Source organism: Lissotriton helveticus, chromosome 10 (genome assembly GCF_964261635.1).
Source record: "Lissotriton helveticus chromosome 10, aLisHel1.1, whole genome shotgun sequence".
Lineage (NCBI taxonomy): Eukaryota > Metazoa > Chordata > Amphibia > Caudata > Salamandridae > Lissotriton > Lissotriton helveticus.
In genome coordinates, this window is record NC_136071.1 from 61,837,586 (window position 1) to 61,981,764 (window position 144,179).

The following is a 144,179-nucleotide window of genomic DNA, read 5'->3' on the forward strand; positions in this document are numbered from 1 at the left end:
CATAGCAAAATCCTGCTTGATTCCATTTAATGAGTGCCAGATTATCCACCCATTCTTGCAGGTGTTGAGGCGGTAATTTGTTGGGTCACCTTTTCACCCTCTTCAAAAAACAAAAACTATAAAACAGGAAATAATATAATTTGATACATTGGAAAGGGTACTTATGATAAACAATGGATAAAAACTGGAAAGACGTCTGGTGAATTGCTAAAATGAGATGTAGGCATCCCAAATATAGAGGTAGGCAGTCCCAGATATTATAAGTCAGCAAAGGATATGAACAGCAAATCAACGCACAATATCTCAATTATAATCCTAGTTAAATTTATTTTATGAAAATCACCTGAGGCCTTGTGAGAAAAAGATGGCCCACTTTATTAACCAATGAAGAAGGTGAAAAATGACAGCTTGCAAACTGAGGATTTTTTAAGTAATCGGTATGAAGCATAACTACTAACACATCCTCCTCTACATTCAAACAATTTGTGTTTTAGTTCTACTAGGCTGTGCTGACTTTCTGACTACAAGATTCTTTGTAGCTATCTCTGGTTTTAAAAAGATGATATAAATCTTTGGAGCAAATATGCAGTAGAGAAGACCAGAACCAGAAGACAAGATAGCAAAAATCTCAGTTGCTACCAGGTATTTTCCTTTTGTGCTGAGATAGGCTGGAATAAAAGAGAGCCAGACACTCAAAAACACCAGCATGCTGAAGGTGATAAACTTGGCTTCATTGAAGGTGTCGGGCAAATTCCGTGCTAAAAACACAATCCCAAAACTCACACATGCCAAAAAACCCATAAAGGCCAACATGCAGTAGAACATTTGTATTGAACCCTCGTTGCATTCAGCTTCAATCTTCCAACTGTTAAAACTGTTGTTAAGTTCTGGGAAAGAGGGCCATGTCCACTGCCAGATAACTCCAAGGCTCAGCTCTATGAAGGTGGCAGTAAGTACAATAGAGAAATAAGTCCTGGTGCCAATCCATCTCTTCAAGTTGCTATTGGGCTTGGTGGCCCTGAAGGCAATGACCACTGTGATTGTTTTAGCCATCACACAGGAAACAGAAGTTGAGAAGGATATACCAAACATCACCTGGCGGAGCATGCAGGTCAATCTGCTGGGCAGACCGATGAAAACCAAGGAACAGAGGAAGCACAGCATGAGTGACACAAGGAGAATATAACTGAGATTAAGGTTGTTGGCTCGCACCACTGGAGTGTACTGATATCTTATGAATATACACAAGATAACAGTAGCATTGAGGAAGAGAAAGACTGAGATAACAGCCAAGATTAACCCCAGGGGCTCCTTGTAAGACAAAAAGTCAATCTTCTTTGGAATGCATCTGTCTTTTTCATTGCTTGACCAGTGGTCATCTGGGCACATCACACACTCCAAGGAATCTGAGAATAATAGCAGATGGAATATATTAAAATAACTCAATGATATGTTAGATTCCACTATTGAACAAGTACAGACATTTATCCATGACATTTTACTGTAATGACATTTAGAAGGACTGGTTTTGGGTTTAATGAAATGTTATATATTTAGTAAATAATCCCATTTATCATTATTCCAGGGTGAAAGTAACCCTGTGGATCTGGTATTTTTGCATAAACCCTCTGTTGTGCACAGCATGATTAAGTAAAACAGAGACTTACTCAAAAAGTTATGGTATTGAATGGTCAATGAGGGAATTACATTTACTTATATGAATATCAGTGAAATATATTCTATGGAGGAATTCAATTTGAATAAGGCACTTTGCTATTTCACTTAGTATTATGTTGCTGATTTGCAGGATTAGGCCCATTTACCTCACTAAGTAGATGAGCTGGGCCCTGCTACCGATAAGATTAAACTTACCTTATACAACCAACTTAATATGCAGTATATTCCTGTAATGTATTAATGCATTTATTTAATGCCCAGATATCCATCATTACCCTCAAGTAATCTCGTCCGAAATAATCAAAAGCAAAACATCAAGGTATGTGAGAAACCAGAGAGGACAATAAAAATCTGCTCTTGGAACGTTCATGGTTTTAAAGACATGATTCGAGATCAAGAGACAATAGCCTTTCTGAGTAAATTCGAAATAATACTCCTTCAGGAAACATGGAACCAAATTCCGAAACAAATCATGGGATATGAGGAACACCACGTATTGGCGGAGAAAATCGTAAAGTACGGGCACCCAAGGGGAGGATTATCCATCTTTATAACAAATGATCTAAAATGGAAAACAGAATCACTCGACCCAGGGGTGAATTGGATACAAGTCATCAAACTAGAGAACAAAGCATGTAAAGACAGAGTAGGTTGGAAGTTATTGATCATAGATATATACATTCATCCAGAAAAGGCTACAAAAATAAAAAAAATATTAACGTTACTAAATCTGATAAAAACTTTACAAAAAGCCCACCAATTCCATGGTATGCTCATCTCAGGCGACTTTAATCGCAATTTAACTAGAGCCATGGGAGACAAAAGCAATATCCCAAAAATATGGAATGAGTTGGAATTATTAGGATTAATGATCCTAAATGGAAATATGAAGGGAGATCAACCTGCAAGAATCACCTTCTCGAGTGGAGAGAAAAATTCTATATTAGATTTCACATTAATTAGTAAAGATCTAATAAAGATGGTCAATTATTTTGAAATAATAACCCGAACTGAAAGTGATCACTTCCTACAAGAGATTATATTAAGCATAAACACCGAAGACAAAATGAAGACAGCGTCATTAGCTTTTATTCCGGAAATATACAACCTGAAGAAACTCAAATTGAGAGGCCCCATAATTAACGAGATAATGGATTGGGTGTTCGAACATGTAAAAAACACGGAGGTTTTTGGAAACCAATCACTAGAAAGAAGATGGGAGAACTTACACAAGCTTGTGCTAGGAAAATTTCCGGTAAAATCATCAGCAAAATATGGACAAGATTCTAACAAAGACTCATGGTACACTGCTAAGTTAAGAGATCAAAAAAGGGAAATCGCGAAAAAACTAAGAATAAAGGCTGTAGACAACAGGTTGGTAATTGAAGCAGAAAACAATGAACTACCGAAAATGAGAAAAGAATATAAAGAGGAATGCAGAAAAGCGAAAAGACTGTACACGGAGAAAATTTGGGAAGATCTACTACGGACGAGCAAACTACCAAGTAGCAGCGAATTCTGGAGTATAATACATAAATTATCAAAAGGAACGGGCGGACAGCAAAACATCGGAATTAGTGAAACCACATGGCTACATTACATTGAAAGCCTGTATAACACACACAGGCATCAACCCCACAAAGAAATAAATAAATACAAAATAAAAGGAACAGATCAGAGTGACGCAGTAACCGGACACGGAAAAGATGATCAGTATGAAGATCCTTTCAATGGTGAATTAGAAGACCTAACCTTGCTGACAAAAGTAAAACAAACAACCGCCATGATAAAAAAACTGAAAGTGGAAGGAGCCGCAGGCCCTAATGGGCTCCCAAATGCTTTATTTAAATACGACCCCGATTTCTGGGCAAAGTACCTCACACCATTATTCAATCAACTATTCACGGAAAAAAAGATACCCGAGTCCTGGCAGGGCAATATCTTCCACCCAATATACAAAAACTGGTGTAGATTGGAACCTGGGAACTACAGGTTAATAGCCCTTATTGATGTTGAGGCAAAGCTCTTCGCATCTTGTATACTGATTCATCTTCGGGATTGGATAAATAAAAACAAAATAGTACCAAAATTCCAAACGGGTTTCAGGGAAGGCATGGGTTGCACAACAAATCTCTCAGCACTGGCGCTGCTAATCGAAGGAGCAGAAAAAAAGAAGACTGGACTACTAGCGTGTTATATAGATTTGAAATCCGCCTTCGACTGAGTTCCAAGAGACCGTCTGTGGAAAAAACTAGAAACATGGGGTCACCCTCAGAAATTAATTGACATTATAATAGCTTTATACAGCGGAACGTGGGCAAAAGTAAAGCTTGGCGATGGGAGACGAATATCCGCAGAATTAAAAATAAGAAACGGCCTAAAACAGGGCTGTGTGCTCTCTCCAAGCCTCTTCAATGTATACCTCGCAGATTTAGAAATCACCTGCGGAATGTGATCGGACACCCACCAAAATTGCCCAACGAATGCATCCAGTTCTTACAATATGCTGATGACATCGTGGTTTTAAGTCAAACCCCGATAGGCCTCCAAAGAGTCATAACTAAATTAACGGAGTACTTTGACTTCGAAGGACTGGAATTAAACATCAAAAAAACGAAAATGGTTAGATTGGCAGGTTCAAGCCGATGATCATTTAAATGGTACACAAAGAACAAACATATCGAGGAGACAACATCATATAAATACTTAGGGGTTACACTAAGCAAAAATATGTCCATATTGCATCAAAAAAGAGACATCGTTGTTAAAGCTCAATCACTTAGTTTCGCTTATAGAACACTCCAAAAGAAACTTCAATGCCCGTCATATGACCATCTTCTAAAAGTAAAGACAGCCCAAGTATTACCAACTCTGTCCTATGGGCTAGAAATATGGCATGGGAAAGAAACCGATACTTTAAATAAACTCCAGACAAAAATATATAAATCAGTGTTTAATCTTTATAAAGGATCAGCTCCAGCACAAATACAATTGGAATTTGGCCTGAAAAACCAAACATAGCAAAGGAAAGCAGTCTTAGCGAAATGGTGCTGGAAGCTTAGATCAGCAAAATCAGGAACACTAAATAACCTATGTTGGCTGGAAATTAAGAAACAATACGATCAACATGAACCAAACTCTTGGGGTGATGATTTGCGTATAGCCTTAGAAACCCTTAAAATAGAGGAAATCTGGAACAGCCAACTGGAAGAAGCGTCTTTTAAAAAAATGTGTAAATTGAATGCAAAGGCTCTATCCCTGGTAGAAGACAAAATGATCTTGGCCAAACGTCGACACGCATGGACCGTATTATGTTCATACAAAAGATTAAAACCGCAACCTTACCTTGTGGCACACTTCCGGCTATTTTAAAAAACGAAATTCATGGCTTTTAGACTGGGCGACCACTTCTCTAAAGATTTGATACCATTGTGGAAAAACACACAACAAAAAACAAGATGTAGGCTATGTGGGTACCACACGGAAACCTTATGCCATCTAATGTGTACATGCGAGTCAATAAAAGATGAAAGAAGAACTTTGCTGAAATCAGTTCTAAATGCCCTTCAGATCTGCACTTGCAGGCAGCCTGTTACCAGCTGGATGGGTGCGGGCTCGAACATTTTGATATGCCGCGGGGTAAAATTCATGATGAAAGTAGAGACCCTTCTTTCAAAGGTCGAATTTGCTTAAGACCGGGGACAGGAAAACAATGTCTTACATTTTTAGAACTAAAAATATTTTAAGAAAATGATTTTATCTTTTTTACTATTTGTAATTTGTATATGTACACTTTATGGTTGTGATAAACCAAATAAAGTTAATTTTGACTGACTGACCATCATTACCCTCAATAGCAGTTTTTTTCAGTAGAGTGGGAGATTTATCCTGAGTACATTTGTGAACTAATCAAACCTATTGATGAACACCAGTAACATATCATGCCAGGATCAGTCAATGGAAATCTAATACTCATGTCTGACAATAACAGACAGGTAAGGTAGAATGGCGAAAAGCAAGGCTGAAAGGCACTGCTAGTTCAAAACTTGAGATACAGTTGCCCCTCACACACAGCATGATGGTAGTAGAACAGTCGAATTTCCATATAGCCCAAGGAGAGGATCATGATTCCATAGTGTTATGTTATGTTATGTAATGTTAATTTTATTTATATAGCGCATGGCTACCCCAGCAACGGGGCGTCCCAGCGCTTATGGACATGCCAGAAGGTACAGCAGCGCAGCCAGTGAGAGTAAGTTAAATGGAAGAGAACAACCAGGTTTTAATCTGTTTCCGGAAAAGCATATGGTTAGTGGTGGCCCGGGCCCTTAGGGGAATCGAGTTCCATAGCTTCGGGCCAGGTACCTGAAGGAGCGGCCACCGGCTCTACTCCACCGGATCTTAATTGTACCGGCAAGAGATAGATCTGCCGAGCGGAGGGCACGTGTGGGGGCATAAAGGGCACAAAGTCCCTGCAGAATTTGGGGACCAGAGCCATACAAAATTCTATGGGTTATACATAGAGTTTTGAATTGTATGCGTTGTTTGATTGGCAGCCAATGGAGGCGTCGAAGAATCGGGGAGGTGTGACAGGTTTTAGGTAGTGTAAACAGAATGCGAGCGGCAGCGTTCTGAGCTCTTTGTAGCCTATTTATCACTGTCAGGTTAGAGCCCAGCTACAGTAGTCTAGGTGGGATAAGACTAGAGCCTGGACTATAACCTGGCGAGTGGGGGGCTCAAAGAAGCCGAGAAGAGGTTTGAGGTAGTGTAGGCGACCATAGCAGGTGCCTGCCACTCTTTTGGCCTGAGTCTCTAGAGCAAGTGAATTATCCAACATCACACCTACATTTTTAACTACCTTCTTAGGAATGGGTGGAGGTCCTAGTGTGGGGGGCCACCAATGTTTGTCCCATCTCTGAGTTTTTTTGCCTATTAAAAGTACCTCTGTTTTGGAGGAGTTTAACTGAAGACAGTTCTGAGACAGCCAGTTTGATATGGCCAGAATATCTTCTTGGAATTTGGTTTGGTCCACCGCAATGTTTTTAGAGAAGGTAAAAATAAGTTGTGTATCATCCGCGTACGATATTAACTTAATCTTACGGTCTCGAGCCAACATAGCCAGGGGGCGCACGTACACATTGAACAATGTGGGGCTGAGCGCAGAGCCCTGCAGAACCCCGCACTCCAAAGGGTGCCTGCTGGATGAGTACGGCGGGGCATGCACCTGGAAGGAGCGGTCAGATAGAAATGACACAAACCAATCCAGGGCACTCTCTCTGACTCCGATCTCCCACAGTCGCTCAAGCAAGATCCTGTGGGACACCCGTGTCAAAGGCCGCGCTCAAGTCCAGCAGAATCAGAAACGAGGTCTCGCCCTGGTCCTGCACCTCCCTTAGATGTTCCGTGACGGCCAGTAGGGCAGACTCCGTGCTGTGTTTGGCACGGAATCCGTTTTGGGACTCGTCCAAAATTCCATTGGATTCCAGGTAGGTGGTCAAAATGGAATTCACATGGGCTTCCGCCACCTTGGCAAGGTACGGAAGTAAGGAGATAGGTCTGAAGCTATCCGGCCTAGCGGGGTCCAGCGTTGTTTTTTTTAAAAGAGGGACTACCTTAGCATGTTTCCAAGATTTAGGGATGGCTGCTAACTGGAGTGAGTTGTTGATCAGCGTCTGCCCCTCCCGTAGAATAGAATCCTGGAAAGTTCTGAACAGATCAGGTTTTACGGGATCTTCTGGGGAGCCGGACTTTACCTTTAAGGCCAGGGATTCCATCTCAGTCTGTTCAATGGATGGCAGGGTTTGAAGTAAATATGGAAGGGCAACTGGACCTACGGTGGAACTCGGGATCGTATTGTGTCCATCCGGGTGTAGAGAGTTGTAAATCCCTTTGACTTTGTCCAGGAAGAAACATGATAGCTCTTCGCACTGTGCATCAGATACTATCAAATTACCTGTTCCCTCCGGAGCCTTGGTCAAGTCCTTCACCAAGGCAAAAATAGTTTTGGAGCGGTTAGAACTGGAGTTAATCAGGTCCATGTAATACTTTGCTTTGGTCGATTTAAGGAGTTTATGATATGCTTTAGTGGCAGATCTAAAATTGATTTTGGCCAGGTGATCGTATGATCGCCTCCAGATGCTCTCCAGTAGCTTGCATTGCTTTTTTTTGATTGCAAGTGCCTCAGAGTACCACGGATGGGACTGCACACGCTTGGGCCTCAACCGTTTCATAGGGATGAAATGATCAAGTGACTTATTTATCCATTCTCTGTAAGCTGTGTCGGCCTCCTCCATATTACTAGGCCAGACTGGACAAGATGTTTTCAGTCTGGTTTCAAACAGGACATTATCCAGTTTATTCCAGGGGCGTCTCCACAGCAAGGAGGGAAGCTTTTCCCTGCGGCCAACTGGGATCTTAATCGAGATGAGGATCGGGAAATGATCGGTCCAACTGAGGGGACTAGGAGTAGTGATTGTAACTTCCTGGATGTTTGTGAACACCGGATCTAAAAGATGACCTGCCTGATGCGATGGCCCATTGACTAGCTGGTTGAGCTGACAAGCCTCCAGGTCTCCCAGAAACTTTAGTATAGTGGGTGAATCACGACGCTCAAGATGGAGATTGAGGTCCCCCAACACAGTAAAGTTTGCTGATTGTAGAGCTAGCGCCGAGACGGTCGATACCAGTGAGTTCTTGAAGGCGCTCGCTGACCCTGGGGGGCGATATATCAGAAGCCCCGTAAGGGTAAAAGTGTCGGAGACCCCCACCTTAAATATCGCACTTTCACAGTTAGCTATGCTTGTGAGGTTGAGGGTACAGGTATAGTTGTTTTTAAAAATTACCACTAAGCCACCCCCCCTTCCTATGGGTCTGTTCTGGGCACGTATAAGGTAGCCTGGGGAGAGAGCCAGGGTTGAGACAGCTGGAGTGTCATCGGTTAGCCAAGTTTCTGTCAGAAATAAGAGGTCGGGGGAATGATCTGTGAGAAGCTCATGGACATCTTCGTGGTGTTTCACTAGGGACCTACAGTTTAGGCTCAGTAGACTTCGTTTTGTGAAGTTATTTGCCACTGGGGCTGCAGATAATGTCGTCGGATGGACCTCTGAGACCATGAAGCCACAGTGGTCACATTGTGTACACAGGGAGCCAGGGTGCCACATATGTGGTATGCAGTTTGCATGACTCCTGATAGCGATCAGCTCCTCACGTGCATAAGGGGCCATTCGGGTGCCTAGCGACCGGGGGTCCAGGTGCGTGGCGACAGACGGGCGCAGACGGGCTCGCCTTTGTCGAGCCTTCGGCGACCCGCCGGCGGTCCGCCGCGCGCGTCCGCTGCGCGGGAGAATGATGTGCTGCCTAAGAAGGCACCGGACCCGCCTCTGATGGAAGTGAAACGCCCTCAGGGGCCGGGCCAAAGGTCAGGAACGCCCTCCACGCAAGCGGCACAAGCCGTGGTGGAACGGGGCGGCGACCGAGTGACAGACATGGTGAGTTGATTCGACATGCAGCACATATAATGCCATTGGAAATGTTTTCCTTGTTTGTACATTTACTCCCCAGGCATGGATGAGCAGCAGGCCTGTGGGAATAAATCTTACTTGAGGCTGAGACCTACAGTACATCCAGTAAAGTTTCAAACAAGGCACTATCCATGTCCACAGGTCCTGGAGAATCCCTGAGGTTCCCCAATCACTGCAATACTCGAGTGTGAGAGAGGTGGATCCTTAGCATTCTACATGCACGTTTTTTTCAAGTTCCATGTCATCATCATAATGGTAGAGCAGTTACCAAGATAATGTCTGTCGATGGCTGCCACAATGTTGAACATTGTTAGATTGAGTGGGGCAAGGGCTTGGTGGAATCTTTGGAAAAAATGGCAGAGCGAACACCTAGATCTAAATTAGTTTTTACACACAATTGTCATCCTCAGTCAATTCGAGGGCTTCATTTACATTGCCACAATAGCAGCCAATGTACATTGCCATATTAACAGCCAAAGTGCTTGTTTTCCCCACGTCTTACATTCCCATTAAAGACAGCAGAAATGTTCTTATTTATTAATTGTAAACTTTTGCATGGCTCTGAAATGCCACCCTGCAGTCACTTTAGTATGGTAGCTGCACAAGAGAATCATGGGACTTTACTCAGGGGAAGTTACATTATAGCCACGGGAGCAAGAGTTACGGGGCCCAATGTGATGGTTGAAGCATTTTACTTTGGTGTCGCAGGGCCTACTATGGGTTCTGATCAACTGGGCCAAGTACCTCTGAAGCACCTGACTCCCAATGGTAGCACAGGCCAAGCAGTACAAGGCTCCTTGGGAAGGGAGACTGGTTTAAGGTGAGCACAGACTACCAAATCAAAATATGCAAATAAGCAAGACATGATTGCCCAATTGAATACACACTACAATAAAAAACACTTCAACAAATATACACAGCCATCTTAAGGCATACCTGCTAATGTTACCCGAGGCAACTCCAGTACTAACTCCCCATCTATGGATGCATTGCTACTGAGTTCAAGACTTAGAAGTTCAATGAGGGCTTTTAGAAAAAGTTCATGTGTCCCACGCCTGCATCTGTCAGTCAGGACAATTTCCCCCAGAGTCTGACGGCCCAGTATTTTATCCGCACTCACTTGGATGGCAGTTCGGTGTCCATGGGTGTGTGTTCCAGGCCTGACGATGAGCATAGTTGGCTGTGCGGCAGATGTCTACGGCTCCCCTCTGATTTGATGGTGACACTTCTTCATCCATAGCTGGGTTTTGGTGGCCCAGGATGCTTGTTTCAGGTACAGGGAAGACCTGACTTGGCAGTTCCCATGAGGCACAGGGTCAAGACTGATTTGCATATAGCTGGGTCTGAACTGGGGTGGTAAAGTGAGCTAAAGAACGATGATGGATTCAACCCAGATCTGTGACTGGGGGCGAGTGTCTGAAAAGTTTCCGCGCTCCATCCATCATCTCCTTGTGTTTGATGGGTTTTGGTGGCTCCAAGACTGAGGTAGGAGAAAATAGGTACCAACCCCGGCAGCCACAACCTGCTGGGAATTACAACTGAATGCTGTCCTAGGGAGATGGTCCCATTCCTTGACTCTGGCCCCCTCCTGACTTGACAGCAATGATGGTGCTTAGTCTTTTCACACATATGCACGTGTGTATCCTCTAATGTACTGCACCCTCGTATGGGCAACCGTGCATCCCAGCATGCCCACGCAACATTGTGCGTCACGCCCTACATGTGGTACCAGCTCGCAGGCCCACATAGAGCCCCACATGTACATGTAACCATGTGTGCTATTTCCTGACGTACTTACCTTCTCAAAGGCACAAATGTGTCCCAATGCACAAAAGCAGCCACACCAGCTATCTTCTGATGCACTGTACCTCCTCACAGGCACATATGTACCCCAACAAGCTCACGAAACGATGTGTGCTATCTTCTGATGCACTGTATTTTCTCACAGGCATGTATCCCGTGGTGCATACGCAACCATGTGCAGTATTTTGTGATACACTGTACCTTCCCACAGCAGGGGCGGCCTTAGGCATGTGCAAGCTGTACACCTGCACAGGGCCACCAAATCCCAGGGGTCACCACATCAATATATATCCTTAATATAATAATCCTCTGAGGATGGATACATATTTGTGTGGCGGCCCCTGGCAGGGATTTGGTGGCCTCTGGCTCTATACCACTTCGAAACACCCTGACCCCCCCTCTTCACTGGCCTCCGCGCTCCTCCCTGCCCGGACCACCTCTTCCGGGGCCCCCTACCTACGCTCCCTGCCCAGGGACGCCATGAGCCTAGAGCCGCCCCAGCCCACAGTCACACATGGCTGTGGTAAACATCTATCAGCATACAAGGGACTGTTTCATACCAACCAGCCTGAACAAATCCCTTTTCAAGATATATCTGTGAGCCAGTCGGTTGGTTCATCACTTAAGATCATTTTGAGTCCATGTAATCCCTCGGACTGGCCTTTGTAAGCTTGTTGTTGAAATTCAAAGGGTTCCATACTAGATAAAGTGAGGTCACCTGAAGGCCTGATTTTACACTCTCTGCGATCTGTTGAACATGTTTAGTATACCATGGTAGGTGAGCTTTTAGAAATCAAAGTGTGTCATACCAGCTCTCTAATTAGCTTCTGAGTGTTCTAAGTGTTGTGGCTTTGAAAGAGCAGAGGATGTGATATAGAAGATGACACTGAGAATGGGCTCTATTTACTTATGCATGGGTCATGAGATCAAATTTGAATTTTTTTATGTAATCTTAGTTTTTGAGATATTTTTGAGTTCAACCCAGACATGCTGACAATTGTAATAGGAAGTATTTGGAAACATTATAGATTTATATTCTATGATGTAGGCCTTTTGAGGTTGTCAAACACTTGATAAAACTCTTCACACATGAAAAGCAATATATAATAGTGTATGTTTCAGAATACAACTATTATTTCCTCTATGTTCTTGTCACTGGAAGCATGTCAATGTGGAATAGGAGCAGAATTGAGGAGTCCTGATGCACCTTACAAGTGTAAAATACTGGAGACCTAACCCATTCCTAACCCATTCGTCAGGTTTTATGATGTCAAGAATGAATTGGTCCTTTTTAAGATTGTATCGCCTACTCCTACCAGCGTGTTTTTCATTTTGAAAAACATAAAGTGCACTAAAGTCACTCAGACATCAAGGAGTGTGAAGTGGCTTGCTTGAGTTTAGCCATTTGGTATGACATTCTGCTCTGAAATGCCTCAGAGTTGGTTCAGTTCTTTTCCTCATTCTGTAACCCAGCTTTCGATCTTGGAGAATGTGATTGTTTTCCAAATGCCCTTGCAATTCGAGATCTTTCCATAATATTACTTGGGATTGGTGAAATGTCAGTGTTGGAAGTTGGATTATTAGTAGGGGTGAGTATGCACCTATCATTAGCAATAAGGCCGCCAGTGCCATATCATGTCCAGACAAGCTCTCAAGACACTAGCCCTAGGTTTAACCCTTGGTAGCTGGCTTCAAGCAGGCAGGCTTAACTCAGCTGACAGGTATGTAAAGCATTAAAAACACCAATACATTAAATAAGTTAGGGGCATATGTATCAACCGTTTTTTAGTCGCAAACGCTGCGATTTACAAAAAAGCAGCGTTTGCGACAAAAAATTCGACAATCATTCCTATGGGCCTCCTGGCCCATTGAAACGAATGGGAAGGTATTCCTTAATTGCAATTTCGCAATTTGCTAATCGCAACTAAGGAATATTAAGAATTCGCAAAAGAATTGCGAATTTGTAAATTTATCCCATTTTGCAATTCTCATATAGCGATTCACAAAAAAATCGCTATTTGAGAATCGCAAACGGATGTTGATACATCTGCCCCTAAGACACTGCACCCAATAACAATACTACATCAATTTATACAAGTAGGAAATGTTTTTATCTTTAAAATGACACCAACATGACAAAGAACCAATATAGAGAACCAGAGATACACATTTTTAAAGATGACCCACTTTCTAGTGCTTAAAATCATATAGTGCCAACTTTGGACATCTGGTCATACTTGACCGGCACAAAGTCAAAGTTTGAGGCTGACTGCAATTGAGCCTTGGCCGGGTACACTAAGCAGGAGGCCCAGGTCAAAATTGTACTTTCGGACTTAGAAACGTTTCTGGAGGATTTTCTCTCAACGTAATGCAGTACCCTTGAGCAGGGTAGTTTCTTTGTAAGACCCAGGTCAAATCCTGGAAGACTGGAGCTCCAGAGGTTTCAGTGGGACAAACCTGAAATCCTGGACCGGTCGCTGTTGAAGTTAGCTGGCTTGACTCTTGATGTTATGCCTGTCAACTTATGGAGCTTTTTCCAAAAGTCACAGTAAATTTCTGGAATGTCTTCCTGAAGTACCTCTTGAGGGTTTAAACTGTTGTAAACACAAATCCAAATGACTAGAAGCTCTGAGATTGCGTTTGGAAGTTTGGAACTATAATTCTCACTATCCAACTGGCCAAATCCTTAAACATTTACTGAACGCACTCCAGGCTGGGGACTTCTTGAGAGAGATGGCACAAGGAGGCTTTGTTAACCTGTTGCTTTCAGGAAGTCCAGTCTTTAATCCTTTTAGAAGCAATTCCTCAGGGCTGTAGTACCAAGTATGCAACAGGAGTAGTCCTTCAGATTGCAATTCTGATTGCAACCCTTTGGGGATGCAAACCAGCGTTCAGCAGGGCAGTCCTTCTTCTTGTAATTTCAGGCAGCCAAATGGAATTGCTATGCAGCTCTTGCATATTTATTCAATGATCTCAGGAGTCAAGCAGGGGGCACCCCGGTCGAATGAGGTACCTTTTGCCACCCAAAAGCATGACAGCATCCTCCAAAGTTTGGCGTAGTCTTGCCCCACAAAGCAGTGCACTTTAAAAATCAAGATGGAGAATTCCTCTCTAGGAGAGTAAGACCTGGCTAAACCAATCTACTGGTCTTGCTCGTTTCCATTTCCACTCCCCCCAGACCTTCTGTAAATTCCATTCCTGGACCTGCCATCTGAATGGGGGTGCAGGAAGAGGGGGCAGACCTGGCAGCATTCCTTACATTCCTGCTCTCTTTGAAGCCCAGTTTGATTTACCCAGCTCCCTTTTTGACCTGTGTTCTGCAGCTGCAGAGCTCCCCCATCAGAAATCATCTGCTCTATGCAGGCCACTTATCTCCTTAGCAAAAAATCTTGGCTAATTCTGTTAAGGCTGACCATTCGTAAGGGGCTGCTAGAAGACTTGATTTTAGCTCACAGAAAAGTAAGTTTTATAACTTATTGTCAGTATTAGTTATGATAAATTTAACTGTGTCAAGTTCTCATTTATCTATATGTATAGCCCCTTCCTAGTAATATTATACTTAAATAAAATATTCCAATGTTAGCCTATGGAGCTATGAGGCATTTATAAAACAGAATGGATAAGCGTGTTGCTAAGCAAACATTGCTAACGCCATGCTTCTCCAGTCACAGGAATGCGATGCACGCCTGCGTTTTCCTTAGGGCTGAGTTCAGCTGTCTAGCCCCAATACAGGCACCCTTGCCTCATATTGCAAGGGTGTCTACTTTTGGGGAAATGATTGTTATTGTGCAGGAAGATCTCCCTTCCTGCACATTCCTGCACATGAACAATAATCCATGGCGTTTTGAAACATTCTATTTGTGCTGCTAAATGCACACCTAGGAGTTATAAAACGTATTTTTTTGATTGTTTATGTACAGAAAGGAACACCTTCCTGCATATAAACAATTAAAAGCAATTTGCTGTCTCTTTGTGTGCTGCACAAGGCAGCACACATGGAAACAGCAAAAATGAGGCAAAATACAGCATTTCTTCTTGTTTTTTCTGTTACAAACTGGCTTTCCCTGGTCTTAATTTTGGCACTGCCTCCTATTTAAGCCACCCTTGTAAATAGGGAGCAGCTTCAAAATCAATGGGTGTTGCGGTGGAACGCCCACCGGAACACCCATTGCCCTCCCCTCAACTCAAGCTAAGTACAGCATGAAAGGGTGCCTTATTTACAAGGTAGTGTTACGCCACGTTAAGTGGCTTAACATGGCCTTGTATATAAGATGAAGCCCTGATCACCAACACCACGTCACTAACGACTTTGTGTGGCAATAGGGGCTTGTAAATATGCCTCTAAGTATCTAAAGTGGGGAAAAACACAATTGGCCGTTTTTCCATCGCCAGGGCATATAAAACATATTTAAAAATATCCCTGCTTATAGATACCTAGCACCCCCACTCCTGTGGCACATAGGGGAGACCTTAGGGGTGACATATATAAAAATAAAGTAGAATACCACTTTAGAAGTACCTTTAATTTCAAAGTCAAATTTGCATGTAGTATACATTTAAAGACAGTCTGAAAAGTAGGGCTGCCTTTAAAAATGATAACAAGCAACACTCCAGTGAAGGAAATCTACTCAGCCTCTAAACCTCACTGCCCTATTATATACTAGAGACCTTTAGGTAGTTTGCATCCCCTTGACCTGTTATATACTAGGGACTTATAGGGTCTCTCATTGGCAATGTTGCTTCATTTAGTAGAAGTTCACCAATACAATTTGAGATGGATGCTCTGATTAGGTCTGTGATGTCAGAAAAGCCTCAATATGTAGATTATATGGCACATTTAAACAACACCAATACACTCTCTGCCATTGTTTTTGACACCCTCTACGGTGTTTGCTGATTGTTTTTTTAAGGGCGAGCCCCCATGACTCAGATTTTATATTTTACGATGTAGCCATTGCCATTGGCCGATATCTATCCAAAATCATGCCATCTTATGCCAGACCCTCTACCTCTTTGGCCCAGATTTCCAAGATACGCAACACAGCAACCAAAAATGGGAGAAGGAGAGTACCAGTACCATATCTGCAAAGATATGTCTCTCTCCTCCACTCTCCTTAACGCCGGTCCCAGCTGCTGTGCGCCAGACACACACCTTGGCCCCATAGTGCTAGGGTGCAGGCCTGAGTTTACAGAAGGTTTTGCACTGAAAGTTTACCCTTCCAGTACAAAATACCATACTTAGTCACACACTTTAAACCCTTCCTACTTGCATGTGTGCAGCTCATCAACCCATCCCTCTAGGTGATTACTGATTTTTCTTTTTACAGTGGGGAGCTCCCAATACTCTAGTCTAGTCCCCATCCTGCCCAGAGGTAATTTGACAACTCCACCTACAGCACTGTTTAATTAGGCACTGCAATCAGGGGTGTAGCTTAGTCAAAAGGATTGGGGGGTGAGATAATATTTCTCAACAATCACATTGGCTAGAATCCAATATATGTGAAGCAGTGCAGTAGAAGATTTTGAGGGGTACTCTTTGCCACTCCCCTCCATTGTATGTGTCAGGACTAGGGTGGTCTGCGGTCTAGGGCCCGCCCCACGTAATGTACCATGTCAAAAGCATCTGTGTGGAAAGGTGCATTGTTTTCCTTCTAGGGGGCGTTGGTGGTTCAATTGTGCAACTCTATGATGTAGAAGATGTACTGTGGTGAAATGTACTTTCTCTGTATTGAACTGTGCACATTATATGGAGTTTATCCCCCCCTGTCCGCCTAATGCGTTAGATTTGGCACCCTGAACGCGTCCGCGAGATGCGTTAGGTTTAGCAGCCTCACGCGAGATGCGTGGGATTTGGCAAGCGGCTTTAACGCGTCCGCGAGATGCGTGAGAAATGGCATGCGGTCGCTTAAAACACCGGGCGTAGTCACGTACATGTACGCGACCACGCCCAAACCCCTTTGCTCACTATTCCTGGGACTTTGAAGGTGTGGCAGCTTCCTCCTGATGCTCTGAGTTGGAATCAGAGCTTGGGAAGCATTTTTGATTCTTTTTGCAGTCAGCGAGTGGCATCCAGCAGAGGGTCCACTGGAGAAGGTGAATCCTGAAGCAAGTTTGCAGAGGAGAACTTGTTAGAGCCAGTAAGATACTTCTCTGAGGTTTGGGTCTCCTGCAGCCACGCCCTTCTTTTGTGTAGAGTAGGTCGTACTCTACAGGTAGGACCATTTTGGGTTATTTGAAAGGCTAAAATTTGGCGCAATCATTGCAAATGTGCTTTTTGAATGTTTCTTTGGGTAAATTAAAACATTCTTTGTTTCCTTTGATATAATTCACTGAGAGTTTTGACTCAATCTTCTAGAATTCTTCTTTGAATGGTTTTTGGTCGCTATTTGTAACTGGCGCATTTCATTTTGCAGAGTACAGAAAAAGGTTTTATTTTGCTTAAAGAAATACAATTCATGTGCAGTATTTGGGTTTGAAGATTATTGATGTAAAGTGAATGTTTATAAGGTAAAGAGACATTTGAGATTATCAAAGTAAAGCAGATATTTACAAGACAAAGAGACATTAGTGGCTATCACTGTAAAGAGGTTATTTACAAGGAAAGAGTCATTAAGTCTTTGGTAACCCTGAGATGCTAGTGTGTTTTCAATGCACAATTCAAGATATTGTTACATTTGATGACTTTGGAGTTTAGGCTTAATTTAAGGTCAAAAGCCTTTTTAATTTTAAGAAGCAATTTTAGTTATTAAAGTTGTTGCAGAGTTTTCGAAAGTATAGAAAAGACTTGCAGCATTAACTTTTCCTTTTCAGATCTCCCTCCCTGCTGTTCCCTTCCCAACACCCTTTTCCCCCCGCTTGATCACTTCAATATTCTGTGTATTTACTACAATCAGAATTGGAGGTATCGAGAGGTGGGCCCTTATATCAACTCGACAGATCCTGAGGAAGACCTCGTCTGACAGAATAGTGAGCCCACGAATTCTTTTCCTCCCGATCTGTCGGAGTTGACATAATGGCCACCATCGATGATTTGATGGCAGTTATTGTAAAGATGCAGGCTGATTTCAATGAAACCATGAATGCAACCACGTTATTGGCCGAAAAGGTGGAAAATATACAACTTCAGAGTACTCCACTTCCTGATGAGGTTCAGGAGACTGGTTCAAGAGCTGCTACTAACATTTCAGTCACTGTTCCACCGCAAATTCCTTTAGCTTCTCCTGAACGGTTCTTGGGGGATCCTTCGAAGGTGCAAACATTTCTAACACAAATTGAGTTACATTATTCATGTAGACCAGCCGCCTTTCCTACCCCTCAATCTAGGATTGCGTTTCTAATTTCCTATCTATCTGGAGATGCTGCTAATTGGGCGGTTCCATTAGTTAGTCAAGATAGTGCTTTATTATATAATTGGAGGCGCTTTGTTGAGGAATTTGAAAAGGTGTTTGATAGGCGAACTGTCACTCTATCTGCTGATCGAGAACTATTACAGTTAAGACAAGGAAGCAGAGACCTCATTACATATTTGTCTCATTTTAATAGACTGGTTGCCGAAACCTCTTGGCCAGAAGAAAAAAGGGCTGCTCTCTTTTACCAAGGTCTGAAAGATGAGTTAAAGGATGTCCTGGCCCAAATTGACCCACAACCAACAGTTTGTTCAGATTTTATAAATCTAACCCTACGTCTTGATCATCGACTCTCTGAAAGAAGATCAGATCAAAATTGAAGTGAAAAACCGAGTTGGAAGAATGAACCAAGATCTCGAACCCCATTTGCCCATACCGAATCAAGTTCAGAACCAATGGAAATTGGAACCCTTCGGCAACCCTTATCAAAGGAAGAAAAAGATAACAGACGAAAAAATGGTCAGTGTCTTTACTGTGGTCGAAAAGGACATTTTGTGAAAGATTGCATGATGAAACCCAAGAATAAATGTCCCAATAGCACTAAAGTAGCAGTCATTGAAAGAACTGATCAAACGTCGGAAAACTAACTTGCCCAAGATGTTTAGAAGGGGATCTCTTGGGTACCTTCGCTTACCCTTCCATAAACTCTTGTGTAACGAACTACAAAGCTCATTTTAGATTAGCAGTTCAAATCCAAATAACTTTAAAAATCTGGCAAATGGAAGTTTTAATTGGTTCTGGAACCACTGGAAATTTTGTCGATCTGGAAACTGCTCAACGACTAAGTATCATCTGTGAAAAAAAAGACACCCCATCTCGAGACCCAACGTGATCTTGCACGTCTTGAGGCACGCACTTCTGTAAGTGCCACTACAGCAGCTTTAGACTACAGGCATACTGGTCGGGGAGGAGGGAGGGAGGGGGAAGCGGGATTTGGGAGGGAGGTGGGGTATTTCTCATTGTTCTGTTTGTTCTTTACTCTTGAAAGCCTACTTTCTCGGGCTATGGGCACTGCACCTCCGCTTGGGCCTGATTTATATGCTCATTTGCTGACTCGTAGAGAAGACATGTCTGTCTGTCACGATCGCCATATATGCCTGATGTACGTATACTGCATTGTGTTGTCCATTCACTGTGTTCTTAAAAACTCAATAAAAACATTTGAAATTAAAAAAAGACACCCCAGAAATAGTGCAAGTAGTGGATGGGAAAATTTTGTCTGGAGGGCCAGTCACAATGCAAACTTCCCGAGTCATAATGGTTTGTGAAGATTCAAAGAAACAAAGACATAGAGAAGAAGTACAATTTGATGTAATACAAGCTCCCCAATATGGATTTATTTTAGGAATGCCCTGGCTTTGTTTACATAATCCGTTGATCGATTGGCAAAAAAGAGAACTTGTATTTCTTTCTGATTTTTGTCAGTCATCTTGTTTAAAATTTTTGGAACCAACTGTGAGTCAAATAGCAACTGCGGAAGAAAAGGAGACAATATTACCCAAAGTCTACAAAGAATATCAAGAGGTATTTAGTGAAGAAAAGGCTGCAAAACTCCCACCACATCGTAGTTATGACTGCCAGATTGATCTCATACCAGGGTCTAGTGTACCAAATTGTAGAATTTATGCTTTATCAGAAAAGGAAAATCAGCATCTGAGAGAATATTTAGATCAATATTTGGAAAATGGTTTTATCCGCTCCTCTAAATCTCCAGCCGCCTCCCCTTTGTTTTTTATCCCAAAAGCCAATGGGGAATTAAGAACTTGCATTGACTATAGAGCATTGAACAAGATAACGATTAAGAACAAATATCCCTTGCCCTTGATTCCGGTCCTTTTAGATCAAGTTAAGACCGCAGTGATTTACACTAAACTTGATCTTAGAGGGGCCTATCATTTGGTACGAATAAGACAAGGAGATGAGTGGAAGACCGCTTTTAAAACTCGTTATGGCTTATTTGAATATCTGGTAATGAGATTTGGCCTTTGCAACGCTCCAGCGGCCTTTCAGTTTTTCCTCAATGATGTGCTAAGAGAATTTTTGGACTGGTTTGTAATTGTTTATATAGACGATATTTTAATCTATTCGGATTCAGTGGAAAAACATGAAGGTCATGTTAATAAAGATTTGAAAACCCTGCAAGCACATAACCTGTATTGTAAATTAACTAAATGTGACTTTCATGTATTTGAAGTAGAGTTCTTGGGAGTGCTCCTCACACCAACTGGCATGAAAATGACTGATAGAAAGATTCAAGCAGTAGCTGAATGGCCCATTCCAAAGTCTGTTCGAGATGTACAATGCTTTTTGTGATTTGCGAATTTCTATCGCCGTTTTATTGATCACTTTTCAGCAGTGGTAGCTCCTATCACTCGATTACTAAGAAAAAAGGTGAAATTTGAATGGACTCCAGAAGCTAATGATGCATTCCAGAAGTTAAAGAAGGCATTTACAGCAGCTCCAATTCTGATGCATCCAGATGTAAATGAACCTTTCATTATTGAAGCCGATGCCTCAGATGTAGCTATAGCAGCCATTCTTTCTCAAAGACATCCCAAAACTGGTCAAATGCACCCAGTTGCATACATGTCCCGGAAATTGAACTCAGCAGATCAAAACTATGTTATCGCAGAAAAAGAATTGCTTGCTATTTTAGAAGCATTCAAAGAATGGAGACACTATATAATGGGAGCAAAATTCACAGTAACAGTATATACCGATCACAGAAATCTGCAATTTATGAGTTCAGCCAGAATGTTAACACCAAGGCAGTTAAGATGGATGATGTTTTTTGCAGAATATGATTTTATTGTAACTTATCGTCCAGGACAAGATAATAAGAAAGCAGATGCTCTTTCCAGAAAAGACTCCTCTTTGCAAAGATTTGAAGGAGCTCCGCAGGCGATTATAGATCCAGATAAAGTACTTTGTTTGTTGTCTGCTGACCAATTCCTAGAAAATATCTACGAAAACTTTCCTCTTTCTCAATGGAAAAAATGGGAAAAGAAAGGGGAGAATCAAACAATCAAAGAAGGAATACCATTCCATGGAAAACAAGTTTATCTCCCTACCAAAGAACTACAAAAAACTGTATTCAATTGGTTACACTCTCATCCGATGGCAGGACATCCTGGTCCTAAAAAGACTATAGAAAAGATACAAAAAATATTCTGGTGGCCAACTCTTCAAAAGGATGTAACTCAAATGGCTCAGAATTGTGAGACTTGTGCAAGGTTTAAAACGGATCACAGTAAACCGAAAGGACTATTGCAAGTTTTACCTACACCAACCAAACCGTGGGAACATATTTCTTTAGACTTTATTACAAATCTCCCACAAGTCAATCAGCATTCAGTTATTTTGGTTGTTGTAGACAGTTTGACTAAGTATGCACATTTCATTGCTTGTAAACGATTGCCTACAGCAGGACAATTAGCGCAGATTTTTCTGGAGAATGTAGTACGATTACATGGTTTGCCGTCAGTGTTGTTATCAGATCGAGGTTCACAATTCTCCTCCAAATTTTGGCAGCAATGGTGTCAATGTTTACAGATCACTTCAAACATGTCTACCAGTTATCATCCACAAACGGATGGTCAAACCGAGCGTTTAAATCAATCACTAAAACAATATTTGAGATGCTATGTAACAGATTCCAAACAATCTTGGTTAGAATTGTTGTGGATAGCAGAAATAGCTTATAATTCATCACCTCACTCATCCACTGGGTCATCTCCTTTTGAAGCTCTTTATGGATATGTACCAAAGACCATCCTTTTAACGCTGCCTGAAGAAGAGAGTAATGCACCAGCAGTACAAGACACAGTACAACTGATGCAGACTATTCACCAGAAAATTCACAAAAGATTATTGCAAAGTAAAGAAGAGTACAAGAGACAATATGATAAACATCATCGATCAGGACCAATATATAAATCAGGAGACAAAGTGTGGTTGTCCACAAAGAACTTACATTTCAAACATAAAAACATGTTTCACCCGAAGTTCATTGGTCCATATCCGGTGATCCGTCAGGTCAATCCAGTAACATATAAATTACGACTTCCCAAGACCTTACGAATTCATCCTGTGTTTCATACATCTTTACTGAAACCAGCTAGACAAAATATAACACCCAAAACAGCACCAATCTTAGTTCATGGCAATTGGGAGTATGAAGTACGAAAAATACTAGACTCTAAGCGCAGGGGTACAAAGTTATGGTATCTGGTATCCTGGAAAGGTTATGGATCTGAGAATGATTCTTGGGAACCAGCTGAGAACATACATGCCCCTCGTTTGTTACACAGCTTCCACCTCCTCCATCCTACAAAGCCGGGCCCTAGACCGCTCTCGGGAGGGGGGAGTACTGTCAGGACTAGGGTGGTCTGCGGTCTAGGGCCCGCCCCACGTAATGTACCATGTCATAAGCATCTGTGTGGAAAGGTGCATTGTTTTCCTTCTAGGGGGCGTTGGTGGTTCAATTGTGCAACTCTATGATGTAGAAGATGTACTGTGGTGAAATGTACTTTCTCTGTATTGAACTGTGCACATTATATGGAGTTTATCCCCCCCTGTCCGCCTAATGCGTTAGATTTGGCACCCTGAACGCGTCCGCGAGATGCGTGAGGTTTGGCAGCCTCACGCGAGATGCGTGGGATTTGGCAAGCGGCTTTAACGCGTCCGCGAGATGCGTGAGAAATGGCATGCGGTCGCTTAAAACACCGGGCGTAGTCACGTACATGTACGCGACCACGCCCAAACCCCTTTGCTCACTATTCCTGGGACTTTGAAGGTGTGGCAGCTTCCTCCTGATGCTCTGAGTTGGAATCAGAGCTTGGGAAGCATTTTTGATTCTTTTTGCAGTCAGCGAGTGGCATCCAGCAGAGGGTCCATTGGAGAAGGTGAATCCTGAAGCAAGTTTGCAGAGGAGTACTTGTTAGAGCCAGTAAGATACTTCTCTGAGGTTTGGGTCTCCTGCAGCCACGCCCTTCTTTTGTGTAGAGTAGGTCGTACTCTACAGGTAGGACCATTTTGGGTTATTTGAAAGGCTAAAATTTGGCGCAATCATTGCAAATGTGCTTTTTGAATGTTTCTTTGGGTAAATTAAAGCATTCTTTGTTTCCTTTGATATAATTCACTGAGAGTTTTGACTCAATCTTCTAGAATTCTCCTTTGAATGGTTTTTGGTCGCTATTTGTAACTGGCGCAATTCATTTTGCAGAGTACAGCAAAAGGATTTATTTTGCTTAAAGAAATACAATTCATGTGCAGTATTTGGGTTTGAAGATTATTGATGTAAAGTGAATGTTTATAAGGTAAAGAGACATTTGAGATTATCAAAGTAAAGCAGATATTTACAAGACAAAGAGACATTAGTGGCTATCACTGTAAAGAGGTTATTTACAAGGAAAGAGTCATTAAGTCTTTGGTAACCCTGAGATGCTAGTGTGTTTTCAATGCACAATTCAAGATATTGTTACATTTGATGACTTTGGAGTTTAGGCTTAATTTAAAGTCAAAAGCCTTTTTAATTTTAAGAAGCAATTTTAGTTATTAAAGTTGTTGCAGAGTTTTCGAAAGTATAGAAAAGACTTGCAGCATTAACTTTTCCTTTTCAGATCTCCCTCCCTGCTGTTCCCTTCCCAACACCCTTTTCCCCCCGCTTGATCACTTCAATATTCTGTGTATTTACTACAATCAGAATTGAAGGTATCGAGAGGTGGGCCCTTATATCAACTCGACAGATCCTGAGGAAGACCTCGTCTGACAGTATGCCACTCTAGTCTACACCATGTCACTAACTTTTAGCTATGCAACTAGTTCTCACATACCAGACAGAATTGGCTTTGCCAATGCTTGTTATCCACTTGGAATGATGTGAGGTAAGAATGTTCGGAATGTGGTAGGAATGGTAAAAATTTAAAAATGAAGAACAGAAGTCTTTGCATGACCTGAAATATTTAAGTCCAGGAACTCCCTTTTGAGGAGGTTGATCACAGGCTTGTGTTTTCTCCTGCAGAACAGAACATTCAGGGATCCTTGTAATTTTTTTTTGGTTGTGATGTAATTAAATAATGTGCTGGACGTTTTATGATATTGGCATACACATTTGTATTTATCGTTGCTCTTCTACCTATATATGAACTTTCTCTACATGATGCACCAATTTGTTTCACATGTATGGCACTATTTGAGTGTGCTCGTCTGTTACTAACATACCTTTTGTAGGTCCTTTTTCTCACTCAGGTTTTTTTCCAGTCTCCCAGAAAGGTTTAAAGGGATAGCATGGTAAGCATGCACTATGATCATGTTGTATCATTAACAGTTTCTTGACCGGATGATGTTTTGTATGTACATTGGGTTTTCCCAACGACCCCTGCCCAATTGACTTTCTTCACAAGGTCTTTGACATTGTAAACCCATTTATCAATAACATTCTCACTACCTCACTATCAACAGCTGACATGCCCTCAGATTAAAATTTGACAGTGCTGAAACCCCTCCAAAAAAATCTCCTGACACACTGTCTAATTTTCACCCCTTCTCACTGGTTCTAGTACTAACCAAAGTGTTTCAAAAATCTGCCTGGAAAATTCTAATGAAGTTCATTCCCAGCAATCTGGTTTTCATTTAACATATTCTACAGAATATGCTCTGCTGCAAGTTTCTGACATTCTAAAACTGACCCCGGATGCTGGAAATAAGGCTATGCTGATCCCTTTGGTTCTCTCTTCCGCGTTCAATACCATCTCACACTACATACTTCTTAGATGAATAAAGGTCTGTGGCCTTTACCAAAAATCATTGGCCTGGATTAAATGCTTTCTAGCAGGTAGGACACAAGTATTCACATTAGAACTTTTCTAATCTATAGAAAGACCAGTGACATGAGGAGTTCTGCAGGGTTTATCTCTTAGCCCTGTGTTATTGAATATATATATGGCCCGCTAATCTGCCTGATAGCTTTTTTTGGAATTACTACGACATCATATGCAGAAGATACACAGATGATTCCGTCATTGGACAAAAGGTCCTTTGGCACATAACATAACTTCCAAAACTATCTGCCTGAAGTTGCCAGGTGAATACAATAACGCTCCTTAAAATGCCACACAGGCAAAATGGAGATCCTGACATTTGGCAATTCTAACTGTTTTTACCCAATTGTATGGTGAACGAACTCAGTGCCCCCTTGCCTCATTGTAAGTGCCAAGAAACTTAGGAGTGACATTCTAAACCTCATTCTTCTTCTGCCCTCAGTCTCCTGCCATGCCTGGGACATTTTTTAACTTAATCAAATCCCTAAGAAAGCTTTTTGACTTCCTCCAATTAGCTCACAGAAAAAAAGTTTCTTTTACTCTTATTACTTCTAGACTCGAATATTGTAACAGTTTTTATGCAGGATCCTCAATATATATACTTCACAAACTTCAGATGGTGCAACATGCAGCAGCTAGACCTGTGCTGAGACTTCCCAGACGTTCTGCTTCCACTACTCCAAAAACTCTAAATTGCTGGCACACATAAGGAACCTGTCTTCAAAGCAGTCAAAGCTGCTGTTCCTAAATACTTCATGGCAAGATTCATGCCCTATACAACACAAGGAACCTTGAGATCCTCTCATATGAATCTTCTAAAGCCCCACTCATTCAGACTTAAAACCTGGGGTGACATATCCTTCTTGGTACAAGGATCCAAGACATGGAACAGCTTCCTATGCCTTTGCGGTTCATGGATTTGGATGCCCTTTTTAAAAAAGCATTTAAAGCCCTGGCTTTTCCTGGCCCAGATGTACTCTTTTACTCCCTTATCTAGTCACCCTCACTTTCACTATTTCCCTTTCATCTGGGTTATCAGATTTAAAACTCCAGTGCTAGGATTCTCCATTGTGAGTGGCAGCATGTGTCATAAGTGTATGATTCATTATTTTTTATGTATCCCCAAACAGAGGTATTCATGTTCTTCTCTTTGTCTTAGTTGCTGAATAGAAATTAGTTAAAATCATCCCTCTTTTCAAATCAAAATAGGCATCTGCCCAGTTATAAATAATTAACAATGCAAGATATAGTTGTTTCCAAATGAACCTACCTGTTTGGTTGGCAATGCTGCCATCAGGGCAGAGCATACAGGAGAAACAGCACTTGGGGCGTCCTGTGATGGTAGACTTCCTGTATCCTGTAGAACAACTTTCACTGCAGACTGAGCGAGGAACCTAAGACAATGACACATGTTAAAGTATTATGAAATCACTGGTATTACCATGTCTTTCTGGGCCTTGAACTCAATTGGTCGAACTTGATACCAACTAGAGTCCAATAAACCAGCAATCTATTTGGTTTTAGGCATCCATAGACCATTGACTATTTCAGTGATTTCCATTTGAATCACTGAGAGAGAACTGAAGTGGGGCAGTGATTAAGTGATTCCAAAGCAGTTTGCTTGAACTTTCAGCCCTATCCAAGAAGTTGTAGTTCAGGGGGATAGACAAGACTCAGAGGGGTAATATGTGGGCCACATTTTAACATAGTACCCTCTAGGATTGTGTTTTAGGGAGGTTTACCCAGTAGATTTCAGTAAGTAAATGCCTCTTTATGTATGATCATCCACAGAATTATGGACTGAAGCTTCTGGTTTTTCCCGAGAGTGCATTGAGGCCTGCTAACTAGTCTTCAGTGAAAGTGTTCCTACCCATAACAAAGTGTCTACCACCAGTTGGCATTAGCTAAATTACTTACAAATCCGTAGTGTATGGTACTAAGAGTATCCAAGGTATGTAAGTTAGAATGTACACCCAGAGCTGCAGCACTGATTGTACGTACCACCCTGCACGCAACAATATGCAAATGGCTCCCAGCCTGGAAGAGCAGTTTCAAAACTGCTTCTTCAACTTTGCCATTTAAGCCAATGACAAAGCTCCACTTCCTGTAACCATATATATAAGTCTCCCCAAAGGAAGGCCTCATGATCCCGGAGTCAGGGAGCTGTATATTATTAAGTGGGACATGTACTTTAATATATACTTCCAAATAATAGTTTTTACTGTGAAAAGTTTGCTTACCACATTGGCTAATACAGAGTTACAGACTCACATCTCAGTCCTGCTAACTTCTGAAGGGGACTACCAAAATTAGTATTTCAAGGTAAATAATTAATCATGGTATTAAACCCAAATCGATGCCCAAGTCAAACCTAATGTCACATTTAAGTAAAGGCAATATTTAGAAAGTTACTGCTCTGTTATTCAGTTAATTCTGTGGCCTGGCCACCACACAGCCTTCTGCCCTCCTAGGGAGTATTGTGAATGACACCCAGGCCCAGGAACAATAGAGGCTTGTTACCTCCCCCATGCCGGAAGCCAAACAGAGTGTTGGCCCAAAGGCGAGCTTCAATGAGAAAGCTGCCTTTGGTGAGAAAATGGTGATCACACTCATATAGGGCTGCCTCTTTGTTCAGATAGATTGGCTGGCGGTGGGAACAGAGAGAGGAATCCAGTTGCCAACCCATTTTGTCTTTGGGTGTGGCCACGCGCCTAACATCCAATGAATGGTTCAGACATCTTGAACATGAGCAGAACAGTGCACTCTGCCAGATAGTGCACTCCACCACACATAGTTGTGAATCGTCATTAGGATGAGAGGGACCCTGGTAGCACATTGGCTAGTGACTGCATCATCCTACAGGGACATTTAAGGGCATACATGTGGCACCCTTGGCACACTGAGCCTCAGATAACAAATGGAGTGGAGAGAAGACTGAAGGATTGCCTTGCTGATCTCTAGACCTGACAAGAGAGGCTGTGCCAACCTCTGGAACGCACATGAAGACTGGGGTGTCTGAATCAAGGAAAAGTTGCTCCTTAGCCCCCAACTCCAATGGCATATAGGCTGAGACCCTGTTCCAGCACCAGGGCCACGAAATCAGAAGTTGCCCTTTCTGGCCAGTCAGTAACCACTCGCAACTGTAACAAACAAAAGGAGCTCAAGGGGGAAGGCACTGAGAAGGAGGAGGCAGCCCCCCACTCAATCAGTGTTCAACAATAAATGCCTCCTCCAACAGACACCAACACGTCAAAAGACCTGGGGCAGAGTTGCACAATCAGTCATACTCCAACTCCAAATGTGTTTACTTAACACTAGTCTGCAGGTCGTGGTGTATATACTACAACATTTACTACGGTCTTATCTAGTTCACGCTGGTGAAAGACGAGTGAAAAGTGTGAAAACAAAGAGAAAGCGCCTCACGGTAGTAACACCCGAGGGGGTTCCTGGCATGAAAATTGCCAGTTTACCCACTTCTCATCATTGGTCGCTTTCTCTTCATAGTGACTAAAGAATGGAGAAAAACAACAAAGTAATTGTAAAGGTGAAATATCAACTCATACAAAGTGCTGTGTATATAAACAATCAAACTATACACGAATCTATATCAAAAGTAATGAAGTGAATGTGTGCACCTAAAACCCCTGCAATGGCCAAAAAGGCGAAAATTGGCCACCGCTGCTAAAATGCGGAGCTACTTGCTAGCTGTAATAACTTTATTCTGGTGCTGCAAGTGGTCCAAGTTTAAAAATGGTTCATATTATACCATGTTTGGATGATGCTGACATGTTTCATTGCTATTAGTTCAGCAAATTCGTCAGGGCAAATTCGGGGTTCTGAGTTCAGGTTTTGTTTTTCTCAGTTCACTCGACCTGTACTAAGGTTAAAAAACATATACACACATACAACACAGCGGAAAGACAGTATGAGTCATCAGTGTGTAGCTGCCAGAATTTCAACCAGTACACACACACCGGCCCAAGTGAGAAACATGAATATAATGTTACCTGATGGCTGCCAAATTGCTGCATACCAGCAGCCATCATAGGCTTTGAGCAGCATGTTAAAAGATCACGCGCTTGCAGGCGGTGCAATTTGAATTAGTGCGACCTGCAACATATAAAACGCATATCAATGCAAGCAGGCCGCTTCGCGTTCTCTAAACAGTTGCCCTGCTTTATGTTAAAAAGTACCCGACCTGATGTCCCAGAATGGTTCAACAGTATGAATTGCCTTGCTGACGTTAATGCAAAATGCTATTCAGAGTCGTCTGAAAAGTGGAGAGAAACTCCCCAAGGTTACAACGCTCAACAGCCAAACAGCGTGAGTCCCATAGTCTAAGGCATTACACCCCGCTCCCGCTGTACGACTGAAAGTACAGACTCCATCATGGAAACCCTCCCCACAAGCTGCCTTACCGCTACCGGCTTTGCTCGGTCCAAAAAAGCTCCCGATCGGGAATCCAGCTGGCGTCTTCTACTTAAACCGGTCGGCTGGAGTCTCGCATGCGTTATGACGCGCAGCACGCTGCGTGAACCAGCGTCGCGCGCCCATTTTGGAATGGGAAATGATGATTGCATAAAGTTTCAATTCAGCAATCTGCTAACACAGGCAGGGGAGAAATACGCCGTTGTGAGTGCTGTTACAAACCAAATCGCCCCCATTTGTATAAAGTTATGATTGAAGTGTCCACTCACACAGGCCGGGGGAAGATGAGCCAAAATGTATGATCTGCCTACACACTAGCAATAAAACGTAACAACGCTCAAAGAATGTCGAGGGGACTGATCTAATAGGTGACCCCATGCATCTACAAAAAACCTTAAGATGGAGGGAGGGGGGGGAATTTCTGTACCGATGACAATGCCAATAATAACAGCCCTAGTTCAAGAAAAAGCACGTTGAAGGAAGTGCCAAATCCTTCAACTCATATGTAAACAGTCAATGCAAGGACCACTCACCGCCTACTCACTTTGTTCCATTCAATGCTGTCATTCAGCCCATCACGCTCTGCTTTTTCGGAAAAAATCCATTTGGCTTCCTTCCGGGCCAAAATGGCTTCGATGTTATGCGTTTCACCGACAACTTTTTCCAAAATGGTCCACTTGAAATCCCTATGACCATGGCCTTGTTCAATGAAATGTTGCACAAGTTGAGTGGTGAGTTTTTTGGCCTTGAGGGTGCTGATGTGTTCCTGAATATGAATTTTGGCTTTCTGTGAGGTGAGCCCGATGTAATACAGCCCACAGCTACACGTCAGCCTGTAAATTACATGGGGCGTGTTGCAGTTGCTGAAGTGATTCAAATGCCAAGTTCTACCATCATGTAGAATGACACTTTTGGTGGCAATGGTCAGATCACATACCGAACAACATCCACAGGGATGATGTCCTGTGGGGAGGGTCCCTGACTGTGATTTCACGGGAGCACGGCTATGGACCAACTTATCTCGCAGATTTGATGCCCGTTTAAAAGCGAAGCGAGGGATGGGCATTTTGCCCGATGCTGTGTCTAAAATGGACCAGTTCTTTCTAATGATTTGGCGCATCCTAGTGGACAGGGGATCAAAATTAGTTACAATGGGGAGACAAGCCTGGCGTTCCCTTACATTCCTCTCACCACTCGCAATCAATTGACACTGACAGCTGGCGTGCAGCCAAGAAGGCCTCTCCTCTGGACTCATAAGTTGCACCTGTGCCTGAAGACTTGGGAGAGTAGTAAGTAAGAGTGTGATTTGGTTGCCAAAGATGGACATTAGCCCTCACCAAAGGCTATCACTGGACCTTATGTGACCGGATATCAGTAGCCCAGCTGCTTTTGGGTCTCTACTGGCTGGATGAGGATTTCAAAGGATTTTGACTCCTGTGGCCAAAGTGACCCCACCTTACCTGTAGACCAAGGAAATAACCGCAGTGAGGCCCCCATCAACTGCACAGCCCATAGAACATCTTTCAGTATCCTCAGCATTCTGCATACTCAGCATTAGGACCACTCAAATTAAGTCTATGGCGGTCTTGATGTACACTTTAGAAGTGGACTTGTGACCGATTTGGCAACCAGGTAACTGTCCATATACTCCTCATTGGCCCTCCTGGCAGAATTGGTCACGCAGTCCGGTCTGGAGTAGCCAAACACAAACTTTCAAACTTTTCAAAAATTCCCAAACTTTACTATTACTGATGCCTGGTATGCTTTACTTAAACATCTATGCCTCAGGATGACTCCAGTGGATTTTGCTAATCTTGGTGTCTAAAAATTCAAAAAAATATAATCTATTTTTATGAATTGGTTTCGTGCTTCTAAATGTTTTCCACTGAATCCTTTGTTTAAGCGTTGATGTTCCTGCTCAAACCACAGCTATTCAGGGCTGAGCTAGAGGTTTTACAAACAAGCCTGGCTGGATCCAATATGGTTTCATGAGTGTACTACATGGTAAGGTCACAAACCATACCATATAATACATCACCTTCCTCACAATCTCCTTTGCTCCATAAAAAAAAATGTGTTGCACCCTTTTCAGAGAAAAGGAGAATGGGCTGTCCTCTCTTCAATGAGTAATTTTCTATGAAATTGGGAGTTAGGAGCCAAACTAAATCTGTCACACGTTTTCGCATCTTCAATGGTTATCTTAGGTCAAGTCTTACCATGCATCCCAGAAACAGATGGCACTAACACATTTTAGAATTATTTTAAAATTGATTTATTAATCATAATTCTTCTACAAATCATATGTCAGAATATTAAATATTATTATAAAAACCTCAACTGTCATAAATTAATTTGGTCAGATCCTAAAAATACCCTAAACATATTTCATCAGATAACTCTACACTACTAGTGTAAAACCTACTAATATAACTAAGCATGCTACAGATGACATAGCTATCTTTGCTATGGATTGTGATGTCAATATCAATGCATACTTTATGCTGTCACTGAGTGTGCAGTCAGAAATCAATGTCTCAGCATGTTCCTTCAGCAACCTGTGTGTTTTCCTCTCTAGCTTCAACATAATTTATAGCTTTATCACCAATGATTTCCTAGAGTGAGGGGCTGGGCACTCCTGCGCGGCTGACATGTTGCTGCTTTGGAACACTGAAATGTCTCTTTTTCAGAAATGTGTGGAAGGAAGTCAAATGTAACAATTTCTGCTTTCTTTTAAGCCAGACCTATGCAAGGCACGAAGGCTTTGTGGCCGTATCACTAGATGCATCTCTTCAGCTATCAGAGAGTGAAAAATTCCATTTTCTTTGCTTTTTATTGTGACTTGTGTCAAAATCCAATTCTTAATAAAATCTGGTGATCAGGCACACACTTTTTAGTATTACTATTCAAACAGATAGGTAACTTTATTGGCCTCAAACTTCCATGCTGTAAGAAATGTGTGTTCCTGTCAAGCCTGGAGTATGTATAAGATGTATGCGGACCCCAAGGACCTCAAGAACTTCCGGCCCATCTCCCTGCTCCCGTTCCCGGCGAAGGTCATCGAGAAAATCGTCAACATTGCAATTGGCCCGCCACCTCGAAGACAACAACAACTTGGACCCATCCCAGTCCGGATTCAGACGAAACCACAGCACCAAGACAGCCCTCATCGCCGCCACAGACGACATCAGGCGCCAACTAGACAACGGCGAAACATCAGCCCTCATCCTCCTGGACCTGTCAGCCACCTTTGACATGGTCTGCCATCACACTCTAAAGACACGCCTCCTAGAAGCCGGAATCCTAGAGAAGGCCCTTGACTGGACCACGTCCTTCCTCTCCAGCAGAACCCAGAGCGTCCGCCTCCCACCCTTTCGATCCAAAGCCACCGACATCATCAGCGGCGTCCCCCAGGGCTCATCCCTCAGCCCGACGCTGTTCAACATCAACTTGGCCCCCCTCGCCAAAGTGGCCCGCCATCACGACCTAAACATCATCTCCTACGCCGACGACACCCAACTCATTCTCTCCCTCACCAAGGACCCACACACTGCCAAAACCAACCTCCATGAGGGAATGAAGGCCGTCGCCGACTGGATGAGGAGCAGCCATCTGAAGCTGAACTCGGACAAGACGGAGGTCCTGATCCTCGGACTTACCCCCTCAGCCTGGGACGACTCCTGGTGGCCGACCACACTGGGAACAGCACCGACACCCACCGACCATGCACGCAACCTAGGATTCATCCTTGACTCCTCCCTCTCCATGTCTAAGCTGGTCAATGCCATCTCCTCCTCCTGCTACAACACCCTCTGCATGCTCCGCAGGATCTACAAGTGGATCCCTACCAAAACAAGAAGAACGGTGACACAGGCCCTCGTCAGCAGCAGACTGGACTACGGAAACGCACTCTACGCAGAAATCCCAGCCAAACACCTACGACGACTACAACGCATCCAAAACGCCTCCGCCTGACTGATCGTCAATGTCCCCGCCGCAGCCACATCACCCTCCACCTGAGAGACCTACACTGGCTCCCCATCGACAAGAGGACCACCTTCAAGCTCCTCACCGACGCACACAAAGCACTCCACAACGCCGGACCAGCCTACCTGAACAGCAGACCCCGCTTCTACACCCACACCCGCCAGCTCCGCTCTGCCAGCCTTGCCCCCGGTGCTGTCCCCCGCATCGCACGAAAGACCTCCGGCGGCAGATCCTTCTCCTACCTCGCCGCCAAGACCTGGAACACCCTCCCTACCCACCTACGGCAGACCCAAGTCCTACTCGCCTTCAGAAGACTCCTCAAGACCTGGCTCTTCGAGCAGTAGCGGCAACCGCCCCCCCCCCCCTCAGCACCTAGAGACCCTCACTGGTAAGTAGCGCGCTTTACAAGTACCCTGATTGATTGATTGATTGTATGATTAGGAAAGCCCTGCCACAGATAACAAGTCATTCCCCCATCGTTTAGTGCATGAGCCATAATGACATTGCAACAAGATTGGTCTCTTCCCCAGTGCTCTGTCTCCAACAGGTTGATACCTAGTGCCAGCTTGTGTGACCTGTCCTGCCCATCCGAACACCACAGACATAGCCTCTGTGAACATTTAATAGAAGAAATAAGGACAAATAGCGCAGGTATTCACCTGGAGGCTAACTGCCTAATCAGTATCTGCAAAATGGCTAATGATAAAGGATCTACTAACCTCAAAAGGGCAACACAGATATGTTCACTAAAGCAGCTAATGGTCTGTTGCAACATTATGTTGCCCTATGGAAAGGTGTGACTAATGCATTTGATAGATAAGATATAGGATTGATGCACAGCTTTGTTGTTGGGGTGTTGTTTTAGAAAAAACTGTTTATTTCATGTTTTTAGGTGCTCCTAAAGGTGACGGCTTGGGTCCAGCGTTGTCGGATTAATGAGTTAGACGTGAAATTAGATAGCATCTAGTTTCATCCCTTTTAGGCACACTTGTTGATTGTCTTTTCAAAGAAAAAAGACTTCCACTCAGTTATTTTGGGTTGCGTGTGTAACTTTTTTAATAAGTTGAATTTTTTGAATTTTTTCTTCTATTAGTCAACTTCAATACATTTTCATTTTTCATGTGAAGTATAACTTTATGCATTTCAGGCAATGTCTATTCATGGTATCCAATGCATTTCGGGCATTTTGTTCATGCCCTTCATCAGGGAATCGACACTGTGAACAAAATATGATGACAATTATGGTGTTGTCATATTAACTACCGTGTAAAATGATGTCTATTCATAACAGCATGATAATTGAAACATTATGAAAACATACAATGCAGTGGTGATGTCAAGTGGGACTCTGCATGCAGTGAAGTGCAAAAAAACGTGACGAAAAATGACGAGTTACTCACAAGCCTTTCCTTGTGAGGTTGGTTACATCTGCAAACAACATGGAAACGGCGGTTAGTGGCGTGTTTAATGGTAAATCAAAAAGAGAGGCTTACTTAGTGGTTTATCAAAAAAGAGAGGCTTACAACTGCTGGGCTGCTGAGTACTAACCTGAAATGCTGGTTTTAGTGCGTTCTATTCCACGAGTGGACTTGAAAAACGGCTGCTCGGACGGGCTCCAGCTGCGCTTTGGAGTATTAGAAAAATGTTCCGGTCATGTGACCGTAAAAATGGTAGAAGGACTATCGGTGATGTCTACCTGGAGCGTGGTGATCTCAACAATGTTGGGAATATGAATTTACTACGGGTCGGAAAATGCAAAAAATACACAAAAAGTGTGGTTCGAGATTAGGCAATGCTAAGTGACGGCGGGTTACTATTAGAGTACATGAAAAAGCTAAAGTGCATGCAGAAAAGATCTCACAGGGGTAGCGAACCCTGGGTGGACCGATGTTAATGGAGAGGTGCTCTGTGGGTGAAGCTATCCACCAGTGCAATGTAATTTTACGGTAGGTTGGTGTGTATATGTTTAGTGTCTACTTAAGTCTCACACAGTATATACAAGGTACAGTCATTGGAGCAATATTTACAGGTAACATGACAGTGCAATTCTATCGTTTAACCCCGACGGCTTTTGCGAGGAAAGTTTCTGAATCCAAAAGTTCTCTCTTTTGAGGAGGTGTTTGTTGTTATCTCTCCCCTCAATTTTCTGAACAGTCTCTAGTACAATGTACTTCATTTGGGAGATATTATGGTGTTGCTCTACAAAATGCGCTGACAGGGCTGACTTGATATTCTTCAATCGTATGTTTGATTTGTGTTCTGTTAGACGCACTTTGATGCGGCGTTCTGTTTTGCCGACGTATATCTTTCCACAGGGACATCTTATTCCGTAGATCAAATTACTGGTATCGCATGTGGCATTTACTTTGAGTTTGATTGGGTACCCTTGCATTGGATGGTTGATCGTGTTGCCTTTGATTATGCTGTTACAATTGCCGCAATTGAGGCAAGGTTTAGTACCTAGATGTGTTGTAGGTTCAGGGGGTCTATTGTGTAAAATTTCCCCAAGGTTCTTAGCTCTCGTAAATGCAAATATTGGTGGTGCGGTGAAAGATTGCTTGAAATCAGGTTCCATGTTTAATATTGGCCAGTGTTTTAGGATCTTTTTTTGTATTTCTTACTTGCAGTGGAAAATTTTGAGACTACTACTATTCGTGTCTGTTCCGGTTTTTTTCTTGGCGTTAAAAGTTTTGTTCTGTCAATTTCCTCAATCCTCTTTTTGGTTTCTTTCAATAAAGTTTGGGGATATCCTCGGTTTATGAATTTGTTTGTGGTTTCTTTAAATCTAGTGTTAAGGGTGTGTTCTTCAGATGAGATTCTTTTGACCCTGGCCATTTGTGAAAAAGGTAAATTCCTGATCAAATTGGGCTCATGGAAACTTGAGTATAATAGCATGTTGTTTCTGTCCGTCGGTTTTACATATAGATCCGTGGTAAATCCGTGGGGAGTTATGGTAATTTTGACATCCAGGAAGTTCACCGACGTGTCCGAAGTGTCCCAAGTAAGTTGGATCCGTTGGTCTATGTCGTTGAATTTGTGCAGTAGAATGAGAAGTTTCTCCTCAGAGTCTGTCCAGATGATGAAGTAGTCATCAATATACCTGATGATCATTTTTAGATTGTCCGTCCATTCTTTTTTGTTCAGCATGTGTTGATTTTCGTACCACTGCATGAAAATATTTGCATACACGGGTGCCGCCGAGTTGCCCATCGTCATTCCGGTGAGTTGTTGATACCATGTTTCGTTAACTTTGAAGTAGCTTTGGTATAGGGTAAAGTACATTAATTCCATTAGAAAAACCTGAAATTCATGATCTAATTCAGTGTTCATCAGTGCTGCTTCCATGGCTTCTATCCCCATATCGTGGGGTATGCTGGTGTAGAGGCTATGAACATCTGCTGTGCACAGTATGATTTTTTCTTGTGGGTCCCACAACACTTTTTCTAGTTTCAATAGAAATTGGGAAGTATCCTTGACATAGGTCTGCATTGCTTGTACTGTTGGTTGCAGGTATTTGTCTATAAGCTGACCTATTGGTTCATGTAGGCTGCCGCGTGTAGATACTATGGGTCTCATTGGAGGGTCCATAGTATTTTTGTGGATCTTGGGTACCATCCGTAAGGTAGGGCTTTTGGGATTTTCACATATGAGAAAACTTTTTGTCTTATCAGTGATGGTGCCTTGTTGATGAGCTTTATCAATGATTGACCTCAATATTTTAGAGTACTCTGATGTGGGATTATTGTCCAATTTACTGTATGTGTTGGTATCGTTGATGTGTTCCATCACTTTAGTTTCATACATGGTTTTGTTCATGATAACGATTGCCCCTCCTTTGTCCGCTTTAGTGAAAGTAATGTTATCATTAGAAGCTAGTTTGTGTAGTGTGTCCACATCTTTTTGCGTAGTATTGCTACTTTTAGATTTGGGTTTGGGATGTTTGAACTTGTTTAATTCCTGTTTGACTATATTTTCAAATAAGTCCAAAGTTTTGTGACTTGTGGGTGCATGGAAAGAGCTAGTTGGTCGTAGCCCTAATAGTTGGTCCTTCTCCTGTTGAGGTCGTTCCGGTAATATATTGTCAAAAAAAGTCTTAATCTTAGCTTACGCATTAACTTGAAAAAACTCACTTCAAGTTCCAGATTATCTGTGGTTGTCGTCGGTACAAAGGATGTACCCTTTTGGAGTAATCCTAATTCATATGTGTTGAAGTGGTGATCACTTATATTGATGACGAGTTGGTCTATGTCTAGTTCTTTTTGGTTCGTTTTTCTTTCTCCTTGTCTTTGAATGTTCCTGTCGTGCTTCGTGTATTTGGTGGTTCTCTCTCCTTTTCTTTTTCTTTGCCCTCTCCGGGGTCTCCTTTTTGGGCCTGGCCCTGTTCTAAAAAAGGATTGGTGTCAGTAGTTGCACTGGTGGTAGGTTGTTCGGCTGAATCTTTGTCAGATGTTTGTTAGGTAGGTTGTGTCCTGCGTGATTTGTGACTGGTGTCACTCCCAGTGGACGAAGTATCCGTGTTGGATTGGTATGGACGGTTCCTCCTTTTCTGGGCATAGATGTCTGCCCAAGTGTAGACTTCTCCGAGTCGGTAATCGAGGGTATCCCTCTTGAATTTACGAATCTTGCGTTCGTTTATTTCTCTTGAATGTCTATCTATTTGAGTTTTCATATCCTCCAAGGTTGTTTTCAATTCCTCTTCTGTCATCATTTGGGATAATTCCGTTGATACTTCTTGAATTTCTGTACTCAAGTCTTCTAAAATTGCGGATAGTTCTTGAATTATGAGGAGGATCAGATCTAGTGAGCATTTGTTCAAGATTTCGTACCAACGGTCCTGAAATTTTTTTGAGTGCTTACAGAGGGATGGTTTCAGTGCAATTCTGAGGCCTTGTGGTATGCGTTGGTTGCGGTGATATTTTATGAGGGTACTGGCATGAAGTTGTTGATTGGTTTTCCTTTTTGAAAGATACAGTAACTGTCTTATGTTTTGCTCTTTTGACCGCTTGTAGTTTCCTGTGCGAGTTCCTCCCTGATTAGCGAATAAATTTGTTCCACATCTTTTGCTTCAAATGCGAAGGTTGAGGCTTTGGCCTCGGTGCTTTTTGATATTTCATCATAGTTATTCATTTTGTTGTATTAGGTTGATCTGGTTGATGCGTGCTATCAGTCCTGGGGACACTAACGTGAAGTAGATAGATAAGATATAGGATTGATGCACAGCTTTGTTGTTGGGGTGTTGTTTTAGAAAAAACGGTTTATTTCATGTTTTTAGGTGCTCCTAAAGGTGACGGCGTGGGTCCAGCGTCGTCGTCGGATTAATGAGTTAGACGTGAAATTAGATAGCATCTAGTTTCATCCCTTTTAGGCACACTTGTTGATTGTCTTTTCAAAGAAAAAAGACTTCCACTCAGTTATTTTGGGTTGCGTGTGTAACTTTTTTAATAAGTTGAATTTTTTGAATTTTTTCTTCTATTAGTCAACTTCAATACATTTTCATTTTTCATGTGAAGTATAACTTTATGCATTTCAGGCAATGTCTATTCATGGTATCCAATGCATTTCGGGCATTTTGTTCATGCCCTTCATCAGGGAAACGACACTGTGAACAAAATATGATGACAATTATGGTATTGTCATATCAACTACTGTGTAAAATGATGTCTATTCATAACAGCATGATAATTGAAACATTATACGTCGGCAAAACAGAACGCCGCATCAAAGTGCGTCTAACAGAACACAAATCAAACATACGATTGAAGAATATCAAGTCAACCCTGTCAGCGCATTTTGTAGAGCAACACCATAATATCTCCCAAATTAAGTACATTGTACTAGAGACTGTTCAGAAAATTGAGGGGAGAGATAACAACAAACACCTCCTCAAAAGAGAGAACTTTTGGATTCAGAAACTTTCCTCGCAAAAGCCGGCGGGGTTAAACGATAGAATTGAACAGTCATGTTACCTGTAAATATTGCTCCAATGACTGTACCTTGTATATACTGTGTGAGACTTAAGTAGACACTAAACATATACACACCAACCTACCGTAAAATTACATTGCACTGGTGGATAGCTTCACCCACAGAGCACCTCTCCATTAACATCGGTCCACCCAGGGTTCGCTACCCCTGTGAGATCTTTGCTGCATGCACTTTAGCTTTTTCATGTACTCTAATAGTAACCCGCCGTCACTTAGCATTGCCTAATCTCGAACCACACTTTTTGTGTATTTTTTGCATTTTCCGACCCGTAGTAAATTCATATTCCCAACATTGTTGAGATCACCACGCTCCAGGTAGACATCACCGATAGTCTTTCTACCATTTTTACGGTCACATGACCGGAACATTTTTCTAATACTCCAAAGCGCAGCCGGAGCCCGTCCGAGCAGCCGTTTTTCAAGTCCACTCGTGGAATAGAACGCACTAAAACCAGCATTTCAGGTTAGTACTCAGCAGCCCAGCAGTTGTAAGCCTCTCTTTTTTGATAAACCACTAAGTAAGCCTCTCTTTTTGATTTACCATTAAACACGCCACTAACCGCCGTTTCCATGTTGTTCGCAGATGTAACCAACCTCACAAGGAAAGGCTTGTGAGTAACTCGTCATTTTTCGTCACGTTTTTTTGCACTTCACTGCATGCAGAGTCCCACTTGACATCACCACTGCATTGTATGTTTTCATAATGTTTCAATTATCATGCTGTTATGAATAGACATCATTTTACACGGTAGTTAATATGACAACACCATAATTGTCATCATATTTTGTTCACAGTGTCGATTCCCTGATGAAGGGCATGAACAAAATGCCCGAAATGCATTGGATACCATGAATAGACATTGCCTGAAATGCATAAAGTTATACTTCACATGAAAAATGAAAATGTATTGAAGTTGACTAATAGAAGAAAAAATTCAAAAAATTCAACTTATTAAAAAAGTTACACACGCAACCCAAAATAACTGAGTGGAAGTCTTCTTTCTTTGAAAAGACAATCAACAAGTGTGCCTAAAAGGGATGAAACTAGATGCTATCTAATTTCACGTCTAACTCATTAATCTGACGACGCTGGACCCACGCCGTCACCTTTAGGAGCACCTAAAAACATGAAATAAACCGTTTTTTTCTAAAACAACACCCCAACAACAAAGCTGTGCATCAATCCTATATCTTATCTATCTACTTCACGTTAGTGTCCCCAGGACTGATAGCACGCATCAACCAGATCAACCTAATACAACAAAATGAATAACTATGATGAAATATCAAAAAGCACTGAGGCCAAAGCCTCAACCTTCGCATTTGAAGCAAAAGATGTGGAGCAAATTTATTCGCTAATCAGGGAGGAACTCGCACAGGAAACTACAAGCCGGTCAAAAGAGCAAAACATAAGACAGTTACTGTATCTTTCAAAAAGGAAAACCAATCAACAACTTCATGCCAGTACCCTCATAAAATATCACCGCAACCAACGCATACCACGAGGCCTCAGAATTGCACTGAAACCATCCCTCTGTAAGCACTCAAAAAAATTTCAGGACCGTTGGTACGAAATCTTGAACAAATGCTCACTAGATCTGATCCTCCTCATAATTCAAGAACTATCCGCAATTTTAGAAGACTTGAGTACAGAAATTCAAGAAGTATCAACGGAATTATCCCAAATGATGACAGAAGAGGAATTGAAAACAACCTTGGAGGATATGAAAACTCAAATAGATAGACATTCAAGAGAAATAAACGAACGCAAGATTCGTAAATTCAAGAGTGATACCCTCGATTACCGACTCAGAGAAGTCTACACTTGGGCAGACATCTATGCCCAGAAAAGGAGGAACCGTCCATACCAATCCAACACGGATACTTCGTCCACTGGGAGTGACACCAGTCAAAAATCACGCAGGACACAACCTACCCAACAAACATCTGACAAAGATTCAGCCGAACAACCTACCACCAGTGCAACTACTGACACCAATCCTTTTTTAGAACAGGGCCAGGCCCAAAAAGGAGACCCCGGAGAGGGCAAAGAAAAAGAAAAGGAGAGAGAACCACCAAATACACGAAGCACGACAGGAACATTCAAAGACAAGGAGAAAGAAAAACGAACCAAAAAGAACTAGACATAGACCAACTCGTCATCAATATAAGTGATCACCACTTCAACACATATGAATTAGGATTACTCCAAAAGGGTACATCCTTTGTACCGACGACAACCACAGATAATCTGGAACTTGAAGTGAGTTTTTTCAAGTTAATGCGTAAGCTAAGATTAAGACATTTTTTTGACAATATATTACCGGAACGACCTCAACAGGAGAAGGACCAACTATAAGGGCTACGACCAACTAGCTCTTTCCAAGCACCCACAAGTCACAAAACTTTGGACTTATTTGAAAATATAGTCAAACAGGAATTAAACAAGTTCAAACATCCCAAACCCAAATCTAAAAATAGCAATACTACGCAAAAAGATGTGGACACACTACACAAACTAGCTTCTAATGATAACATTACTTTCACTAAAGCGGACAAAGGAGGGGCAATCGTTATCATGAACAAAACCATGTATGAAACTAAAGTGATGGAACACATCAACGATACCAACACATACAGTAAATTGGACAATAATCCCACATCAGAGTACTCTAAAATATTGAGGTCAATCATTGATAAAGCTCATCAACAAGGCACCATCACTGATAAGACAAAAAGTTTTCTCATATGTGAAAATTCCAAAAGCCCTACCTTACGGATGGTACCCAAGATCCACAAAAATACTATGGACCCTCCAATGAGACCCATAGTATCTACACGCGGCAGCCTACATGAACCAATAGGTCAGCTTATAGACAAATACCTGCAACCAACAGTACAAGCAATGCAGACCTATGTCAAGGATACTTCCCAATTTCTATTGAAACTAGAAAAAGTGTTGTGGGACCCACAAGAAAAAATCATACTGTGCACAGCAGATGTTCGTAGCCTCTACACCAGCATACCCCACGATATGGGGATAGAAGCCATGGAAGCAGCACTGATGAACACTGAATTAGATCATGAATTTCAGGTTTTTCTAATGGAATTAATGTACTTTACCCTATACCAAAGCTACTTCAAAGTTAACGAAACATGGTATCAACAACTCACCGGAATGGCGATGGGCATCTCGGCGGCACCCGTGTATGCAAATATTTTCATGCAGTGGTACGAAAATCAACACATGCTGACCAAAAAAGAATGGACGGACAATCTAAAAATGATCATCAGGTATATTGATGACTACTTCATCATCTGGACATACTCGGAGGAGAAACTTCTCATTCTACTGCACAAATTCAACGACATAGACCAACGGATCCAACTTACTTGGGACACTTCGGACACGTCGGTGAACTTCCTGGATGTCAAAATTACCATAACTCCCCACGGATTTACCACGGATCTATATGTAAAACCGACGGACAGAAACAACATGCTATTATACTCAAGTTTCCATGAGCCCAATTTGATCAGGAATTTACCTTTTTCACAAATGGCCAGGGTCAAAAGAATCTCATCTGAAGAACACACCCTTAACACTAGACTTAAAGAAACCACAAACAAATTCATAAACCGAGGATATCCCCAAACTTTATTGGAAGCAACCAAAAAGAGGATTGAGGAAATTGACAGAACAAAACTTTTAACGCCAAGAAAAAAACCGGAACAGACACGAATAGTAGTAGTCTCAAAATTTTCCACTGCAAGTAAGAAATACAAAAAAACGATCCTTAAACACTGGCCAATATTAAACATGGAACCTGATTTCAAGCAATCTTTCACCGCACCACCAATATTTGCATTTACGAGAGCTAAGAACCTTGGGGAAATTTTACACAATAGACCCCCTGAACCTACAACACATCTAGGTACTAAACCTTGCCTCAATTGCGGCAATTGTAACAGCATAATCAAAGGCAACACGATCAACCATCCAATGCAAGGGTACCCAATCAAACTCAAAGTAAATGCCACATGCGATACCAGTAATTTGATCTACGGAATAAGATGTCCCTGTGGAAAGATATACATCGGCAAAATGTAAATGTAAATGTAAATGTAGTATACTTGTAAAGCGCACAGCTGCCCCAGCAACGGGGCGTCCCGGCGCTGTATAACTCTGGGGAACCCGTCCTGGCTTTCCCTGTGGGATGGTCCCTTGCTGGGAGTCCCCAAGGTGGAGCCAGGCATCCCCGGAATTGGTGGGGCCGTTGTGGAGATTAGGCAAGCTAATGCCCAGAGTTGCCGAGTGGAACCCCTGATTAGAGTAAGCACCGAAGCGAGAATTATCGAGTCCGCTGACCAAGGTCCACGACCCTGCCGCGTCGGGAATTGAACCCTGGTCCCAGGCTGACTTCTGCTCTCAGGCCTGCCGCCTCTAACCAGTGAGCCACACTACTCCACAAAACAGAACGCCGCATCAAAGTGCGTCTAACAGAACACAAATCAAACATACGATTGAAGAATATCAAGTCAGCCCTGTCAGCGCATTTTGTAGAGCAACACCATAATATCTCCCAAATGAAGTACATTGTACTAGAGACTGTTCAGAAAATTGAGGGGAGAGATAACAACAAACACCTCCTCAAAAGAGAGAACTTTTGGATTCAGAAACTTTCCTCGCAAAAGCCGGCGGGGTTAAACGATAGAATTGAACTGTCATGTTACCTGTAAATATTGCTCCAATGACTGTACCTTGTATATACTGTGTGAGACTTAAGTAGACACTAGACATATACACACCAACCTACCGTACAATTACATTGCACTGGTGGATAGCTTCACCCACAGAGCACCTCTCCATTAACATCGGTCCACCCAGGGTTCGCTACCCCTGAGATCTTTGCTGCATGCACTTTAGCTTTTTCATGTACTCTAATAGTAACCCGCCGTCACTTAGCATTGCCTAATCTCGAACCACACTTTTTGTGTATTTTTTGCATTTCCGACCCGTAGTAAATTCATATTCCCAACATTGTTGAGATCACCACGCTCCAGGTAGACATCACCGATAGTCTTTCTACCATTTTTACGGTCACATGACCGGAACATTTTTCTAATACTCCAAAGCGCAGCCGGAGCCCGTCCGAGCAGCCGTTTTTCAAGTCCACTCGTGGAATAGAACGCACTAAAACCAGCATTTCAGGTTAGTACTCAGCAGCCCAGCAGTTGTAAGCCTCTCTTTTTTGATAAACCACTAAGTAAGCCTCTCTTTTTGATTTACCATTAAACACGCCACTAACCGCCGTTTCCATGTTGTTCGCAGATGTAACCAACCTCACAAGGAAAGGCTTGTGAGTAACTCGTCATTTTTCGTCACGTTTTTTTGCACTTCACTGCATGCAGAGTCCCACTTGACATCACCACTGCATTGTATGTTTTCATAATGTTTCAATTATCATGCTGTTATGAATAGACATCATTTTACACGGTAGTTAATATGACAACACCATAATTGTCATCATAATTTGTTCACAGTGTCGATTCCCTGATGAAGGGCATGAACAAAATGCCCGAAATGCATTGGATACCATGAATAGACATTGCCTGAAATGCATAAAGTTATACTTCACATGAAAAATGAAAATGTATTGAAGTTGACTAATAGAAGAAAAAATTCAAAAAATTCAACTTATTAAAAAAGTTACACTAATGCATTTGAGACATATGCTATGTCAATTGCAATAATAAGCCAGGCAGTCCAGAATACTCAACCCTCACTGGATATATGAACTCTCTGGTTCAGAAGGCTCTTTGAAATATGATGAATCAATTAACAAATGTGAACATCTGCTCTTAAACGTGGAGAATGTAATCCATACCCGTCATAGTTCGGTAGCCTACCTCATTTAATCAATGAAAAGCCTGCAAGCAGAGGAGAAGATTCAAAGGGAGATTGTGGTACAACAACCGTCTGATAATTGGAATGCAGATGAGATAGAAGACTTCTCTCTAGAACAGTTTCAGCACCCCTGGCTTCAGCCTTGGATGCAGATGAAGGACATGTCTGCTTGTTTTCTAATCAAGAGAGCACACTATCCTCCCTTAGTGCCGTACCTGGACCTCTTGTAGCAAGACGTCCCAATCACATTAATCATGACAATATCCTGCATGCATTTGAACTGTTACCCAAAAGAAACCTATTTCCTGACTCCTCCAACCTAACTATCTTCCTATACTATATGCAAGTAATCCAACTATAGGAAAAGTACTTCACAGATAGCAAGAGAAAACTCATGGAGATGCAGTTGGTCTACATGCTAATTGAAGGTGATCCATAATGGTAAATCGTGTTTCTTCAACACTCCCAGAAGCAACTGGGGCTCTGTGGATGAGGAAAAGGAGTTCCATGGCCCAGCTAGATGGGCAAATACCACACCTAGATAACATTCACGCCCCAATAAATGGACACAAGTGGAGAGGCATAGACTTGAGAGATGTTGCCACAGTTGTATGATGGAAAGGTCCAGAATGCTGTAACAAAAAGGAGCAACGGCGATGAGAAACATCAATAACCTTACTGGATTGGGGAGCTCAAAACTAGCATTGATACTTGGAATGTTAAAATAGCGACAACTGACATATTGCCTTGCTTTCGTGCTTGTGTCCTCTTACTTTCCCATTTTCCCTCAATTTACTTTCAATTGGGTCTCGTACTCCCTACTCTTTGGAATGAGGAACATGCCATCTTTTTATATGTCCTGCTAACTTTATGAGAAATGTATCTTTATTTTCAAAGAAAAGAGACTATTTGTTGTGGTTTGGGTGAATGTGATGCATTCACAAAAAGGAGAAGTTCAGATATCTATTTATTAAGTAGAGCTTAACCCTGTGTATCTGATCAGGAGGAGGGACTGCTAAAGTTATTGCAGTAGAGAGGGTTTGATCAGGACTTTCAAAGACCAACTTATAGCATTATAGTAAATGTTCATTATTTTTATTATGAACTCGATTGGACTACAGATACTTTTTGAAAGTAACTACAGGGAGGGGAGATATTTGAGAAGTAGGTTCTCTTCCGTTCGCATTACTTTTTCATATTGTTTCAGTTGACAGAATATGTAAGAGATATCAGTTATTCTGCTAACCAATGGCCTCGGTATCTTGTTCTAATGACCCAAATGAATATTGGGCCCTGACATGGAATGTGTATAGCTTCAACAATGAGATTAAAAGGGGAGCAGTTGTGATGTGTGAAAGTGTTATCCCAGTAAGATACTGATGTTAAAAGTAACTATCCCCATGTCCACAAATTAAAAGCCTTTTTAGATTGGTGTGGGGAATGTGAGGTTTTCTGCTGAGACTACACATAGGGCTTTAACCCTTTGAATGCTGGTGACGGAACCACTCCGTCACCAGCCACAGACAGGCTGTGCTAATGACGGAGTGGTTCCGTCACGGCCCGGCTGCCACGCCTGCGCGGCAGCAATTTTGCGCCTGCGCTGAGCGTTCTATTGAGCGGGCGGGGCCGTGACGGAACCACTCCGTCACAAGCACAGCGTGCCCGAGGCTTGTGACGGAGTGGTTCCGTCATGAGCATGGCGGCGCCGCACGGCCCCTCCTCCCCCCTAGAGCTGCGGCGGTATTACAGCCGCAGCCAAGGGGTTAAAAGAGTAGTCATATTGCATGTATGGATGCATGTAGTATATCTGTAGTGTAAACCTAGCCAAAAAGGCAGTGCATGGCCATATCTTATGCAGTAATTTTACCTTTGCTTCTCATTCTTCTGGTTCTTCCCTTTCGCATTGCATTCATATCTTCCCAGCTAAAGAGAGGTACTTTGGGGTTTTATGTACTGGTGACTGGCTCACTGGAGGGACACATTTGAATATTTCTTAATCTTTAGCTTCAGTGCACACTTAAGTATGCATGTTGTATATCAGTTGTGCAAACTAAGGCAAAGCAGCACTGTAACGTTTGCAGTAATTTTACTGCATAATTTCTTCCAATTCACATCTTCCAGTTAAAGACAGATACTTTGAAGTATTATGTAAAGGTGACAGGTTATTTTAATGAACTCTTTTGGATACTTTGTAGTCTTTATGCTCCATACACACTGAAGGAGAGCACCCTAGGAGTCTCCCCAGAACTACTGTTAAAAATCTGGAATTGGATTTCTACCTATTTGGGCAACCTGAATGGGGTTATGAGACAATTGGCTGGGCAGGCATCTAGGTTAAACAGAAAACACCTTATATTCTGTTAATCATCAATCCTTCTGTTGCCAATTTATTTTTCTTCCCGCCATTAACGGATCTGGGTAGCAGGAGTGTGTATCCTTCAACAGGGTTTTTCACCGGAGGGTTGAAGCTGTACCATTCAAAAGGAGGACCACACATTATCTAGTACCTGAATACCTGGTGATTATTATAAGACAACATCTTGGTATTACTGATCAAGGAACGAAATTTTAATTTTTAGTATCAACTTGACTTGGTTTCATTGCCATCCACCGTGTGTGAGTGCTTCAGGACCCTCATTTGAGGAAAGAACATGATCAACCCCTGTGGTAAGGTGAACACCAAGAACTGAGAGTCACAACTACAAAGAAAATGATTTGCAAGTTAAAACAAACCACTGTTGCTAGAGGGGATGCCAAACTACTCAAAGCTTTTGAATCGACTTAATCTTAAGAAAGATAAAACAACTGCAATACAAATCAGACAGGCATATTTGGAGAGCTTTTCTGAGGTGCATGTTTGCATATGGACATAAAACAAACAAACACTTGAATGGCCCGTCTAATTATGAGGCAGTCTTCAAAAACAATGCAAAAATATATGATTTTGTGGGATGAAGGTAAGTGATAGGTGCCTTTGCAGACTGTTCAAAAGAACTCTCCAATGCATGATCCCAGGGGGTAGAAGAAACTGATAACCCTCTACTCCAGGACCTTTACATCCCGACCCTCCTAAAATTAGACTAGTAGTAACTTGACCTGCCTTTGACACTAGAGGTGATAATGGAAACAATAAGTGAAATGGCTGTTTGATAAAATGTATTTATTTTATTTATTAAGGAGTTGTATATAGCGCTAGCCTGACCCGAGGGTATCAGAGCGCTTCACAGCAGTTTTTGAGTAAGATTCATACAATAAAGTCCTATTCTACATATACGTTTGGAAAGTCCTTGTAAGCTGAGCAGCGTTGAGGTAGTACGTGAGTCCTGAGATAACCTCATAGAGTGCACATTGTCTTGGGATGGATACAGTAAAGCAGTACAAAATCCTTAGCTTTCCTCTCGAACTCTTCAAGAATTTTGCCTTCCTTCTCTGTATGGAGGAAACTGTTTATAGAGGTAATGGTCGTCTAGAAAACACAGCAGGAAACAGAGACCTTCATGGAACCACTTTCAAGATGTTCGACGTTAATAGGTTACAGAAACATATGTAGCTGTAAAAGCTTTGACTATAACGGTTGAATCTGAGAGATATCTGTAGATGGATATTCTGATTTTCACCAGGAGTAATGCAAGAAATACTGTGTGCTTTCTTTTTCTTAGTGACAAAATAAAAAAAATGAAAATGATTAAAAAAAGAACTTTGAATACATTTTATGAACTTGCTAGAGGTTTGGATGGTGTGTTCCGAGAAGTTGTGTGTCTAGAAAGAAATTAGATTAGTCAGAATTTGAATATCATGTGAAAGCGAAGATTACTCCAACTGACTTTCCCCAATAGTTGTTGTCTATAAACAGAAAGACAAGTTTAGTATACGCATTGATATCAGTAGTGAGAAGTAACCTATTTTGCAAAAATACACCATCTGCTGAGAAGTAACTGCATTTCAGTATGTTTGTTATGAAAACTTCAAAGTGCGTTTGTAGCATCCTAGCATTCTAGGATGACATCCTGGTGTATGGTATCAATCATTTGGGAGACTAACAAGATACTGTATGCCTTATTGGGTGTGAAGGAGACAAGAGGATGTAGAATAAGGAAGGCTAAGTACAGTTTTAGTTAGTTTGAGATTGAGCATTCTGACTATTTCTTATACGGGGATGATATCAGAACAGAATGTGTGGGGTTAATTAGAATTTAGTTATAATGTAGCACATGCAGATAATCAGCCAAAAGACACTTAATGAGTGTACATAGACATGCATATATACTAAAACAGGAGCTTCTATTAATCAGCTTAGTGATACTCCATGCATAGTCTGCTTTAGTACTGTGTATAAAAGGACCTTGTTATGCAATACACAAAATCCTAAACAACAAATGAACAAGTTCACTGACATATGTCAACATTTTGATATAACTTAGCAATCCATCAAAAAAATATTATATTCTTTAACTTAATATTTAATAATTCCTGTTGCTACCTTTCCAGGTAAGGCTTTCATGGCTAACACATTCATACTCTTTTACAGTGAGGATATCAAACATTGATCTCACCTGAGTGTGTTTTCCACCCCATAAGATGGCGCTCTCGTTTATGATGAACTTTAAACCATGAGGAGCTTGGCCATTGTAGGTCCCCACTTTTACAAAGCTGCTGCTGTTACTGGATGTCATGTGCCAATATAACACATCATATAATGGTGGGGTGTCACCATTTGAATCAAAAACATTTTCAATGCCAGCAGAGCTCTTCATGTAAACATTCTTTACATAGTGCAACATCTGTAAACAGAATATGACAATAATATGGATAAAGATGAATTTTGAAAGAACCTGACTTGATCAACATTGAGTCTTTAAAAACATGATTGATGCATTGAAATAATTCAGAATGATACTCCAGTTTTATGATTAGAACCAGTGAAAGTGTCAATACATAGGTGCACTCACTTGCCATGGTTGAAAATCTTCAGGATCTGCACATGACCTGTTGGGGAAGGGACCGTCCTGTGGTTTACAATGGAGCAGATTATGCAGCGCTTGGGCCAAGGCATAGGTGGCTTTGTATGCATAGTAGGGAAATAAGAAATAATTAACCTCAAACACAGAAGTATCGAGCAGTTGTAGTTTTTCCCTCCCAGTGCATAACCCTTTCAGATCTGTCATGTTCCCAAAATTGTCTTCTATTATTGTTTCTGGCCATTTGCAACTAAAGACCTGCTCCCAGAATGACTTTAGGAATATATCCTCAGAACCCATCCATGGGTCAATGCTGTAGAGGAATTCTTTGAACCCAGGTATTTCTCCTCGCTGCAGTGTCAGTCCCAGCGTCCTGTTCAATGTTTCCCACAGACCTGTCTGGGAAAACACTGGTGAGGGGATCCAGCTTGTCACTCCAATCCATATTTTTGTAGCAATCCTTTGACGAGATATTTCATTCAGAATAGGGGCCATATGCACTGCAAATGCATAACAGACAATCACTTTGGCAGTGGAAGCTTGTATACTGTGAATGACATGAGCTAGGGAAGCCCTGCTGGCTTGGGTGGGAAGAGTCTCAAAGATTTCAATACAGATGCCATTCCGTACTGCTGCTTCCTTAAGCATCTGACTTCCTTGAAGACCAAAGTCATTGTTAGAGACAAGAATTCCAATCCATGTCCAGCCAAAGTGGAGAAGTAACTGAACAATAGCTTCTACCTGAAAAGAGCTACTAGCCACCGTCCTAAGAAAGGATGGGAACTGGACTTTGTCACTCAGGATGGGGAGTCCTGCACCGTAGCTAATCTGTGGAGAAGAGAACACGTTTACAGTGGTAATTTACACAACTTAAATCTTGATAGCTGACTAAAGATATGGAATCAACATTTTTGCTTTCAGAAATGTACCTAATCTGCATGTTATTTACCAGTAGTGGCTAGTAAAATTTCCAACAGGTGTGGCAGACATTGCTGTCTCAAACTGCACATAGCAATCAACTAACAAGAGGAAGCCTGAATACTGTGAAGAGACCTTCAGGGTGACAACTGATAAAATTCCTAAAGATGAGGCAATTATTATTTGACGCAAATGAGCACAGCTTCAAGGAAAAGGAGTAAGGCCTATCTTCCCTTCTAATGATTTATTTTATTTATTTATTTATTTTGAAAGTTTTATATAGCGCAAACAAGATCTTTGCAGATATCAGAGCGCTTTACAGACGAAAGGAAACAGCGTGTGAGTAAATAACAATTGGGGTGGGGAAGGTACATGTGGGAACATAGTCAGCCAGATACATCACTAATGTAACAGGTACAAATAATTGATAGCGTAAACAATCAGGCATGTCAATAATACAAGTCATACAAAAAAGCATAAAAGATCAGTATAACTGAATGGTACAATGTCTGTAAAATCATCCCCAATAATAATTCAAGTGTATTTAGCCATGAGGATAGCTTTTACTTCTTTCTTAAAAAGTATGGTAGAGGAGATGAGCCTGATTTCAGGGGGGAGTGAGTTCCAGATCCTGGGTGCCATTCCTGAGAAGGAGCGTTTATACGTTTTTCCTTGCGGAATCTTTGGGGCTTTAGCAGGAGATTGTTTGTGCCTCTGGTCTTTCTAGAGCCTCCGGAGATCGTCAGCTTCTGGGCGAGATATCCGGGTGCACTCAGGTGGACAGCCTTGTGCGTGATGCAGGCGATTTTCAGATGTATTCTGGCTTCAAAAGGCAGCCAGTTCAGGGCTCTCAGGTCAGGAGAAATGTGTGAGTGTTTTTTTGATCCGGTGATGAGTCTCGCTGCGGCGTTTAAAGAAGCTCTTATGGGTGCCGTGGTAGTTAGTGGGAGACCGCAGAGGGGGATGCTGCCGTAATCTATTCGGGGGATGACTAGAGCTTGTACCGCAGTTTGGAAATCTTTGGCCGGAAGGAAGGGTTTGAGTTTACTTAAGGTATTGATCTGGTAGTTCGCCCCCTTAGTTGCTTTGTTGATGTGTTCCTGCATGTTGAGGTTGGTGTCAAGTGTTATGCCTAGAGATTTTGCTGAGTCCACGATGGTGGGATGAACATTGAGTGCGGTTAGGTGTTTAAGCCAGATTTGAGTGGTAGTGGTCTTCGCAGGAGGTGAGATCAAGAGGAACTCTGTTTTAAGAGCATTTAGTTTGAGATGATTAGCGGCCAACCATGATTGGGTGCTTCTGATCGTCGCATTCAGGAGCATAATGTCTTTGGGTGATTGTACTTTGAGATAAAGTTGGGTGTCATCGGCGTACATGTGGAATTGAACATTGGATGCTTGTAGCAAGGTGGTGAGAGGTTCCATAACTAAGTTAAACAAAGTTGGGGATAGGGAGGATCCTTGTGGGACGCCTATCGATACCGGTATAGGAGAAGACATCAAGTTGTTACTCTTGAATTTCTGCATTCTGTTGTGTAGAAAGGACGTGAACCACTTGAGCACAGTTCCAGATAAACCCATTCTTGTGTTTAAGAGCTCGAGTAAGTTCTCATGTTTGACGGTGTCGAATGCAGAAGAGAGATCAAGAAGGATAAGGAGGCAGGTATCGTTTTGATCCAGGATTTGGAGGGCGTCGTCAATTATGTGAATCATAGCAGTTTCTGTACTGTGGTCCGCTCTGAAGCCTGATTGATGAGGGTTGAGTAGATCAAACTGATTAATGTGTCTAGTCAATTGAGTTTGTGCGCATTTTTCCAGCAGTTTGGCAAGGGTCGGAATATTGGTAATGGGACGGTAATTATTTAGATCAGAGGGGTCGACTGTAGGTTTCTTTAGTAGTGGTGTGACTTGTCCAACTTTGAGGGAGTCGGGGATGGTCCCTTGTTGAAGTGAGCTGTTGATAATTTTAGTCCAGAGTGGGAGGAGCGACGGGGTAAGGTCTTTGACAGCATTGGCAGGAAGGGGGTCCGTGAGGTGGTTGGCTGGTTTCACAGTGCTGAGCAGTCTACCAATTTCTTCTTCCGAGTAGGTGGCAAAGGATGACCATGTAGCATTGTTTTTTGGTTCAGTGGGTGCTGTGCAGAGGGGTTTGGGGTAGAGACTTACATCAATGAGGAGATCGTTCTTTATGTTGTCTGTTTTTTGGATAAAGAAAGAAGCGACGTCTTCACCGGAGGGTGCTTCGCCCACAGTGCTGAGTGGTTGGGGTTGTTCCTTGGATTGTGTTCTGATTAGCTCAAACAGCTTTCTCGGACGATTTTTGGCTTGGTCAAGCTGAGGGCTGAAGAAATCTGATTTTGAGCGTTTTATTTTCCTGAAGTAGGCATTTTTCTTTTTCTTCAGCGTTTTTAAATGCAGTGCGGAGGGCGCTGATCTCCAGTTGCGCTCTGCCATTCGCGTGGCCCGTCTATCATCATTGAGACTCCCGTCGTACCAAGGATTGGACATTTTTGTGGATGCTCTTTTTAGCTGCATAGGTGCAGCTTCGTTAACTATAGAGGTCATAGCGTTGAGATAGTGATCCGTCAAGGATTGTATATCCGTAACGCCATTGGGAGGAAGTAATATATTGCAGCTGTTGGGGGGTAGAAGGTTTGGGTTGAGTTTTTTCAGGTCTCTTTTCCAGACTTTGGGCTTTAAGGATTGAACCGGGTTAAATTTGACTTTTTCGTTGATGAAGAACGTGACAATGTGATGATCTGACCAGTCACAGGGTTGGATAGAATCGAGTTGGATAGAGTCCTCTTTGGAGATGATAAGGTCGATGATGGAGCCTTTCTCGTGGGTCGGGCTGTTGCAAATTTGGGTGAGGTCAAGGGCGTCGAGGAAGTTTTTAAGACTATTTACCACCGCGTCATTATGATCGTTCCAGTGAAGGTTGAAGTCACCAAGGTATATTTGTGTGAGTTGTCGCCCTGAATTGGTTGTGATCAAATCCATGATTTGTTGCGAGAAGATAGAGTTGTCCCCTGGTGGGTGGTAGATGCCGTGAAGAGAGCATATCGGTTTGCCCTCACTGATAATATCGAGGCAAATGTATTCACAGGAGGTTGGGGAGGGTAGGGAAGGAAAGGTTACTTTCAAGACAGAGAGGTTACTCCTGTGTATACATGCGATCCCCCCACCTTTTTGACCAACCCTGTCTAGTCTGGTGATGTGGTAATTGGGGGGAACCAGTATGTCCAATATGGGTGTAGAAGATTCAGTTAGCCAGGTTTCAGTCATGATGATAAGGTCAAGGTCCAGTGATAAGATGAGATCAGCGATTGCAGAGGAGTGCCTAGAGGCCGATCTGCAGTTGAGGAGGGTGCATTTGAGACGGGGTGTGTCGAGGGTGGAAGGGTGTTCTAGAGAGAGGGGGACTTTTCTCAGGTTACTAAGGATAGAAATTCTGTTGTTTTGCGTGGGGGGTCTAAGGGGATTTGGATGAATCGTTGGAATGGCGCGGAGTGTGGAGGGTATGTTGGTAAGGGGAGCTGGGTCGTAGGAGCGGAGGAGGGTAACTGTGTCGAGGTCTGATAGTGTGTTGCAGGAGCGATGCGGACGGTTTTCCCGATTGCGAACAGGGATTGAGGTCCAGTGCGGGGGGCGTTGAGTGCGCGAGTCAGCCAACCAAGTGGTGGTCCTGTTAGGACGGGTGGAGCTGGTGAAGGCGGGTGCGGGGTGTCTGGGATGTGTGCCGAGTAATTGTTTGATGATGTGAATGTCTTGTTTGAGCTTGAGGAGAGTGGTGGGTGAGGAGTGACTGGAATGCGTGCAGAGTAGTTGTTTGATGATGTGAATGTCTTCTTTGAGCTGGAGGAGGGAGGCCATAACGTAGACTAGTGTGGTATTTGTGTTGGTAGTGGGTATTGGAAGGTTGTGGGAGGATGACATAGTATGGTGGAGGGTATTGGTGGTAGGTGGAGAGTGCATGGTGGAGGATGGGCGTGTGTTAGTGGTGATGGGGACGCCTGTAGGGTAATGGGGGGTGAGAATGGGAGGGGGAGTGTGATTGTATGTTGTTCTTTTTGGTGGAGTCGAAGTTGAATTGATAGAGGCGTGCTCAGTGTGGATGGTTAATGGGTGGAAGTGGGGGCTGAGAGTGGGGAGGAGTAAGGGGTGGGGTTTGTCTGTGTGCGTGTCGGTCTGGTGCTGAACTTGGTTGGGCGGATTGTGAGTGGGAGCTGTGGTGTCGTGGGTGAGAAGAATGGGAATGTGGGCTGGTGAAAGGGGGGAGGGGGGCGGTTGGTGTGTGGGTGACATAACTGTGTCTGTGTGTGTGGGTGTTGGTGTGTGTGGATGACATGTTGTGTTGGTGTGTGTGGGTGACTGTAGACGGGCCCTGTGTACCAGGAGTCGGGGAGGTATCGGATGGTGGTGTAGGAACAGGCAGTACACTGATTCTTGGTGTTAAGGAGGGTTTTATTGGTATTCCCCGTTGGGATTTCAACATGAGAGTTCTCCGGGTTCGGAACGTAAGTCTCTCCCTCGCGAACTGACTGGGTTCCGTTGTGACGTTTGGAAGGACTTCCTCTCCTAGGTTGTGTGTCGCTGCCCCCTCGAGGTCTGGTCACGGATGGTGGGGTGTTTATGGCCGTCGTCGTGGCTCCGGTGACCCAGGGAAAGGAGAGACCAAGCAGAAAGGGGCCGTTAGTTCTAGCGTCCTCAGGGAGGGCATGCACCGGGGTCCCAGGGGTGTAGTGTAGAGAGACACCACTCGTGCTCACACAATCAAGTATAATGCGGTGCGGTGGTGAGGGGAGGAAACAGACTGTGAGGTGGAGTAAACGCGGGATAAATGGACACAAGAGGGGGAAGGGGGACGCAGGATCTCACACGGGGCTATTTACACTAAAGTACACGCTTGCTCCCCACCCAAGCCGCCATACGCTGACGTACCTGGGCAAGCCACGCTCCTCCCCCGGGAGAGTGGCACGGCGACTCGCAGGGTCGTTGGCCTCCTGGCTTCCCCTCGGTCGCTCCTCCGCTAGCTCCCAGCTGTTCGTCGGGTTCTCCGCTTCTTCCTCCGTTTCTCTCGTCTCCGGTTCCTGGTTCTCCGTCTTCACTCTTCTCCGACACTTCGGGGGTGACGTCACACGCCATCCACATTGCTTCCTCACTTTTGGCCAATCCAGGCCGGCTGACGTGTACAGTGGGCGGATCCGTCTCCTCAGTGTAAGTCCAGTTAAAGGAGCCGCGTTCTTCCTCGGCGTACTCCTCAGACTCCGTGTTCCATGGATCGGTCTGCAAAGAAGGATGATGTGCCGGGTCAGAACCAGGTGCCCACCAGTCACTTACAGCACCCCCCCCTATCGCACGCGGCCTCACCCTGTCACACACCTCCCCCCCTGCATTCTCCCGTTTGGGGAGAACGGGCATGCGAGAGAGGAAATCGGCGTTCCCGTTGTCCCTCCCTTTCCTATGTACCACCGTGAATGCATAAGGCTGGAGGAAGAGGAACCACCTCAGTACCCTAGCGTTCTGTGTCCTGTTCTTATGCATCCACTGCAAAGGGGCATGATCGGAGTACAGGGTAAAGGCCTTCCCCTCCAGATAGTAACGAAGCTTCTCTACCGCCCATCGGATCGCCAGACACTCCTTCTCGACTGTGGGGTATCTTTGTTCACGGGGGTGTAGTTTCCTGCTTATATACAGTATCGGGTGTTCCATATCGTCCTCCCCTGTCTGAGACAGTACAGCCCCGATTCCTGAGTCGGACGCATCCGTGACTAGTATGAACGGTTTATCGAAGTTTGGTGGTATTAACACCGGACTGGTGGTGATGGCATTCTTCAGTCGTTCGAAGGCTGCTTTGGCTTCCAGTGTAGGAGGAACAGGCAGGCTGTTCCTAACAGATTTTTGGAGCAGGTTCGTCAGGGGGGTGGCTATGTCGGCAAAGTTCTCTACGAACCGTCGATAGTAGCCCATGAGGCCTAAAAAGGCCCTTAGTTCTTTTTTTGTCCTAGGAAACGGAGTTTCGGTGATGGCTTTGATTTTCTCCACTTGGGGAGCTATCACTCCGTCCCCTAACATGAACCCAAGGTACTTCACTTTAGAGTAAGCCGCTCTGGATTTCTTGGCGTTCACGTGCAATCTGGCGTCTCTCAAGGAGGCCATAACCCTGGTGACATGTTCTCGGTGTTCAGTCCAGGTCTGACTGAATATGACTATGTCGTCCAAATATACGGAGCTATAGCCGGCATGGGGGGATAACACCGTGTTCATGAGCCTTTGGAACGTGGCAGGTGCCCCGTGTAGGCCAAAGGGAAGGACATTGAACTCGTATAACCCGTCCTCAGTGGCGAAGGCGGTCTTGTGGCGATCCTCCTCTCTCAAAGGCACCTGCCAGTATCCCTTTGTCAGATCCAGCGTTGTGATGTACTTGGCTTCCCCTATTCGCTCAATCAGTTCGTCCACCCTGGGGATGGGGAACGCATCGAAGGATGAGACGGCGTTTAGTGCCCTGAAGTCCATACAAAAACGGGTGGACCCATCAGGTTTGGGCACCATCACGATTGGGGAGGACCAGTTGCTTTTTGAGGGCCTGATGACGCCGAGGTCTAACATGCTCGCGACTTCCTTCCTCACATCAGCCCTTTTTGCTGCTGGTATACGATAGGCTCTTAGCTGTACCCTACTACCCGGGGTTGTATTGATCTCGTGCTCTGCCAAGTGTGTGCAACCAGGAGTGTCCGAAAACAAGGGGGAAAAAGGGCGGAGGTCGCTCAGCAGTTCAAGTTTCTCCTTGTCGGACAACTCCGGGTTGATGGGTAGTTCGGATAAGGTTGTTTTTTCGCCCCCTTCTGGAAGGGTCAAATTGGCTGATCGGGGTGTAGGACCCAGCCATTTTTTTAAGAGATTCATGTGAAAGGTCTGCTTGCGGGTGGGAGACATTAGTAGCCGGTATGTGGTATTGCCAATCTTTTCCAGAACACGATACGGCCCCTTCCATTCGCTCCTGAATTTCTGGGTGGAGGAAGGAAGTAGCACCAGAGCCCAGTCCCCTTGATTCATGGATCTCCAGCGTTTGCCTTTATCGTACTGTCGCTTCTGTCTTGTTTGAGCCGACTGCAGGTTTGCATACGCCAGTTCCCTCAGTTTTCCCAAGCGCGACCTCAATTGCTGGGTGTAGTCCAGGAGGGACCGCTGTTCGTTGGCCTCCTCGTGCTCCCATGTTTCCTTGGTTATGTCGAGCAGGGACCTTGGTTGCCTGCCATACAGTAGCTCAAAGGGTGAGCATCCAAGGCTACTTTGGACCTGTGCCCTTACTACGTGCAGAGCCAACGGGAGCATTCGGTCCCAGTCCTTATTCTCGGTGGACAGCAGTTTCTTTAGGGTGTTCTTGAGAGTCCTGTTGTACCTCTCCACCAAGCCATCCGTTTGGGGGTGGTATGCAGACGTACGGATGTGGTGGAGGTCCAATGTCTTGCATACCTCTTTCATCATGCGAGACACAAAGGGCGTCCCCTGATCCGTCAGGATCTCACGGGGAAACCCAACCCTTGAGAATAGTTCAACGAGCTTTTCGGCTACGTTCTTCGTGGTGGGGCTGCTTAGTGGAAAGGCCTCCGGGAAACGGGTGGCATAATCCACCAACACTAGGGCGTAGGTATGCCCCCTTGAGGAGCGGGGCAGGGGCCCTATGAGGTCCATGCCGACACGTTCCCATGGATTGCCTATCACAGGTAGGGGTTGTAACGGGATTGCTGGTGGTCTGGACATGTTCTTCTTCTGGCACACCTCGCATTGTTGACAATACGTCTCGGTTTCTTTGTAGATCCCCGGCCAGTAAAACAATCGGAGTATGTTTTGTGTGGTCTTCTCTGTGCCGCTATGCCCTGCTGTCAAATGTGTGTGTGCGTAGAACAATATCTGTTCTCGGAAGTCACTCGGTACCACCAGTTGCCTGGGCTCTCCCTCCTTTCCCTCCCGATATAACAGGCCGTTTTCCATAGTGAAGCGGGGGTATCTCTGGGGTGCTCCCGTGGTCTGGGCGACGTGGGCGGCCTCCCAAGCGTTCAGGAGAGACGGGTCATTGGACTGTGCAAACTTGAACCCCCTGTCTAGGACCCATGGTTCGGAGGACAGGTAGGCTTCTGTCGGATGTTTGTTCAACTCCCGTTTAAACAAGGCTAGGAACTGCGGATTGTCCACCCCCAATATCAGTTCTTCAGGTAAGGCACTCACAACTCCTACCTTTACCGTACAGGGTTCCCTCCCCGGGGAGTGTATGGTGATACGGGCAATGGGATACGTCTTGACATCCCCATGGACGCATCGTATGTGTACTTCGCCCTCCTGCCCTATCTGTGAGGGATGTACTAGTTTCCCCCGTATTACAGACTGTCTGCAGCCGGAGTCTAGGAGTGCCTTTACTGGCGTGTGATTTACCCGTACCCTTACGTAGTAGGAGGGCCCCATCTCTGCGCTGTACATCACGGCCTTGGGTATGTAACCCACTTCCATGGGTTCCTCCGTCGGTTTTCTTCTGGGGCACAACCGGGCGATGTGGCCCCACTCCCCACATTCGAAGCATTGAGGCCCCCGTAGAGGGGTTATGTCGGGCCGGAAGGGCCGTGGTTTTAGGGGTTCAAAGACGGCTTTTTTTCTTTCCGGTTTGGGCGGAGGGAGGGTGCTTTTGGATGGCTTCTCCGGTTCCCAGGGAAAAGTGCGTGGAGCGGCTCTAGTATAGTTGGCCGCCATTTCAATCGCCTGAGCAGCTGTTAGTCCTGGATGTTGCCTCAACCATCTTTGTGTGCCGTAGGGCAGGGTTTCCATGAACTGTTCCAGGATTATACTTGTCATGACTTCTTCTTTACTCCGGGTTTCGGGTCTCAGCCATTTTTCCGCCGCCATTTTCAGACGTAGATATAACGTCTTTGGGTTTTCTCCGGTGATGCCCTTTTCCTTGCGAAACCTAAGCCTGTAGGCTTCTGCGTCCATACCGAGGTGGTCCAGGATCACCCCTTTGATCTCAATATAGGTGGCCGTACCTGTTTGGTTAGCGACCTGGTATGCTGTCTGCGCTTCTCCTGTCAATAAGGGAGCGAGGAAGAAGGGCCACTTGTCCTCAGACCACCCACATGCACGGGCAGCTCTTTCGAAATTGACCAGGAAGGCATCCGGGTCTTCGCCCACTACGTACTTCTGCAGGGATACCCCCGAAGGATGAGGTCCTTGAGGCCGTCGATCTCCTGACATAGCCGTACCGGGGGATGCCACTACCTTCTGCAGATTGTCCATTTGTTGGGTCATGGTGCTACGAAACAGGGCTCTGTCTGCATCAGCTGTGCTGATTTGTTGGCCGATAGCCCATTCCAGTTTCTGTTGGCCATCGATTAAGGTCTGTATCACTTGGTCCATTATCGGGTCTTGCTCAGAGGGAGTAAATCCCACTTCTGACACCACTGTAGACGGGCCCTGTGTACCAGGAGTCGGGGAGGTATCGGATGGTGGTGTAGGAACAGGCAGTACACTGATTCTTGGTGTTAAGGAGGGTTTTATTGGTATTCCCCGTTGGGATTTCAACATGAGAGTTCTCCGGGTTCGGAACGTAAGTCTCTCCCTCGCGAACTGACTGGGTTCCGTTGTGACGTTTGGAAGGACTTCCTCTCCTAGGTTGTGTGTCGCTGCCCCCTCGAGGTCTGGTCACGGATGGTGGGGTGTTTATGGCCGTCGTCGTGGCTCCGGTGACCCAGGGAAAGGAGAGACCAAGCAGAAAGGGGCCGTTAGTTCTAGCGTCCTCAGGGAGGGCATGCACCGGGGTCCCAGGGGTGTAGTGTAGGGAGACACCACTCGTGCTCACACAATCAAGTATAATGCGGTGCAGTGGTGAGGGGAGGAAACAGACTGTGAGGTGGAGTAAACGCGGGATAAATGGACACAAGAGGGGGAAGGGGGACGCAGGATCTCACACGGGGCTATTTACACTAAAGTACACGCTTGCTCCCCACCCAAGCCGCCATACGCTGACGTACCTGGGCAAGCCACGCTCCTCCCCCGGGAGAGTGGCACGGCGACTCGCAGGGTCGTTGACCTCCTGGCTTCCCCTCGGTCGCTCCTCCGCTAGCTCCCAGCTGTTCGTCGGGTTCTCCGCTTCTTCCTCCGTTTCTCTCGTCTCCGGTTCCTGGTTCTCCGTCTTCACTCTTCTCCGACAATTCGGGGGTGACGTCACACGCCATCCACATTGCTTCCTCACTTTTGGCCAATCCAGGCCGGCTGACGTGTACAGTGGGCGGATCCGTCTCCTCAGTGTAAGTCCAGTTAAAGGAGCCGCGTTCTTCCTCGGCGTACTCCTCGGACTCCGTGTTCCATGGATCGGTCTGCAAAGAAGGATGATGTGCCGGGTCAGAACCAGGTGCCCACCAGTCACTTACAGCACCCCCCCCTATCGCACGCGGCCTCACCCTGTCACAGTGACATAACTGTGTCTGTGATTGAGGGGTGTGAGGTATCAACCGCAGGTGGGTGTATGACTAAGGTGCCGGTGGTAGAGGAGAGGTGCGTGTTCTTTTGGGGCTGAGGTAGGTTAGAGGCGTTGTGGTTGGGGGCTGTGTTGTCAGGGGAGAGAGGAATGGGAGTGGTATGAATGGAGGTCAGGGTGTTGGTGGGACGGGAGGGGGTGCGGCTGGTGTATGTCGGGGAGAGATCTGAGTCTGTGATTGAGGAGTGTGAAGTGGTTGCAGTAGGTGGGTGGATGACGGCGGTGCCAGTGGTGGAGGAGAGGTGCGTGTCGTTTAGGGACTGAGTTGTGTTGGCATCGTAATGGTTGGGGGCTGCGAGGTCAAGGGTGATCGGACTGAGTGGGGTCCGTGGATTGGAGAGGTGCTGTACGAAAGTGGGGAACAGATTGTCTAGTAGTTCCAGGTTCCTGTCTGTGGATTGGATTAGGACAATCCCGTTGTTATAGATTTGTGGGGATTCACACCCTAATACTTTTCTGAAACTTTGGGCAAATTTGCATTATACAATACAGTATCTAAATGAAAATGTCTGCCATACAATTACAGATAATATGGAAACAGCTTTCATCAATTAATCTTCTATTCCAGGAAGTAACAAGTCTGACTCTCATCAGATTATAGTCCTCTGAAAGCAAAGCTATACTGAAGTTCTTCCAGTTCTACAGCTTGAGACAGCTGATCTAATAGTCATGCTAGAGAAATGACATAGGTTTAGAACTCAGAAACATCCCAAAGTTTACACCGTTGTCACAGACCCGGGTCTCAGACATCAGAAGTTAATACACATCTATAAGAAAGCTCTTAAAACCTCATGAGTCACCATATCAGCAAAGGAAATGGTATACGAGCATTAAGTGTCCTTTACTCAAAAAAAATCTCACGAATTATAATCTTTAATTATTCAGGAACGTATCCAAATTGTGTCATTAAATATCAGCTTCTAATTTTTCGGTAGTCAATTAATTTTGTTTAATAACAGCAGCATGTCTGTTCTGAGCAAAATTGTAATTATGCTGGCGTAATTTTAGTAATTTCACATAACTAAACTCATGCGTAGTTACTGGAATTGCACCACATTGCATAATAAGAGTCCCATTTGAGGAGAAATTGTAATGCGAGATATAGGGAAACAAGTCAGCAGAAACAGTAGGTGTATCTTCCCGGTGCGAGGGGCAGTTCCTTTAACACAGGTGGTCAATAAACATTACAAATTGCGTTTTACTTTTTTTCTGCTGCTTTTAAAAATATTTTGCTGGGGTAGTTACACACTTTCTTGGTCCATTCATGTTCGGGTAATTTTTAAATTAATTTAATTTTCTTTTCTGACATTGCTGAGTTACTGATGGTGGGGGTGGGTAAAGGGCAACCCCATGTATGAGCCCATCGTGGGTATATCTGCTTAATACTTTACCTGCAGTGCTAAAATACTTGGAAGGTTCTGCAGGGGTAGCCCGCTACTACCAGAGACATCACAAAAAAGACAGTTACAATAACCAGCAATCAAGGGTATGTTTACCAAGAAGTGACCGTACTACTGAATGCATAAGAATGTCCATGTTTAGAATGGGAAACAGACAAAATGGTTAGTGCTTGACCTCTTCCCTTTTTTTTTGCTTTGTAGAAGAGAGGCTCCTCGAATTAGTGGAGACCCTGTGGTATCTCCCACCCGCGTCCTCCCCCCTATTTGGCAGCTCGGACTGTAATGGAACTGCTTGCGGTGACATCACCTAGAATGTCACCGCGACCAGGGTTCCAAGGCGAGCGCCGCGGAGAGACATTGACGCTGTCACCTGTTGTGGCTGGGGTCGTTTTATACCTACGCTTGTCAGAGTAAATAAACTGCGGTTTACCCTTCACCTTCCTGTGTCCGTCATTCGTTCCTGCCTATCTGGCAACGAGGGTCAAAGAGGGTGAGCGACCTCAACGCGCAAGGAATTGAAATTATTTAATAACTTCAGTGAAAAAAAAAACAAGAGCAGATCGTGTACGGAGAGAAGAAAAACTGATGTGTTGAAGAAGGAAGGGTCACAATCCCAACGTGGTGATTATCTTGAATTGTATCAGTGCCGCGCCTGGTTGGGTAGTTTAAAGAAACCAGCTGTCACCGTTAATTAACAGCCGAGAAGAGAAGCCCCAGTAGTGGAAGGTTGGCGGTATAAACCAAGGAGAGCGGTAAGCCCAATCTAGCAGTGCATCGTTGTGCAACAGAGGGCTCCTGAAGGCGAAGAATAGCAGCGGTGAGTCACAGCGCGGCCCCTTGTGGTGTGAATGAGGAAATAAACTGGCCGGCGCGCATCGCGGTGACTATTGACAGACTTTTGACGAACTCTGTCGGTGTCATAGAGCGAGGTAATCGAGGAGGGGAGCGGCGCAATGCGACTGTATGGTCTAGAATTTCCTGAGCGAAAGAGAGATAAGGACAGTAGCGTGTGGAAAAATTAACCAGGTGCAACTGCGGAGTAACCCCATCTTCTCCATATCGAGTGGGCAAAAACTTTTCCTTTCCACAAACCTGTTGTTTCCTTTCGTGGAGTTGGTTGCAAATCATATTAATACTGGAAGGGACTTCTAAGGGAAACCACTGCTGACTCCTGGACAGGGAGGCAATCGCGTTGTCAGGAAGAGAGAGACTGTATGGTGTTCTTTCGAAACGAATACTTCAGGGCAACCACCAAGTACATCTCACCTTAATGGGGAACTGACTCTAGCGCATCAGTGCCACCTAGTGGGTTGGGAGTTTGTTGCAGCATATGTGAAATTTGTTGGTATTTTACAGAAAGGGTAGAACTGCTCTGTACATCTCACCATAATTGTACAAACCCACTATGGAACTCTAACCTGGCTCCCATTCAAAACCCCTTTTGTACCTCAAGAAAAAAATCTTTCCACATATTAAGGGTGGGCCCTTGGTAATAATAACATCATGCAAAGTGTGACACCACCACCATTTTTTCTGACTAACCCAGGGGAGCCTACAATACAATGGAAAAAGTAAAAGAAAGTGTTTTTGAACTATGCAACGGTATGTGGCCCAAAACTAGGGTTAGAAAGGAAAGTAGCCCTATTAGCATATTACCTAGGGGTGGTGGGGGAAGAGGTGTAAGATCATCTACCAGAACTGGGGGCACAGGAAGCGAGAGGCCTGAATGAGTTAGAAATCAGTCTTAAGAATTTGGATTTGCATTACCTTCCCAAGACTAGCACTATAATGGAGAGGTACCATTTCGGAAAAAGGGTACAGAAGGAAGGCGAGTCAGTAGAAGATTTTGTGTCTGACGTACCAAAACTTGCAGCGACATGTAAGTTTGGAGGCGCTAATGAAGAGAGGATCAGGGACCAGTTTGTGTTAGTGTGTAGGTTGGAGCGCGTACGTGAGGAGTTATGGTTGAAAGATGACCCACCACTGAGGGAGGTCATAATAGTTGCAAAACAGGTAGAACACATGCTGCAGTGCGTCCGTGAAATCAAACAGGACAGTGGTGAGAAAAAAAGCGAAGACTAACCCAGAGTAAGCGAAGTCGTGACTGAATGTGAGACTGTGTCTGTAGTCAAAGGACAGAAAATAGTAGGGAAAGAGCAGAAAGACAGCAGAATGGGATGGTCGTTCAAGGGTACCTGTTATAGATGCGGAAAACAGGGGCACATGGCCAATGACAAGGAGTGCCCGGCCCTCAAATTCACATGTAACAAGTGCAGAAAGAAAGGGCATTTCAGGCAATACTGCAGGAGCGGACAGGGATTTCGAAAAATGAGTAAGGACAGGACAAACGCAGTATGTGACGAAATAGTCGTGCAAGTCAGGTCTGATCTGTAACTCCAAAGACACAGTGTGTGACGGGATTGTTGTGCAAGTAGGTGAAGGTCAGGTCTGCAGCCCCAAAGACACCATAAAAGTAAAGGGTACTGAAGTAGAGGCATTATTTGATTCCTGTTCAAGAATAACAATCATCAGTGCAAAGGAATTTTCACGGGTGTCTAATGGGAAGGTTAGTTTGAGAAGGATGGATGTAAGGCCCAGGGGGTATGCTGGTCGCCCCATCTCAATGAAAGGTTATTTCTGGGACACAGTTGAATACAGGGACAGGACAACAGTGTCCAAGGTCTATGTATCTACAGTCAGAGACAACATCCTGGGCTGGCAGGCACAGAAGGAGTTGGCGGTCTATCTCAATCCTAATAGCAATCCCCAAATCTTGATACAGGAAGTACAAGAGTCAAAGGAAGATTTGGTGACGGAGTTCAAAGAAGTATTTAGTGAAGAACTTGGGTGCCTGAAGAATTACTGCCATAAGATCAAACTGAAGGAAGACGCAAAGCCAGTGGTAGCCAAGGTAAGGAAGCTGCCCATTGCCATCCAAGACGCGGTGAAGGCGGAATTGGAGAAACTGCGCAAGGCAGGAGTCATCGAACCAGTGGAAGCGACAGAGTGGCTTGCGCCCATTGTAGCAGCCCAGAAAAAGGATGGGCCGGTTCGGTTGTGCATTGACCTAAGAGCCTTGAACAAGGAGGTTGTGGTCGACCGGTTTCCACTGCCCAACATCACCCAGATGATGAGCATGCTAGAGGGCGCAAGGGTATTCTCCACACTTGACCTTACCTCCGCTTATTTTCAGATCAAGCTGCACGAGGAGTCGCAAGAACTCACGGCGTTTGTTACGCCCATGGGCGCATTCAAGTTCAGGAGGATGGCTTTCGGCTTGGTATCGGCGGCAGCCGTGTTCCTGAGAATCATGGGAAACATCTTGAAAGAGATCCCCGGCGTCCTATGGTACCAGGATGATGTACTGGTGCACGCCAGAGACCATGAGGAACACGACAAGAGGTTGAGACAAGTGCTGTTCAGGTTTAGGTCGCAAGGATTAACTGTGAGAAGAGAAAAGTGTGTGTTTGGCTGCAAATAACTAAACTTTTTGGGACATAAAGTAACAGCAGAGGGAATCCGTCCAAAAGCAGAGCTCCAGAACCCCATTACAAACTTGGTGCCCCCGAAGAGCAAGGACGAAATCAAGTCCTTCATGGGAATGCTGGAATTCTACAGCAAATTCATACAGAACTTTGCAGGAAGGACATTTGCGATGCGACAGCTACTAAAAAAAGGACACAGTGTTCAAATGGTGTGACGAGTGCCAAAGAGAGTTTGAGGACGTGAAGAATGCACTCGCAGAAGCACCCAGCCTGAAATCTTTCATACCCAGTCGTGTGACTGTAGTTACCACCGACGCAAGTGCCAAGGGGCTAGGGGCGGTCCTCACCCAAGTAGGAACAGGCGGAGAAGAAACGATAGCTTTCGCCTCAAGATCCCTACAGAAGTCAGAGAGCAATTACTCCGTGATCTAAAGAGAGACCTTGGGGGTGTTCTGGGCTTTGGGCAAATTCAGAGACTTTCTATGGGGCACAAAGTTCATTCTTCGAACGGACCACAAGCCATTGGTGGAGGTTTTCGGCAAGAAGGGCCTGATGCGATCTCTAGCAGGATCAGACGTTGGGTTGTAAGTCTCCAAGAATACACATTCCGTGTTGAATATGTCCCTGGAACGCAAAATCTGGCAGCAGACTGTTTGTCACAACTGGTGAGGGAAAATGATGAGAACGAATCGGAGGGAATAGTGGAAGAGGAAATTGAAGACTACCAAGAGGAAAATGTGTGTGCTATAATTCAGAGAGCCATCGGAGAAGAAACATGGAAAGAAGCACTGAGGTCTGACGAGGTTTTGGATGTTGTGTGCAAAAGAGTCAAAAGAAAATGGAAACCTGAAGATAAGCGGGACGACGCTCTACGGCCATACTGGATTGTCAAAGATGAGCGGTCTGTGGGCGACAATTGTCTGTTCAGGGGGACAAGGTTGGTACCTCCCACGGCCGTGAGAGAAGATCTGGTGGATATGGCTCATGATGGCCACCTAGGCATCACCAACACCAAACAAATATTGAGAGAAGACTACTGGTGGCCGCGCATGGACCTCGCCATTGAAAGAAAAGTAAGAGACTGCATCCCGTACAGCATCAGCGACAAAGTGCTGAAACAACTCACACCTCCAATGGTGTGTAGGCCACCCCATCAGGACCTTGGGAAGAGTTGGCGTTGGACATCGTTGGCCCGCTGACGGGTGAAGTGCGCACGCCGTACATTCTGGTGCTCATAGATCTGTACTCCAGATGGCCGGAAGTAAGGGTTGTAAGAGAAATCACAACGAAGACCGTCATTGTGTTCCTACAAGAGTTATTCAGTAGAGAGGGACAACCTAGAAGTCTACTCATGGACAATGGGGTGCAACTATGTTCGAAAGAGATGGAGGACTTCCTTGAGGAGAGGGGGATCACACACAAACGTTGTGCTTTGTACCACCCTGAGATCAATGGCATGGTCGAGCGCTTTAATAAGACTCTCAAAGAGAGCATTCAGTTGGCCAAAACCAGCGGCATGAATTGGAAGGAAGAAGTATGGAGACGGGTAGAAGCATACAGGTTTACCCCCCACCAAACAACGGGCGTCCCCCCTTTTGAGTTGCTCCGGGCAAGAATACCCAACACAAAACTGTCGCCTGGCTGGATAGGGTGGCACAAGGGATGGTCAGACCACTCCAAAGAAGCGAAAGGACTAGAGAGACAGAGGGAAGCAGTGGTTGAGAGGAAAGAAAGGTTTGACAGACTCCACTCAACACATGAGGCAGGGTTCAAAGTCGGAGACGATATTAAGATCAGGACGCCTACTGGCAGGGCAAGTTGGTCTGAATACAGTAGGCCCACTAAGATTACAAAATTGTTTAGGAATGCTGTTAAGACCCAGGAAGGAAAGATCTGGAACCTGGGAAGAGTTGTGAGGTATCACCCCCGGGCAGGATTCCTGTAGGGAAGGAGGGCGTGAAAGCAATTCCGAGAAGAGTAAGGGTTCCCCTCCCAGGGAACAGGGGACTGTCCCTCACCAGGGTGGTAGGACAAGCCGGAGAGTGACCAGACCGCCCAAATATTTAGAGCAATATGTGATGATGTAACTTTCTGTTGTACACCTGTTTTAATATGTTTCATGTCTTATGTCTCATTCTGTAGGGAAGGGGGATGTGTGGTATCTCCCACCAGCGTCCTCCCCCCCTCTTTGGCAGCTCGGACTGTAATGGAACTGCTCGCGGTGACATCACTTAGAATGTCACCGCGACCAGGGTTCCAAGGCGAGCGCCGCGGAGAGACAGTGAAGCTGTTACCTGTTGTGGCTGGGGTCGTTTTATACCTACGCTTGTCAGAGTAAATAAACTGCGGTTTACCCTTCACCTTCCTGTGTCCGTCATTCGTTCCTGCCTATTTCACAGACCCTCTGCACAATATGGAAATTTCCAAGCTAAACCTATTTTTCCTCTATTGCTGTGCCAGCACTTCACTATCAAGTGCTGCAATTGGTTGGCAAAGCTCTAAAGGAGAGGGCTTTTCAGTCTATCCACCTCATGACAGACATATGGGCACGTTGTCAAACAACAGATTCTAAGTGCATAGAAGAGAATTTTTTATTTAGGGATTAAGGCAAAGACGTTTGCACCACTATTTAAGTACCGCGACTGAGTCCAAGGCGAAGGTGCTAGAGCCAGGAATGTAATCCCTATACAAACCCAACAAGGAAGATAAGGAGACCCCACTTCCTTGATTAACTAGACTTTAGAAAAATGGACAGCACCCCTCGAGATTAAATAGACAGTTTGTGATAAATGATGTCTCAATATTTGTTAAATCACATATAACATTGTCATGGTTGTTTTCCCAATGGATATATAGACAAGAGACTGTAGATCTTCAATTTTCTTTCTTTTATTTAGTTTTTCATTTTCTTTAAAATAATCGCTGATAGCCAAAGAGCTTCTTTGGCTATCAGCAATTATTTTAAAGAAAATGAAAAACTGAATAAAAGAAAGAAAATTGAAGATCTAAAGTCTCTTCTCTATAATCGCTGATAGCCAAAGAGCCTCTTTGGCTATCAGCGATTATTTTAAAGAAAATGAAAAACTGAATAAAAGAAAGAAAATTGAAGATCTAAAGTCTCTTGTCTATATATCCATTGGGAAAACAACCATGACAATGTTATATGTGATTTAACAAATATTGAAAATAAGAACAATTCCCAACAGGTGTCAATTATAAGACAGTTTCAAAGGTGTATGCAATATGCATTACAAAAAATGAACAGAAAGGAGTCTCTGCGTTTTTTAAAAAAAAGGGTATTATTCACCACTTTAAGAGCAAGGCGGGTCTATAGCATAGTAATACAGTTAAACAGCACTGTACAGATCAAATCGTGTGACAACCCAGTAGCACTTGGTGAAAAGTGATATATACATAAATATATACAGTGGGTGATAGTGATAGTGCAAGTGCTGGGGTGAAACAGCGTAGTTGGCGCGTTGTGACAATTGGTGAAATATATACAGTAGTGGCTCCAAGGATCAAGTTGTAATCACTTAAAACAAGAATAGGTCAAATTTCCAGGAGTACAAAACATAATGGGCGCCATAGAATTTAAGCTGTGTGGTCGACGGCGTTTCGATCCCCGTCAGTCGGGATCGTCATCAGGACTGGGTTGTCGATGAAACAGTGAAGGCCACCCACGGCAGAGTCGCACTGGTGGTGATACGGGTGTTCCGTAGTGGGTCCAAGGCTGAACGGCAATTCGGAGGGCTTGGTTCAGCGGGAGCCGGCGGCGTCTGAACGGCAATTCGGAGGGCTTGGTTCAGCGGGAGCTCCTGCATTCATTGCGAGCACCAGCCATCTGCGATAGTATTCATCGCCCCTTCGTCCGGATTTATTCAGACACCGCCGGCTCCCGCTGAACCAAGCCCTCCGAATTGCCGTTCAGACGCCGCCGGCTCCCGCTGAACCAAGCCCTCCGAATTGCCGTTCAGCCTTGGACCCACTAGGGAACACCCGTATCACCACCAGTGCGACTCTGCCGTGGGTGGCCTTCACTGTTTCATCGACAACCCAGTCCTGATGACGATCCCGACTGACGGGGATCGAAACGCCGTCGACCACACAGCTTAAATTCTATGGCGCCCATTATGTTTTGTACTCCTGGAAATTTGACCTATTCTTGTTTTAAGTGATTACAACTTGATCCTTGGAGCCACTACTGTATATATTTCACCAATTGTCACAACGCGCCAACCACGCTGTTTCACCCCAGCACTTGCACTATCACTATCACCCACTGTATATATTTATGTATATATCACTTTTCACCAAGTGCTACCGGGTTGTCACACGATTTGATCTGTACAGTGCTGTTTAACTGTATTACTATGCTATAGACCTGCCTTGCTCTTAAAGTGGTGAATAATACCCTTTTTAAAAAAAAACGCAGAGACTCCTTTCTGTTCATTTTTTGTAATGCATATTGCATACACCTTTGAAACTGTCTTCTAATTGACACCTGTTGGGAATTGTTCTTATTTACAGTATACACCCATCCCAACGTGGTCTATGGGTCCCCTCCTGTTATTCTTATATATATTAACAAATATTGAGACATCATTTATCACAAACTGTCTATTTAATCTCGAGGGGTGCTGTCCATTGTTCTAAAGTCTAGATTCAAAGTGCATCACTGCACAAACGGATCTTTTTCAAGGGAGTGAAACAATGCTAACTGCTGGGCTCACATATGATGCTTTTCTGAGTATTTTGTGGCATGCAATAATTGTGATGTTCACCATGGAGAACTCGCATATAGCTGCCAATCCGTGAATGACTTAACCCCTACCGCGCTACCGCGTTTTCCCACTGTGCGCTGAAAAAAAAATGCCCTGATTATGACAAAGCCAGCTCGTCATCCGCGTAGCGCAGGTAACGCCCATGACGAGCTGGCTTTGTCATCAGCTCTGAAGGGGTTAAAAACAAAAGTGTACAAATGGCTTCAACCGAGAGGTTTCAGCATTGAATTTATTGCCAAGGACAATGACAGCAATAGCATCAAATGCATGGAGGATACTTCAGAGTCCTTTATTTAGCACGTTGAATAAACCTTATTGTGTAGTATTTCCTTAATATGTTGCTGACACAGTCAGCAACATACTGGTCACCTGCCAAAGAATTTAAACTCATTTTAGTCATTCTTTCAAAGGCCAGAAACAATTGAAAATCATTCATAGATGACTGACATACTATAAGTGCATGTATTGAAACACAAAAATATCGGAGAATAAATATCAATAACAAAATTAGGACTTCCCATACTTAAATAATAAAACCATAAAGATTGCGAACACAAATACTGGTGTTAAAAATATCGATTTTTACTTATTACAAAAACAAAACTATCCGAAAGAATATTGTCACTTTTAATTAAACATGTAATATGCTGAAAATATTGATTAACATGGTATTGACTCCAATAATATCAGCAAAATAAATAAATTATCATTAATAAACATTTGAAAAATCACTTTTTATGTGAAACAAATGTTTGAAATTTACTTAAACCACTTTATACACATGTTTAAAGTAAATATAAAAATATTACATCACCAAAATAAAATCATTTTAACAACAAAAATGTGTACAGCACCCTAAATATCAGTATATATATGCGTTCGGGAAACCTTTAATAAGTCAGCTGTTGCATAATGCATTTCTGCCTTTTGGCCTCCCTCAGATGCAGCTGAATGTAAGTATAGACTCACACCCCCACCTTTTAAACTGTCTAGAGTCTATCCCATAGGCGGAAATCCGCTGACCACCGTCACATGATGGCAACTTCCTGTAGCTCGTTAGCAAACTACAACTCCCAGAATGCTGTAGTCCCAGGTGTGTGTTGCTGGGATGGACTGACAATGTTGGACCCCAGTGGGTATCTTTATTTTTTTTTTATTTTTTTTTTTATTGAGCTGTACCATCAAGAAACAACAAGAATCAGCACATTATTGTGAAGACAAGGAAAAGAAAAATATTTTACATTGAAAGCACATCGCGTCTTAGTTAAACACCCAAGAGAGACATAAAACTAATTTCTTAATCAGAAAAAAAAGATCCCAGACCCTTGCACATTTCTTTATAGAGCCCACCCGCTTGGCATAAGCCTCTTCAAAACACTTTGTACGTTGCATTTTTTTCATCCATTTCCCAAATGTAGGTATTACCATTGATCTCCAGTTTTGTAATATCAGTGAACGAGCAACTAACATAATAATGCCCAAAAAGTGCCCTTGCGATTCAGAAAGTAACACTTTTTTGCTACCTATGCCAAACATAACTGCTTCTGGAGAAGGTTTATAAGTTTTCCCTATTGCGGTACTAAAATACACACATATTTGTTCCCCAAAAACTTGAAGCTTGGGACATGTGAAAAAAATATGTCGCAATCCTCCGGCTGCCAAAGTCCCGCAGCGAAAACAACTATTCCGCACTTCTGGATCGATTTTATTTAACGCTTCTGGAGTATAATATACCATCCAGTTAGCAAAAAAAGCTATCCTTTAATAGTTAGCTGCTCTCAGGGCTTTATTCCCTAAAGACGCAATCTTTTGCCAATCTTGATATGAAAAAACACATTGAGTATTTCCCCCTCAACTTTTTCCAACATCTTTCGTACCAAAAGAGATTCATCCTGCTGGTTTAGTAAACTATACCAGTTCCCGACACCAGTTAATCTTGCAACATATAATGCTGAGGCAATTTTACCAGGAGGAATGCAAGAGATAAAATGGTACTTCTTTAAAAAGTTGATAATTTGAAGAAATTCAAAAAAGGAAATTTTATTCGACCCCATACATCTGGCTTGAGCTTCCTGCCAGGTAATCACGCTGCCCTGGATGACTAGTTGGCTCAGAACCCCTAAGCCGGAGTCGTTCCATTTTTTTAATAGGGCAGAGAGAATATATAATCCTAAGCCACGTCACTCGGTTAATTTTAACGAAAAAAAACAGAGAAATCTTTTAGCTTAAAAACCCGACGTTAACGATATGAAAATTCTACCAATGTCTTATAGCGAGTTTTTTTGGGAAATTTTGCAGTCTTTAAAAAAGGCGGAAGTAGAGATCCGGTTTCCTGGATCATTTTGCTGAGAAAAAAATTATACATCTGGTAAGGTGTCGACAGCAGACATGCTATATAGTCAAGTAATGCTGCTTCATAATATAAAAAAATATTTGATAGAGCAAGCCCACCCAACTTGGTATCTAATTGCAAAATCGGGAGCCTCACTCTGGCAATCTTTTTATTCCAAACAAAAGTTCTTTTTTTATTTTTTTTATCTAAAAAGCTTGACAATAGACAGAAATTACACCAAAGAAATCCAGGTCATGGCAATATAATACAGCTATTACAGATCATGTCATATATAGATTAAGACCATAATATCAAACAATGTCTTAATGCAAAGCATAGAATACAAAAAGAAAACACTAATTATTCAGCCAATGCTTAAATGGTGCCCATATTTTCAAACCCCTCTCCCGTCTCCTCCTGCCACTTCTCAAAAATACGGCGGATTCCAACTTATAGATAGCTAGGATCCTTGCTCTCCAATTCGGGAAGGTGGGAGGGACCAGATTAATCCACTCAGAAGTTATGCATAACCGCAGCAGTGCCATTGCGATAGAAAGAAAAGCAGATTCCCAAACTGACCTAACACTTTGCATTTCAGAACCCATTATTACCAGCTCCGCTGTGAGTACAACCGAAATTTTTAAAGAATTAATGATGACAAATTGTACATCTTGAATAAATTCATCCAAATTGGTACATGAGAAAAACATATGTACGTCATTAGCTGCCAGCAAGGCACACCTCCGACAACCCTGGACCCCGCCACCTCCCCATTTAGATATTTTATTAGGGGTATAATACAAGTCGAATAATGCCATATAGCTTTGAGAGCAAAGGCTTCCTGATATTAAAGCTGAATTTGAGAGTTCCAAAGCCTGAACAATGTCTGTACCAGCTGTTCCTAATTTAAAATCCATTTTCGAGTTCTGGGAGGAGAGATCATCTGGAAGACCAGTCAAAAGATTTTGATAAAGGGCCCCAATACGGGCTTTCCTCAAGATCAAATCCATGAGTGTATTTTTCGAGAATGTGGTCGGAGAAGTTTGAAGAAGGTTAGCTATATAACTGCACAGTTGTAAATATTTAAAAAATGTGTGCGTGCCCAAACCGAACTTATCTTTCAGGAAGGCAAAATAAGCCATATTACCCTCATAAGCTAAATCCCCCAAAGTAAATATACCGTGGGATCTCCACCTTATTGTAACTGAGTCCTGAAAAATAGAGGGCAACAACCTAGCAGCAGCCAAAGGTGTAGAAAGATTAATATTGGGTATCTGCCACTTCCGTCGCACCTTCCTCCAGACTAAATACAGTGCTTTAACCACCTTGAACTTAGTCTTTTTGTAGTAGCTAGGCTCTAAGACTGAAGAGAGAATCCCCTTAGCCTCCTCCCCTAGCCCAATCTCAAATATAGAAAGACTAAGTGACGGCGGGAGTGGAGATCGCAGACCAAAGAGAGGCAGGGCAAGATGTTGTAGGAACGCAGCCCAGTAATACAACAAAAGACTGGGAACTGCCCACCCGCCCCTTTCCAATGGCAAGCACATCCATTTAGCATCCCTTCGAGGCTGCAGGTAACTCCACAAAAACCTATTGCAGCATCTTTCTGCACTATTAAGACTGGTCTGGGTGAATTCCAACGGAATAGTCCTAAAAATATACAGGAATTTTGGCAAAAGAATCATTTTTAGTACATTCCTCCTGCCAAATAACGATAGGTGTACGTTGTCCAGCCTGCGGAGAGTAGTATTGACAGTCCCTATTATAGGGAAGATGTTCATCTCTGGTATCTGCTCTACCGCAGCCGTGATTTTAACGGCCAGATAGGTTGTGCTTTGTACGATTGGCGCGTCAGAAGGACCCATAGTAGATGACTGGATCACCTGTGTTTTCTGGACATTAAGTTTGTACCCTGAAATACGACCAAAGCATTCAGCCTGCTCCTTAATATCTGGAAAAGCCGATGAGACATTACTAGTTAAAACAATAAGATCATCTGCATATGCCAGAACTTTAAATTCAACCAGGTTTACCTTAACAGGAGAAATATTGAGTGAGAGCTCTAATTTATTGATAAATAAATCAGTATAAAGTGCAAATAAAAGAGGGGAGCAGGGACAACCCTGGCGGGTGCCCCTATTAATATCAAACGACCTTGATTGCAAACCAGAAATAGATAGAATTACTCGGGGGCAATATAAAGTGACTGTAAAGCAAAAATAAAGCAATGGCAAAACCCCTTCCAATAAAGAACCCTCCACAGGAATCCCCACGCAACCCTGTCAAGCGCCTTTTTGGCGTCTAACAGGATTGCGCCGAGGGGAGATCGCGTGGCCTGGGCCCAGTCCAGAAGGGCTATAACACGGCGGACATGATCCGCCGTGTCTCTTCCGGGAATAAATCCATGTTGCCGGATAGAGACTATAGGGGAAATCACTTTTGCCAATCTAGCCGCTAATATTTTCGAAAAAAGCTTGCTATCTGCGTTTATAAGCGAAATTGGATGGAAAGAGGCAGGATCCAGCTCCGGCTTATCCTTTTTTTCCAGCAAAATAATTGTTGTAAACTGCCAGGAGTCTGGAACCCTGCCCTGCTGCGCATCTCTGAAAGTTGTTAAAATATCATCCCTGATCTCCACCTGAAATGTGTTATAGAACTCCAGTGGAATACAATCAGGGCCAGCTGCCTTACCGCTAGCTAGCGAATTTAGAGCTGCCTCCACTTCTTCCCACTCAATGGGTGCTGCGAGAATCGCATTTTCCTGTTCCGAGATTCTTAAAGTGCTAAGTTCCTCAATAAAAGGACCGAACTCTGATTCTATCGTATGTGGGCTAACTTCCTCAGTGTATAAAGAGTGATAAAATTCTGAAAAGACTGACAGCACGCCCTCAGGGGTATCTTGAATAGCTCCTTGCTCGTCCTGAATCTTATCTTTATGATTAGCCAGGCCTCGCTGATCGAGTCGCTTGGCCAGGACCCTGCCAGATCTTTCACCATGCTCGAACATCATAGATCGAAACTGTAAATATTTAGCAGCAAGGTCCTGGCCGAGGAACTCGAGCAGAGAGGCTTTGATGCATGCGACCTGTAACTGCATATGAGATATGTCGGGCCCCTCGGTAATCGCAGCTGTAAGCTGAATCTCTGCATGGCGCAGTTCATCCATGCGCAGCTTGATTGTTTCCTTAATTTGCTTCTGACAAAAAAGTGAAAAGCTTTTAGTCTCGCCGCGGGCTGCGGCCTTCAATGAGTCCCAGACTATGTTGTGGGGGCTGAGCCTCTATTAATATTCAGAAATTCAGTAACCCAGGGTCTCATATGGTCTAAGTATGATGATTCCAGCAACAGCTTCCTCTCAAACGTCCAAGGTCTGGGAATTCTAGCAGATCTTATCAGAAAGCAATTAATAGACAGTAAATTATAATCCGAGATAACTCTAGGCGAAATAGAAATTGTTGTGGTATCTGCCAATTGATTTGAAATAAAAAAGTAATCAAGCCGGACCATTTTTTTGTGAGGAGCAGAGAAATATGTAGAGCCATCTAAGTTCTTACAATGATGAAACCAAAGAACATAAACAAAAAAGGGGGGAGAAGGAGGTTAAACCAGACCAGGTCGGCCTCCAGTCTGTGTACGAAATACAGGAACCCTATGTCAAGGGTCCAGAGACCTGGTAGGTGTTTGTATGGTCACTGCTTACTAAGTCAGTGTGTACCAAAAATGTGTAAGAAAGAAAAATTTCTTTCTAGAGTCCCCTCACTCACCGGGGTTGCCCCACGGTGACATGCTTCATCATTGGGGCCATCCCAGTTCTCTACGAAAAGGGGCGTGCTGCGACAAGGCGACTACGCTGGAGCACTGGTTTTGTGAGATGACTATGTGTGGTGCAAGTGTGGTGATGGTGGAGTGGGTGTGGAATTAAAAATACCGTGCTAGTGGGCCTCAACAATTTATTTCGCTCCTAGTGTGGTATAAAAAATTAAAAAGGGGTAACACTGTATTCCAACTTTTACTGAGCTAGATCAGTGTCAAGGTCAACATGTTTCAAGCTCCCCCAAGCTTTTCTTCAGGACCATACAGGGTCCAGCCCTGTATTGCCACTCCTGTTTTCAAATGAAAAAGTGTTGCTAAAAACTACTTATTTACAATGAACGCTGTTGTTAATAAAACATGCGTGTTGTTGTACATACGTTTTGTATTTCACTTCGATTTCTGTAAAATAGAATAACAGTTGTTAAATGATGGACAACCCCTTCCAAGAAGGGGAACAACTCACATGCATCTCACTCCAACTAGGGCGTGAGTGTGCCCTTGGCATCATAATGATGCGTGCTGGTTTTCAAAACGGTGTAGGAAAATAAATCACTGTGAATAAAGTGGTTTAGTGGTTTCACACACAAAACATATAGACTTAATGTGACTATTGACAAGACACACAACACATACACACGAAATAATATGGCAGATGGTTATATTTACATAAAAGAGTGTATGATTACACCCCATGGTCTTAGGCAAGGGCAGGAACGCCTCGTGGAAACATTGCTGAAAAAGGATTATCAAGGTTCAGAGTTAGAAGGCTCCTTTCCTGTTTGCCCGTTTAAAATTGCCGATTTCCTTGCAATCTAGCATAGTTCATACACTTACTTCCTATCGGCAGACCCGCTCGGTACTACCTGGTGCTTCCTCACCCGACCGCATACTGATCTGAACCCTGGCTCGCGGTGTATTTAGAACGCGCGAGCTTCCGGGTTGCCGGGACAACCTCTGTTAAGCTAGAGCGCTCACTTGGGGCGGCCATCTTGGTGGGATGTGATCGCGCTCGGCGCGAGTGTTAGCTAAAAATAGGGATTACTACCGAATGTTGCTGGGTTCAGGGATAAGAAGTATTTTAGAGTGATACTGTGAACTAGGGCATTTTTATACACTAATTTAGAACACAAGTTTTTTTCTCGGGTGGGCGAAGTTCTTTAGGTTGATTAGGCTTATTCTTGAAAGAACGGGTATTTTAGCATTTGATAGATAGGAAGGCTAGTACCTATCTTTGCTGGGAAGGCTGTGCTGGGTCTTTTGATATTGTGGAAAAAGGTATTCATGGTGATAGGGTTTGTTTTTGGGGGGAGTATTACCATGATATTTATTCAGTTGTGGTTCATACCATCCCAAGTCAATTCATTAGAAAAATTGTCTATGGGCGAAAGGCTCCCCACGGGATTTCATCATTAAGTCCTTGGGTATCTGTATGAAGACGAAACACCCATCTTTGTTCTTTTTCATGGAGGATTCGTTCCTGATTGTCTTTGTTTTTCACTGTTTCTATGACCACCCAGGTTAAATCATTAGGTGTATGGTTCTGTTCAATGAAGTGGGTGGTCATTCTTGTTGTGGCTCGCTTGCACCTGATGTTACTTCTGTGCTCTACTATGCGAGTACTGACCTTCCTAGTGGTCATTCCTACATAGTGAAGGTTGCACGTGCAGGTTATCAAATACACAACCCCACTGGTATTGCAATTGGAAAAACCCTTTAGTTCCCATCTCGTAGTGTTGTTGAAAATTACGTTTTTGGTTGGGGAAGTCAAATGACAAACACTACAATGGTTGCATGGAAAATGACCATCAGGTAGTGGTTGGGATCTTACTGTCTGGGTTATTGGTGTGGGACGGGTATGTACCAAATAATCCTTCAAATTTTTACCCCGCCTATGACTAAACATGGGAGTAGGTATGTGAAGGCCGCCGCTGTTAAGTATTGGCCAATGTTTTTTGATTATTTTGGACACACTGTCAGAGATTTGATTGTACGTGGTGATACAGATCGGTTTTTTGTCCTCAGGTTGTGTTCTCTCTTTGGGTTCTAAAAGTGCTTCCCTGTTGTTGTTAGCCGCCCGTTTTTTAGCCTCTTTGATCAGTTTATTTGGGTATTTTCTGTATCTCAGCTTGTTGCTTAAGTCTTCCGCTTGGGTTAGGTAGTCGTATTTTTTGCTACAGTTCCTGTGCAAACGGAGGAATTGTCCAAATGGCAGGTTTTGTTTGAGATGGTGAGGGTGAAAACTATCAAAGGTCAAGAGGCAGTTTCTTGCTGTCTCTTTAAAATGGGTTGTTGTCACCAGTCTGCCTGACTCAGCATGGATGTTTAGATCAAGGAAAACTAGATCGGTCTTGCTCATTGAGCAGGTGAACTTGAGGAAGGGATCCTGTGTGTTGAGCCAGGTGAGAAAGGTCTGTGCTTCTTCTTCTGTGCCTTGCCATATCAACAAAATATCGTCGATATAGCGTTTCCAATGTAGGATTTGATGTCTGTGTGGATTCCTCTCATTCAGTATTTTGTTTTTCTCCAGTTGATGGACGTACAACCCGGCTATGCTCGGCGCAAATGTACTGCCCATACTGGTCCCATGTTGTTGTTTATATAGGGTAGATTCAAAGCGGAAGAAGTTCTCACACAGTGCTAGTTGGCAGCATTCGAGTACTACATGGCGAGGAGTCTGGAATTCCCACTCGTTTTCGTACAGTACTTCCTCTAGAATCTGTAAAGTCTCTCTGTGTGGCAAGCTGGTATACAGACTTTCGACGTCCAGACTTATCAAAAGGCTGGATGTCGCGTCAAAGGTTAGGTCTTGTAACAGGCACAGTACGTCCTTGGTATCCTTCAGATAGGTGTCTGTTTTTTGCACAAGGGGTCTGAGAAAGGCATCTGCGAATTGTGAAAGGGGCTCTAGGATTGAGCCTATCCCCGAGACTATGGGCCTCCCTGGTGGGTTCTCCAGTCTCTTGTGTATTTTGGGGATAGTATAGAAGTATGGTATTGTTGGTTTTTTGTTTGTTAAGAACTCAATTTCTTTTTTACTAAGCCAATCGTTGGCTTGACATTCCTCTGTTAGGTATGCAATTGAGATTCTTAGACGTTCTGTCGGGTCTTCATCCAGTTTGGCGTAGTTTCTTGTGTCCCCTAGTAGACGGAGACATTCATTCCTGTAATCCGTGGTGTTTTGTAATACAATTGCCCCGCCTTTGTCGGCTGGTTTTATGGTAATTTGATTGTTTTTTGACAGTTCCTGTAACGCGGATTGTTCAGCTTTGCTGGTGTTATGAAATACTTTGATAGTTCGTGGGTCTAACTCCTGAACCTCTCGCATGACCGCTTTTTCAAAGGTTAATACTTCCACTGGTAGGCTGTGTGATGGAGGGACAAAGTTTGATTTTTTATGTAGTCCTGTGTCACTCCTTGTTCGTTCTGTGGGATCTTTGTCTTGAAAGAATACCTGCAGTTTGATTTTTCTCAGGAATTCTTTTAATTCACAGCATAGTTTGAACTTGTCTGTGGTTGGGGTGGGTACAAAACCTAAGCCTTTGTTAAGCACTTGGATCTGTATAGCTGTGAGGCATAATGATGATAGATTTACTACTAAATCGAGCTGGTGCTCGCGGTCGATTCCGGCGGGCCTTTGCTCCGTGTGTGACGTGTAGTTGTCACCACTGGTTCTACCCATTGTACTCCCTGGCTGGGTTTGTTTTTTGCTCTTTGTGCCTGGCGGCCTCTCCCTAAAAAAGGTTTCCTTTGGTTTCCTTGGTTTCCTTGATCATTTCCCCAGTTCTGATAGTCGGGTTGGTTGTACATGGGTGGGCCATAGAAGAAAGGCGGGGGCGGAGGGCAATAATTATATGGGTCTTGGTACATGGGCCACATCGGTGCTTGGTTGCCTCTAAAACCCCTTGTATTGCCTCTTCCTCTTCTGGGTCTTCTGTTGGGGGTAGTGCTGTAATTGCTTGATCCCCCAGAGCTATTAGATCCTGTGTCAGAACCATCACTATCAGTGTTGTATCCAGGGTTCTTATTGCTGGTTCTGTAATCATCCCTAATATAAGGATACACTTTTTCGTGAGCAAATGCTTTTTTATCCTTAGATAGTTTGATGTATTTTGAATCCCTCAGGCTGATTTCGAATTCAGACATCGTTTTATTTAGCTCATTCAGTCTTTTTGTTAGTTCTGCTGGAGTTTGAAAAGACTTGAGGCGTATCTCCATGGAATTTATCTCTTCCTTCAGGGAATCTACTAATCTGGTCGCGGTTTTAATGATCAAGACCAGCCAGTCTCTGGTACAATGCCAGGATATTTTGGACCAGTCCAGCTTGAATTGTTTGTCGTGCTGGAATATGAATGGTTCATTCCTGACTATGAGGCCCCTTGGTGCTGCATTAGATTGTAAGTATTCCGCCATCATGACGCCATGAATCAATGTTTTTATCTGTGTTCTCTTTAATTCAGTCAATTCGTCCCAACACTGGATCGCATCACTGTTTTCTCCTGTGGGTGCTCCTGCGTGTGGTAACATGGAGGCAATGGCTCTATCAACTTCATCCTCCGAGAAGGATAGTCCTGTGTTCTGTGCCATAATTTTTTCTGTGAGTGTTTCTTTGTGTGTGTTGTCTTAGTCCCTAGATCAACCTGGTATGTACCAGTCAGGTGACCTACATAGGAGCACCCACAGGAGAAAACAGTGATGCGAGCCAGTGTTGGGACGAATTGACTGAATTAAAGAGAACACAGATAAAAACATTGATTCATGGCGTCATGATGGCGGAATACTTACAAGCTAATGCAGCACCAAGGGGCCTCATAGTCAGGAATGAACCATTCATATTCCAGCACGACAAACAATTCAAGCTGGACTGGTCCAAAATATCCTGGCATTGTACCAGAGACTGGCTGGTCTTGATCATTAAAACCGCGACCAGATTAGTAGATTCCCTGAAGGAAGAGATAAATTCCATGGAGATACGCCTCAAGTCTTTTCAAACTCCAGCAGAACTAACAAAAAGACTGAATGAGCTAAATAAAACGATGTCTGAATTCGAAATCAGCCTGAGGGATTCAAAATACATCAAACTATCTAAGGATAAAAAAGCATTTGCTCACGAAAAAGTGTATCCTTATATTAGGGATGATTACAGAACCAGCAATAAGAACCCTGGATACAACACTGATAGTGATGGTTCTGACACAGGATCTAATAGCTCTGGGGGATCAAGCAATTACAGCACTACCCCCAACAGAAGACCCAGAAGAGGAAGAGGCAATACAAGGGGTTTTAGAGGCAACCAAGCACCGATGTGGCCCATGTACCAAGACCCATATAATTATTGCCCTCCGCCCCCGCCTTTCTTCTATGGCCCACCCATGTACAACCAACCCGACTATCAGAACTGGGGAAATGATCAAGGAAACCAAGGAAACCAAAGGAAACCTTTTTTAGGGAGAGGCCGCCAGGCACAAAGAGCAAAAAACAAACCCAGCCAGGGAGTACAATGGGCAGAACCAGTGGTGACAACTACACGTCACACACGGAGCAAAGGCCCGCCGGAATCGACCGCGAGCACCAGCTCGATTTAGTAGTAAATCTATCATCATTATGCCTCACAGCTATACAGATCCAAGTGCTTAACAAAGGCTTAGGTTTTGTACCCACCCCAACCACAGACAAGTTCAAACTATGCTGTGAATTAAAAGAATTCCTGAGAAAAATCAAACTGCAGGTATTCTTTCAAGACAAAGATCCCACAGAACGAACAAGGAGTGACACAGGACTACATAAAAAATCAAACTTTGTCCCTCCATCACACAGCCTACCAGTGGAAGTATTAACCTTTGAAAAAGCGGTCATGCGAGAGGTTCAGGAGTTAGACCCACGAACTATCAAAGTATTTCATAACACCAGCAAAGCTGAACAATCCGCGTTACAGGAACTGTCAAAAAACAATCAAATTACCATAAAACCAGCCGACAAAGGCGGGGCAATTGTATTACAAAACACCACGGATTACAGGAATGAATGTCTCCGTCTACTAGGGGACACAAGAAACTACGCCAAACTGGATGAAGACCCGACAGAACGTCTAAGAATCTCAATTGCATACCTAACAGAGGAATGTCAAGCCAACGATTGGCTTAGTAAAAAAGAAATTGAGTTCTTAACAAACAAAAAACCAACAATACCATACTTCTATACTATCCCCAAAATACACAAGAGACTGGAGAACCCACCAGGGAGGCCCATAGTCTCGGGGATAGGCTCAATCCTAGAGCCCCTTTCACAATTCGCAGATGCCTTTCTCAGACCCCTTGTGCAAAAAACAGACACCTATCTGAAGGATACCAAGGACGTACTGTGCCTGTTACAAGACCTAACCTTTGACGCGACATCCAGCCTTTTGATAAGTCTGGACGTCGAAAGTCTGTATACCAGCTTGCCACACAGAGAGACTTTACAGATTCTAGAGGAAGTACTGTACGAAAACGAGTGGGAATTCCAGACTCCTCGCCATGTAGTACTCGAATGCTGCCAACTAGCACTGTGTGAGAACTTCTTCCGCTTTGAATCTACCCTATATAAACAACAACATGGGACCAGTATGGGCAGTACATTTGCGCCGAGCATAGCCGGGTTGTACGTCCATCAACTGGAGAAAAACAAAATACTGAATGAGAGGAATCCACACAGACATCAAATCCTACATTGGAAACGCTATATCGACGATATTTTGTTGATATGGCAAGGCACAGAAGAAGAAGCACAGACCTTTCTCACCTGGCTCAACACACAGGATCCCTTCCTCAAGTTCACCTGCTCAATGAGCAAGACCGATCTAGTTTTCCTTGATCTAAACATCCATGCTGAGTCAGGCAGACTGGTGACAACAACCCATTTTAAAGAGACAGCAAGAAACTGCCTCTTGACCTTTGATAGTTTTCACCCTCGCCATCTCAAACAAAACCTGCCATTTGGACAATTCCTCCGTTTGCGCAGGAACTGTAGCAAAAAATCCGACTACCTAACCCAAGCGGAAGACTTAAGCAACAAGCTGAGATACAGAAAATACCCAAATAAACTGATCAAAGAGGCTAAAAAACGGGCGGCTAACAACAACAGGGAAGCACTTTTAGAACCCAAAGAGAGAACACAACCTGAGGACAAAAAACCGATCTGTATCACCACGTACAATCAAATCTCTGACAGTGTGTCCAAAATAATCAAAAAACATTGGCCAATACTTAACAGCGGCGGCCTTCACATACCTACTCCCATGTTTAGTCATAGGCGGGGTAAAAATTTGAAGGATTATTTGGTACATACCCGTCCCACACCAATAACCCAGACAGTAAGATCCCAACCACTACCTGATGGTCATTTTCCATGCAACCATTGTAGTGTTTGTCATTTGACTTCCCCAACCAAAAACGTAATTTTCAACAACACTACGAGATGGGAACTAAAGGGTTTTTCCAATTGCAATACCAGTGGGGTTGTGTATTTGATAACCTGCACGTGCAACCTTCACTATGTAGGAATGACCACTAGGAAGGTCAGTACTCGCATAGTAGAGCACAGAAGTAACATCAGGTGCAAGCGAGCCACAACAAGAATGACCACCCACTTCATTGAACAGAACCATACACCTAATGATTTAACCTGGGTGGTCATAGAAACAGTGAAAAACAAAGACAATCAGGAACGAATCCTCCATGAAAAAGAACAAAGATGGGTGTTTCGTCTTCATACAGATACCCAAGGACTTAATGATGAAATCCCGTGGGGAGCCTTTCGCCCATAGACAATTTTTCTAATGAATTGACTTGGGATGGTATGAACCACAACTGAATAAATATCATGGTAATACTCCCCCCCAAAAACAAACCCTATCACCATGAATACCTTTTTCCACAATATCAAAAGACCCAGCACAGCCTTCCCAGCAAAGATAGGTACTAGCCTTCCTATCTATCAAATGCTAAAATACCCGTTCTTTCAAGAATAAGCCTAATCAACCTAAAGAACTTCGCCCACCCGAGAAAAAACCTTGTGTTCTAAATTAGTGTATAAAAATGCCCTAGTTCACAGTATCACTCTAAAATACTTCTTATCCCTGAACCCAGCAACATTCGGTAGTAATCCCTATTTTTAGCTAACACTCGCGCCGAGCGCGATCACATCCCACCAAGATGGCCGCCCCAAGTGAGCGCTCTAGCTTAACAGAGGTTGTCCCGGCAACCCGGAAGCTCGCGCGTTCTAAATACACCGCGAGCCCGGGTTCAGATCAGTATGCGGTCGGGTGAGGAAGCACCAGGTAGTACCGAGCGGGTCTGCCGATAGGAAGTAAGTGTATGAACTATGCTAGATTGCAAGGAAATCGGCAATTTTAAACGGGCAAACAGGAAAGGAGCCTTCTAACTCTGAACCTTGATAATCCTTTTTCAGCAATGTTTCCACGAGGCGTTCCTGCCCTTGCCTAAGACCATGGGGTGTAATCATACACTCTTTTATGTAAATATAACCATCTGCCATATTATTTCGTGTGTATGTGTTGTGTGTCTTGTCAATAGTCACATTAAGTCTATATGTTTTGTGTGTGAAACCACTAAACCACTTTATTCACAGTGATTTATTTTCCTACACCGTTTTGAAAACCAGCACGCATCATTATGATGCCAAGGGCACACTCACGCCCTAGTTGGAGTGAGATGCATGTGAGTTGTTCCCCTTCTTGGAAGGGGTTGTCCATCATTTAACAACTGTTATTCTATTTTACAGAAATCGAAGTGAAATACAAAACGTATGTACAACAACACGCATGTTTTATTAACAACAGCGTTCATTGTAAATAAGTAGTTTTTAGCAACACTTTTTCATTTGAAAACAGGAGTGGCAATACAGGGCTGGACCCTGTATGGTCCTGAAGAAAAGCTTGGGGGAGCTTGAAACATGTTGACCTTGACACTGATCTAGCTCAGTAAAAGTTGGAATACAGTGTTACCCCTTTTTAATTTTTTATACCACACTAGGAGCGAAATAAATTGTTGAGGCCCACTAGCACGGTATTTTTAATTCCACACCCACTCCACCATCACCACACTTGCACCACACATAGTCATCTCACAAAACCAGTGCTCCAGCGTAGTCGCCTTGTCGCAGCACGCCCCTTTTCGTAGAGAACTGGGATGGCCCCAATGATGAAGCATGTCACCGTGGGGCAACCCCGGTGAGGGGACTCTAGAAAGAAATTTTTCTTTCTTACACATTTTTGGTACACACTGACTTAGTAAGCAGTGACCATACAAACACCTACCAGGTCTCTGGACCCTTGACATAGGGTTCCTGTATTTCGAAACCAAAGAACAGTCATAAGATGGTCTTGAACTAAGCCTTGTAAAGCTCTATATACTCAGGGTTTCATTCCTACATAACTCTGCCCCCCTACAACGTTAAAGCTTGCAGGTAAATTGATATTGAAATCCCCACACAGACATATGGGCCGGGGCCACAAGCCCAATTCCACATTTAAATGCTCTAATACCGCAGGTTTATCCAGATTAGAACTATACACTGTACAAATCGTCAGGGGTGAGCCATTAACCAATACCTGAGCTATTGCCCATCTCCCCCCAGTATCTTGACTGGGTCTTATGCAAGAGCCCAACCCACATTTCATTACAATGGCGACACCTCGTATCATAGAGGACTGCTGTGAACATGCTATTAAGTCAAACCCAGGGATTTTAAGACATACCCTCTTATTCCAGGGAACATGGGGTTTCCTGCAGACACAGCACTTTTAAATGCAATGCTTGAATTACCCTTGCGAATAAAGCGCGTTTTTTCCCATTATTTAAACCGCATACATTTAATGAGGCTATGCTTACCCTAACTGATGCCATTGGAAAACTTTAAAAAAAACATCAGACTTAGGATTCGTCTTTGATTGAATCCATCATTGCCATGACTACCATGATAAAGAAAAACATTTTTCAAGCTTTTATTTTTATATGTGCCCCAACCCCAGACCTTACCCTCCCACTCCACCACCCGCTCTGCGGACCATCCTCCCCCCTCCCTTACCCCTTCCACCCCCCACGATAGGCAGGAACCGAGGTTCCAGTGATGAGGAGACTGGTATAAGCGGAGCCCCCCCCCAAGAATTACTGCTACCTGTGCATCAAACAAAATCTAACCAGCAAGAGAGCCACTTTCTAACGGGCCCACCTAAGTTTAAAAAATAGATTGAGAGAGTACTATTCAACCCCGTGGGATCTCTAGCCCTACTAATAACCTAAAAAAGAAGAAACTAAGATTTATAATCCAAACCAAAACTAATTTATTTCAAAACATCCAAAAAAGCTTTGGCCTGAATCTCAGACTCAAAATATCTGGTCTGACCCTGATAGATGATTTTAAGCTTGGATGGGAAAAGCAAAAAAAACTGTGCCCCCTTAGACTGAAAGGGAGTAATCAGCTGACGAAGCTGCCACCTCCGTTCTACCGTGGCTGGACAAAAGTCCGGCCTCACGAAAAACTGACAACCTTTTCCCGACCTTTGCCTATCAGGCCTAGCTAAATCATAGATCTTTTCTCTTGCTAGCAAATTTTGCATGCAAATCATAATGATGCGAGGCCTATTCTCTGCTTGACCCGGGCGATGCTTCAATTTGAAAGGGAAACGATGGGCGCGTTGGATCTCCAATCGCCAGTCCCAGTCCTTCACTTCTGGGAAGGCTTCTGAAAATAAATCAACAACAAACTGTCGAATGTCTGACCCTTCCATCCCCTCGGAAACCCCCAGTATTCTTAAATTGTTCCTCCGTGCCCGATTCTGCATGTCAAAGAGTTTTCGCTTGAATGTCCGCCCTCTGCAGCTGAATTTCATCCACCGTGCTTTTTTGCGCCACCAAATCATCTTCCAATGTGGAAATCCTTGTTTCTGCCTCCGTCACCCTGGAGGCTATGTCTGTGCAAGTCTTGATGACCCTGCGCAGTGAGTTTTGAACCCTGCAACAAGCCCCCTGTGCCCGGGCACTCTCCTGGCCCGTTTCTTCTCGATGGGCCATTATGGTTTGGTAAATTACAGCCAACAATATCTCAGCTGGGGGCGAACCGGTATTAGAATCCAAAGGATACGGCGTTTGTTCATGGGCTAAGTCTTGTAGCACTGGCTGATTAGAAAACGAGTAATCCCAAGCAAGGGAGCCCGCAGCTGCAGCGGGATCCTGAGGTGCCTTGCGGATTGTAGATAGACCGTTGGTCATAGTGATAGAATTCAATACCTCATTGGTGCGCCAATCACCCAAGTCACTGCCTTCATCGTCATCGGTCCACTCTTTGTCCAGCCCATTGTCTTCCACCGATGACCCCGTGTGCTTCGACAAGGAAAAAAAGTTGTCGCCATCTATATCACCATCAGTGCTTGCGGAAGGTGCTGGGTCTGCAGAAAGCTATTATGAGAGACTACGATCTGTGGATGCAATATTGGACCCTGCAGAACTACATCTCCCAGAACCCCCTTTGACATTGCCTCCAAGCCCAAAACAGAGTCAGTGCATGAGGGGGCCCCTGCATAGTTATCCGCAGCCTGTACATTGACGTTTTGTACATTTAAAGTTCCAGGCTGTCCCCCACCTACTTTCCCGCACACTGCCACAGGAGAAGGAAACAATGTACCGGCGTCTGTCTTACCAGTGTCAGCCGTCTCAACTGCAGATGCAGACTATTTTTGACCATGAGGGAAACTGCATCTTTCCCTGCACCTTTTCCTGCCGAGATTCCCCGCGGTTTAAACATTGCGGGTACTGGTGTTGCCACCACCTTTGTGGTTTTGCCGGTCCTTGTCTGCGCCTTCCTCGAGATGTCCGGGACCGCTAGGGCTGTCTGCAGGGCTGTTCGGGATGAAGCGGCAGCTGAAGCAGACGGCGACAATCCTAATGTTGAGGTGGTGGTCTTTACCACTGCCTGCGAGAGACTCTTCAACTGGCTCTTCGGAGGCATTCTGCGGGCTGGGCGAAACGATCCGACTGCGTGTAATGTGCCCAGTGATGCACGAAAAAAGTTCCACCTGAGACACAACACGCCAGAATCCGCCTCAGAAGACTACAACGAGAGGTGAAAAGCTGCCAAAAGCATCCTCTACGAACAACCATGCAGCAAGATAATGGTCCGATAAAGTTCCTGTACTGATTAGAAGCCTCATGCTTACAGCATTCTCAAAGGCAGCTCCTGGAGAGGGGAGCGACGTGAGTACCAGCCTACTCGGCCAGCTGGCCGGCCGCCATCTTGCCGGTTCCTGATTTTCCCAAATAAAAGTTCTAATAATAGCATCAATTTGTTTAAAAAACTAACATTAACTTTAACCGGGATATTTTTGAACAAAAAAATCAAAAGCGGTAGGATGGACATCTTAACTAGCACCACCCGTCCTATCAATGTCAGGGGAAGATTGGACCATTTATTCATAAGATTTGGTATTTTAGTACTCGTAGTCTCATTATTATTCTTAAATAAGTCCCTATAATGAACTGTGATGTATATTCCCAAATATCTGATGGGTGCTGTTTTCATTGCCTGGTGTATTAATTCATCTGAAAGACAACCTGAGCCGGAATTTAGCATCAAAATTTCTGTTTTCGAAGGATTTATTTTATAACCCCCTATTTGCTCAAACTTCCGAAATTCTGACATAATAGCCTGTATACTAAATTTTTCACGATCTAAATATAAAATAGCATCATCTGCAAAAAGTTTTAGTTTTGGCATCCCTTCAATGGAGGCTCTAATATTGCTATTCATACGTATTCTAATCGCGAGAAGTTCAATAAAAAAGGTAAACAAAAGGGGTGATAAGGGGCATCCTTGCCTTGTTCCCCGATTTATCTCTATTAGACCAGCTTGATCCCCATTAATTATAATCTGTGCCTGAGCCCCCTGGTAAATATTTTTGATCATAGTTATTAGAAATAAAGGAAACCCAAACCTACAAAGTGCATAAAATAATTAATCCCATTGAACTAAATCAAAAGCTTTTTCTGCGTCTACCATCATGATACAAGCAGGGGTGTTGTTTACATTAAAAAAAGTCCAGTGCTTGAATCAAAAAACGGGTATTAGTTGACATCATTCGGCCTGCAATAAACCCAGTTTGGTCCTCGTGAATTACTTCCTTAGCTACAGGAGTCAAACGTAGAGCCCGAATCTTCATAAAGATTTTATAATCAGTATTAAGTAAACTGATTGGACGATAAGAATTTAGATTGTGGATGGTTTGCCTTTTTTCACGAAACTAACCACTATCGCTTTTTTTGAATTCCGGGGGCACTAATCCGCCCATTTAATAAACTCAAATAGTTTAACCAGAAAATGGGTTCGATCTCTCATAAAACACTTATAAAATTCGCTTGGAAATCTGTCCTCACTGGAAGCTTTAGCACCTGCCAAAGATTTTATTACTGCCTCTATCTCAACTGCCGTTATTTTCTTTTGGAGCATTGTTACCAAATTATACGATAATTTAGGGACTTGTAGTGAGTCAAAATAGCCCTCGATCAACTCATTATCAACCGAATACTTAGTGGTGTAAATCTGTTGAAAATTATTTAAAAAAATTCGAGGAATTACCGCTCTATCGGTAGCCACTGTATTCGATAAAGGATCTATTATTTTGACGATACAAGTGGATTCTTGTCAAGCTCGAGTTGACAAAGCGAGCATCTTACCCACCATTTGGCTCTCTTCATACACCTTCTATAAATAGGACTGGGAACTGTTTATTTCTTCCAAAACGAAAACATTTCGTAAAGCCTTCCTAGCCTGACCCAACAAAGATCTATTTAATTCTCCCACAGGATTAGCAGCATTACTCAATGACTGCTGAAGTTGCGATATCTTATTGAGGCGTTCCCTTAATTTCTTAGCGGAAGAGGAAATCATCCTCCCACGGGCTGCCACCTTAAAACCCCCCCAGACTGAAAACATATTGGCCGTCTGAGGTTCCGTGACGATTTGAACCCGTGTTTGTAACATTGTCGCAAATACATAATTCTGGTATCAGTGAACCGCAAATGATCCATTTAGTATATCCTGGTGTTTTCGCTATGCTACGAGCAAGAGCACTCCTGTTACAAACACATTTCTGTTCTACCCGTGGCATCCATCTTAGAACAAGGAAGCCATTTTGTAATCCTTGCCCTCACATAGTCAATGGACACGCAATGACCTCTTTTCATTTAAGGACACGTAGGCTTTAGCCGGCAATTCACCTTGCTAGTGACACGTGCACCTTAGGCAGCAACGCTGTGGCAGCATGACTCGGCAAGAGCTGCCTCCCCAGCCTGAGGCCAGTCCTGCTATACTGGTTCCCGTGTTCGTTGGCCTGATCATGATTAGGCGGCCGAAGCTGGTAACCGTGCCCATTTACGACCCACAAACATCTCTTATCCTACTTTTCTATCTTCTGCACCTGGCTCTGCTACTTTCCTTCTGGGCCTTTATTAGGGGGAGGTAACGAAATTTACGATGAGGCGGTCCGGGTCTTGAATGAAAAGTTGACATGGGATTATGATGGAATAGTGGGAACCCCTCGTTCATAATGTTTTGACATCAGATATTGTTGACGATTCCTGTGCAACGCCAAATATTTATTGTTCAAGATACAAAGGTTTTGGAATGTGCTAACATGTAAAGAATTTGCCTGAAGCCCAATATTCAGTATATAAGGAACAACCCTCTTTGTACAAATTGAACAGGCTCCTAGATACTGCCCATGTGTAGTTTCTGTGACTTCTGTGTCCCTGCAGTAATAAACCTTTGGTCTTTGACGCCACCATCGAGAAGCCCGTGTTTCTGTTTGTTTGTGCACCGAGGCAGGTTGAACTCCGGGGTCTTCGGGTGTTATCCCTGACACCTCTGGACGGAACCAAAAAGTCCAGAACTCCAATTGGCGCCCACGTGGGGCGACGTCATTCGGTACCGGTCCAAAAGCCTGAAGAGTTCGAGAAGCTTCGTGTGAAGATTTCAGAGGGAGGCGCCCCACTTCATCGATCCCGGCATATCGCAAAAGTGGCCCGACGTTCTCTTCCACGAGGGTTCCCGTTCAGACGGCTGCAGTGGTTCGTTGCCTTGACCGTCGCCCTGTCTTGGACCCGAGGTGCAGTCCTTAGTACGGCGAGACGTGACGGGTTTCTCCTTGGTGACGTCTTCAGTGCCTCAGTTAAGTATTGAGTGGTTGATAGTTGATTACTTCGTGAGGGTTGTTTCTGTTTCGATAATCCTTTTAGTTCTTGGTTTGGTTCGGTTTCATAAGATTATCGCTGGTTATTCTAGTTACGATAATCATTCAGTTCAGTTCGGGTATCGATACGTTTGTCTGTTCTGGTAGGCCTAAGTTCTTGGTTCGAGTGCGCACCTTTCTTTTGGTTTGTGTTTGTCTGTTTTGTGTTCCGGGTTATAAAATGGTAAGTCGGAAAAATTGTATGTTGTCTTGTTTTAGTTGCAACAGTGATTCCCAGTTGGGGGACTCGTGTTCGGTTCCTCCAATTGGAACTCCCCTTTATGATCTATATTGCAAATTTGGTGTGGGCCCTATCTCTTATAACGAGGTATGGATCCACTACACAGAGAAAGATGGTGTCCTTAGTTGGCCACTGCATGGTAGTTTCGAACCTCAAGTTCTTGATAATTTAGAAACGAAATTATTCAAGAAGAAAGCCCGGCCGGCAATGTTTGATTCTTTCCGTTATTGGCGAAAAGAATCTAAACAGAGAGAAATTAAAAAGTTGAAGAAAGAACAGAAAGAGCAAGAGTTGACTTTAGAACAGTCTGCTAAGCAGCTGCAACTCAACGAGTCTGAGAAGGCGATGGAGGTGGCCAATAGAGAGCGTAATTTAGCGATAGACAAGTGCTATCCTGCTTTGCCATCGAGTACAGCTAAGATAGTAGAGGACCCTGAAAAGGATCCCCTGTTGTCTTACTTGTTACGATCACCCCCACCGTATGCACAGGGTGCTACGGCTCCACCTATACCGAATGTTCAATTACCGGTTGCTGGACAACCTGGTGTTCCTGCTCCTCTGAATCAAGTTCCTGTACCTCCTGTGGTCAATATTAATGTTCCTTCGGCACCCCCTCTTTCAGGGTTGCCGGCTTCTTTACCTATACCTGTATCGCTCACACCTGCTAGTTCACAAGCTGTTTTGCCCGCTACTCCTACTGTTCCTAATCTATCTGTTCCAACTGCTACTCTATTTACTGCTTCTGCTAATATTATGACTCCACTTTCTGTTCGTCGGAGAATCACTGATTCTGTCTCTAATATTCTATCTCCCTTCTATAAAACTCTGATTAAGACTCCTGCCTCTGACTCTGTGCAGAGACGTAGTCAGCTTCCCAGTACTGAAGAAAGAGGAATATTAGATTCCACTGCTCTTAGATGGGTTTCGAAAGTTGGAAGATATAATGTACAAGATGTATTAGATACATTTATGCAATGGAATGAACCGACACAACGATATGTGTTTGATGAAATGTGCTTCCTTCTACGTGAGGAATTGGAAGAGGATGACCCTGAATCAAATCTAGAAGAATTAATTAATGTTCAGAAAGAGTTTGCTGCAGGTATGATAGTTGGACAAAATATAAAAGAAGCGATGGAACTGATTTTAAGTTATAGGAATGACCCATCCCTTCGTTCATCGAGGGAGTTAGAGAAACGTAGTACGAAACAAAATCGTCAATACCCAATGAGGGAGGTTCCACCAATTTGGCGTGAAGCTGTGCAAGCTAATGTAAACCTTGGTATTGCAGCCGCTCCGGCCCAATTCCAGAGAGTATGGATACATATTCCATGGAAGCGAGCTGAAGTATTAGCAGTGAAACAGGCCTTGCCAGATCCGCGTAAAAATCCTGCAGGATACTACAAAGAGTTGGCTCAGACAGTTGACGCTTGTGTATTAAATCTAGCTGACATAGATCTGCTGTTTGGTAATGTAGTACCGCAACCAATTTGGGCTAAAATACGGAAAGAGAATCATCCAGTTGCCCTAGGTGGTGATTGGGCAGCAATAATTGCAGCGGATGGTCAACAAATAGGTGGTTCTAAACCTGAACCCTTAATTGCTAATTTGCCTGGTAGAATAATCGATTTAATGAAAACCCTAATGCCAGCATTACGCGTTAACTGGGACAAATTGTCCGCGTGCAAACAGAAGAAAGACGAAAGCGTCTCCGACTTTTTTACAAGATTCGAGGAGACTTTCGTAGATCATAGTGGTCAGGATATGAGCACAGAAGGAGGTCAGAGATTATTTGTTGATAAATTTGTGCACAATCTGTTGCCAGAACTTAGTGGTAAATTAAAAAATTCTGAAAGTGCGTGGGCTGTCTCTACGACTGCGCAAATACTTGCTACTGCCCAGTACTATGAAAATAGGGACAAAGAGGAAAAAGAAAAATCAGATAAAAAGACGAAAGAGTTAAAAACTAAAGTTCTTTTACAGCAAGCATATCCGCCTCTCACCAATCAGACCAATACACAGCAAGGGTCATATCAAAGAACGGAGTATAATTCTCAGAGGCCACAGTACCAATGGAATCAGTGTGCTTATTGCAAAATGGAAGGCCATTATAAGACTGAGTGTCCGGTACGGGCACAAAATAATACTGCGGCAGCTCAGAGAGGTCGTGGTGGTTATATGCAGAATTCTAGAGGTCGAGGAAGAGGTGCTATGCCTCCACAGACAAGTGATCGCCCTTCTAATTATTTCGACCAACGAAATGGACAATCTGCCCAACAAAATAGGTCTCAACAGTATCATGTTGAAGATTACTATGAAGCTAGTGAGGAAGTTCAGCCAAGGGAGTACTAGGACAGCCATGGACAAAGAGAGGGAGTAGTATCAGTTCCAGTAGATCAGAGTGGGCCTTATGTCGCAGTAGCAACATCAGGTATAGTCGAACCGTTTCTGTTGGATACTGGTGCAGCAAAAAGTTCTATCATACATGCGAAACTCCCTGGCGCACCTTTGTCTGGCTCAACAAACGTTTCAGTAGGTTTTTCAGGCGCCCCTGTTCACAACCCTGTTTCTGGTCCTTTGTCTATTTCTGTTGGACCCCGACAATTGAAAGCACCCCTGATTTTGACGACAGGTTGTAATGAAAATCTGCTTGGTTTAGACTTGTTAAAACGCCTATATGCGACATTGTACTGTTCTCCAGACGGAGTACAGCTTACGTTGGGTAAAAGAATCATCTCTCCAATGTACTTGTCGATGGATGCACTCCCACCAGAGCTGCGTTCACTCCCTGATACTCTTTGGGCGACTGGTCCTAATGATGTAGGTCTTTTAGAAATTCCACCATATGTAGTAACTTTGAAAGCGAATGTAAAATTTCCACGAATTCCACAATACAGAATCTCTAGTGAAGGTGAGCGTGCGCTCCTACTGATAGTACAAGATCTGATCAAGAAAGACGTTGTAGAAGAAACTAGAGGTAATGTCTGTAATAGTCCTGTACTGCCCATTCTGAAACGAACTGACCCAACAAAACCTCCAGTATATAGGTTTGTAATTGATCTTAGAGAGGTTAATAAAATTGTAATTCCACAGTTTCCTGTGGTTCCAGACATTACTGCATTGTTAACGTTGATTCCTGCTACAGCAGCATGGTTTTCGGTTATCGACTTGAAAAATGCCTTTTTCAGCATTCCGATAGCCGAGGAAAGCAGAGATATCTTCGGTTTCTCTCTAGGAGGACGAAGCTTCAGGTTTAAACGCGCTCCACAAGGTTATTGTGAAAGCCCATCCATTTACAGTCAAGCATTAAAAAGCCAGTTAGACTCATTTGTACTTCCTCCTGGTTCTGCTTTAGTACAATATGTTGATGATCTTCTAGTGGCTGCCGATGACAAGGAAACTTGTAAAACAGCTACAATTTCATTATTGCGTCATTTGTCAAATTTGAATCACAAAGTGTCACCTTCAAAAATGCAATACTGTTGACAAGAAGTGACCTACTTAGGTCATCTCTTGTCAAAGGAGGGAAGGAAGTTGACCCCAGAGAGAATAAAAGCAATTACACAGATGAATGTTCCTAGCACGCAGAGAGAAGTACGTGCCTTTTTAGGTATTACCTCATATTGTAGGCAACGGATCCCAAATTTTTCTCTTTTGGCGAAACCATTGGTAGCTTTGACTGGGAAAAATGTTCCGAGTCCAATGCCATGGTCTGCCGAATGTCAGGAGAGTTTTTCTGAGTTACGAAATGCACTGTGTTCAGCTCCGGTATTGGGTACACCCGATTACAGTAAGCCATTCACGCTCTATGTCCATGAGAGAGAAGGTTGTGCGTTAAGTGTTTTGACACAGAAATTTGGTGATAAACAACGCCCTTGTGCGTATTTTTCATCAACATTAGATCCGGTAGCTAGAGCGTTGCCTAGTTGCTTGAGAGCTACAGCCGCAGCTGCAGCCTCCATTCGACAATCTGCTGGTTTAGTAATGAACAACATGCTAGTGGTTATGGTTCCTCATGCTGTGGATACACTCATGAACCGAACCAAGACGCAGCACCTTACCAGTGCTAGATTATCAGGTTACGAACTGACATTGCTAGCGAGTCATATTCAGATCAAAAGATGCAATGTATTGAATCCAGCAACATTGTTGCCGACTAGTCAAGAGTCGAGTGATTCCGAACCACATGACTGTTGTTTCAGAACTGAGGAAGAAACAAAAGGACGAATTGATTTAAAAGACACTCCGTTATCAGATCCAGATGGCACGTTGTATGTTGATGGGTCTTGCTTCAAATTGGAGAATGGTGACGTGACTGCTGCCTATGCAGTAACGACCTTGAGTACGATTGTGGAGACTGCGAGAGTGAGTCAGAATTCTGCCCAGGCTGCAGAATTGATCGCGCTAACAAGAGCGTGCGTTTTAGCTAAGGGAAAGAGAGTGAATGTGTTCACAGATAGTCAGTACGCGTTCGGCGTGGCCCATAGTTTTGGCCGTTTGTGGAAAGAGAGAGGTTTCATTACGTCCCATGGGACTAAGATTCAACATGGCCAGCTAGTTAATGACTTGTTGGAATCTCTAACCTTGCCGACTGAAGTTGCGATTGTGAAATGCAGTGCTCATAAAGCAATCACGGATGATGTTGGTCGTGGGAATGCTTTTGCCGATGAGACTGCAAAACAGACAGCTAGAAATATGATGAGTAGAATGTATGTTGCAACGTCTGCAAGATGGATTTCTGAGTCTGGAATGTGTGAGGACACAGTGGAAAGCGTGAAAGAAATTCAGAAAGAGGCGACTGAGGAGGAAAAGCGTGCATAGAAAGAGAGCACGGGTAAATTGGACTCGAGTGGGTGTTGGATTGATTTGTCGGAACAACAGCGTTGGATGTTACCTGATGCGTATGTGCTTGCAGTAGTAACGATGGCACATGGAGCAGCACACATCAGCTCTAAAGGGATTTGTAAGATGTTGGCTCCAGTTTGGAAGAATGATGGGATTAGTAAGTGTGCAGAGAGAGTGGTGAGAAATTGTATGGTATGCTTGATGCATAATCCTGGCAAGGGAATCCCCACACCTGCAGGTCACTTCGCTCCTCCTTCCTGCCCCTTTGAAGTGATCCAGCTAGACTTCATTCACATGGATCGTTGTAATAATCTAAAGTACGTCCTAGTGGTAGTTTGTGCGTTTTCCAGATGGATCGAAGCATACCCACTGAAGGACAATACTGCTTTGTCCACTGCCAAGATCCTTCTTAAAGAATACTTCCCCAGATTCGGAATGCCACGGATTGTATGGTCAGATAACGGAAGTGAGTTCGTAGGGAAAGTTATGCAGAGTGTGTGTGCCGGCCTAGGGATTAGACAAAAGTTTCACAGTGCGAATCATCCCCAGTCCGCGGGTTTAGTCGAGGGTTACAATGGCATCCTTAAACTAAAACTTGCTAAGATACAAGCATCCACGGGTTTGTCCTGGCCAGATGCATTGCCTTTGGCTTTGTTATCAACAAGAGCAACTGTACATTCTAGAGTAGGGCTTAGTCCATATGAAATAATTTTTGGTCGTCCTGCAAATGTTTGGGGGGTACCTAGACCGAAAGAATTTAAGCAGCTGGAATATCCAATGTTAATTGATTACCTTTTCGACTTGACTGCTAAATTGAGCCTTATTCATCAACAGGTTTTCGATGCATTGCCAAAGCCACCGGAGAGTCCAGGTCATCAGCTGAAACCAGGTGACCAGGTGGTCATTAGGAATTTTGGTCGGACAAGGAATCTCCAACCCAGATTTGTCGGACCATTCCAGGTCTTGTTGGCAACGAGGACTGCTATTCGTGTGGCCGGACGGAAGAATTGGATCCATACGACACACGTCAAACGTGTGCCTCTGCCACTTCCTTACGACAACTGGGTAAAGAAAGGAATCAGTGCCTCTGAAGCAGAACAAATACCCAGGTTCATCCCTTTCAGTGATGCAGAACTGATCACTGATACATCAAACTCTGACTCTCCTCCTGAAACTGCTCTTTTGAACCCTGAACATTTGCCATCTGCACCAAAAGAACATTTGTCATCTGCAAACGCGAACATTGCAACGTCAGCTGAAAATATATTGTTTCCAGATCAGACAGCTCCTGCAAAACTGAGATACAACTTGCGACCTCGCAATATGGACAAATAAAGCAGGAAACTGCCTATTTTCACATTTGAATTTTTTATACATTGCCTCCAGCCAGGAAGTTTACTATTATTTTGTTGTTTTAAATTTTGCCTTGCCGTCTGGGTAGCCGTAGGGTCGTGGCTGTGTGCCTAGTTGAATCTGCGGGGGTCAGACATAAGGTCGATCTTTCTGTTAGTTCTGGGAACTCCCAGGGCTGATAGAGGCATTTTCATCTACGTACACATCATCAGTGGTCACGAGCGGATTGTAGAAGATGGAGCTTCCTGAGCTGCAACGAAAGAATGTAATTTATGTGCGCAGAAATAGACTGTACAGAATACTTCACAGCAAATGCTTTCTAATGCAATGTGCAGTTACATTTTTAATTGTTTTGATAACGTTGGTGGGTGGAATCATCTTTGGTGTGCTTTTTATGCCGGTAACTACAGTACCTCCCCTTGATCCTACTACTTCTACGGTTTCTTCTATGCATTCTTTTCACTCATTTCCTGAACACGAACAAGCTCGACGCTCAGAATTTATTAACAATACATTTGTACAGCTCTTGCATCAACACCAACTGGTAGTTAATACTACAGACTGCTGGGTGTGTGGCTTGATACCTCACACTATGGATAAAGGCATTCCCTATCTAGTTTTGCCTTTTAGCTATAATGGATCATTTCAGGCCTTTCAGACCATTTTTTCCTATGCCCTTGAGACCTATCCTCCGCGTCCACCACGGTCCACTAAATACAACTCAGCCAACAACGCTTTAGTCCAGGGAATTATTGACATGATTAAAGACGTCAATAATACTCCATCTTACCCTAGAGATGAATTACGGGTGTATTTGAGTTGGAACTCTACCGAGTATCGCCTTAGTTTGGGAGAAAGCAAGCGTAAAAGCTCCACTTCAGTCTGGGTCGTGCCTCACCGAGGTCAGGTCTGTTTGCAAGGAAATGGGAGAAATCTGAGAGCTCAGCTAGGGAAGAGTGAGTGCGTTGAGACTTACGTATTTCCGTCTAGCTTCTCCCCTGCCTTCCTTACTGCTAGGGGTACTTACTTCATCTGTCAAGACAGAGCGTATACATGGCTGCCTGCTGACTTCTCAGGTTCATGTTATATTGCTCGATTGTTACCTCCGACATACACTGCTTCTTCAGATTATCACAAGACCAGAGTAGCAAGAGGTGTCTTCAGCAAGGAAGATACCGCTGGTCAGGAAGCTGGAGACTTCTTCAAAGGTTTCCTTCCGTTTTGGGGGCCTATGGCCAATAGTAGAAATCTACGTCAACTAACACGGGTAGTTGAATCTACTATTACAGAAACTGCTGGTGCCCTTAGTAACTTAACAGCTGAACTTCAGGCGGATCGTCTCATGACGTTGCAGAACCGAATGGTTCTAGACGTAATACTTGCAGATCGAGGTGGGGTATGCAGAATGATCCAATCGAGCTGCTGTGTTTTTATTCCCAATAATGCTCCAACCGTCTATGAAGCGATCTCTAAGCTACACAAGATTTCCGACTCTATACACGTAGACAAGGGAAACTGGTCCTTCATGGAGTGGTTTTGGACTCTGGTATCAGCGTGGGGATGGAAGGTTCTGATGGTCATTGGTGTCATCCTAGTATTTCTGTTCTCGTGCTGCCTTATTATCCAATGTGGTCCCGCCTTGTGTAGTCTCTGTGCTGCAACCTGTTTCAGAAAACAACCTGTATTTGGAGAACAGGTACGAGACAGGATGATGATGCAACAACATGTCACTGACCTAATGAGCATAGAGTTAGATTCTGACATAGACTGAGTAATTGCCTATGTAAGGGCAAAAGGAGGGTCTGAGGTTCCGTGACGATTTGAACCCGTGTTTGTAACATTGTCGCAAATACATAATTCTGGTATCAGTGAACCGCAAATGATCCATTTAGTATATCCTGGTGTTTTCGCTATGCTACGAGCAAGAGCACTCCTGTTACAAACACATTTCTGTTCTACCCGTGGCATCCATCTTAGAACAAGGAAGCCATTTTGTAATCCTTGCCCTCACATAGTCAATGGACACGCAATGACCTCTTTTCATTTAAGGACACGTAGGCTTTAGCCGGCAATTCACCTTGCTAGTGACACGTGCACCTTAGGCAGCAACGCTGTGGCAGCATGACTCGGCAAGAGCTGCCTCCCCAGCCTGAGGCCAGTCCTGCTATACTGGTTCCCGTGTTCGTTGGCCTGATCATGATTAGGCGGCCGAAGCTGGTAACCGTGCCCATTTACGACCCACAAACATCTCTTATCCTACTTTTCTATCTTCTGCACCTGGCTCTGCTCCTTTCCTTCTGGGCCTTTATTAGGGGGAGGTAACGAAATTTACGATGAGGCGGTCCGGGTCTTGAATGAAAAGTTGACATGGGATTATGATGGAATAGTGGGAACCCCTCGTTCGTAATGTTTTGACATCAGATATTGTTGACGATTCCTGTGCAACGCCAAATATTTATTGTTTAAGATACAAAGGTTTTGGAATGTGCTAACATGTAAAGAATTTGCCTGAAGCCCAATATTCAGTATATAAGGAACAACCCTCTTTGTACAAATTGAACAGGCTCCTAGATACTGCCCATGTGTAGTTTCTGTGACTTCTGTGTCCCTGCAGTAATAAACCTTTGGTCTTTGACGCCACCATCGAGAAGCCCGTGTTTCTGTTTGTTTGTGCACCGAGGCAGGTTGAACTCCGGGGTCTTCGGGTGTTATCCCTGACACCTCTGGACGGAACCAAAAAGTCCAGAACTCCACGTCCCTTCATTGATCGAAAACAATTCTTTCATCCATTCTCTAAATTCATTAACCCACATTGGGGGCTGCAGAAGGAGCCAGTCCATCTATACATACTTTCACATACGAGTGATCGGAGAAGGCATTAACACCAATATCAGCTTCAAAGAGCGTGATACTAAAATATAATCTATACGAGATGCTGATTGATGTTGGCGTGAAAAACAAGTATATTTCTGAACAGTTCGATTTAAGAATCGTCATGCATCAATTAGCAGAAAATTGTCTTTCAATGTATCAAAAAGTTTCTTAGTTTTAGGTTTCAATTGTTTTTTCCCTGTGTTAGAAGTATCTAACTTTAAATCCTGAATATAATTAAAATCGCCCCCCCAAAACAATTTGCCCCGTAACTCCTAATAACCTATGTAGCAAACGTAGTGTGGATTCATCATCAAATATTGAACCGTAATAATAAATGAAATTCAAGATCTGGTTATTTAATGACACTTGTACCCAAATCCACCTACCTTGAGGATCTCTCTCTTCCTAAAGAAACACCCAATCAAACTCACGAGAAAAGTAAATCGCCACCCCCTCATTGCCACCCCAGCTGAAGCGAAAAAAACCCTAGAAAACATTCCTGGGATATAACAATTTGGGGTATTTGATTTCAGATGGGTTTCCTGTAAAAAAAGAATCTGAGGTTTTAAAGTAACTAACCATCCGATCAATCCCCCATATTTACGTCTATTCAAAATGCCATTAACATTCACAGAAAGGATTTGACAATTACTCATTAAAAAAAATTATTTTTAAAAAGCTCCATATTCTACAAGTATTTAAAAAAAAATCCTCAACCATCTCATGAATTCCTTATAGCAACTGCTCATTTTTTTGTTTTTTAACCCCGATAACCCACCCTCAACCAAAAGCCCTCCACCCCCAAGGAAATGTGGATACTCCCGCCGTCCACATATTCCACCCCCCAACACATACAGGTGCCCTGTTATTGCACCTCAAAGTGACCCCCCTGCCCCCATTAACAAAGAAAAGAAAAGAAATAGAGGCTAAACCTAGAGAAAGCTCCCAAAAGAACAAACTTTTTTTTCCCTTTTTGTTTTTCTTGTTTTACATCCTACAGAAGGAAGATTCTCTTAATCTTACGAGCTGCAGTTCAACTGAGCATGAAACTCTGAAAAAAGGGAGAACAAGACTAATATGAAAGCTAACTAGTCCTTTATTTTCCAGCAGAGATTGTCTTGAGTAGCTCCTGTGCATCTTCTAAACGAGTGAATAAGTGAAATTTTTCATGTAGATGCACTTTAAGTTTGGACTGTTGTGCAATCGAAGCTTGTGCCCCTTGAGAATTAAACAAATATAATAACTTGACAAACTCCTTCCGCCTCTTTGCAGCCGTTACTGACATATCAGTAAAAGTTCTGCATCTTCCTCCATTTTCAATTTCGAATTGCCTAGCCTGAATAGCTGGGAACAAAACTTTTTCTTTGACCCGATAGTCTGCAAAATTGACGAGTATTTTACAAGGAAATTTCTCATTTGGGGAAGATGGGCAGGGACCCTGTGTGCTCTTGTTAATGTTAAATCTCCTGCAAAGTTTGGCAACACTGCCCTCTTCATAAATGTTTCCATCCATTTAACAGTGTCGGCTCCACCAAATATCCTAAGGTTTGAACATCTTGAAAAGTTCTCAAGTTCCTCAATCTTTGTTTCCATGACAAATATTTCCCTTGTGGCTGCTTCCACCAGCTGGAGGACCCCTATCATTTGATCTTCCATAGTAGAAATCCTTGACTCGGCTTCAAGAAGACGGCCCAGCAAGCTGGAAATAACCTCCTCGATCTCTCCCAGACGCTGCTGAATCGACTGAATCTCTATGGACTGCGCTTTTTTCATATCGCTGATCTCATCTAAGATCATATTTAACATTGTTTTAACATCCATCTGATATGAGATCTCCCTCTCTTCCTGAATTAAGAGGACCGGTGCCTCATACTTGGCCTGAGGTTCCTTTTCCTGAGAATGAGTCTCGGCGAGAAGTAGGCTAGAGCTGGAGCTGGAACTGTTAGCCAAAAATATTTGTGGGCCCGAGTGAGTTGAAAGCGTTAATTGTTCTACTAAGGACTGTTGATCTGATTGATCTGATTTATCTGTCTGATCTTGAGCCGGAACTGGGACCTCCATTACTGAAGTGTCTTTAGATTGAGGTTGTATAGCATCAGGCCCAGTTGGGCCAGAGGAGAGGGGGGACAAAGGCAGAGGGGTTACAGTTACTGCAGCCATCTGTACTTCATAATAAGGGGTTGGATTTGGTGCATCATGAGCTAGATCTTGCATCAAAATCTGTAACGAAGAAGCCGATTCTTGAGGTACGGGGGTCTCAACTTGTGAATGTTCTGAAGTTGAGCTCCCTACACCCCCCAAACTTATTTGCATAGTATCCTGAAGAGGAACATCTTTTCTTGTATTGCTAGTGGATACAATGAGAGGAACCGTCTTTTTCACAAAAAGAGGAAAGTCTCTAGCATTTTTCACCTCCTGGCCCATCCGGGCATCCGAGCCGGCTACTGAAGAGTCCTTATCTCTAGAGACGATTTCCCTAAATACCATCATTTTAATTGTTTTCAAAGGAGAGTCCTCAATCCCAGAGCTCTGTGACCTAAAGGAAGTCTCCGCAGGCTGCAATTTACTGCCCCCTTTTGACTTTGCTTTCACAGAATGCGCTTTATTTTTTGCGGCAATTAAGGCATCCAGTTTTGCCAGAGTGTTCACCAACTCAATTTAAAAGGTGCAGCTCAACAGTTCTCACCCCACACTCGCCCCACTCTTCTTATAAAAGAAACCATCAACAATTACTGGCAGTGTACTCACATTAAGGTCTCCTGCCTCATGTTTGTGCAATTCCTTCTCCTTATATTGCCTCTCAAACGTCCGACCAAATGATTAGGAGGCAGGCTTCGAACTTTTACTGCCTTCATCTGCTCAGCAAACAAGGGCCGGCAGAGTTGGGGTGAAAAGGGCAGACTTTTAACCTTGCTGCCCTTTAACTGCCCTTTAACTGCCCTTTATCAAGATGTCACGATTTCCTCAGGCCTCCGCTCGATATGGATCCATTTCATTGAAAACGGGACCGAACAGCATAATGTTTTGCCGCGCCGAAAGGAAAAACCTGCAGCGTCCCAGCTCAGCGTCTCAGCGTCTCCGCACACCTGAAGCTCTGCACGCCATCCGAGAGTGAGGGGGAGGGGCGTCACCGCACTTATGCGCCAGCGGGAAGCGTCGTAGCCTGCATCCTCCAACCTGCCGAGTTCCATCCCCTGTGGGTATCTTTATGTCTTGCTGTAAAAGGTGCGGGGTGTCAAATTCAAAGTCCTTGTAGTGTCGCGTGGCAGATTTCCCTCGGGTCCCCTGTTGAACGCTCCAACCTTTTCATGGCGTGTGCTCTCGCAGCAACCATGCCTTCCAAGGTGGGCCGGAGTCCTATCAATCCCTTGATCAAAGCAAAACTGCAGCTGCAGCAGCTTCCAGTAATGCTCCGGCCTCTTTGCAGAACGGGGCCTCCAGTGCGCCTCTGGCTGGCACAAAATATCCAACACATCCCACTTCCAACAGAACAGGTAGAGGCCACTCAGGGGATGTGTTCGAGTTGCATAATATATATATATATCCACAAAACAAGAGAATTACCCCCATGGGAGAGCCACCAGGTAAGTGTTAGTTGCACGCTTTTTATTTTAATGAAATGCTGCAGAGTTATTCATTCAGAAAAACAGGCTTTAAAATCCTCCACGACCTTAGCTAGATGCGTTTCAGGTTCCCCCTTAATCATTGGCGTTGGAACCGAGTTAATACAAGGCAAAGCGGTGCTACTAATTATGTCCTCGAACCTCACCCAGTGGGCGTTGCCGCTCCTGCAGCCGTCTGGTTCTTGTAGTAGCGCATTGTATTACTTCAGTGAGTTTTGCCCAGAATACGCAATAAGGATAATAAACTCCCAAGTGGGTAAAAGCAACAGTCCTGCAAAAACACACTGCTTTACTTGTACATCTCATTAGGCAAACACCTCCCGTAACAATGATGACCTAATTTCTGAAGACATCACAGACGGGTCAGCCGCAGCATTGGGGCTTCTTCCGTGACCGAGTCAGCCACTATTCATCCACAAAATAAGAGAATTACCCCCATGGAAGAGCTACCAGGTAAGTGTCAGTTGCTTTTTAGTTGCACGCTTTTTAATTTTTTAATACTCTTATTTCAAAACTATCAAGTCAAGTTAAGAAAGTCAAGTATATCTTCACTCATTACATTTCTGAAGCATATAAGCAAGACAAACACAGTCCAAATAAGCACATTAATAATCCCTCTGAGCAAATATTCTTGCACGACTGTAAAAGAATTCATAACAAACACATTATTACTCATTTTCTTAGTTTACCTGTTTGCCATATGATAGTGGCCACAGGGCAGCATATAAGAGGACTATGTAGCTGTTGTAAAACCAACACAGCAGGACTAAATTTAACTTTTTTAAAGAATGGCAATACATCTTTCTTCCAGGGATCTGATAAAAAGAGCAAAAAACATGGCATGCAAGGTTGAATGAACAGACTTGCTGTCACATGGGCAAGGGATCAAATCCTTTAAAGTGTAACTATTAGGTGGAAATCCCACCAAGTGTGGTAATAAATTAAAACTAAATCTGGTATTATCAATATTCAAATCTATCAAAATATATGCCATACATTAGAAATAAAACTTAAAGCAGTGTTTATCATAGAAGACTATAACTGATAAAAAAATTCAAACTAAAACTCTACCAACCAATACAATCAAAGTATAAACACGTGTAACCAAGAAAATCAAACAAACAATGAAATCAACAGTACAAACGGCTCACTCATTTAAAGAACTAAATCCTTCAAAAATTTAAAATACGGCAAGACGAAAAACTCTGTTTGATTCTCTGACCAGACTATTGAAGAGAAAATGTATATACATCTGAGCAACTACCTAACCAAGTAAGTAAAACGTATTTTTAAACTGCAACCTACATGTTAATAACCTTTAAATTGTAAACATGCAAATAATTAATAAATTACTTTTCAACCTATATCTCTTTACATAGGTTTCCTTAACGAAAAGCGATAATCTCCCAGAAAAAAATTACTATCAGAGACCAGCAAAAAGAATTAACAAAGTATGTATAAATGAGTAAAAACTATAAACTCATCCAATTAGTGAGTAAAAACAAACTTAATGACCTCAACCTCTACAAACTACCAACAAATTAAGATTGAAAATGAAACTTTATTTTCATCCAACAGAAATGAAAACCCCTGCTCCACATTTGAGCCCCCAATGCAAAAGCTAAAAAAACTGTGCGAAACATCTACACAGAACATACATGTAAGTATACAAAATAGGGTTAGTTATATAATTTTACATGTAAATAGCAAACTTTAAGAAATGGTATATATTTATGATGTTACACTACATTAGCTACAATGACAGGGACGCAAGATGCATAACCTGTAGTTACCAAATCCAATGGGCTACGCCAACATTCAAGAAAGTGCATCAAAAGACAATTTAGATTGAAAATTTGCCAAATATTATTCTAATGCATGCTATGTAAGGGTAACTACAAACAATGATGTTGTAATTCATGTAAGAGAGCACAACCACCCCTCAAATATGACCAAAATAAAAGTAAGGGAGGTAATCCACAATATAAGAGAGGCAAACACTAGCTCCCTGGAACCCACAACTAAAATTCTTAAAGATATACTGCCTAAAGTCCCCAAACACATCACAGGCAAACTACCACCTATACCCACTTTAAAAATGCTAATTTCACAAACTAAACAAGCCAACAATACCCCTGCTGCTCTAGAATGTACCTAGACATAGAAATGCCTGTATATTTAACAATGACACTACTGGGCCTGAAGGTGGTGAGGTGTGGGGCAGCAGCCGGGGCAGCTGACTCTGGAGCACAGGGGTCCCGGTGCACTCCCTGGCATCCGCAGCACCTCAGCTCAGCCACGTGTGACTAACTTAATCTTCTCAACGGCCCTCAGTGCCCTTGAGATCCTTAGCTGTGAGTAGTCTGCGCTTTACAAATACCGGATTTATTTAAATCTCGCTACAAGTACCAACCTGGTTCCTCCTGGCATTGTTGTAAAGTCCTATACCTAAAACTACTTTCAGTTTGATAATTCTTTTTATTACCAAGTCAAGGGTGTTGCCATGGGCTCTGGCTTCGCCCCAGATCTAGAAAGTTTGTTTATGTCCCACTATGAACTTTTGTGAATGATAATCCTTTCCTGAACAGAGTTTTCAAGTGGTTCAGGTATATAGAGGATGTCTTTTTGATCTGTAGAGGCCCACTAGATAAGTTGAACCTTTTTCACACGTGGCTCAACACCCTGTCCAGGGACATTCAGTTTACAATGGAAACATAGTAAAATTGATATCCCTTTTCTGGATCTAAGAGTAGGTTCTGAGCAAGACAAGATTTTTGTGTCATTATATAGGAATGCGACCAAGAGAATCACCTTACTAAACTACAAAAGTAGTTGCCAAGAAAGAATTATAATTTTAGTTTGAAATCCTAGAATAGCTTGTGTTATTTCATTAGTATTGTTGATGTTTTGAAATATATTAACAATTGTATGTTTTCTAAAGCAATAATATCAATAATTTCATCTTTTTTTATAAAAACATATAACAGATTTTTCTCATTTTGTTTGTTTTCAATATGTATTTAAGGTTTGTTTTTACATTTTAAACATATATCTTTCAACTGAAAAATATACATTTATATAATCAAATACAATAAACATGTTTTAATAATATGTTATCATGAAATAATTTTTTTTAATTATGTTTAAATACTTTTTCCATTGTTTAACACTTTTTTTTACATTTCTGAAATGTTTTTTCTAGTTAGTGTTGGACACTACAGGGGTGACATTTACTATTCCCACTCCATTCTAAACCAATTTGGGGAAAGTGTTGGACTCTCGCAAGGTGTCATTTGCTATTCCCACTCCAACCTATACCAATGGGGTAAGGTGTTGGACACTGAAAGGGTAACGTGTACTATTCCTACTCTAATTTATTCCAATTTCAAGATGTTGAACACTAAAGGGGTAGAAAATACTACTGTCATTCCAATCCAATAAAAGGTTGTCATTTACTAGTCCCATTCCAACCCATACCAATTAGGAGAAAGTTTTGGACACTGAAAGGGCACCATTTACTATTCCCACTCCAATCTATTTGTATTTGAAGAAGGTGTTGGATATTAAAGGGGTAATATTTCCTATTCCCAGCCTAAACTAAACTAATTTGGGGAAAACGTTGGACTCTAAAAGGGTACCCCGCCCTATTCCTACTCCAAGCTATACCAAATTGGGGAAGGTCTTGAACACTAAAAGAGTGGCACTAACTAGTCCCACATCAATATAGCCATATTGGGGAAAAGTGTTGAATACTAAAGGGATGACAGTCGGGGTCATTCTGATGGAGGTCGGCCCAGTATGTGTTTCGACCGACGTATTACGAAGCGTACAGTCGGAGGCAGCAGGCGAAGTGACAGTCCAAAGCTTTCTGACAGGCTCAAGGAGCCTGTTGAAACATTGGAGGGTCAGTAATCCCTACACTAGGGACGGTGCCTGCTCAGGCAGCACCATAGGGATTACAATGTCCCTTTCCACCTGCCTTTTCATGGCAGTTCACCCGCCAATAAAAGGCAGGCAGAAAGTGCTTTCCCCCAGGTCCTCTGCTATGGGGCCTGGAAGGCACCTATGGTGCCCAAATGAACGTCCCTGCATCGTGTGGCAGGAACCACATGGTTCCTGCCACACAGTGCAGGAATATTTTTTAAGTATACATTTTCTGCAGCACAAGCCACAATGGAAAATATACATTTGGCAACCGCTGTGAAGGTGGTTGCATAGTAATAAGGGCAGCAGCACGCAGACTCCTTGTCGGGCAGTCCTGCTATCGCTATGGTGCGGCATTGTGATGATGCCCTTAGTATTCTCACTCCAATCTATACCACTGAAGAGGTTAGAAATCCTATTTCCACTCCAATCTAAACAATTTTTGGAGAGTGTTGGACACTAAAAGGGTGCTATATACTATTTATATTTCAGCTTATAGCAATTTGGAGAAGGTGTTTGAAACTGAGGGTAACATTCATTATTCCCATTCCAATCTATCCCAAATTGAAAAAGGTTTTGCAGATTAAAAGGGACAAAATGCTATTCATACTCAAATCTAAACCAATTTTGGGACAGTGTTGGGCACTTAAGGGGTGACATTTACTATTCACACTCCAATCTAAAACAGTTTGTAAAGGTAACATTTACTATTCTGATTACAATCTATACCAATTAGGAAGAAGGTTTTGGACACTAAAGGTGTGACATTTACTATTCCCACTCCAACCTATATCAATTTAGGGAGGTGTTGGAAAGTACATAGGTGACCTTAACTATTTCCATGCCACTCTAACCATGTTGGAAAAGGGTTGGGACACTAAAAGGGTGAGAATTAGTATTCCCAATCAATTCTGACCATATTGGTGGAAGGTGATGGACACTAAAAGAATCAACATTTACTATTCTCACTACAATCTAACCAGATTAAGGGAACGTGTTGCACACTAAAGGGATGACATTTACAATTCCCACTCTAACCTAACAATTATTTGGGATGATGTTGGCACTAAACGGGTGACATTTACTATTCCCACTGCAATCTGAAACATTTTCTAGAGGTAATACAATGTAGATATTTAATATAAACAATTAATACTGCATAATCACAAACAGTTCTTTAGCTGTTAAATAAACTAAAATGAAGTATAAAAGACACTAAATAAAACTAAAAAATCATATATGTGAAATATTTAAAGTAACATAACAAATAATTATATTACTATGAATAATGATACATTTTTGTAAATATTTACTACCATTCCTAAACGTTAAACCATAAAACAAAAAATAAAATAATATTCAATAATTAATAATCATGAAATGTAAAATATAAAAACTATTTTTAAATTAAAAAAATACAAATATATGTTTATAAGAGAATGTAATTTTTACAAACATACCATTTTTTTCATGTAAACATTTGTTTCATTTTATTATATAACTTTAATATTTTTTAAAATTTACAATCATTCTTAAATACAATTTTTAATATTTAAAAAATGTTTTATTTTAATTTGTTATGATTAGTATATATTTTACTGAACATGTATATGTATTTAAAATATTCATGTAACATACATTTAAAAATTAATTTGTAAAACATTAAATTGCATATCATTAAAATGAATAACATAAAAGTCCCTTTAAAATACACACTTTTTAATACATTTTCCCATCCTTATTCCCCAAAAACTCAATATCCCGTTCATAAAAATGAATTCTGCTAAAAAACACACATTTTAACAATTTCATGACTAATAAATGAACTTACCTAAAACATTAAAAATTAATAAACAAATAAACACACAACAATAAATTAGATACTAATTAACACTGGCAAACGGCATTACATACAATGTTTTCTACATCAATATTATTTACAACGATATTAAAAACAATACCTCAAATGTATACTTTTACCTTTGACTACTGTTGACGATATTTGTGACATCCTGATATTCTTGATGCAATATCATTACATCACAATTTTTTTTGCCAATATTTTGTACAAACACCTCATTCAGCATGCCCGTACCCCCACCATGTGCAGTGATCTTATAAATGATGTCATTAGATGTCATTAGTGATGTTATCGATGATGTAATTGTGCATGTCACCAGTGATGTAATATTTAAAGGCATAATCAGTGAATGGCCAGGCCGTGAGTCATAGTTCACTGAATGTCTAAGTTTTTTTTTTTAATACCTAAAAATAACTCATTTTAACCTTTGGCATTTTCAGTGAATATCCATGGTTTGTAGTGTCGTTGGAATAGATTAACTTTCTATTCCAACTCCAGTGTCTGCAACAGTAGGGACGGTGTTGGAGTGAAATCGAACACCTTCTACCCACTGCTGCACACCTTTTTTGTTGCAACGGCATGCGATGTAACTGCATGCGTTGTAACGGTTGCGTTGTAAAGGCTGCTTCCCTTATGCACTGGGTACCCCTAGTACAATATACTAGGAAATTATAAGGGAGTAAAGTTTTTGCCAATTTTGGATTGCCTAGTGCAACATAACAGTTTTGGGAGAAAACACAGGCACTGGAGTCTGGGCAGCAGACTCCAGTACGCTAGCAGAGTCATAACCATCAGCATTTGGAACAGAAAGTAAGGGGTGACTGAGAGCACTTTCCTCCATAGATGTTCTGCAAGGGGTTCACATGATACCATATTTGTGTAAATAGTTCTGATCTGGGAGTCATTCTGAGTACCTTCTTGACAATAATAGTTGAAAGGATATGTTCTATAGATAGCAGACACCATTTTTCCAGAATACGTAAAGCTGGGAAGGTAAAAAAAGATTCCAGCTTTAAATGATGTTCACCTTCCCATCAACTTGAACAGATACTAGAGACTTTAATTATGTCACCAGACCAGTATGCATATATACTCTCCCCAAAACACAATACTGTATCATCTTTAGAGAATCAACAGGTTATGGGGAATGTAACTGTGGTGTCTGGGCATGTGTGTTTGTAAATGTGTATCTTTTGTAAAGCCCAATGGGGTGGATGGAATGATGACATTAGGTGGGAATGCATCAGAGGGCACAAGTGGTACAGGCACTACACTGGTCACTTGTCAGTGCAGTATTTCACATTGACTCAGTTTGAACATACATGACACTCTCGGACTTGCTGGTGCTCCTTGCCCTGCATCTGAATTTAGAGGTTTCGGAATTTCATTGTCAGCACATAACACTTTTGTTAGTGAGTCAACTTCATACTGTATTGTTATCCTTGCAGTTAATTTCCAAACATTACAAGGGTTTCATGCCTGGCCCTGCATTGGGTAATCTACCAACCTTTGAACATTTCAGGTCGCTTCTGTTGACCTACCTCTACAGCATTGCACTGTTTGACTATATCTTTATCTTTTCAGCTAGTTGCTCCACAGCTCATCCATCTTCTCAATTAGTTCCCCTCCTCAAAGTTGTCAGTGCTACTCTCCCAATTTAATCCCAAGCTCTTCATCTTCCTCACATAGTTTGAATACGAGATTTGGATGTGTAACTAGTGGGCAAACGTTATGCGTTTCTTCGACAACCACATTTTTTCATTACCTGTACCTACTTGATTCCGAGACTTGCAGTTTTCTGCTAGTCCTTCCTATAACTTCCAGACAGAGTGGGTACCATATTCTCAGGGCAATTTCACAAACTCTAAAAGGGATCAAACTTTAGTCTCCCTGATATGCGTTTAGCTCATCCATCACCACTGATAATAAATGTTCTCAAGCTCCATCTCATACAACCAAGATTAATTTTCTGTTTTGGTCTTTTACACCAAAACTAATGGAAGAACAATACACAGAAATTCATTATTGGTCTTGTTAAAAAAATAAAGAAAATTGCAAAATGTTCCTGAAGTAAGCTGTCAAACTAAATTTCAACTTTACGCTCTGTAATCACATCCAGCCCTACTTTAAATGCCTTACAAAAGGGGATGATGGACGGAGCGTTTGAACAAATCAAACACTCACCCCCACGGTCCTCGGAAGCTTGTTTCCGGTCCAGGGAAGGCATGGCTTGGCAGTTCGGGCTGGACTGTTCCCATGAGGCCCAGGGTCAGACTGATTTGCATATAGCCATGTCTGAACTGGGGTGGCAGAGTGGGCTAAAGAACGGTGATGGATTAATCCCAGATCTTTTGACTGGGTGTGAGTGTTTGATTGATTCAGATGCTCCGTCCATCACCACCTCCTTTTGCACCGCTTTTGGCCGCCATAAGTGTGGCAGGGTATGCTCAGACGTGAGTCCCTTGCTCACTTTGCCACTGGATTCAAGCAAGCCTGGCTGAAGACGGCTGGAATGCCAGAAACCGGTCCTCGGAAGCTTGTTTCCGGTCCAGGGAAGGCATGGCTTGGCAGTTCGGGCTGGACTGTTCCCATGAGGCACAGGGTCAGACTGATTTGCATATAGCCATGTCGGAACTGGGGTGGCAGAGTGGGCTAAAGAACGGTGATGGATTAATCCCAGATCTTTTGACTGGGTGTGAGTGTTTGATTGATTCAGATGCTCCGTCCATCACCACCCCCTTTTGCACCGCTTTTGGCCGCCATAAGTGTGGCAGGGTATGCTCAGATGTGAGTCCCTTGCTCACTTTGCCACTGGATTCAAGCAAGCCTGGCTGAAGACGGCTGGAATGCCAGAAACCGGTCCTCGGAAGCTTGTTTCCGGTCCAGGGAAGGCATGGCTTGGCAGTTCGGGCTGGACTGTTCCCATGAGGCACAGGGTCAGACTGATTTGCATATAGCCATGTCTGAACTGGGGTGGCAGAGTGGGCTAAAGAACGGTGATGGATTAATCCCAGATCTTTTGACTGGGTGTGAGTGTTTGATTGATTCAGATGCTCCGTCCATCACCACCCCCTTTTGCACCGCTTTTGGCCGCCATAAGTGTGGCAGGGTATGCTTAGACGTGAGTCCCTTGCTCACTTTGCCACTGGATTCAAGCAAGCCTGGCTGAAGACGGCTGGAATGCCAGAAACCGGTCCTCGGAAGCTTGTTTCCGGTCCAGGGAAGGCATGGCTTGGCAGTTCGGGCTGGACTGTTCCCATGAGGCACAGGGTCAGACTGATTTGCATATAGCCATGTCTGAACTGGGGTGGCAGAGTGGGCTAAAGAACGGTGATGGATTAATCCCAGATCTTTTGACTGGGTGTGAGTGTTTGATTGATTCAGTTGCTCCGTCCATCACCACCCCCTTTTGCACCGCTTTTGGCCGCCATAAGTGTGGCAGGGTATGCTCAGACGTGAGTCCCTTGCTCACTTTGCCACTGGATTCAAGCAAGCCTGGCTGAAGACGGCTGGAATGCCAGAATCCGGTCCTCGGAAGCTTGTTTCCGGTCCAGGGAAGGCATGGCTTGGCAGTTCGGGCTGGACTGTTCCCATGAGGCACAGGGTCAGACTGATTTGCATATAGCCATGTCTGAACTGGGGTGGCAGAGTGGGCTAAAGAACGGTGATGGATTAATCCCAGATCTTTTGACTGGGTGTGAGTGTTTGATTGATTCAGATGCTCCGTCCATCACCACCCCCTTTTGCACCGCTTTTGGCTGCCATAAGTGTGGCAGGGTATGCTCAGACGTGAGTCCCTTGCTCACTTTGCCACTGGATTCAAGCAAGCCTGGCTGAAGACGGCTGGAATGCCAGAAACCGGTCCTCGGAAGCTTGTTTCCGGTCCAGGGAAGGCATAGCTTGGCAGTTCGGGCTGGACTGTTCCCATGAGGCACATGGTCAGACTGAATTGCATATAGCCATGTCTGAACTGGGGTGGCAGAGTGGGCTAAAGAACGGTGGTGGATTAATCCCAGATCTTTTGACTGGGTGTGAGTGTTTGATTGATTCAGATGCTCCGTCCATCACCACCCCCTTTTGCACCGCTACTTTAAATGCCTACATTGTCTACCGGGATCAATATACATCTAATTTAACCAGTTAAGCACTATTCTCAGGTAACATGAACTAAGGGCCTGAAATGAGATACACTAACTTGCACCAAAAAAAGTTATTACTAGATGAGGAATGTCAGATGGAGGCAGTAAAAGTAAGTAAATTATATATAAAAAAATCACACTTACTGAAAGGCATTGCCTGAAAGCAGGTATGGCATTCATTTTTTTTCCTTTTTCAACAATTACAATTTTTCTACAAGCCATAAAAGTGCTTCATTCCTGCTTCACTCTCATAGACTTCTCTATAGTTCACAATCCTGCTTTCTGCAGACCCTGGAGCGATCATTTTGATTACATGTTGAACATCACACAAACTATTTACATAAAGGAATTAAAAATATTTTGGATTTACACAGAATTAACAGGAGAAAACCCCATGCATGATACATAACCCTACCATTTGTGTGTAATTGAGTAATTACTCCTTTTGAGAACAGTGGAAGACAAATTGAGTATCAGTGGAAACTGTACGTCATTCTGAAGGTAACTAAAGCAGTATTATGGAATTTAAATTTCTCACAGAGGTGGCATGAGTAGCATTTACAATCGCGTTCCCAGTAAAAACATGTATGTGTTTTCCTCAATATATTGCTTGTAGTAGAGCAGAATACCATCAGGCTACCACATGACAATGGCAAAAGAAAGTGATTCAAAGTTAGTCTTAGAGTCGGATAGTAAGGGGAATTATGCTTGATTGGAGTAGGGCAATAGTTCTATTAATATGGAGTTGTCCAAAGAACCTGGAGAATCAGCATCACTGAAAGAGAAAGAATAGGAAAAGTTGATAGTATACGATAGGTCCATGTCATACCTGTGGGATTCGACTGACTCCTAGTATTCTGGCCATAGGCAGAGCTCCTACTGTCAGGCCATCTCCCAGGAAGCCAGCCAGCTTGGGGCTCCAATGACAGTCATAGTTGGGGATTGTCTCCTTCCCTCCTGAGAGCTGCTGCAAGGTGCCTCTGATAGCTCCCAACTCAGAGGAGCATGAGTCATAAATCTGAAACCCCAAGGTGGTATTAGGGAGGAGAGCTGGACTTCTATTGATCTGACTAATGGCAAACACCATGGCGAGGACACATTGGTAGAGCTCTGTATAAATACTGTAGATAGAAAACAAAGGTTCATGAAGAAAATTATGGAGTCTGTATTCTTGCATGTATTAGCATGTCTATCACCTCTTCAATAACAAAAAAATGAATTTTCAAACAACTCAAGCAGTCACAATTTGCAGTGAAACAAAGTCATCTTTCTGCTTGTAGTTACAGAACAAAATTCCCCAAATGAGTGAAGGAGTGCCTCGAAGAAAGTAGGAGGTGGTCAGAAGCATACAAATGCACTGAACTGTAGTACAAGAGTATGAATCCATCATGTTAAATGTTATTGTGATCATCCACCAGGGTAAGCATGCTGAGGTTGCCGGGACGGAAGTCAAAATGTTGACACTAGTCTCAGAAAATGAACTGTCTCTTTCCCAATGATTGAGCCACCCAATTGCGGCTCCTCCAGGTAATCCCAGAGGGGCGGTTTGGTGGGATGTTGACAGAATAGGGAAAATTAAAAAACAAAAGATCCTATTCTGTTGTATATCGATATCCCCACTGCCCCACCCCACTGCCACACTGCGCTTACGTGTAGGAGACGTGACTGGGACCACTGCACACTTGCCCTTAGGCACACTAAAACATAGGCTTTTCCCAGTATGGTCAACAGCCAATTTATACTTGTATTGATCTGTTTTTTAGTAGTTTTTGCACACTGCTCACTGTGCCATTCACTTTATTTCGTACTGTAGCACTTTGCTTTAGCACTTAGGTTTGATAGCAATATATGTATTTTCTACTTAAAACAATGAGAATATACTCATACCATACTCTTAATTGAAGTGTGTGATGTCAAATTGGACCTCAATCCGAATCCACATATTATAGTCCAAGAGGTTCAACAGCCTACTAACAATTTTGGGAAAGAGTTTCGTCCATTGTTAAAAGGAAACACAGTCCCTGTGGTGCCGAGGTATGAGGCATTTCTATTACTATGCATGCAAAAGTGAAAAACGAAATTCAGAAACTAATTGATATAGATGTGATCAAACCAGTGAAGCTAACAGAGTGGATAGCACTAGTAGTTATTGTGAAAAAACAAAACTACGTGTAGATTTAAGGGCTCTCAATCACAAGGTAGTGGTGGACAAATTCCAACTTCCTAATATTGAAGAGTTGGTGACAACCTTAGCACACTGGACATGATTGCTGCATATCAAAAAGTTGAGTTGGACTTGCCCTTGCAAGATTTGACAGATTTCATAACTCCTATGGAGACTTTTAAATTCAAGAGACTAAAATGTGGGCTAATGTTTGAGCTGTTAAAGGGTCTCCATGACGTAAGGTGTTACCATGATGATTTACTTATTTTTGGTGGATATAAGCAAGAGCCTGATGAAAGGACATACTTGTTTTTTCGAGTTTTAAATACCGCGAACTAGACCCGAGATATCAGGTATCAGAGCACTTTACAAAGCACCAGTTTTGTTACGGAAGGACACATTCATTTTTTTGTTAAGCACGTGGAGATTAAGTGATTTGCTCAGAATCACAGGATGTTGAGCGTCGTTGCATCCTCTCCCACTAATGATGTCAGGTCTTACTCTTAAGGAAAAGAAATGTACATGTTGTGTAGAATAGTTGAATTGTCTAGGCCACCTTATTTCCGCCAATGGTATTTTGCCGAAACAGGAATAGTGAACACTATGTTGAGAGTGGAAGAGCCCAAAAACAAGAAAGTGTTAATCTCTTTTGCAGGACTGACAGAATTTTATAAATATGTGTGCAAAATTATGCAATAAAAGTGGTAAATGTAGGATTTCACTTGAGTTTGTATTTAGTTTAGAATACTAAAAAGAGTTTGAAGAGTTGCAAACTGATCTTAAAAATGTTCCTAGCCTAAAGGCATTTGTGCGAGGGGATGAGACGATAATAGTAACAGATGCTAGATAAAAAGCTTTGGGAGATGTTCTGATTCAAAAAAGGACAGGATTTGATTGCATGTGGATCTAGAAGCTTGAGACATTCGGAAAACAATTAGTCAGTAATTGAACGAGAAGCTCTCGGAATTTACTGGGCTTTAAAAGAAATCTGAATCTTTGTGTTGGGGTACCTATTTTGAGGTTCGGTCAGATCAAAAATCCTTGAAGGAGGTATTCATAAAGAAAGGGTTGAATGGAATTTCTGCGAGGTTATGAAGATGGCTGATTTCTCTACAAGATTTCAGCTTTGCTGTGGAATAAAAACCAGGGGCCAAGAATTATTCCGCAGATTGTCTTTCTCTTCTTGTCAAAAGAAAGGTTGAAGAAGAAGGTGGTGAACAGGTAGATGATGGGTTGTTGGAAGAGACTATAGTGCGGTGGAGGGAGTCACTTTGGGTGTCATTTCAGAAGAAGAATGGGTAAATAAACTGGAAAATACCAGAGGATTGTGTGAAGTCTTCAATGCTATAAAGGTGAATAAAAGTGCAGATCTTGCAAAACCATAGTCTTTGGTGATAGATAATTTGGCTGTGGATAGAGGCATTCTTCGATAAGAGGTGCCAAGCTTATTCCTCCTGTGGGATAAAGAAGCAAGTTGATTTCATTGGAACACAAAGGTCACTTAGGATCTGTTAAGACCAATGCGAGATTGTGTGCCACCTTCTGGTGGCCAGGTCTGGATACCGAGGTCGAAAGATTTGTGTGTTATTGTATTGAATGCTGCAATACTGGTAAGAATCTGTTCACCAGGCAGATTTGGATGTTATGCAGGAGGTTGTCAGAACACCCATTGGAGGAGATTGTCATGGATATAGTTGGCCCACTTAGAGGTGGACAGCAAACTCAACTGATAGTTTTACTGGATCTTTACTGGAGCTTTATTCTTGGTGTGTGGAACTGAGCTGTGTCCAGGATCATGGTTTTTAATGGGGATTTTTAAGCATGAAAGCTTTTTCAAGTCACTATTGACTGATAATTGTCCTCAGTTCTGCCCGAATGAGTTTGAACGTTTCAAAAAAGATTGTGGCATGGAGCACAAAATGGGGTCTATATTGCATCCTGAAACAAAACTGGAAAGTCACTTTTTAAATCATTTAAAGGTTGATGTCCTAGTACCAAGTTATGTCTAGGATGGATAAATTGGGACAAGGGTGTAAAATAATTGGTCTAGGAGATTGGTGGGATAAAGAGATTGAGTCTTGGTAAAAGAGAAAGGAGTACTTCAACACAAGTAAAAGGGTGAAAGACATAACAATACAAGGGGGTGATATGCTGAAAATTAGGGAACCTGTGGGGAGTGTTCAGTGGTCCAAATCTACACAAAATAGAACAGTGATCAAAGTTTTTAATAACGTAACCAAAACAGATGACGGCAGGGTTTTGAACGTGAATCGGGCTGTGAAAGCGTGTGGAATTCGAGGAACTTCTCTCAAACATGATGTACTACTGAATTCAAGTCATTCCAGTCACAGTGACAAAAATAGAGTTGACAGAAGAATAAGTAGCAGAGTGTGCAAGGCTAAGTCTCATCTTAAAGATTTAGTGGTGAACTAATAACTAGTGTCTTAGCTATTATACTATATCTTCATGTTTAGTAAGAACTTTGTGCAGCATTAAAAAATGATAGGTGAATCAGTTGTTGCACATACAATTTTGATAAAATATTGATATGTACTGTTTGTTTTGTAAGCAGAAGTGTGATGTCTTCGTAAGGAGCAGAAGAAACACGGGCTTTCCACACTAAGATACTAGACCTGACACCAAAGGTGAGAGCTAGAATAAAGTCCTGAATGTATAAAGGAAAAAAGAAAAAGGAGGGGCAGTGATTGATATACACTTATGTTTTGTTTAGAATCGGAATCAGCAAAGTCAGTAAATAAAAACAGCAAACTGAGAGGAACATAAGAATAATTAGGTGAGTTCGGTTCTCCTGTGATTGAGAGGAAAAGATATGGCATGGATATATAACTAAAAGGAATTATTTTTCCTACAGAATAAATAAAGGCATTATGACAACGATACCAAAGAGTACACCGGTGAAAATGTCTGTTTACCTGAATTAAGGTGTGTATAGTAATAGGAGAAACTAGCTAATTAGCTTAAATACCGAAAATGGTGGGTAAATTTAACATGATAAACTGATCCCACACAGGCAGAATTGAACAAACCTGCTAGAAATGAGAACAGAGTAACTACTACGAGCAAAACTAAGGATCTTGCCTAAAAAATAACAGGTATGAGCATGAGGAATTCGAATAAGCTTAAAAATAGTGATCTATAAGATTGATCTGGCTAAATAATAATAAAGAAATCTTTCGTGTCAGCAAAGCGAGACTTCAATAAGCCGCCATAGAAGGTTTACTTCAGTGAGATGTCCTGAAAAGAAAGGGATATTTTTATGAGGTAAACACTCCTATTGACTGGAGTATGTGTAACTAGAGGGAAATGTATGAATGCAGGCTAGATGTGCCCATTTACCCCGGGTGTTTTGGGTCCAATAAGGGGTTTGGGTCCAATGGTTTGGGTCCAATGGTCTGAACAGTAAAACCAGTGCATAGTGGGACCACAAAATTATTATAAAACCAAAAATGAGCAACAAAGAAGAATCAAATCAGTTGATTATACTGTGAATGTACTCTTACATTCGTATTTTCTACTTACAGATACTTGTGTACATCCGAATTGTCCTGAGGAAGGTGGGGCAGGTTGCCACAACCACCGAAACGCGTCGACTACCCCGTTGGGGGATGTATTAATTGTGTATATTTTATAAATATCGTTTATTTGCAATTTGATGCTTTGCAAAGTGTGTTAATGTGTATATCTTGGGCTTAAGAATTCGATTGCAAACACACAAAAATTGATTGGAATTGTTTTTAATTTGTGGTGAATTCATGTTTTATAATGCACTGAATATAACTTTTTTTTAAAAACTTTTTTAAATAAAGATTCTGAAGGTTTTGTACACAGATTCTATGTTTTTGTGGTTCTACTATAGCACAAGGTGTATGAACAAATAGAGTGATACTATAAGGAGATGTATGAATGATTGGGTTCCCCATCTGAATCAGCAACCCAGGTAACACTTAAGTCTTTTTTCCGCATTATTACCCTGTTCCTGTGGGTGTTATTATAAGGGTACTCTCTTTCTTTTTAATCATTTAAGCACGGCTTGTGAGCCGGAGAGTTTGTGTAAGATTGTCCAAATTAACATGGACGCCATAAAAACGTATGGCTTTACTGAGGATCAGTTCTCTAGAATTATTGCTAGCTCAAAAAATACAAGTGCAACTATCATTACAGATAGTAATTCCGATAAGTGGAATGCTTTCTGGAATTTAAGGAAGAAAGTTGTTCGCACGGAGCTGCACTCTGAATTCCTAATAGAATATTGTAGGAAAGGCATCATCCCTATCGGTTTACAAGTGAAAAATGAACCGGGCCTGTTTGTGAAAGATGAGAAATTTATTAAGTGTTGGACTCTAATAGCAAACAGGTGTAGCAGGGATTGGATGCTTTTAATTATTGAAACAGCACAAGAATTTATTTTAGTAGAAAGAAGGGACCTTGATAGAATGGAGACTGAGCTAAGAAATAGCTATAGTAATGCCCTTGACGAAGCTAAGAAAAAGTTAAGCGAAATAGCGGAAGATGTTGACGGTTATAGAGATTATCTGATAGGAAAAAAAAAATTAAATAACAAAAAAATCTTAATAAGTATAGTGTGGAACTAGTATATCCCTACACTAAAAAAGATTATTATGACACGCCAGCACAAGAAAATCAACAGAAAAAAACCTGGTACCCATATAGACCTAGGGGACAAAGGAAAAATGTGAGCTTCTCAGAATCCTCTTATGCCAGCACTGAATCTGAGGAGGAAATCTGTAATGACACAGGAGGTAGAAAGGACACGAATCAAGGGCAAAACAGAGATCAAAGAGTTTTTTTAGGACAACATCAACAGAGAGGAAACCATGCATCGAGGGGGAGAGGGAGGGGGAATTACCCTCGACAAGCTCCACAATACAGACCCATGTATATGAAAACTCGCAGCCAGAAAGTAATAAATGTATCCAAAAGGGTACTCAGTAAGGATGAAGAGAAAGTGCTAAGTTTAGGCCTAGGATATGCCCCTATAGCTAAACCTAATAACTACGAAATCCAAAAGGATTTAAAAAGTCTATTTAGAAAAGTAAGGCTTAATAAATTCTTTATTAACAGTGAACCAATGGAAAAAGAGAATTTGTCAGGTTTGAAACCCATGTCAATCTGGACCCCATCTAGAGCTATGGTAAATAAAAATGTGGAACTTTTTGAGAGAGCAGTGGAAAAAGATATTGAGACCCTGTTCAGAAAAGAGATAAAAATATATAACAATAATCTGTCAAAAGAGTGTAGAGATGCCCTTAATAATTTGGAGAAATGTGAGAGCCTAATGATAAAACCTGGGGACAAGGGCGGGAGCATTGTAATTCTAGAAACTGATGACTACAGAGAGAGAATACAGTCACTATTATCAGTAAAGAAACACTATAGACGTGCTACACAGAGAGAGTGGGATAATCTACAGCTAAGCATAAAAAGGACACTCGACCTAGCAAGGGAAGATGAAATCATTTGTGCCGATGAATATGGTTTCTTATTGAATACCAATCCGGTAATTCCGGCAATTTACGGTTTACCAAAGGTGCACAAGAGCCTGGAAAATCCCCCTATGAGACCTATTGTCTCTAGTTTAAATTCAATGACCGAACCACTGAGTATCTATGTGGACAGATTCTTAAGGCCTTTGGTATCAAAACAAAGATCGTATATCAAGCACGCCCCTCCTGCACACTAGAAAGGCAGGGGAGGAGGATATCGCCGTGGGACACTCCCTTGTTTTAATCTGCTGCCATTGAGAACGCTGACAGACCTGCTTGTTGGCCTTAGGAACTGCTGCCTGTGAGGACGCTCTGAGACCCGTTTTTCAGCGCTACGACTTGTGGTACCCGCTTCGCGGGTCCCGCTGCGCCCAACTCCCGCTTCTGAGTCCTGGAAAGCACTAAGTGGTGAAGTGTGTTTTGACAGGGCTGCGAGCGAGTGGGGGCCGGACTTCTAGGACCAGAAGCCCCGGCGACCCTTGCCTCTCGTCACCTGGCCGCTCTCCCTATCAAGCACGCCCCTCCTACACACCAGAGGTCTACGTACTTAAGAGGAGGGCTCCCCCCGCTGCGCGGGAGCGCGCGGGAGTGCGCCGGGAGAAGCCCGGGACAAGGGCGGGACCGTCTGTGGCCGTCCGGGGCCAACGGAGGTCGGGCTGGGCCTCCCCCCTTTTTCATACGTGTTCTTGGCTGTTGGTTTGTAAACTGTGACTAATTGCATATTCCACTTGGACTTTGTATTTTACCGTGTGTGTCACCATTTCGTATTATTCTAAGTTTAAGGGACTTTCCTACTAGTTGCAGTTTACCGACATTGTTATAAAGCAACCATGTCCACCCCAGTCTCTAACAGTTTACCTAGCTCTGTAGGGGTATCCATTCTCGGCCCACTTGACAAGTATTTTGCCAGAGCCAAAATAGAGGTGGACAGAGAGATTAGCCTTGTGGAAAGGCGTGCTGAGCGCAGACTTTCAATTGAAACACTTAAGAAGCGACCACCTGCCTTACCGCAGATCTCCGAGACCAATATCATCACAGACTCACCTATTCGAAATGATTCAGATGCTTATTTATTTAATACGGACAACATTCCCCTTATCTTCCAAGACACCCATGTAGTAATAGACGACACTTTAACTCCTCCCGATTTAATTACATTGGAGAGAACTCAAATATCGAACTCTCTGGTGGATTTAAGTACCCCTCTGCTGAGCGAAGTAGCTCCTTTACATAATATAAACGTGCCATCCCCGTTATTCACTCCCCTGGTTCCTGACGCCCTCCTCACCAACACTTTGGGCAAAAACCAAAAAAAATCTTTATCGACAGGGACCAGTAGTGTTAATCGATCTCCGCCTAGAAAACGGAGAAGAAAAGGATGGGCAAATAAGGGGGGTAGATTCCCACCATTTGTTACAAGCAATATGTATCCATCTCATAAGAGAATTACAGAGGTAGAGAAGGTTGATACCAACTCTGCCCCCAACTATGAAGGGTTGCTCGAGGGCATTGAAAATCTTCTAAAATCATTAGTAATGCCACTTGTTGAAAGGATAAAAAGGCTGGGGGAGGTTATGGAACAGATTAGGGAAGGGAAACATATTACACCTCAGCAGCCATTTAAAAATCTTAACAAACCACAGATCAATAACCATCCTGGTCCACAGATTGATATCAACTCAAAGAACAAAACTGTTGTAGCTAACACGCGGACAAGCCAAGAGACTAGTAACGCTACTACAACTGCTGTGACCCCAGTTAAAGCTAAGCCACACCTTGGTGATCCGAAATTTGAACACAAGAGAACCGATCCCCCACCTAGGGCCGCCAGAACATTTAAACCCAAAGTTACTAATGTGGCGGACTTACCCCCTGAGTCAGCAAATTATGTTATCACACTGACCGGTGTTCCGACTCTATTAGGTGGAACTACCGAACATAATTCTAGTCTCAGGAATAAAGTGATTCACTGGCTGAGTAAAAATCGACCTCTTCCATCCCATCTCAATGGTGACATTGTCTCTGTGAGACGTTGTAATTGGGTTGTGGTAAATAAATAAATAATTACCGGTACTATTTTTCTATGCATTAACTGAAAAGCATAGCTCAATAAATAAGAGGCAGAATCCGTGGTATCTGAGTCATATGGGCTTTAATCAGATGGCTCGAGCCAATGGACCATCGGGTTCCATCACCTGCAAAGGTTCAGGAAGGGACAGACACAAGGAAAGGGGGAATGGCAGCTGCACCATCTCATTAACATCATACAGTATATATAGTAAAACAGTACAATTGCATTGAATACAGTAGGCATAACAAGTGACAAACGAAAGATAAGAACACATGGGCGTAAAAAGAAGGCGTGCACAGGGCGTGCACGGAGACATGTGATGCAAACGTCACAGAAGTGTCATAAATGGGTGGATACATGGAGGGGGCTACCTGGGCAGCTGGAACCTTTAACCTACTGGTGCGCGCAAACGGGCCATGACGTGTAACTGGGGAGAGCTGGGGGCTTTGACTTCTAGTACTAGAAGAGGAGACTAGAGTCTGGGATGTCAGAACGACCTGTACCTATAGCATATCTGATATCTTGTGTTTGGAGTACATGTTGCTTGAATCTAAAAGTCATCAGGGCAAAGGCTACTTGTCACTAAGGCTAGTGCATGCATATATTTCCTAATGTATTGCGTGTGCTAGGAATCTTCTATGGATACTAATTCAGTAATTCTCTTGCCTGGAGACAGAAAGACTAGACTATAGATGAAGATGTTTATGCAGTTCGTTAGCTAGGAATGTGAAGCCGGGGAGCTGAACTGATAACTAGAGGCATAATATATTCTTGGCAGACAGGCAGGCAGGCCAGGCCGGGCACCGCGCTGCTTGGCAGAAAGTAAGTGAAGGGTCAGGGATGCGGGAGGGGCTGCATCGCTCCTCGGAGTGGTTCAGGAGACTTGAGGCTTGAATCTGGTGTCCGGGCCCTGTGAGGCCTAGAACAGGGACAACTCGATGATTTAACGTGCACAATGTAAAGACGTTGGCAACATAGGCCTAATACTTGTTGCTTTCAGGAGGACTGGATAACTGGCATACTGATGTTGGACACAACTATAAATGCGTCTTTATTCGGTCAAGGGGGTGAATATGCATATTAATCATGCACATATAACATACGATGGGGAACACGTAGGGACACATGACAGGGCAAAATTCAATTTTCCTCATTCCCTCCTTGTTCCCTACGTTTCCTTCAGGAAACATCAATATTCATGATACCATCTATCTGTTCATACAGCATCATTTGCTCGTCTCTTATCTTCTGGGAATAGGACTTTGGACTTGGAATACAAGAGGTAGCGCACAAGCCGCAAATCGCAGGGCCACATTGTAAACAGAGACAACAACTGAATATGATCATTACTACTATTCCTAGGAATGACAGTACTTTCCATCCCCAGGCAGATATTATATTCCAGAGCCAACCGGACCATGTCCAGGTGCCTGGATTCTGGTGTAACTGATGGGCTATTTTATGAAGTCTTGTTATTGCTGAATATACAGACGGTGCGTTATTAGGAATGAAAACGCAACAACTAGATCCGATGACTCTACAAGCTCCGCCCCTATCGGCCAGTATGACGTCAAGAACAAGGCGGTTCTGAAGAACGACAAATCTCATAGCAGATTGCTCTTCTGTTAAGTTACCTAGGGCGGAAGTAGTCTCATTCACTACTGCTTCAAGGGTTCTGGTTAACCTACGTATTAGCTTACTATTCTGGACAGGTCCTATAAAGAAAAAGAAACCTTTATTGAAATCTGTATACTGTTCTAATGCAGTTTCAGTCTGATCGACAATTGGGGACTCGATCTCCCTTCTATGTCTGATGTGTACTAGATGTGTATTTCTGTGATAATCGGATGGGGCTAGGAAAACTGGTGGCAGTAGGAAGGCAATGTAACATGTTCCATCCCAATCTAGGGGCAGACGTACATATGCGGTCTGACCACATACAAAATATGAATGACGTGAGGCTTTGAAAGTAGATTTCCCACTGTCACTATACTCGACCACAGTAGTACAATCACTGTGTCCTAGATGTACTGAACCATTCTTTCTAACGCATAATTCGCCTTTCACTGGTAGAACTGTTATAGCTGGCAAGTCTGGAGTAGTCTCGGACTGAACATTCAAAACCATGAAATTCGAGGAAAAATTACCTAGATCGTATACTTCATTTTCTAGATCTAACCCTGTCCTATGGGAAAGACCTTCCTTGTCTGGGAAACATGTTCTATTCAGAAGGGACTTATCGTCTAAGGATGATGTTAACGTAAACCATGCTCCACACGAACCATTGTGTGAAAATGGATAGGGAAAGAGTGGCAGAACTCCCTTCGGTGTCTGGAAAGGGGGGAGTCGACCACACACCCAACAATTAGTGGCATTGCTGGTCTGGTGTGAATAGTGTAACATACGTATAAAAGTATTATTGCGCATGGTAAGTCGGTAGGATAACTCGTGAGGGGGTAGTTCACTAAATGTGTGCTCTACTGTATCATTAGAGGAAAGATGTACATGCGAATCAAGAGGAGGAAAAAATACATGTAAAACATAACTTATACATGTGATCGTAAGACTCAGAAATAACATAAACAATAAAGTAACAACACATCTGCTGCGCAGATTCTTACAATAACGTATTTTCTTGGAGTTTCGTCTAACTCTCTCACTATGTGGGTCTATCTCATACATGTCAGGAACCTGTCTAACCGCTTCACCCGAGAGGGACTTAAACAATTAAACTGTCTGACTTGCTAGACCTTAATTTGAGTTTATACTCCTGCTGCGGAGTTTTCTCTAACAGGGAAAGTTTAGAGTCAGTATCGGGGCAGTCCTTGAAAAAAGTCTTTGGACGGAGTCCATGGAAACGCTTGATGTGGCTGGAGTGTAGCCAGCCCTTCCTTCCTTCCAGCTTCACGGTGGTCCTTGTGGTCATCAGAACAAGTTTCGGCTCCTTCCAGCGGGGCTCCAGCGGGCTTGAACGATCAAAATTCCTAACGAGGACGAGGTTGCCTGGAACGACCTCGTGCGGTTTCACCTGGGTGTTGTCTGGAAAGGCAGCCGCGACCTGTGAACGACAAGAGAGTAGTGCAGACATCAAGGAAGCTAGGTAATCTGTCAGCATATTACTGTCAACATCGGTAATTTTACGTGGCATAGGTGTACCCCACTTGTTTGGGGGACGACCAAATACAACTTCATACGGTGACAGACCCGAACGGGAGTGAGCGACCATTCTCATGTAGAAAAGGGCAACCGGCAGAGCTACCATCCAATCTACACCTTTCTCGGCACAGACCTTCGCAATACGTATTTTCAGAGTTTGATTGTGTCTCTCGACGAGGCCAGCTGCCTCGGGATGTCGTACGCAGTGGAACTTCCACTGGTACCCTAACAGAAGTGATACTTGTTTCATGAGTTGGGATGAGAATGGCTGTCCGTTGTCTGAATACACGACCCTGGGCAAACCATAGCGTGGGAAAAACTCACGAACCAACTGCCTGGCAGTGGTCGCGGCAGTGTAATCTGGGACTGGATATGCTTCTGTCCATCTGGACAAAGCGCATACAACTACGAGGACATACTTGAAACCTCGGCATCGATCCATCTGGATATAATCCATCTGGAGGACTTCAAAAGGGTGGTCAGGAGGATGGAATCCACCTTGTTCCACGGGAACACCTTTTCCTGGATTGGACTGACATCAGATCATGCAGGTACGCACTTTCTGCTTCGCTGCTGCTCGTAAATGCTTGTTAAACCAGAGGTTCTGGATACTGTCTAACATGGCTTTTTCTCCTAAATGTGCTGGACTATGTGCTGGGTTAATAATGATTTGAACCATAGAATCGGGGAGAAACCATGTGGCTTTTCCCTTCGTCAACCATCCATGATCTGTCTGGACCCCTCCTTGTTCAGACCATTTCTTGATTTCGTCTGGGGTAGCATGTGTCTGTATGTCTAGTACATCTTGTGTAGGGTCCTTAACTGTCATACAAGTCGTCTGATCTGGAACATCTGTCTTTGTCGTGTTAACTGGAATGTCTGGAGTCTGAGCTGTAAGCTTGGCTGTTCGATCTGCTAGATCGTTACCCTGGGAAATGGTGTCAGTGACTTTCGTATGTGCTTTGCACTTCATAATGGCTATGGCTGTCGGTAAATGTATTGCTTCTAACAGAGCTTGAATGAGGGGGCCATGCTGAATCTTGGCTCCATGAGAGGTCATGAAACCTCTTTCTTGCCAGAGGACTCCAAAGTCGTGAACGACTCCGAATGCATAACGTGAATCTGTATATATGTTTACTTTCAGGTTCTTGGCTCGTATGCAGGCTTGGGTCAGAGCGATGAGCTCTGCTGCTTGAGCAGACAGGGTGTCAATACGATGTGTTTCTATAACTTTAGTTTCAGTAGTCACTGCATACGCAGCTACTAACTCTCCTGTATTTGTTCTCATACATGAACCATCCACGTAAAGTGTCAGGTCTGGGTTAGGTAATGCAATGTCCGTCAAGTCTTGTCTTGGCTTTGTCATGGTGTTAATAACTTCCACACAGTCATGTGTGGCAGGGTTTGATGTAATCGAGGGTAACAGTGTAGCAGGATTTAAAATGTTGCAGCGTCTGATTTCTATGTGTGGCTGAAACAGTGTCAGTTCATATCCTGTTAATCGTGCAATTGTCAAATGCTGAGTCTGTGTTCGGTTTAAAAGAACTTCCACGGAGTGTGGAACTTGTACTGTCAGGGAGTGTCCTAACACTATGGAATCACTTTGTCTGATAGCTAGAGCTGTGGCTGCAACTGACTTGAGGCACGCAGGCATAGCCTGGGCTACTGGATCTAATGTGCTAAAAAAATAAGCACAAGGCTTGTGTTGTCCTGCTTGATCTTGCGTGAGAACAGATAATGCTGTACCATCACGTTCAGTGACAAAAAGTGTAAAAGGTTTACTGTAGTTTGGTGTCGCTAAAACAGGTGCATTACATAAAGCTTTCTTTAACTCATTGAAAACAAGTGTATGTTCCTGGGTCCAAGGGAGGACAGTCGGTGTGGCTGCCTCCTGTGTTGTCAATTGTATCAGTGGCTTGGCTAGATATGCATACTGAGGAATCCATTGTCTGCAGTAAGAAGTGAGGCCGATAAAAGCTCGTACCTCCTTCTGTGTCTTGGGCTGTGGAAGATGTGCTATTAACTGGATACGGTCAGGTGTCAACTGTCTACCCCTCTTGGACAGCAAGTGTCCAAGGTATACCACTTGCTGGACACAGAATTGCAGTTTCGAAGGGGACACCTTGTGCCCCATTTCCGCCAGGAAATACAAGACTGTCAGTGACGCACGTTCGCAGTCACGTTCTGTACGGGCTGTGATCAATAGATCATCGACATACTGGAGCAGGGCAGTGTCAGTTGGCATGTGAATACTGTCTAATTGTCTTTTAAGTGCTTGACTGTAAATACTAGGACTTTCTGTGAAACCTTGAGGAGCACGTGTGAATTTATAGCTTCTTCCATTTAAACAGAATCCGAAAAGAAACTGGCTGTCTGGATGAATGGGGACACTAAAGAATGCGTTCTTGAGATCAATAACAGTAAAGAACGCAGCTTCAGAATCAATGGCCATCAATAGGGAAGAGATATCTGGAACCACTGGGTACTGGGGTATGATACATTTATTGAGTTCTCGGAGGTCAATCACTAATCGATAAACTGGAGGTGCATTTGGGTCAGTACGTTTAAGAATCGGAATGATAGGAGAATTACATACATTGGAGCCAGTTTCTACAACTACTCCTTGAGCAATGAGCTCGTCAATAATTTTCGATAAGGCTGCTACAGCCTCAGGGGGTAACTTGTATTGTCGATTCGTGGTAATACAACACCTTGTTTCAGAGTAACACGATATGGTGTAATGTGCATACAACCTACATCAGTTGGACCTTGCGCCCATAAATGCTGTGGTACATTCAGTAATCGTGGATCAAAATCTCGTAACACATAATGACCTTTAAAATCACGTAAAAACAATCTCACTCCTTCCGGAGAACAGCAAATTACAGCTCCTAAATCTTTCAATGTTTTAATACCAAGTAAGTTTTCTGGACATGATTTCGTAAGTAACAAGTCTGTAGTTCGGGACAATGGACCAACTTCTAGGGAAACTGGTTTCGATATTTCATTAACAATAGGCTTTCCTGAAAAACCCAGGGAAACATTTCTTGAGCCTGAGAGTGGAGCCCCTGGAACCTCGTCATGACTGATGGTAGTCCTACTTGCCCCTGTATCAATCAGAAACTTTCTGTCTTTCCCTCATACTTGACTGTGTACATAGGGACCCTCTTGATCTACAGGAACCTCGATGAGAGGCAAGCCAACCTCCCTCTCTAGGCTGTTTCATGAATACTGCTGATATTCTGAATAATCTGACTGTGCGTACTGGTACATCTGTTGTGTAACGTGTTGTGTGGCAGCCATAGGCTGCGGTACTGTAACTGTCTGTTGTGCGTTCTGCGGTGGTTGCGAATTCTGCGGAACATGTTCCTGTCTAGGAGGACGCGGTCTCTCTTTCGTCTTACCTGTAGCTATGTTGTGTTTCAGAACTGCACATTCGTTTATATAATGACCTGGCTGTTTACAGTAATTGCATGTCCCTTTAACGGGAGCTGCAGAATGACTAGTTTGATTCGTACCCCTCTTCTGACTATCTGCTGGAACAGACTGTGCAACTAGAACTTTCATTTTCGTATCTTTCATACGTCTCCTTTCGTGTTCTTGCTCTTCCCTGATTCTGTTCTGGTGATACTGTAACATTTGTAACATTTGGGACGGGGTATTAGCTTGCCAGGTACTCTCGACTTTTAATACTCGATTTTTAACTTGTGGTAAAGAATTTTCAACTAGTTTAGTAACAAAAAGATGTGGATACGACTCACTACTTGTTTTCAAACCGCTATTAATAATGAAACATTTCTCAAATCTGGAATAAAAATCACTAGTGTCTTCGTCTTGTTTCTGTTTACAGGCTGAGATGGCATCCCAATCTTCCTTTTTCGTGGCTAATAATCTTGGCAAGACTTGTATTAACAGTTCGGGCAATTCTTTGGCTTTATCCCCAAGACCAGTACCTGGGACTCGTGTGTTATCTTCGTTCTCTAACGCGGTCCAGTCAATCTTTTTCTCTCCCACCTCCCACTCTTTCTCTTTGAGTTTTTCATATATGCCCGCAGGCAACAGGACCTTTAACATTTTGATGATATCGGGATACGTGTATTCTCCCATACGGAGCATGTCTTTTAACTCTCGGTGGAACCCTGCTGGATCTTTATCATGACAGGGCACTAACTTTTTCATTTCTAGTAGTTCTATTTTCGTTATAGGGGTGTAAACAAATACTCGTTCGAGCTCACCCCCCGTTCCCTTAACAGGATGCACTTCTCGCAACGGATTCTGTCTATCTATGTAGAATGGGGGTGAAACAGGAACAAAATGCGGAGTCAGGAACGTTCTGTATTTGTGGCGCTGTTCTAAAATGACGCTAATTAGATCGGTACCTAGACCTTTCCATCTGTTTAGGAGTAACTCGTTCAGTACATTATATAAAGGACCTGGATCAGAATGCTGATCCTCATACAGTGTAATGAGGTACTGGATCATGTACATACCCACCAGTCGCTGTTCGGCTGGGGGCAGTTTCAGAAACATTTGAGCCACTACTTCGTCTGAATACGTGATAGAATCACTAGTCCATCGAACTGCTGATCGGGCTAGTTCTTGTTCATGCATGGTACTAAGCTCACTGTAACCTATTCGTAATTTCAGAACTTTATCGGTAGCCTGGAATAATTGTTCAAGAGAACACTGTTCTGGTACGGGAGGAGGAAAAGCTTTCTTGTAGTCTAGGCGTGTGTGTCTATCAGAAGGTCTCGTCCTACCTACATACGCTATTCTGGTGGGATTCTCGTTGTCTGTCTCTTCGTCTGAAGAGTCATTCTCTTTCTCAGCTATTATCCTTGCTTTCTCCCTCTCGTGTATGCCTATAATTTCTTTACGAATCTTTCTGTACATGGTTTCTATACTATTTTGTGTCTTGTGTTTTCCGTCTGCTATATTGTCACTCCATCTTGTCAGGACTTTCATCTCTTCTTTGTCTTTATCAGGATGATCCTGTTCTCTTATTAAACAATTTATTAAAAATTGCAAAATCATGCCTTGAGTCTCGACTTTCCTGTGTACCATAGCTTCGTGAATACTTTCTGGTTTCTCCCCTGTTGGGATGAAATGATATATTCTGTCTAAATGGTCTTTCATATCTGATATGGTAATCAAAAAGTTTGCAACTCGTCGTAAACGTACGGAATATAATATCATGTGATCTTCACCTGGCACTGGGTCATATCTACAATCAGTAAGGTACTTTTTGAGGGCTTCGTACGTAGCCACTTTTGGCGTACGCTGTAATGCTGCGTCTCTCAGTGTCAGTCGTTTTGTTTGAGGCGGGGTGATAGGAATACCTCCCCCTGCTCCTCCTGAACCAGAATCTTCAATTAATACTGAATGTGCGGCTGCTGGTAACCTGACTGGTAAAGAAGGTGTACGTAATGTGGGTTGGTCCTGGGGTACTGGCACATTGACAGGATTCCCGGGACCAACGGCTGGAGGCACAGTAATTACATTATTAACAGGGGGCTGAGGTTGAACAGGCGGAGTATTCGTATTAGCATATTCTGGGACAGTGTCGTCTAAATAGGAGGAAAGAAAAATTTCAGCTGCGGTCGGTTTATGACGTAGCTTAGTCGGGACCAATGGTGGCGGTAAATTACGGAGTGTTTCCGGGGTCGTTTTAGGCAAACCCTCGGCGAGAAGGGGATACATACCTTTAATAAGGGCATTTCTTTGTCTGTCTGACTGTTCTGCTCTAACTCGTTCACCTTCTTCTAGTAATTCCCTTTCTTGGGCTTTTTCGGAGGATTCCCTACTTAATTCGGCTTTTCTGAATTCTTTTTCGGTTCTTTTATGCGATTCTTTACGCCACAATTCTATGGCATCTTTCTGGGATTGTCTGGCTTTCTTTTTCCATAATGCTTCCTCTACTCTCATGATGCACTCGGCATCCCATGTTCCTGAAACAGGCCATCTATATTTCTCATCAAGATCCTTGGTGTAGTCCACCCATAAGTCTAGATACAGTATGGCATCTAAGCCATGCTTATGATACATGAAATGTCCAGGACTGTCCCTAGGAGGGACAGGAACTGATTCTTCGAGTAACCCTTTTCTGGTTTTTATCTGACGTAACTTCGAAAACAGAGGCATATTTGAACTTTACTTGAACTTGAACACAATACACAATGAACACAGTGATGACTAGCAAACAAATCACTCATACCACGACATTAAAAACACATTAATAACAGTTCGAACAGATGCTACCCAATACATTGAAAACACAATACTTGAACTTCTCGAGAACAGACTTTACTAGAATTACTAGATGCACTGCTAAAACAGTACAGAACATACCGGTCTCCTAAAGAGACACGTCATACCGTATCCACCTAGGTGAACACGTCGGACCGGATCTGTGTACCCAAACCCGTCGGACCGGGCACAAATTAATTAACCCGTCTAGATACGTTCCGAGCAACGGTACTCACCGGGAAGCAAAACTGAAGGCCTCGGACTGGACTGGACTGCTACGACGTCTGGTTACTGCTACGCACTACGCATGCGCCTCGGGCTTCGGGCTTCGGAAACAGGTGGGCCTCCGGATACCTCGGACCTTGCTCTCTCGGCTTGGGCTCTGGTCGGGACGATCCGCCTTCCTCACCGCCTCGTCTGGATGCCGGACCGCAGTCTCCGTCTCCTCCGTGGGCCTGAGGGAGACTTGAAGCAGAAATATCTGCACGTGCACAGTAGGGGTCCGTCACGGCTGTAGAAGGGTCAGGGGGCCTGCGTTACATCGCCGGCGCGTGGGGAAGGGGCTGGTCCCTGTTCGGGCGCCATTTTGTGGTAAATAAATAAATAATTACCGGTACTATTTTTCTATGCATTAACTGAAAAGGATAGCTCAATAAATAAGAGGCAGAATCAGTGGTATCTGAGTCATACGGGCTTTAATCAGATGGCTCGAGCCAATGGACCATCGGGTTCCATCACCTGCAAAGGTTCAGGAAGGGACAGACACAAGGAAAGGGGGAATGGCAGCTGCACCATCTCATTAACATCATACAGTATATATAGTAAAACAGTACAATTGCATTGAATACAGTAGGCGTAACAAGTGACAAACGAAAGATAAGAACACATGGGCGTAAAAAGAAGGTGTGCACAGGGCGTGCACGGAGACATGTGATGTAAACGTCACAGAAGTGTCATAAATGGGTGGATACATGGAGGGGGCTACCTGGGCAGCTGGAACCTTTAACCTACTGGTGCGCGCAAACGGGCCATGACGTGTAACTGGGGAGAGCTGGGGGCTTTGACTTCTAGTACTAGAAGAGGAGACTAGAGTCTGGGATGTCAGAACGACCTGTACCTATAGCATATCTGATATCTTGTGTTTGGAGTACATGTTGCTTGAATCTAAAAGTCATCAGGGCAAAGGCTACTTGTCACTAAGGCTAGTGCATGCATATATTTCCTAATGTATTGCGTGTGCTAGGAATCTTCTATGGATACTAATTCAGTAATTCTCTTGCCTGGAGACAGAAAGACTAGACTATAGATGAAGATGTTTATGCAGTTCGTTAGCTAGGAATGTGAAGCCGGGGAGCTGAACTGATAACTAGAGGCATAACATATTCTTGGCAGACAGGCAGGCAGGCCAGGCCGGGCACCGCGCTGCTTGGCAGAAAGTAAGTGAAGGGTCAGGGATGCGGGAGGGGCTGCATCGCTCCTCGGAGTGGTTCAGGAGACTTGAGGCTTGAATCTGGTGTCCGGGCCCTGTGAGGCCTAGAAACGGGGACAACTCGATGATTTAATGTGCACAATGTAAAGACGTTGGCAACATAGGCCTAATACTTGTTGCTTTCAGGAGGACTGGATAACTGGCATACTGACGTTGGACACAACTATAAATGCGTCTTTATTCGGTCAAGGGGGTGAATATGCATATTAATCATGCACATATAACATACGATGGGGAACACGTAGGGACACATGACAGGGCAAAATTCAATTTTCCTCAGGGTGGGCATTCGACCAAAAGAGACAGACGGGGATGTGATCATAGTTAATTTTAAAGATCACAGGTTGGTAACATATATCAGCGACTGGTTCCCTGGGAAATGCGAGGGAGGCATATCCACACAGAACCTTAGCTATTTTTACCCTGAATCCCTTATGACGCAACCCAGTATACCTTCACTGGGATCTGCGCGCCATCCTCTAAACATTAAAAGATTAAATGTACCACGTACACCTGATACATTTTGGAACCAGCCAGTTTTAAGTTTTCATGATACATATGACATAACCGCGCATCAAAAAACTCCAACCAACCACCCATCAATGATGCGTAGTTACGCACTGAGACAACAACCTGCCCCCAACCAGCGTCCCCATTGTTATGATACCCAGTATGACAATTTTTTGCCCCAGTATAGGGGCGTCAACCGACAACAATATGTGGCTTCCAATAAACATCCCAACAACATTAACCCTAGGGACTACTGGGACATACCACTAGCAAACTTCTATTACCCCCTGTCCAGCTTGGATGAAAATGAATGACTTCATGTCTCTCACTCTAATATCAAGGCATGTAATTCTGAGCCGAGGAAGGGCAACACCGATTATAGAAGTAGCAATTTGAATAGGGATAAACACTTGGTAGGGAGGCATGAGCATACTGGGGGTAATTTTTTTACGTAATTAAGGACAATTTACTGGAGGCAAATAGCGGTCCTTCACCAGCCCTTGATGATCCTATAGGTGGCGAGAATATGGGAACTAGCCCCGAGGCCATTATTTCACATAGTGCCCAGAGCACTACTGGTGGTTCTATTGATAAATCTGATAAACAATGTCCATCAATTTCTGGAACATAGCTGGTCTTTTGTCAAAACTAGAGAACCCTGACTGGAAGTTATTTATGGACAATAGTGATGTAATTTGCTTACAAGAGACTTGGGTGAAGAGAGATCATCATTTATGTGGTTTTAAGATTGTGTCTACCCCTGCTGTTAGTTCTATGCATGGGCGAGCAAAAGGGGGGATATGTACGTACATTTCGAATCGTTTATCTTGTAAAATACAAATGCTCTTTCAGAATTCTTTTTTTCATATTGTGGGGGTTCACTTTGGCGACACGGCTTCCATATTATTGGTCAATTTTTATAATAACATTCCAACAGTCGATCTAGGGATAGTTTTGAAAACCATGATTTTCGAACTCGATAGTATTTTAAATGCCTCAAACAGACTGTATACGATAATATGGGGTGGGGATTTTAATTGTACCCTTTGTGATAGATCTGGTACTGGAATTTGTGGTCTTTCTATGGCAAGCAACGACAATTTATCCCACTTTGAACATTCATTGTTGGGGAACGCCATAAATGAGATCTTGTTCAAATATGATGTAGGGTTTGCTTACGAAATAAGCCAAATTAAGACCGATTTCTATCCAACCTTTAATGGCAGAGGTTCAATGTCCATTATAGATTTCGTACTTGTTTCATCTTGTTACAGGGATCGTGTAATTAAATGTAATGTTTTGAATTCTCCCCTGAGTGACCATTTTCCAATTAGGTTAATTCTCAGGGATGCAAGGGTAGCTGTGCAGATTAGAGCTGCTGTTTTTTCAACGGGCATAGACATTCACAGGCAAAATGGATATGCTCTTAAATGGACCAGGGTGGTTCCCGAGGTCTTTTTGAGTGCTCTTGTTAGTACCTATGGTTCAAACTTTGACGTTTGTCTGGATCATGACTCTGAGGATGCCAAAATTATAACTAACTTTAAGGTAATAATATCAAACATCAAAAAGGGGCTCTGGGTAAATTTTAAGTCTAATAACAAACTAACCAAAGTTAAAGGATGGTTTTCACCAGCCTGTAGCAAGGCATATAAAAAACTTAAATTAGCATTACAACAGACAACTAGAAACCAACCACTCATAAAAACCCTTCGTAAAGATTATAAGTTGGCACTTAAAAATCAAAAACTCCAGCTAAAAAATAAAGCCTGGTCCGACATTTTGACGGCCGTAGAATCAAAGGATATGACTTCTTTCTGGAAAGCTATCAATGCTCCCTTTTTTAACGATAGCACCAAAGCTCGTATAGAGATTGCCATTGATGAACGGGAATGGGTTAAGCATTTCGAAAAATTATATAACCCTGCACCGCTTACCATAGACTCTCCTTTACTGTCCCAGGACATGATTAAACACTCAGCAGGATTACAACTTGACTTCACTCTTGAGGAAGTAACAAAGGGTATTAAGTCGAGCCTAGGAGGTAAGGCACCAGGACCCGATGGGGTTCCAGTAGACATCTATAAAAAGGATATTAGTCTCTGGGCCACGTTACTTACTAGACCTTTCAATGCTGCCATCTCTCATGGCCTTCTCGACACATGGTTTAAATCAATTATTATCCCTATTTTTAAAAAAGGAGATAGATCCAGCTGTGCCTGTTACCGGCCTATTTCTTTGCTGTACTCTAACATAAAAATTATCGGTAGAGTTATCCTAGATAGACTCCAGAAATGGGCCGAGGAATCCCACATAATTACCGATCTTCAATATGGGTTCCGAGAAGGGGTTGGCACTATTGAGCAAGCTCTAAATCTTTCAATATTAACAGAAAAGTACACAACAGCTAAGAAAGGAAGATTATACTTAACGTTTTTAGACCTTACCTCAGCCTTTGATTTTGTAAATCACAGCAAACTGTGGACTATTTTAACTAACCTGCAAGTAGATCCAAACATTATCTGTTTCTTAAGACAACTATATAGTAAAGCTAGTGCTATGGTTAGATACGGCACGAGGGGCGAATGCACAAGGGAATTTATTATTAGCAGGGGCGTGAGGCAGGGGTGTGTCATTGCCCCCTTTTTATTTTCTATTTATATTAATAACCTGGAGGTCACACTTTTGCAGGAATGCATTGACATGCCAACTGCCTCAGCTCGTCGGCTACCTGCACTTATTTATGCAGACGACACTGTGCTCATGGCGAGAACCCCGTTAGCAATGCAGTCCATGATTTCATCTTTTAGCGCTTTTATGGAGAAATTGGATCTACAGATTAATTGCACAAAGACATTTGCAATGAATTGTGGTGGGAACTTTCGATTGAAGAAAAAAATAATGTACATCAAAGGTACTCCTATACAGCATACTCCTAGTTTTGCATACCTAGGTATTTTATTTGACTAAACTGGAAATTGGACGAATGCAATACAGGCAAGAAACTTACTTTTTTCTAAATCGATCATGGCAGTTAAATCTTTTAGTAAAAAACTGGGAAAAAAAACGGTCAAAGAACTTATTTATATATATAAGTCTAGCTGTGTCCCAGTAGCACTCTATGGGGCTGGCTTATGGGGAAACTCAGATGTCCATAAATTACAAGTGACCGAAAATGACTTCCTACATTACTTATTGTCTCTCCCTAGGAGCATGTCCAATTACAATTGCCATACTGAACTGGGAATACCATCCCTAGAAGACCTAATTAGAGTTCAACCTATTCTTTTATGGCATCGTGTTTGGTGTAATGAGAAATGTCATCTAAATAGACTCTATTAAGAGATGTGTTAAAACTTGATGGGGCAAAAGGGATAAAATGGTTGTGTTATATTAAATTAGTTTGTAAGAATATTAAACATCCAGAGTTCTTTGATGATCCTGAAACTTTGTTTGGGATCACCAGAAAAAACCTAAAAATCCTGTGTTTGGATTTTTTCCATGACTAAAGACAAGTAGGTGAATTAATGAAAAAAACTGTGATCTCTCACCAGTTGGCTACTAATGTTAACTCCATCCAACCCTACCTCAATTTACACATGAATGAACAGGAAAGATTTTTATTAATAAGATTTAGATTTGGAATTCATTTCAGATCATTAAGCTTCCCCGTTATGAATGACTGGACAAGGGTCTTGCCCAAATGTCCCTGTGATTGTATTTCTGATCAATCAGATATACATATATTATTTTTCTGCAGATTTTATTCATTATCCAGAAAGAGGTGGATTGTGCCCATCTTAAAAGCTATGGATGTGAGATTCTGTCGCCCAGCCTTCTTGGCTATTTTGACTCTAGAGGATATTTTTACTGTTTCTTCTATTGTGACTTATCTCAAAAGTGTATTTTATTTGCGTAAAACTATGTTAATATGATTTCCATTAACGTTTTATATTTTATGAAGTATACACTTCTCTTATCTGTGTTATCTATGTTTATAATTGGTTCACTTTTGTCTATTTTGTAATGTGATTTTATGTACTTTTATGGCTATGAAATATAGTCGAATAAAGTTTATTGACTGACTGACTGACAAGATCGTATATCAAGGATACCACTGAAATGATCAAAAAGATAGAGGGTATCAGATTTGATAAAGAAAGACAATGGTTGGTGTCACTAGACATCGAATCATTGTATACGAACATACCCCAAATAGCCACAATAAATACCATTAGTGATTTACTTAAAGATGAGAATGGAGACTTATCAGAACACTCCTGTTTTCTAGTTGAATTAACAGAAATAATTCTTAAAAATAATATCTTTCTATTTGAAGAAGATTTGTACTGTCAGATCAAGGGCACCAGCATGGGGGCTACCTGTGCGCCGAGCTTGGCCTGCCTCTATGTTGGTGCTTTTGAGGACAGGCATATTTATAATGAAATCTGTCCTTTCTATGAAAATATAGAAAACTACTCAAGGTTCATAGACGACATATTCTTCACCTGGAAAGGAGAGAAGAGCGAATTATTGGAATTCATTGAGTGGCTTAATTGTGGGGACCCTAATTTGAGGTTCACTTCAACCATGAGTCAGGAGGAATGTGCTTTTTTGGATATTAAGATTATAAGCAAAGATGATGTTCATGTCGTTGACCTGTATGTGAAACCCACAGATCGTAATACTATGCTCCATTATAACAGCGATCAACCGCGATGCCAAAAGGATAACATTCCTTTCGGGCAGTTTCTGCGACTCCGCAGAAACTGCACTGACAGACAAGACTTTGAGACGCACGCGGAGAAACTCAAGAACAAATTGAAAAACAGAGGCTACCCGAAGGGTATTATCAAAAAAGCCTATAAAAGAGCCAAATTCTACAACAGTGATGCACTTTTTGAGAACAATGATCGTAAGAAAGGAGAATTGGACAAGATAGTATTTGTCTCAAATTACTCCATGTTTAGCAATAAAATTAAAAATATAATTAATAGGAACTGGAGCTACTTACAAGATGCAGATACAGGACCCATAGAAAAACCCCTCTATTCATATAGGAGGAATAAAACAATTAGAAACATGTTGGTAAAAACATACAGAGAGAAATCAGAAAATAAGCAAGCGAGCATCACGACAGGCACAAAAATAATAGGAACCCATCCGTGCAGTGCATGTGTCAACTGCAAATTAATAATGTCTAGCCAGAAAATCACTCTGAACGGAGGAACACACACCCCCAGAGAAATGTATAACTGTAAGAGCAAAAATTTAATTTATTTAATTACATGCCCATGTGGATGGGGCTACATTGGCGAAACCGGAAGGGAAGTAAGGATTCGGTTAAATGAACACCGCTCAGCTATTAGGACCAACAAGTGCAATGCCCCACTAACAGAGCATTGGCAGCACAAAAAACACAAAGTAGAGGATTTAAGATGGTGCATTGTGGAGAGAATCATGATGTCCAGAAGAGGTGGGAACTGTGAGACAAAACGAAAAATGAGAGAACAATTTTTTATGTGCAAATTTAAAACACACACTGAGGGCCTAAATAATCGGGAGGAATGGGAAAGGCTATATCGGTAATACCTCCCTTAAGATAAATTAGAAATATTCACGAATAAGATCGTGAAATAAAAGTAAGAAATAGGCTGAACTACTCATGAATAATGACTATTTGAGAGATAGTGATTAAAACTGGGTAAGAAGAATATAAGCTCACTAAACCAATTAGTAATATTTTTCACTATAAAGGAAGTCTGTAGTCCAAAATATTAATGGAAAAAGGGGCACAAAAGCCAGGTAAAATATAGAAGAATAAATAGAACGCATCTTTTCTATAAACCACTCAAAGATGGCGCCGATTACTGAAGATGATGAGAACTACACAAAGATGGCGCGGATTACCAAATGAAACGCGACCCTCTTTTATGTTAAGCAAAATAGATTCCATAAGATCGTTGCAAAAGAATCCCAAGAGTGAGTAAAAACATATGAGAACAAAATAAAAAATGAGTAAAAACATAGGAGTCTGAACAAACAGAGCCTAAATACCCCACAAAGCACTTAAAGATGGTGCCGAATATAGTGATAACCACTCAAAGATGGCGCTGGTTACCAAATGTAATACGACCGCCTTCTATGTTTTGTAAAAAAGAAGGGTCACATGTGTACAAACTAGGGTGAGTGTAATGAGACACGCTTTATAAAGAAGCCGGCACTAACAGTCAGTTGCTTCAGGAATTCAAATGCTGAGGAGACACCGGTGGAAGTGGGAGACGTCAAGCCGCACGGTAAGAAAGTGTGCGGGAAAAGTTAAATAATGTTACTCATTTAATAAAAGATAGAGCAGCAAAAGCCAGTTACTTTATTGGTTAGAGTAACCCCCAGTTTGACACTCCGCCGCGATATGATAGCATATAATGGGAATGTAATGGGAGTTGAAGAGTGCAGGAAGAACGCCTGGGCAAACGGCACGAGTTGCTAGAACTAATGTATTTATTGAGTCAGACAACCGTTACGCCAAACGTGTAGGACCAGTGACACGCACGACCGAGAAAAGGTCAAGCTCCACACAATAACGTTGGAGTTTAGGAATAGAAATATAAAGACGTCTCCTTTACTGCCATCGTAGTGGGTGGGGGTGACATATTTATAAGAAATATTCACACAAGAGAGTGCGCTTTACGAATAAAAACGATAATATTATATTGGTTTGAATAACGAATGTAGACCACAAGACATATAGGGGTTGATATTATACTAATTTCTCGTACAGACCCCTGCAAGAAGGACAATTGAAGGAAGTCTATTTCGGAGCAGAAGAAACACGGGCTTTCCACACTAAGATACTAAACCTGACACCAAAGGTGAGAGCTAGAATAAAGTCCTGAATGTATAAAGGAAAAAAGAAAAAGGAGGGGCAGTGATTAATATACACTTCTGTTTTGTTTAGAATCGGAATCAGCAAAGTCAGTAAATAAAAACAGCAAACTGAGAGGAACATAAGAATAATTAGGTGAGTTCGGTTCTCCTGTGATTGAGAGGAAAAGATATGGCATGGATATATAACTAAAAGGAATTATTTTTCCTACAGAATAAATAAAGGCATTATGACAACGATACCAAAGAGT

The 144,179-nt window shown here is 43.0% G+C and overlaps 1 protein-coding gene across 1 annotated transcript; it reads right to left on the reverse strand.

Annotated features, from left to right (window-relative positions):
- Positions 1–376: 376 nt before the first annotated feature.
- On the reverse strand, positions 377–105,735 carry LOC144785041 (extracellular calcium-sensing receptor-like). Its single transcript, XM_078664161.1, has 5 exons — positions 105,084–105,735; positions 50,481–51,317; positions 50,085–50,312; positions 26,498–26,621; positions 377–1,406 (listed from the first exon to the last, which is right to left on the reverse strand). Exons 2-5 carry the CDS (start codon positions 51,135–51,137, stop codon positions 475–477), a joined length of 1,941 nt encoding a protein of 646 aa, XP_078520287.1. The 5' UTR covers positions 51,138–51,317; positions 105,084–105,735; the 3' UTR covers positions 377–474.
- Between the last annotated feature and the right edge of the window lie 38,444 nt (positions 105,736–144,179).

Bases quoted from the DNA above. Each gene is read 5' to 3' on its own strand.
- LOC144785041 (XM_078664161.1), bottom strand. From the start codon at position 51,137: ATGCTTAAGGAAGCAGCAGTACGGAATGGCATCTGTATTGAAATCTTT. The intron at 26,622-50,084 runs GTGAGATCAATG...TCATTGTCTTAG, and splicing joins GGGGTGGAAAACACACTCAG to GTTCCTCGCTCAGTCTGCAG. The intron at 1,407-26,497 runs GTAGGTTCATTT...TATTATTCTCAG, and splicing joins CAGCATTGCCAACCAAACAG to ATTCCTTGGAGTGTGTGATG.